Source organism: Gordionus sp. m RMFG-2023, chromosome 1 (genome assembly GCF_954871325.1).
Source record: "Gordionus sp. m RMFG-2023 chromosome 1, tfGorSpeb1-WG-v2, whole genome shotgun sequence".
NCBI classification, from domain to species: domain Eukaryota; kingdom Metazoa; phylum Nematomorpha; class Gordioida; order Chordodea; family Parachordodidae; genus Gordionus; species Gordionus sp. m RMFG-2023.
In genome coordinates this window covers 18,605,331-18,749,509 of record NC_088775.1, presented here as the reverse complement: position 1 = coordinate 18,749,509, position 144,179 = coordinate 18,605,331, and the positions used below count along the sequence as shown (strand labels likewise).

Below are 144,179 nucleotides of genomic sequence, written 5' to 3'. Positions count from 1 at the left end.
TAGTGACATTTGTCATAATCGTTAATTTTAAAGTTTTTTGATTTTTTTTGAAGAAAATATGTTAAAATAAGTATTAATAACATGTGTAAATATAAATTTAGTGAAGATGTACCAATGAAAAGTGACATTTGTCATAATTGTTATTTTTAAAGTTTTTTGAATTTTTTTGAAGAAAATATGTTAAAATAAATATTAAAAACATGTTTAAATAAAAATTTAGTGAAGATGTACTATAGAAAAGTGACAATTGTCATAATCGTTATCTTTAAAGTTTTTTGAATTTTTTTGACGAAAATATGTTAAAATAAGTATTAATAACATGTGTAAATATAAATTTAGTGAAGATGTACCAATGAAAAGTGACATTTGTCATAATTGTTATTTTTAAAGTTTTTTGAATTTTATTGACAAAGATATTTTAAAATAAGTATTGATAACATGTTTAAATAAAAATTTAGTGAAGATGTACTCTAGATAAGCGACAATTGTCATAATCGTTATTTTTAAAGTTTTTTGATTTTTTTTGACGAAAATAGTTAACTCGCATCGATATTGATTTTAAAATAGAAAAAAAAGTTTACCCAAATTTTAAACAAGATTGTCTGATGAAAATTGATAAAAAAAATAATAATTTCTAACTTAGGATTAGATATTATGATATAAATTTTGCATATTAATTTCTGACCCGATGAACAAATGTAATAAAATGCCAATTTGCTCCTGTTTTTGGGGAAGAATCTATTATTACCATATGTGTTTCTATGGCATATACTCAGGCAATTTTAATTTTACAATCTATATTTTTACCCATTTACATCAAAGAAATTTTAAAAATAACAATTATGACAATTGTCACTTTTCTATAGTACATCTTCACTAAATTTTTATTTAAACATGTTATTATTTCGTCAACAAAAATCAAAAAATTTAAAAAATAATGATTATGACAATTGTCGCTTATCTAGAGTACATCTTCACTAAATTTATATTTACACATGTTATTAATACTTATTTTAACATATTTTCGTCAAAAAAATTCAAAAATCTTTAAAAATAACGATTATGACAATTGTCACTTTTCATTGTCTTCACTAAATTTATATTTACACATGTTATTAATACTTATTTTAACATATTTTCGTCAAAAAAATTCAAAAATCTTTAAAAATAACGATTATGACAATTGTCACTTTTCATTGTCTTCACTAAATTTATATTTACACATGTTATTAATACTTATTTTAACATATTTTCGTCAAAAAATTCAAAAAACTTTAAAAATAACCATTATGACAATGTCAATTTTCTATGGTACATCTTCACTAAATTTTATTTAAACATGTTATCAATACTTATTTTAACATATTTTCTTCAAAAAAATTCAAAAAACTTATAAAATAACGATTATGACAATTGTCACTTTTCTATGGTACATCTTCACTAAATTTATATTTACACATGTTATTAATACTTATTTTAACAAATTTTCTTACAAAAAATTCCAAAAACTTATAAAATAACGATTATGATAATTGTCACTTTTCTATGGTACATCTTCACTAAATTTTTATTTAAACATGTTTTTACTACTTATTTTAACCTATTTTCTTCAAAAAAATTCAAAAAAACGTATAAAATAACGATTATGACAATTGTCACTTTTCTATGGTACATCTTCACTAAATTTTTATTTAAACATGTTTTTAATACTTATTTTAACATATTTTCTTCAAAAAAATTCAAAAAACGTATAAAATAACGATTATGACAATTGTCACTTTTCTATGGTACATCTTCACTAAATTTTTATTTAAACATGTTTTTAATACTTATTTTAACATATTTTCTTCAAAAAAATTCAAAAAACTTTAAAAATAACTATTATGACAATTGTCAATTTTCTATGGTACATCTTCACTAAATTTTTATTTAAACATGTTATTAATACTTATTTTAACATATTGTCGTCAAAAAAAATCAAAAAACTTTAAAAATAGCGATTATGACAATTGTCACTTTTCTTTGGTACATCTTCACTAAATTTATATTTACACATGTTATTAATACTTATTTTAACCTATTTTCTTCAAAAAAATTCAAAAAACTTATAAAATAACGATTATGACAATTGTCACATTAAAATATTATCCTTAAAAAGATCATATAAAATCATCAAAAAAGTTTCATAAAATCCACCTCATTTAATAAAAAAGATAATTTAAAAAAAATGATAAAAAAATTATAAAAGATTTCACCTAAAAGATTGTTTATTTATCTAATAAAATTTACAATATAATTCCTCAATAAAAGATGTATTTATAAAGAAGATTGTGAAAATCACTAATAAATTATATTAAAAAGAATATTACAATTTTACAATATAGCAGCATATTTTTTTTATTAAAATAACATCAAATAAATAAATTTATTTTCATTTCAAAATATAATAATATAAATAAAAAATATTAAATCATATCATGTTTATTTGTTGATAATATTAAAATATTTACATTAAATATAAATAAAATAAATTATTTTACTAAAATAAATAAATAATAATTAATACTAAGCATCGATGCAGAATTTTGACTAATTTAATTTTAGCAGATATATATAGGCTTAGCCGATTTTTAGGCTTAACCTAATTAGGCTTAGCCGATTTTTAGTTTTAGCCGATTTTTAGGCTTACCTAATTAGGCTTAGCCTTATTAGGCTTAGGCGTAGTTTTTAGCCGATTACGCAACACTAGTCGGGATCCTCATAATCATATTCTTGACTGGATGAAGCTTGATAATTATTAAATAGGTCTTTAAATCTTTCATAATATCCGGATGAATTCATAAAACTAGGGATAAAGATTTTCTTGATCCTTGGGTCAAGAAAACTACTTACGTAGTTTTCAAATTTTGTCAAGAGGGATGTATATATGGCGCATTTTTTTAACATTATCATGGAAGCCATTTTAATAGCCTCATTAGAGTGATAGGCAGCATGCCTTTCTAACTCCCTATAAATTTTGTCGATGTAGAAAATTGCCATCCCTATTGTAGGGGATTTTTTTAGATGATATTTCACATGTTATTTTATAAAATGGGTATAAAAATAATTCTAGTTGCCTTAAAAAATCGCATTCGTCACTATTTAAGCAAAAATTCTCTTCCCCAAAAATATTCTTTCCCAACTCTATCACAGCCTGGATATTCTATAAAAAATAAATAATTATTGAACATTAAATATTTTTATAATACTTTATTAATACTCGATAACATTATGTATTTACTATTCCATCGAGTTACCACATCCATCGGTATTCGCACACCACTAATCTTGATGAACTGTTGCATACATTTAGAACTTCTATGCAATTTTCCAACAAATTTTTCTACAGTAGATAACTCGTTAGAAAACGAATCGATGTCTTCCTTCACAATTATATTTATTATATGTGCCAGGCATCTCTGACTGTTAATGCCTTTTTTGCATTTAAATTGGAAATTTTGGTTAATTAAATCCAGTGCTGCTATAATATTCGACCCATTATCATGGGTGATGGTTAATATTTTCTTTTCTATTGTAAAGTTTTCTAAACACGATATAATTAATTCACATATGTCCTCCCTCCCCTTTGTGAGGGTATGGAAACTCTATAATGTCCAATAAAAAATTTTCAACACCCAGAATTCATCAATAAAATGTAGTGATAGCACAATATGATATAGAATTCTGGGTCCATAGATCTGTGGTTAAAGAAATAAGGCCTTTACATTTATTAAAATTTTTATAATGTTGTCTTTAGCGCTTTGGTATATAGTAGACAAATACTTTTTGCCAGTCTGTCGACAGACAATCTTTATATTTTTATTAACATATTTGAACATATCCTTGAAACTTTTACTTTCCAATACATTAAACGATAAATTATTTTTTATTAGGCATCTTATGACTAATTTATTCATATATAGATTTTCGGTATCAGATAATTTTCTGGCTCCGAACAATGAATCAGGGTGCATTTGGTGGATAATTCTCCCGGATGCATAGACTTCATATGCCTTCGTAAATTTGCTAAAAATATTTATAAAATGTGAATGGGGAGTAAAACTTATTGAAAGTTTCGAAATATTAAGGATATAGATGATATAAAAACCTATTCTGATTAATAAGCCATTAGATATTATTAGACCTGTGCCCCGCCGTGATAAACAATAAAGGAAGGAATAATTGATTTTCTAAAGTTTAATTTAAATAAAATGATTATTAAAAATAAAATGTCTAGGATATATAAGATAATTGATTACTCGCGGTGGCAAACATAAAATACCGCCGCCGTAAATTGAGACATCGGATCGGCGTACAGGTCTAGATTTTATATTATTAATAAATTCATCTAATGAAGGCTTACATAATGTCGAGAATCTAATTAAATTAAAATTATTTATTTTAATCAGAGTTGTTAAGTAGCTGGATCTTTTTTGTTATTGATTGATAGGTAATAGCGCGCTAGATAGCAGACAAAAAGGCCATAATTAGAACCATAAAAACTTCCCTTTTTATGTATTATATATTATGTTATGCATTTGCATTATAAACAAAAAATAAAACAAATTTATTTATAATTATTTTTTATAAAAATATTAATAGGTAACCAAAGTTATTTTAAAAAAAATACTAGCTAATAGCGTGCTACATTTTTTTTGATGGGCAGCGATAGCAGCGCGCTACTTATAAAAATATGGTTTAACAACTCTGATAATTGGTATTTTTATTGAATTAACACACATAAAATATTTGTAAAAATTAAGAAAGATTATTTAAAAAATATCGCCGTACTAACTCGATACATCTTCTGGCATAAAGAACATTTCCTATGTGTCTTTTTTGGAGTATGGTAGAAATAATTCTTAATATTAAAAATATCAGAACTATTCACGGAATCATCCCCATTCATTTCCAACATTGAACTACACCTAAATGGCTCAGTAGAAGTCTATATAAAATTAATAATTATTTTAAAAATAATTCGGGCCGGGTCTATCTTGAAAAATCTGGCTCGTCGAAGGGTATTCGGAAATAAAAAAAATAATTAGCGGGAAAAAATTACCATATGAAATTATTCCCCGGAAATAGTGTTGTTAAACGGCTCGTTTTGAGCCGATTTTTAAAAACGGCTAACTCAATATTTTAGCAAGAAAAATATTACCTAAGCCTTGAGATTTCGCTATTAGATGTTTAAACCTTCGGATCATCTATGGGAATAATCTTCAGTCTTGCGTAATGTTTACCTGGATAAAATACTGTGTTAGCCGTTTTTAAAAATCGGCTCAAATGGAGCCGTTTAACAACACTACCCGGAAATAAATGCCCCATTTTTTAGATTTTAAAATAACTATATCCCAGGAAAAATAAATTCTAGTAAATAATTAGCCGGAAAAAATTTTTCCCGGAAAAAAAATCCTATCAAAATAATTAGCAGGAAATTTTCTTTATAATTATTATAATTTTAAATATATATAATTCATTAAGAAAACACAACAGGAACTATAATCTTAAAATAGAAACTTATTTTATTTTAAAAATTTCTAACTCAGTAAATGTTATTACATTACATAATCGTAATTATTTCTTTTCTGTAAATTTTGAAAAAAAAAATCATAAGCAAAATAATTTAAAAAATAGAAACCTGGTTGAATTGCAAATTTCCTATTTTGCCACAGAATTTATATATATAATTATAACATTTAATATGCCCATCATTAGTTTAGGGTCGGGTCGTATTTTAATTTTTTTAAATATACCCGGACCGTGACGGTTCTGAAAAATTTTTATAAAAAAATCGGGCCGGGCCGTATATTTTAAAACCAAATATTTGAAATCGCCATTATTAGTTATAAAAATCAATAATATTTATTAAAAAAGTAGGGCCGCGAATATAATTTTAAAAAAAGATGCGGGCCGGGCCGTGCATATGATATCTCTGCAAGTCAGAGATTCTCTGATATTAGTATTTATAGTTTTGCTCAAATAAGAATAAGTTCATTTTCAAGCATACCAAAATAAAATTATATTTTATAATTAACAAAAAAATAAAATACATAATTATACCTCAATTTCCTGCTGCGACTGTGAGGTCGATTGGAAATCTTCATCTATAGAATTAGAAAGAGAAAAATCCATTTTTATATTTAAAAAAAATTATTTTTATTTAGTCTGTCGTTCCTCTCCTATTTTTTTTAATAATAATTATCTTATTTATTAACTTTCTCTCTTTATGTTTATTAATTATTTCCATTTATAATGGCATAAGCGAAGGCGAACATGATTTATATAAAAATAATAATTAAAAAAATAAATCAAGCGAAAAAAATAAATATATAATATAATATAAATAAATAAAAAAATCTAAAAAAAGAATTTTAATTTTTAAAAAGTAAAATCTTATTCAATTGATTTGAGTCTATAGACTATTAAATTCCGACTGTTTTCTAAGTTTCTTTATCATGAATTAGAAACTTATATTATACAGAAGAATATTAGCGTCTTGTTTTTTATAAGAATTAAAAATAGAAATTATTTGACAATATGTAAAGACATCTAAAATAAAAATTTTATGCCAAATTTTTTTTAAAATATAGGGCTAGGGTAGAGGGTATAGTAGAGTTTTTTAATATATTTACCTGTAAATATATAAACAAGTGAAAAAATACATGTAAAAAGCATAAGGTGATGATAATATGTAGGTACAATTATATTTTAAATTTATAACTTTTATCATTCACTATCTAATAAATTTTAACAATTTAAAAATCTAAATACCTATAAAAATAACAATTAAGATAATTGTCTTTTTTTTAGGGTTCATCTACAGTGAAGTTTTATTTAAACATGTTAGCAATACTTATTTTAGCCTATTTATGTCAAAAAAATTTAAAAAACTTTAAAATTAACTATTATGACAATTGTCATTTATCTAGGGTACATTTCATTAAATTTTTAATTTATCATCTTAGCAATCTATATTTATGCCCATTTGCGTCAAAAAAATTTTAAAAACTTTAAAAATAATGATTATGACAATTGTCACTTGGGTACATCTTCCCTGATGTTTTATATAAAACCATGTTGTTAGCAATACTTATTTTAGCCTATTTACGTCAAAAAACTTTAAAAATAACTATTATGTCAATTGTCATTTATCTAGGGTACATCTTCATTAAATTTTTAATTTAACATAATAGCAATTTATATTTATGCACATTTGCGTCAAAAAAATTTAAAAAACTTTAAAAATAACGATTATGACAATTGTCACTTTTTTAGAGTACATCTTCACTGAAGTTTTATTTAAATGTTTACAATATCTATTTTAGCCTATTTAGGCTAAAAAAATTAAAAATATTGAAATAAAAATAACGATTATGACAATTGTCATTAGAATTTATCTAGGGTACATCTTCATAATTTTTAATTTAACATGTTAGCAATTATATTTATGCCCATTTGCGTAAAAACTTTAAAAATAACGATTATGACAATTGTCACTTTTCAGGGAACATCTTCACTGAAGTTTTATTTAAATGTTTGCAATACTTACTTTAGCCTATTTAGCTAAAAGAAACATCTTTTTGCCCATTAAGGTCACAAAAAAATCTTATATGTTTAAAAATACCTACCTATTATGATAATTATCATTTTTCCAGGGAACATCTTCATTGAATTTATAATATAATATCTTTACAATATAAATTATATTATAACCCTTTTGTGTCCAAAAATTTCAAAAATCTTAAAAACATGACATAAATATTTATAAAAAAAATATTTAGAAAAATTTCCTCTTTTAATATACTTAAAATATAGATATATTTAGAAAAAAAATTATTTGGAAAAAGAAAAACCACCTCTTTTAATATTCTTAAAATATAGATATATTTATAAAAAAAATATTTAGAAAAAGCCACCTCTAATAATAAACTTAAAATATAGATATATTTATAAAAATAATATACAAAAAACTATAGAAGATTTGACCTAAAAGATTATTTATTTATGATATAATTAAGAAAAGAATAAAATTTTATGATAAAACAAAAGAATAAAATTTCATCAAAAAATCAGCAAAATATGTTTCAAAAATATTTTTGTACTTCAAAAAATATTTTTTGCTTAAAATTTTTAGCTCAAAAATATTAATAAATAAATAAATCCATTTTTATTATAATCAAAACATATTATTTGCATTAAATAAAATATAAATAAAATAAATTATTTCACTAAAAATAAATAAATAAAATTCTACATTATTATTTAAAATTTCTCAATAACATAAAAATAATTTTTGGCTCTAAATTTAAAATAAACTCAAGCTACCCTCTGAGCCGACTAAGTGAGCCGACTCATGCGGCTCCTTGATCGGCTTGAGTCGGAGCCGTTTTTTACGACTAAGACTCGAGTCGCAAGTCGTAAGAACTCAACTTTTTAACAACACTAGTAATAAGAATCAAATTCTTTTTTAATGGAAAATTTGAAAATTGATGTCCAGTTTTCCGGTGCAAATGTAATGTAATTTGTAGTGATGTTAAAGGTTACTTTTGAAACATAACTAGTTACAGTTACTAGTTACATTGGCAAAAACATAACTAGTTACAGTTACTAGTTACATTTTTACAAAAGTAACTAGTTATTAGTTACCGTTATTTTCAAAAGTAACTAGTTACTTACTTTATACATCATTCATATGCGCATTATTTATTTATTGAATGCATTTATTTAATATAAAAAAAATTAGGATAAACAAAGTATAATCAGTTATTTAAAATAATATATTTATTTTTATAAAAAAATATCGCAAAATTGAATATTTACATCGAATATAAAAATATATATTTGCATTGAAAAAAAAACATTTATTTTTCATAAAAATTAGAATCTAATAAATGTTTATTTGCTTTTAACAACAAATTAATTTCAAAGTTATTATCTAGGAGACGTGCTCGTTTATCTCCAAAAATGAGCTTACCTAGACTGAACAAGCGCTCTAAGGGAGCACTTGATGTTAGAACAACATTATATTTAATAAAGAGTAATTTTAACTTTGGAAAATCGTTATATAAAGAAAAAGTGTTGTTATTAGATTTGATAAAGTTTTCTATAAGTTCATTATCCAATTTTGGCGCTTTAGGTCAAAATATCCAACTACATCAAGTGATGTTGGTTTTGAGCATGATTCATTCGTCTGGGATTCACTTTGAGGTATTGGTATTTATTAAATTTAAAATTTCCTCCTTTTTTGCTTTATTCCTTTCTTGCCTAATCCAAGGTCAGTCAGTTTTAAAAAAAGGGTGAAGAATTGCAGCAATGATGTTGTCATTATCATAAAGATTATTAGACCTATAACATGATATTTTTGTTAGACTTGGTTCTTGTAAGTAATGATTAATAATTTAATATTAAATTCTAAAATAATCTGTCTTTGTTTTTCCTTATACTAAATTTAAAATTTTTTTTATTACGTATGATATGAAGTTCCAATGCTTGTTACTTGACGGAAAAAAATATATTATGCTACATTTGTAAATAAATATAATATTAAAATTTATTAAATTACTTGAATTTGGTTACAAAATTATGAAGCCCAGCAGCAATGTAACAATTTAAGAAAAGAAAATCAATTTGAACGGGAAATTATAACAATCAGACATTTTCACAAAATTTTAAATTAATAAATTTAATTTAAAATTAATTTATCACAACATATTAAAAATAAAATTAATTATTTAAATATATCTTTAAAAGTAAATAGTTACTTTTGGCAGTTACATTTCAAAAATTATAACTAGTTACAGTTACTAGTTACAATTTTAAAAATATAACTAGTTACAGTTATTTTTTAGCTAAACAGGTAACTAGTTACTTAACATCACTAGTAATTTGATCAAATGATAAGTGTAAATAATTTTGTTTGTATGACCTTATTGTGAAAGAATATTGAAACTAAATAATATATAATAAATTTTATTCATTTAAAAAATAAAAAATGTTTATTTATTTTCAAGAAATGTCAATCAGATTATGGGTATGACTAAATACTGCCTTGCTAAACTGACTTGCTAAACTGTCTTGCTAAAAAGCAATTAATAATAATCACTCATAATTTGATGATATAATATCTTTTAAAAAAAATTTTCAAAAACATTTTTTTTATTTTACATAAATCAATTTTTTATTTTTACTTAATATTATTGGAAAAAAAATATATTTACTAGCTTATTACAACTTAAATTTTATTTTTCAATTAAATTTAACAAATTTATATCCATAAGGGGGCGTTAAATACATAAATATGAAAATACATTCTTGGAAACCAGAATAAATATTGGATAGCGCTTTTTTTGTATTTGGGTGTAAAAACATGTGAAAAACCTAAAAAAAATTTAAAAAATAGAGGTTTCTTTGAGATTTAATTAAAGAGTAGGTTTAGAATCGAAAAATAGTAGAAAGTTTGTAAGGAACATATTGCTGGCGTTATTAATCAAAATCTCTTCATTTTTGGTATCCTAAAAAATATTTTGAAAATATTATGATTTGACCGAATGCCGAGCTTAAAACCGAAATTACTAAATATTCGATCGACCAAATTTGGTGTTAATATTATTTGGAAAATATTTGGTTTATTTATTTATATATATGTGTAAATCATTATCGCAAAAAATATTTTAAAAATATCGTGATTTGACAGATAACCGATTTGAAACCGGCCTAATGACTAAATACTGCCTTGCTGGCATTATACATGGAAAATTCTTCATTTTTGGTTTATACGTGAACAATAACGTGTTAAGCATTATCCTAATTAATTTTTTGAGAATATTATGATTTGACCGAATGGCGAGCTCAAAACTGACCACTTACTAAATATTCGATCTACCAAATTTAGTAATATTATTTGGAAAATGTTCATTTTTGGTTAATTTATCTATAAATACGTGCAAATCATTATCCCAAAAAATATTTTAAAAATATAGTGATTTGACAGAAAACCGATTTGAAACCGGCCCAATGACTAAATACTGTCTTGCTGGCGTTATACATGGAAAATTCTTTATTTTTGGTTTATATGTGAACAATAACTAGTTAAGCATTATCCTAATTAATTTTTTGAAAATATTAAGATTTGACCGAATGGCGAGCTCAAAACCGAGCACTTACTAAATATTCGATCTATCAAATTTGGTAGTATTATTATTTAGAAAATGTTCATTTTTGGTTAATTTATCTATAAATACGTGCGAATCATTATCCCAAAAAATATTTTAAAAATATCGTGATTTGACAGAAAACCGTTTTGAAACCGGCCCAATGACTAAATACTGTCTTGCTAGCGTTATACATGGAAAATTCTTTATTTTTGGTTTATATGTGAACAATAACGTGTTAAGCATTATCCTAATTAATTTTTTGAAAATATTAAGATTTGACCGAATGGCGAGCTCAAAACCGACCACTTACTAAATATTTGATCTACCAAATTTGGTAGTAATATTTTTTGGAAAATATTCATTTTTGGTTTATTTATCTATATATACGTGTAAATCATTATCCCAAAAAATATTTAGAAAATATCGTGATTTGACAGATAACCGATTTGAAACCGGCCTAATGACTAAATACTGCCTTGCTGGCATTATACATGGAAAATTCTTCATTTTTGGTTTATACGTGAACAATAACGTGTTAAGCATTATCCTAATTAATTTTTTGAGAATATTATGATTTTACCGAATGGCGAGCTCAAAACCGATCACTTACTAAATATTCGATCTATCAAATTTGGTAGTATTATTATTTAGAAAATGTTAATTTTTGGTTAATTTATCTATAAATACGTGCAAATCATTATCCCAAAAAATATTTTAAAAATATTGTGATTTGACCGATAACCGATTTGAAACCGAAATACTGCCTTGCTGGCGTTATACATGGAAAATTCTTCATTTTTGGTTTATACGTGAACAATAACGTGTTGAGCATTATCCTAATTAATTTTTTGAAAATAAAATTATAAGTGATTTATGGACTAACAACAATTGTGAGTCCATGAATTATGTATTTAAAAGTTATACAAATTGGCAATCAAGTAATTTAATTAATTTAATTCATATAATATATAATAAAGTACAAATACAAGAAAAAGATCTCAAAAGAGCTTTGATAGGAAAGGGAGAATATTATTTGCCTGAGGGGTATAAGTCATTTCAGATAGATTTATCAATTTGGTAGAAATTTAGTGAGGAAGATAAAAAAAAAGAGGTAGAAAATTTAATAAAAGGAAGTAAAAAACGGGAAAGAGAAAATGTCATGTAATCATGCAGGGAATTAATACTTTTAAAGCCTAAAAATTCTAAAAAACCATGTCAAAAAATTAGAATAAAAAAAAATAGAACAGTATCAATAAAAAAAATTAAAATTGAAAAATAATAAGGCCCTAAACGTCGTACTCTTTTTCATATATATCAAATCAATTTTTTAATTTTACAATAGATTTTTGTATCGGAACAACATCCTAATCATAATTTTTAAAAAAAATTTATTCACATCGCATGCAAATATTTTTTTTTTTTAATTTTTATTCATATCGTCACAAATACCAAATTTTTTAAATATTAATTTTTTGTAACTTTTATTCATTCATATCGTCACAAATACCAAATTTTTTTTAAATTTTTTTATTGACATCGCATACAAATAGTTTTTATTTTTATTTTTAATTTTTATTCATATCAACACAAATACCAAATTTTTTAAATATTAATTTTTGTAACTTTTATTCATTCATATCGTCACAAATACCAAATTTTTTTTAAATTTTTTTATTGACATCGCATACAAATATTAATTTTTTTTAATTTTTATTCATATCATCACAAATACCAAATTTTTTTTAAATATTTTTTTTTACATCGCATATAAATATAATTTAATTGATTCATAATTTCTATTTTGTTAAATATTTTTTTAAATATATGAGGAAATGATGATATATAGATGAAAATACTAGGGATATCTGCCTCGTTTAATTATATTTATTTTTCGCTTTTATTTTTGGTATAATTATTGTATCAAATGTCTTTTATTGACATTAATTTAATAAAATTATATTTTATTTTTTGGATTATATGATATTATATAATAGATAAAAAATAAAATATTTATTAAGATAAAGAATTTTCTATGGATAACGCCAGCAAAGCATTATTTCGGTTTCAAATCGGTTATCGGTCAAATCACGATATTTTTCTAATATTTTTTCAGGATAATGATTTGCACGTATTTATAGATAAATTAACCAAAAATGAACATTTTCTAAATAATAATACTAGCAAATTTGATAGATCGAATATTTAGTAAGTGGTCGGTTTTGAGCTCGCCATTCGGTAAAATCATAATAATTTCAAAAAATTAATTAGGATAATGATTAACACGTTATTGTTCACGTATAAACCAAAAATGAAGAATTTTCCATGTATAACGCCAGCAAGGCAGTATTTCGGTTTCAAATCGGTTTTCGGTTAAATCACGATATTTTCTAAATATTTTTTGGGATAATGATTTACACGTATATATAGATAAATAAACCAAAAATGAACATTTTCCAAAAAATATTACTACCAAATTTGGTAGATCAAATATTTAGTAAGTGATCGGTTTTGAGCTCGCCATTCGGTCAAATCTTAATATTTTCAAAAAATTAATTAGGATAATGCTTAACACGTTATTGTTCACATATAAACCAAAAATAAAGAATTTTCCATGTATAACGCCAGCAAGACAGTATTTAGTCATTGGGCCGGTTTCAAATCGGTTATCTGTCAAATCACGATATTTTTAAAATATTTTTTGGGATAATGATTTGCACGAATTTATAGATAAATTAAACAAAAATGAACATTTTCCAAATAATATTACTACCAAATTTGGTAGATCGAATATTTAGTAAGTGGTCGGTTTTGAGCTCGCCATTCGGTCAAATCATAATTGTCCTATCGGGGAATGTTGACGCGAGGCATATATTGTTTATTTATAAGTAGTATAGTTATCTCTGTTAGTATCTTAGTGTCTCGCCGTCGTTTATTTATATAGGAATAGTTATTATTTTTTTTTATAATATTATTTTGCAATGTTATTTTTTTTTAGAAAAAATAATGTTTATTTTTTTTTAAATATAATATAAATAGTGTAGAAAAAAATAATAGATATTATCTTTGATTCATTTTTTTTGAAAAAGAAAAATAAATATTATTGATTATTATTGAGGTTTATATTTTTTTTGTTTAGTTGATTTTTCTTTAAAAAAAAAGAAAGAAAATTTGTTTAAAAAAAAAATTAATTAATTACTTAATAAAGTTTGTTTTTCTCCTTGTGAGAAAAGTATATTTAAAAGAGAAAAAAATTCGATTAATCTTGTGAGGTACAAAAGAAAAAGAAATTAAAAATTTAAATTGATAAGATAAAGCTTATCGGTTTCGTTCCGAACCCCTTTCCCCTATAAATTGTCCGTTTGTCAGTCTTTTTGATAAATTGGTGGCCAAGACGAGCATATCGTAAAAAAACTTTTAATTTAAGAATATAAAATCCTTTGGTGAGAATTTAGGTTACCCGTGCGGCGGAAGTTTAAGAATATAAAATCCTTTGGTGAGAATTTAGGTTACCCGTGCGGCGAAAGTTTAAGAATATAAAATCCTTTGGTGAGAATTTAGGTTACCCGTGCGGCGGAAGTTTAAGAATATAAAATCCTTTGGTGAGAATTTAGGTTACCCGTGCGGCGGAAGTTTAAGAATATAAAATCCTTTGGTGAGAATTTAGGTTACCCGTGCGGCGGAAGTTTAAGAATATAAAATCCTTTGGTGAGAATTTAGGTTACCCGTGCGGCGGAAGTTTAAGAATAGAAAATCACAAATTATTCGCGAAGTTTAAATACACCGAAGTGCTGCCCAAATTATTCGCGAAGCTTAAACACAGGGAAGTGCTGCCCAAATTATTCGCGAAGTTTAAATACACGGAAGTGCTGCCCAAATTATTCGTGAGGCTTAAATACACGGAAGTTCTGCCCAAATTATTCGTGAGGCTTAAATACACGGAAGTTCTGCCCAAATTTTTCGCAAATCATAATTGTACGGAAGTGCTGTCCAAATTTTTTGAAGAAATAAATTACACAAAAGTGCTATCAGTTTGGGTTAAAGAAATCAAAATACAGGATAAATTCGCGGAGAGCAATTTAGACAACATCCTATCAATAATAGGTATATTGATTATTTTGTTTGAGATTGTTGCATGTATATGTGCATTATTGGATTATTTACGTTAGTAATAATATCTTATCTATTAACTTTACAAATAACCAAGATTTTCATTTTAAAATTAATAATAAATTTTTTATAACGTTCGGATGAAAAGCTTAAAATTTGTTAAGTATTGGGAGGTTCAGTATAATATTTTTGGGGCGTTGGTGATATTAATTATATGGATTTGTAGTTTAATTTGGGGCAGGAGAATGAAGAGAAGTCGCAGTGTAAAAATCAAAGGACAAACTTTAACCATTGAGGGGCATAATGGAGAGGAAGATATGATGGGCAGAGTAACATGGTTGCCGGTTCAGGAGTTAATTAGGGGGTGGACGGATAGCGATATAAGCAGAAGTTTATATATAACTGACAAGCAGGATTGTAATGATAATCAGGCATTGAGACCTTATAGAGAACCAAAAGAGTACTCTAGGGGAAGGAGAATGGAAATAAGACAGAGTTTTGAGCCGCAAAGGAAAGGGGGAATGAATTGTTATAATTGTGGTAAACTAGGTCATATGCTTAGAGATTGTCGTGATACAAAGTGTTTTGGTTGTGGGAAATTTGGTCATATAGCCCCTTACTGTCCTGGCAAACAGGAAAGGTTGAGATGTGCGGGTTGTGGACGCTTTGGACATAATAAAATGGATTGTAATGTAAGCAGTACAGTAATAAGAATGGTTTTCCGGAGAGGGGGATGGGTCCAAATGCTTCAAATGTAAGGACTATTAAGCGAGAAAAAGTGGAAGGGGTTCGTGCGATCAATGTCAAGGAAACGGGGGAGATGGATATGGAGTGTTTTAGGTGTCGAGGGGCGGGACATGTGGCGAGGGACTGTGAGAATGTGTGACTATATGATGGCGAAAAATCGACATTAAGGATCGGGGCGTGGCGGTTAGGAAGAACAGAGGAGGGATTTTTTCGGAAGATAACTAATAGGGAGGGGGTTTTAAATATGTTACAAGATGGGATAATTAATGATCCTTGCCCGAGAGTAATGATTAATTTAGGGGGGAAAATTATTCCCATGTTATTTGATACGGGGGCAGCTATTTCAGTAATTGGATATAATAGATATCAAAGTATTTGGCCAGGGGAAATGATAGAGAATGAGGGGTTAAGGATAAGACAGTTTGATGGGACACTGATGGCGGCAATGGGTAGGGTGGAGATAACAGCAAAATTGGGGGAAAGAGTTGAAGTATTAGATTTATGGATTATCAATCATAATATAGAAGCTGTGTTGGGGTGGGACTGGATCACTAGGATTGGTCCCTGGTATGGTTTTTGGGGGGTATTTTCATGGTGGGGTGTATTTGTACCAAATACTAGTGAGGAGTATGCAGTTATGACATTTGAGGGTGAAAATGGAAGGTCGGGAGTTGAGACTGTATTGAAGCCTGACACCAGGGGAGACCGTTCAAGGTGCGAAACAAAGGGTAACAACCCAAGAAGCGTAACAAGAGAGGATCCAAGGAGCGAAACAAATGGGAACAACCCAAGAAGCGTAACAAGAGAGGATCCAAGGAGCGAAACAAAGAGGAACAACCCAAGAAGCGTAACAAGAGAGGATCCAAGGAGCGAAACAAAGGGGAACAACCCAAGAAGCGTAACAAGAGAGGATCCAAGGAGCGGAACAAAGGGGAACAACCCAAGGAGCGCAACAAGAGAGGATCCAAGGAGCGAAACAAAGGGGAACAACCCAAGAAGCGTAACAAGAGAGGATCCAAGGAGCGAAACAAAGGGGAACAACCCAAGAAGCGTAACAAGAGAGGATCCAAGGAGCGAAACAAAGGGGAACAACCCAAGAAGCGTAACAAGAGAGGATCCAAGGAGCGAAACAAAGGGGAACAACCCAAGAAGCGTAACAAGAGAGGATCCAAGGAGCGAAGCAAAGGGGAACAACCCAAGAAGCGTAACAAGAGATGATCCAAGGAGCGAAACAAAGGGGAACAACCCAATGAGCGTAACAAGAGATGATCCAAGGAGCGAAACAAAGGGGAACAACCCAATGAGCGTAACAAGAGAGGATCCAAGGAGCGGAACAAAGGGGAACAACCCAAGGAGCGCAACAAGAGAGGATCCAAGGAGCGAAACAAAGGGGAACAACCCAAGGAGCGTAGCAAGAGAAGCCAATCTAAGGAGAGAAACCAGGGGAAGTAATTCAAGGGGCGCAACAAAGGGAAGTGATGTTAGGGGCAGAGTAGGAGAGTTGAATTATAAGAGAGAAATAAGGGGGAATACTTCTAGGGAAGAAACAAGAGACAACAATTATATAGATAAATCTAGGAAAATTTACTCGGGGCACGTTGGAGCTGTTAAGGAAGATGGTGATATTAAGGAAATGGAGGAGGAAGGAGATACGGGAAAAAGGAACGTAGGGATGCCTAAAGAAAATGGAGATGTGAATAATGCGCAGACCCAAGAAAATCGAGATGTGAATAATGCTCAACCCCAAGGAAGCCGGGAAGTGATTAATGCTAGGACACAAGAAAATCGGGCTAAGACTCAAGGAAATCGGGAAGTGAGGAATACTCAAACTCAAGGAAATCGGGAAGTTATGAAGGCTAGGACGTTGCACGATGATGAAGCGTTGCTAAATGATGAGGATGGAAAGGCATTGGGAATGGCCAAAGTGCAAGAAGGAGCCCGAAGATTAGTACAAAATTATCGAGTGATTTTTAATGAGGATTTAGGTTGTCTCAAAGATTATGAAGTAGATATTAAGTTAAAGGATGGTTACGTTCCAAAGTATTGTGCGTTGCGAAGGATACCTTTTGAGTGGCGGAGAGAAGTAGAAAGGGAGTTGGAGCAATGGGTAAAGAAGGATATTGTATGTCCCATAGAGTACAGTGAATGGGCGACCCCGTTGGTACCAGTGAAGAAAGCTAATGGAAAACTCCGTCTATGTGCAGATTTCCGGGTCACGCTAAATCCATGGGTCGTGGAGGTCAAATATCCATTGCCGCGTATTGAAGAAATATTGGCCAGTTTAAAGGGAAGTGTATATTTTTCAAAGATTGATTTCTCTAATGCGTACCTACAGTTGCGGGTGAAACCGGAGGTGAGAAGGTTATTAACGATTACGACCCCAAAAGGGTTATTTGCGTTTTGTAGATTGCCCTTTGGACTTAGTGTATCAGCTCCTATTTTTCAGCGGACTATGGCAGCGGTTTTTCAAGGATTGGAAGGAGTTTACTACTATATGGATGATGTGCTAGTGACAGGAAGAACTCCCGAACAACATGAACAGAGATTGGAAGAGGTATTTCGGAGAATAAAAGAAAAAGGATTGCGGGCCAGTGCGGAGAAAAGCGTTTTGGGGGTCATGGAAGTGACGTATCTAGGACACAAAATTACAGGAAAGGAGGTGAGACCTTTGGATAAGAACATGACGGGAATTAGCAATATGAAGAGACCAAATAATAAAGCAGAAGTGCAGGCCTTTTTGGGAATGGTCAATTATTACCATCGTTTTGTGGAAGGATTTGCTCAGGTAGCCGCGCCGTTGTATCAATTGCTAAGGAAAGGAGAAAAGTTTGAATGGACAGAAGAACAAGAGGTGGCCTTTAAAGAGCTGAAATGCAGAATTGGAAAGGAACCTATATTAGTGTGCTTCAACAGCGAATTGGACGTATTTGTGGCGGTAGACGCGTCGAATAAAGGGGTAGGAGGGGCTTTATTACATTGTATTGATGGGTTGGAAAGACCGGTGTTATTTTTCTCAAGGATATTTAGAGAGGCAGAGACTAGGTATTCCGTGATTGAGCAAGAAGCACTCGCCGTTATTTTTGGATTGACGAAATGCCGGGAATATTTAATTGGGCGCAGGTTTGTTATTTACACCGATCATAAGCCGCTTGTGCATCTATTCAAGAAAGATAACAAGGAGCTGATGCTGTCACCCAGGTTGCAGAGGTGGCTATTGCTCGTGGGTAGCTTTGACGTACAAGTGAGGTATCGCAGAGGGAAAGAGAACTACCTACCGGACATTTTATCTCGATGTGGAGCTGGAGAGGATTGTGAGGGGAAGGAACAGGAGGGACAAGATGAGAAGGAGGAACGAATACTAATCAGAACGATGGCTGGGATATCCAGGGGTGGGCCAGTGACATGGGAGGCAATTAAAAGGGAAACATTAAAGGATCGGGAATTGAGACGAGTCAAAGCGTGTCTCAAGGGACGGAAAACGTGGCAAGATGGGGACAAAACGTTCAAATATATAGAGAAGGAATTAGCAATTATAGATGAATGTCTAGTGCGAGGGAGTCGGAGTGTTATACCGTTCAAATTAAGGGAGGCCGTGATGGCAATGATTCATGCGGGACATCAAGGTATGGAGAGAATGAAACAGTGGGGACGGGAGTATGTATGGTGGCCGGGAATGAACAAAGACATTGAAAATATCAGTCGAGCCTGTGTCAGATGTAATTCTTGGGCTCCGATGCCTCGAAAAGATAGGGAAAGTGTATGGCCAAAAGCTACTCAGCCATGGGAGCGTATTCACTTGGACTTTTTCGACTTTGATAACAAGATGTATATGTTGGTAGTGGATGCATTTTCCAAGTGGGTTGAATATGAGGAGGTCAAAGGATTAACGACTCAAGTGGTTATAAGGATATTGAAGAATCTATGGGCTAAGTTTGGAGTGGCCACTATAATAGTATCGGATGGGGAGCCGGCTTTTATCAGTAAGCAGTTCAAAATCTTTTGTGGGGAAACGGGAGCCAAACACATTTTAGCACCGCCGTACCATCCGAGTTCGAATGGACAGGCGGAGAGGATGGTGGCGATAGTCAAGAATTGGTTGAAAAAATCAAAGGATGGCGAAGGGGAAATGTGGGTAGCTGTGGCGTATTATAATAATAGCAGAAAAGGGGAGGAGCCGTCGCCGGCGGAGAAATTTTTAGGGAGGAGGACCAGGATTTGGTTGGATTCGCTAAGACCGACAGAGCAGAGGCAGGAGCCAACCGAAACTGGGAAGGCCTCGGAGTTCATAGTTGGACAGGCAGTATGGGCCAGAATATTCAACAGTAATAGAAAATGGGAGGCGGGAGTAATTTTGGAGAACATGGGAAACAAAGTGACTAGAGTGAGGTTCGCGGATGGGAGAGAGGGGGTGCGGCATCGGGATCAGTTGCGTAAAAGAATAGAACCGGAGAGGTTGAGAGGGGCGCTGCGGGTGGTGAGAAGTAAATGAGGGTATTAATTGGACTAGGCTTAAACAGAATCCAGGGTACGGGAATATATGTAAAAAAAAAAAGAAAAAAAAATATATATAATTAGTGGGGTAGGTATTGTTTTTCCGAATGTCAGCGATTGTCCCAACGTACGAAAAAGAGAAAAATAATATAGATAATTAGTGGGGTAGGTATTGTCCTTCCGGATCGTACGAAAAAGAGAAAAATAATATAGATAATTAGTGGGGTAGGTATTGTCCTTCCGGATGTCAGCCATTACCCCTAAATAAATATAAAAAAATTGTACCGTCCGAATGTGGAGATTATTCTGAAATGTGTGCAGGTAGGGAAAAATGGGACCGAATATCTGGAATGAACCATTCGATGTGTGGGATCTTAACCATGTATGCAAAATGCAATAATTAAATTAATGGGGCCCGGAGTTTATATTATATCGGGGCGTTTTGGGCACCTTTTTGACCCAAATACCTCGGGTATATTCTTAATAAGAAGCAATTATTGTAATTGATGCCGAGGTGATTTCGTAAAGGTTTAGCTTAATAGGAACCCAAATGAGTGTTTAATAAAGTTAATATTTATTGGTAATAATTGCCTCTCTCTTTGTTAAAAGGTTTTTACGAAATTAGGTTTAGTAAATAAGTTGGATATGTGCGCGACAGGTTTAGGGATAGTTAAGTAAAACAAGAATGTTTGAAAAATAAAAATGTTGACAAGCTAACTTCTCGATTTAAAAAAGAATGTCAAAATAAAAAGTTAAAAAAAAGAGAAAAAATAAGAAAGGCAATAAATCATCCTAAATTTTTGAGGAAAGAAAGGGAGAATTAAAGTTAGGGTAACACATAAAATGAGATAAAATTAAATTTAAAAAAAAAATATATATTTAATGATTTGGCAGAAGTTTGAGGTTTGGAAAAGGGAAATAGTTTAGAAGATAATAAATCAAAATTAGGAATTGGGAGAATATTATGTCAAGATTTAGTTGGTGAGGAAAATCCTTTTAAAAAAAGGGGAATCATAAATCTGAAAATAAAAAGTTAACAAGTTAAATTTAGATCGTGAGTATAAAAGGGGGAAGAAAAACTAATTTATTTCACACTTCTTAATTGATAGAAATTCTGTTTAAAATTCTTGTGGTTATATTCGTCATTCATTGTGAAGGTAAATAGAAAATTTTGTTATTAAGTTTAAATTAAAAGAGAAAAGAGAAAGAAAAGGTAAAGTTTTTTTTTTGGGTTGGGAGTTTTCGTGGATTCGTAAAGGAAATGGAGGTTTACATTTTTTTCATTAAAAGAAAAATTAATTAGATGAGGGAAGAAGGGAATTATTAATTAAAGAAAAGAAAAATGTATATGTGTTAGTTAAGAAATAAACAGTAGAATAAATTATTTCTGTGAATTAGTAAGTGAAAGAAATTTTGTTTTAATCGTTTGATTTATTAGGAAGGAAAAGGAGAAGTTTTTTTTTTTTTTGAAATTGTTTCCACTTGTGTCTGTAAATTAATTTGTAAGAAAAATTTTGGGGGTAGAATCGTTGGTTTAATTGTTTTGGTGAATTATTACGTTGGTAATTGTTTTGATGAATTGTTAAGTAAAAGGGAATTTTTTTTAAAAAATTTGTTTTCATAGTGCCGTGGGGATCGTATGATTTATTAAAAGGAAAAAGGGTTTTTTTTTAGCATTTGTTTCTGCAAATTGTTTCGTTCAAAATTTGTTTCTATAGCGCCTGGGAATCAAATTATTCTTGTTGATTTATAAAATAAAGGGAATAAAAATTGGGAAAGGTGGATAGGTGTATAAGTTTTAAATGTATACATATATATTGAGTATATAGATTGTGAGTACCTGTAGATCGCCAGTCCAGGATGAATGTTAGCAGAAGTTGGATTTTTGAAGACGTCGAATTGTATTGGATAATGAGACAGCGACAGGTCCCGGGTTGGTGGGGACAGATGAGATGTTCCGAATTTCACGATGAGGCCAGTTGTGGGAGAGCAAAGACGCTGTTTTAGATGTCACCAGATTGGGCATCTGCGCAGTCGATGTCCACAGAGGGGGCTGCGGAGGGAGAGCCGGAGGGTGAGAAGTCAACAGCAAGAGAACGAGGTGGCCCAGTGGCCAGTGGAGGAACCAGGGGACGCAGGAAGCCGTTGGAGGAACAGCGCGGAGGAGGAAGTGGTGCCTAGGGAAATTGAATTGGCGGAGAACGAGGTGGCCCCGTGGCCAGTGGAGGAACCAGGGGACGCAGGAAGCCGTTGGAGGAACAGCGCGGAGGAGGAAGTGGTGTCTAGGGAAATTGAATTGGCGGAGAACGAGGTGGCCCCGTGGCCAGTGGAGGAACCGGGGGACGCAGGAAGCCGTTGGAGGAACAGCGCGGAGGAGGGAGTGCAGGCGCCTGAGTCGGAATATACCATGGAAGAGCTTGAGGCAACTTACCTGACTCCGGAATTTATGGACTGGTTGGAGTATTCAATATCAGACGCCGACCGCGACTGGATTCTGGAGGGTGGGTAAGGTTTTTGAAGGGGATAGCTGTCCTATCGGGGAATGTTGACGCGAGGCATATATTGTTTATTTATAAGTAGTATAGTTATCTCTATAGTATCTTAGTGTCTCGCCGTCGTTTATTTATATAGGAATAGTTATTATTTTTTTTTATAATATTATTTTGCAATGTTATTTTTTTTTAGAAAAAATAATGTTTATTTTTTTTTAGAAAAAATAATGTTTATTTTTTTTAAATATAATATAAATAGTGTAGAAAAAAATAATAGATATTATCTTTGATTCATTTTTTTTGAAAAAGAAAAATAAATATTATTGATTATTATTGAGGTTTATATTTTTTTTGTTTAGTTGATTTTTCTTTAAAAAAAAAAAAGAAAATTTGTTTAAAAAAAAAATTAATTAATTACTTAATAAAGTTTGTTTTTCTCCTTGTGAGAAAAGTATATTTAAAAGAGAAAAAAATTCGATTAATCTTGTGAGGTACAAAAGAAAAAGAAATTGAAAATTTAAATTGATAAGATAAAGCTTATCGGTTTCGTTCCGAACCCCTGTCCCCTATAAATTGTCCGTTTGTCAGTCTTTTTGATAATAATATTCTTAATTAGGATAATGCTTAACACGTTATTGTTCACGTATAAACCAAAAATGAAGAATTCTCCATGTATAATGCCAGCAAGGCAGTGTTTAGTATTAGGCCGGTTTCAAATCGGTTATCTGTCAAATCACGATATTTTTAAAATATTTTTTGCGATAATGATTTACACATATATATAGATAAATAAACCAAAAATGATTATTTTCCAAATAATATTAACACCAAATTTGGTCGTTCGAATATTTAGTAAGTGGTCGGTTTTGAGCTCGGCATTCGGTCAAATCATAATATTTTCAAAATATTTTTTATGATAATGTTTAACACCTAAATATACACGTATAAACCAAAAATGAGATTTTGATCAATAACGCCAGCAATATGTTCCTTACAAACTTTCTACTATTTTTCGATTCTAAACCTACTCATTAATTAAATCTCAAAGAAACCTCTATTTTTTAAAAAAAATTTAGGTTTTTCACATGTATTTACACCCAAATACAAAAAAAGCGCTATCCAATATTTATTCTGGTTTCCTAAGAATATATAACGCCTTCTTATGGACATAAATTGTTAAAATTTGTAATTGAAAAATAAAATTTAAGTTGTAATAAGCTAGTAAATATATTTTTTTTCCAATAATATTAAGTAAAAATAGAATTTTAAATTATTTGATATTTAATATCAATTTTTTAATTAATTAAAAATTGATTTATGTAAAATAAAAAAAATATTTTTGAAAAATTATTTTTAAAAGGTATTATATCATCAAATTATAATTGACTATGATTAATTACTTTTTAACAAAACAGTTTAGCAAGGCAGTTTAATAAGACAATATTTAGTCATACCGATCATATTATTATTCTTTTGATAATATGTTTTTATTGGAAAAATAATATTTTATTCAGTGTGTGATTTTTTATGAAATGAGTCGGAGATTTCATTAAATGAGTTTATTATGAATAGGAATTTGAATTATTTGATATTGATTATTATGATTTATACTATTGGATTTTGATAAATAAAGTGTGATTCTTGTAGTTTAAAATTTATCGTATCAGAGGTAAAAAAGCATATATATCATAATATATATATAAATATATAACAAAACTACAACACAGAATTTAGATATGATACATTAATTCTCTCAATATTGATAGTAATCATTTAAGACTCACACAAAGGTTTAAACTTAAAATCTGCCACCTTTCAAGTAATAAATTTTACTGAAGTCCTCGGATATAAGATTTTTTTTAGTCCAACTCTCTTTTTCTTAGCCTATACACGTTTAAACAAAAGTTTCGGGTGCCTAAGAGTACGTGCGACTTGCCCACAAAAGGGTCTAATTTAAGTAGGGAGGTGTTGTAAATGTTAGATTTAATTTGCATAAAGATTTCTTTTGGATTTTGTTGTACTTTATCTGTAATTTGCATAGAGAATTCTTGTGGATTTATTGTAATAACGCGTGATAAAAAGATTATATTTGAATAGTTATGATTAGTTATAAGAAGATTGAAAAGAGTATAAAAAGGCCACATCTGTTTTTTATTTTATTAACTTTTTTTTATTTTATTAACTTTTTTTTATTTAATTTTATTTTTATTTTATTTTTCTTTTTTATGATTTTTACTATTATAATTTTGTTAATTTGATAATGTTATAAATTTGAATAAAGACTTAAAGTTGATTTTATGATTTCGTGATTCCTAATTATTATTAATTTCCTTTTTACATATATATTTGTTTTCTATTTTATATTTAGGTTTTGATTCACAATGACAAAACGCCTCATTGTGACAATGGTGTTAGAGAGAGGAGGCGACAGAACCTTTACAACCTTCAGTCTAATGCCAACCAAACTCCATACAAAGAAAAAAAGGAATGAATTAAATATAGAAGACAATTGTTTATTGAGAGGATATCGATTAGTGATACCAATTAAGTTAAGAAAAGATACATTAGCCGTATTACATTCAGGACATCAAGGCATAGAAAGAATGAAGAATAAAGCAAGAGAATATATTTGGTGGCCCAAGATGAATAGTGAAATTGAAGAATTAACTAGAAGCTGCGAGACATGTAACATGTGGGCTAATGTACCACCAAAGAATAAAGCAGATAAATGGCCAGAAACAGACATTCCATGTAAAAGAATACATGTAGATTTTCTAGAATATGAAAAAAGAAGATATTTTATTATGGTAGATGCTGGATCGAAATGGATAGATTGTCAACAGGTTTCGGGTTTAACGACGAAGATAGCGTTGACTAAAATAAAAGATTTTGCAGGTAAATATGGATTAATGGAAACTTTAGTTTCAGATGGAGGCCCAGCATTTAAAGGTAGAGTTTTTAATCAATTTTGTGATAGGTGGAATATTAAACATTTAGTATCGCCACCACATTACCCGAGAAGTAATGGGCAAGCCGAGAGAATGGTAGCTATTGTTAAAAGCTGGCTAAAAAAAGAAAAATATGGAGAGGGAAAATGGTGGTTGTTATTATTAGCATATAACAATACTAAAACAAGCAAAGGAAATTCACCATCAGAAATGTTTTTAGGTAGAAAGACAAGAACGGAATTAGATTTTTTGAAAGAAAGAATAAAGCAAAAGGAGGATACATATGATGATAAATTTAAAGTTGGAAGTCTAGTATGGATTCTACTGTTTGAGGGTCCAGTTAAATGGGGGGAGGGTATAATAAGTAAGAATATAGGAAAAAAGAAAGTAGAAGTAGAGATTGAAGGGCAAGAAGGCACTTTTACTAGACACGTAAAACAAGTCAGACTGAGAAGCTTAGGGCAAGTAAAAGATATGGGAGATAATTAGAAGAAATAAATTGATGATAGACATTATTATGAGAATCATATTGATGATATACTTAATTATGAGAATCAATTGTTAAAGAGATGAATTGAGGATAGACATAATTATGAGAATCATAGTGATGATAGACAAAATGATGAGAATCATAATTTATCAGGGGATACAATTAAAAGAAATAAATTGATAATAGACATTATTATGAGAATCATATTGATGATATACTTAATTATGAAAATCAATTGTTAAAGAGATGAATTGAGGATAGACATAATTATGAGAATCATATTGATGATAGACATAACGATGAGAATCATAAATTATCAGGGAATAGTAGATTATTAGAAGATTATGAAAGATATATATATGCTCATAGTAATTTTATAGATGGCATCATATGTCAGAGTAGGAAACAAGATTATCAAAATGGAAATCAGGGAAGCTGATGGATCGGCTGAGTCAAACAGATGGATCGAAGCAGCAAGGGCCGAAGCACAACGAAGATACGGAGAGTTACTGCAGGAAAGACCCAGAAATCAAAGGATAGAACGAAGAATGGAGCCATATTGCGGAAGAATCGATTAGAATGTTGGGCGTGCGGCGGAATGCATAAATTAAGATTTTGTCCTACGACAGCAGCGTCCTCAATAAACGGATCTGAGTTGGAAGTGCGGGAAGGCGGGGTACTAACGAAGGGGGCCTTGGAGAGCTAATCTTAAAGGGTGGAGGTGTTATAGTTTGTACTTAATCTTTTAGGTTTTGAATATTAAAAGTTTAGTTAACATCATTATTATTATTAATTTGGTTCTCTATTCAAATTTATATTTCAAATATTAGATTATAATTTTAATTATTATTATTACGATTAATTTTGTTCGCCATGCAAATTTATATTTCGTATATTAAATTATAATTTTAGTTAGCATTATTATTATTAAATTTTATTCGCCATGCAAATTTATAATTTTGAATTTTTATGAAAAAGGATTTTTAATGGTTAGCAAAAAATATATAAATAGCCAAGAAAAATAATTATAATACACCGGAACATATTTTAAAAAACAAAAAAATCAGAGTAGACGATATTTTGATTATTATTTTGGATTTGATAGAAGTTGAATAAAGAGTAAAAGTAGTGAATTAGTATTAGAAATTATTAATAATTATATATTTATTTATTATTAGTTCCATAGATATTCAGTCTCTCCCACTAGCCTCAGCAATATAAATATCAATCCCATTGGTACATGTTGTAATTGTGGTAACATGCAAATTTACTAGATTAAGAAAAACGCCAGACAGGCAAATTACTTTTAAATAAAATTACGAAGCCGAAAGATATTCAAATCTACTCAAGAAAAAAGAATTAAATCTCGGTTCAAATTGAGACTATGCAAATGTTGATTAAAGAAAAAGGATATATAAGGAGAAATTATGATGCGAAAAATAATGATTAAATTATGATTTTACGAACATAATTTTTTTTAATCTTTAATTTTTATTTATTTATTTTGATTATGTTTTTATCTTATTATTTAATAAAGATTTAGTATCATTTTAGTTCTAACCTTTCTTTATTTGACGAATATTATAGAAAAGTATATATAATCGAGGATATTAGTCTGATTTAGTATCATTTTAGTTCTAACCTTTCTTTATTTGACAAAGGTTCTAATCACCCAATCCTTAGAAAAACTCAAAATTTTACATTGGTGTTGGAGAGCGGAGGAGACCGGGCCATTACAATAATTCAGTCTAATTAACTCTGAAAAGAGATTCTAAATAAAGGGGGAAGGGGATGTATGCAAAGAATGAGGTCAATGAAACATGGTGTCAATATCAATAGTAATTCGAAAAAGAATAGAATTAGTCGTTTAATTAAAAGGAATTCGTCACAAGAGATCGTTATACGTACAAGTGATCGATGTAGCTAAAAGAAATTCGTTATAAATTTTTATTAAAGATATACGGTTAACTGTTATTTAAGTTGATAATATTTAGCAAAATATCAGGTTGTTGATTAACCAAAATCTTCATAAAGAGAAACGGCTTTTCGTCATTAGAAAATTTATGCCGCAATCGAGCTCAATTAGAGATCGGATTTTTTATTTTGGATCAAAAGATACAAGAAATCATTATCGTATAAGAGATCTTAAGACAACGTGGATATCTTGACAAGCGACTAGGTAGAACAAGTGGTCAATACCAGGATGCTATCGTTAATCGTTGACAAATTATCGCCAATTGCTTATCAAAACTTTAGTATAGGATAAAAAATCGATGATCTCAGAAACAAGAAGGTGGAAACAATCGTTACTCGCAGACAAATTAAAGTCAGTCGTTTATCGTTAGTTACTAGAAACCGTTAGAAACAAGCAAAGACTAGGATAATTTGGCATTAAAACGAAATATAATTAAAAGAGCTAGAAGAATGTGTCGGGAATCATGATAGTTCGCCAATGGCCTATAGAGATCAAGAGATAATCGTTTATAAGGGGTTGACAAGAAACAGAAGGAATCAAGAATTTCAGAGTGTAATCGGATACAAACAGTCCTTAGAAGTGAAGAATATTAGACAATAGACCGCCGTCGTTAGAAACTAGAAGACATTAAAGATTAAGACGAATATATTTGGTGGAGAAACAAGATCAGTAAAGTCAAAATCGGAAGAAAGGAGATCACTCGCAGAATGGTGGGACTAATCTAAGTGGAAAGGTGTTGTAATTGTGGTAACATGCAAATTTACTAGATTAAGAAAAACGCCAGGCAAATTACTTTTAAATAAAATTACGAAGCCGAAAGATATTCAAATCTACTCAAGAAAAAAGAATTAAATCTCGGTTCAAATTGAGACTATGCAAATGTTGATTAAAGAAAAAGGATATATAAGGAGAAATTATGATGCGAAAAATAATGATTAAATTATGATTTTACGAACTTAATTTTTTTTAATCTTTAATTTTTATTTATTTATTTTGATTATTTTTTTATCTTATTATTTAATAAAGATTTAGTATCATTTTAGTTCTAACCTTTCTTTATTTGACGAATATTATAGAAAAGTATATATAATCGAGGATATTAGTCTGATTTAGTATCATTTTAGTTCTAACCTTTCTTTATTTGACAAAGGTTCTAATCACCCAATCCTTCTAAATTCTCAAAATTTTACAGATATGATACATTAATTCTCTCAATATTGATAGTAATCATTTAAGACTCACACAAAGGTTTAAACTTAAAATCTGCCACCTTTCAAGTAATAAATTTTACTGAAGTCCTCGGATATAAGATTTTTTTTAGTCCAACTCTCTTTTTCTTAGCCTATACACGTTTAAACAACAGTTTCGGGTGCCTAAGAGTACGTGTGACTTGCCCACAAAAGTGTGAAGGGCTTCTCATTTTTTCTTTCCACCTAAATTAAATATCCAGTTTGATGGATTATGAGAAAAATCTAGCGTCTCTGTTTCATATCAACACTAGAGGGCTTATCGCCGTAATAACTTATTTTAGCGAAGGTAGAACCACTATTTACATTTATTTATTTCTATAATTCATTCACAATGTGTATCAGTTTTCATTGACATTTTATTCAGTATAATTTACCATAAGGTGCAACTTAATTACAAATGGTGATATATAATTACACGTTAATGGATGGGTGTATACATAATACATTAGGAAGTTAAACAACACCTATTATATTAATCGTAAATATATATATAATCATATCTAACTGGCAAATATAATATATAATATGATAAAATATTACAATAGATTACTTCTTTACTACATTTCCCCCTACGTTAATTGAGAGATGTCTATATCTCTTCAATCATTCGTTTCGGGGGCTTATGTGTCCGCCCTCGCCTTGGGGTCTCCCACTCTCTCTGATCGCTGTCAGCGATCACGCGCTCCGTCGTATCTGATATAAAACGGTCCCTTAGCTGGTCAGCATGTTTTCGATTACACAATCTGGGGTCTTGACTACATAGGAATATAATCCCTTTCTATCCTGAATCACCACTTCTCTCCAACCCTTAGTGGTTTCATTCCTTACTCATACATGCTGACCAACGTCAAATTCCCTAAAATTGGAATGTGTATCACGTTCTTGATTTTGTTTATCATTGGCTTTATCAATCTCCTTTCTCACCTCTGGTCTAGCCCAGTCTAGATTAGTTATTATTTGACGACCGTACATAATCTTCGCTGGTGACCTACCCGTCGAACTATATTCTCCCAGCCTATACGCTGCTACCGTTTGAGTCATCGCCTCTTGCGGGTCATTAATTGATTCTCGACTGGCATAATACCTCCCTTTTAAGGTTCGAATGGTTTGTTCCGCCTGCCCATTTGTCTTCGGGTGCGGCGTTGAGCGAATGTGGCAAATGTTGCTTTCTTCACAAAATCGCTTAAATTCTATTGAAATAAATTGAGGTCCATTATCCATTACAATGCTTTTAGGTACCCCAAAAGTAGCAAACCACTTCTTTAATCTCGTTATCATCTCCTTCGCCGATGTGTTTCTCATCAGGTCTACCTCAGCCCATTTTGAGTATGAATCTACTCCCACAAGATAATATAATAAGTCAACCGGTCCCGCAAAATCTAGATGTATACGCTCCCATGGCTCTTTGGACAATTCCATGAGTATAGTGGTAACTCCATTACTTTTGGTCGATTTTTCTGACATCCAACACACAGCTTTATATACCGTTCTATGTCCTCTTCGCACTTCGGCCACCAACAATACAACCGAAAAATAGATTTCATATCGTTCATTCCCGGATGTCCCCGATGTAGTGTTTCCAACACTGAATTCCTAAGTTTCGTAAAGATTATCAATCTACCATTTCGTTCAACTATTCCCCTGTCTGCTGTTAATTCCTCTCGTTGGGTGTGAAAGATTACTAGCTCTGGTTCTTCTTTCCGATTAAAGCCTCTCCACCCTTGTTCAATATGTTGTGTCACTTGCTTTAGTATTAGATCTTTAATTGAATTCTTGCGCAGGTTTCCCTCTGAGACTTGCATATCCTCTAAGTTTACGTTCCGAATCGCTAATGCATGCTTGGTATCCCGATTAGGTATGATATCGTGGAACGGTAGCCTAAATAAGGCGTCTGCTATAACATTCTCACGACCAGATCTATATTCCACGCTAAAGTCGTAAGCGGCCATCTTCCAGGCCCAACGTGTCAGACGATTGTTCGATATCTTTGGCAGATCCCTCTTTTCCCCGAACAACCGTTCCAAGGGTTTATGGTCTGTCCGAAATGTAAATTTTCGACCGTATAATTTTTCTATTCCAAATAACAATGCCCTCGCTTCTTTATCGATAGGCGCAAAATGTTTCTCCGACTGTAACAACGTCTGAGACGCGAATGCTATGGGTTTTTTCCCGTTTTGTGAAACCTTATGAAACAGCCCCCAGTCCTGTATCTGTCACGTCACACTCCATAATCAACGGTAATTTAGCATTATACGGCGTTAAGGTTTCTTCTGTTGATAACAATGTCTTAACTTTATCGAAAGCCTCCTGCTCTACATTAGTCCAACACCACGGTACTTTTACACTAGTCAATCGATGTAACACAGCTGCTTCACTATGAAGATTGGGAATGAACCGTTGATGATACGTGACAAGCCCAAGAAATGAACGTAACTGATGAACATTCTTGGGGTTAGGTGCGGCCTGGATTGCTTTAACTTTCTCTTCGCTTGGATGTACCCCATTTTGGTCGATAACGATACCTAAAAACGAAACAGATTTCCGTAGAAATTGGACTTTTTCAAATTGAGGCCTGCTTCCTGCAGCCTATCGAGTACTATTTTTAAATTAGCCAGATGTTCGGCGTCATTTTTGCCGGAGATAATTACATCGTCCAAATACACTCCACAATCTTTCAAAACATTGTCCATGTAACGCTGGAAAATAGTTGGTGCGCACGAAAGTCCAAACGGCATCCTTTGGTATCGAAAATATCCTTTATGTGTTGAGATGACGAAATATTCTTGGGACTCTGGCTCAACGGCCATTTGTAGATACGCGTCCTTTAAATCTATCATCATAAAACGCTCCCCCCCCCTGAATATTAACCAATAAGTCATCCAGCTTAGGAATAACGTGATGATCATATAATAGATGGGGATTTAAACTCACCTTGAAATCTGCGCAAATACAAATCTCGCTATTGTTTTTCCTGACATTTACTGTTGGGGTTGCCCATGGCACCCTAGTTATAGAGGAATCGATGGGCTCCAAAATCTCCGCAGCCACAAGGCGATCCAGTTCTAGTTCAACCTCTCTGCCTAACGGAAATGGCACTCGACGAGCTGGAAACGATTTTGGTGCAACCGTATCTTTTAATTAGAGTCGCACCGCGAAATTACGTATCAACCCCGGTTTGCCGTCAAAAACAGCTTTAAACTGTTTAGCTAACAAATGCCTCATTGAGTCTTCCGTTAGTGACATCCTCGATCCGTGTGAGCATCGATTGTATTCGAACTGCCCATCGGGGCTTCGGCCCGCGGGGCACCGATTGTATTCTAGCGGCTCATCAGGGCATCGTTGGTTTGGTGGCAACTTGATGTTATTGTTTTTCTATTCGTTTTGAGAACCTGTTGTATGCTTACCTGTCTCGGTAACTCAAACCCAAATGCTAAAATCCATGGCAACCCAAACAGAGGTAGGTCATTTGACTTTATTATAATAACTGATAAATTGCGAATTTCCTTCCCCACTTGCACACGAACTATGGCTTCACCCATAAGATCCAAAGGCTTATCTCCATAGGCTGCTAATAGGTTTGTGGAAGATGTTAGTGGTTTGCCAATTTTCTCCCAAATATTCAATCCTATAATAGAGGCTTGTGCTCCTGTATCATAATCAAAAGTGACACTAAGTCCATTTATTTTGGCTGTGATCTTTGCCCTTTTATTTAATCCTCTTGTCCAGAGATTATTAATTGAATCCGCAACTATTGATCTCTTAACTGGCCGTCAACTTCTGACGGCGTAAAACAACACGCTTTCACAGTTATTTTGATTCTATTAGCAAACTCTCCAATTGGTTCATTCTCATTCCTAATTAACCTTATGAAGTCTAATCTACTACCGAAAATGGTTTTATTCTTCTCAAAAATATGTAGCGAGACACTCCTTATCTTATCAAATTTAGTCGTTAGAATGGTTTCAGGAAATAAATATTGTTCGAGAATGTCAATGCCCTCAGCGCCAAAACTCACCATGAACAGGTCCTTATTTTCTTGATCGGTCGGTGCCCAGTTCTTTAGTCTTAACGTTGCGTCCCAAAATTGGAACCAACGTTGTATAGACCCATTAATTTGATATTTTTCTAACTTATCAATTATACTAGTATTTTTGGACTGAGGCGTAATTTATAAAATTAATAACTATTTTCTTACTTGTTTTAATTAGAATATTAGAATCCTCGTCGCCACTTTAGCGAAGGTAGAACCAATATTTACATTTATTTATTTCTATAATTCATTCACAATATGTATCAGTTTTTATTGATTTATTCAGTATAATTTAACCATAAGGTGCAACTTAATTACAAATGGCGATATATAATTACACGTTAATGGATGGGTGTGTACATAATACATTAGGAAGTTACACCTATTATATTAATCGTAAATATATATATATAATCATATCTAACTGGCAAATATAATATATAATATGATAAAATATTACAATACATTACATCTTTACTACACTTATCACGTAATTCTTTTAATGAAAGAGGTTTAATGATATTAAATAATTTTGAATTCTAAAGAGACCATCATTGTGTCATCTTGAAAACACTAAAATGAAATTTGTTCATTGATACAAAAAATAGTAATTAAAAAATGTAATCGCATTTAAATAATTAGTTGGGACTTGGAAGGAACACATTTTATTTACGAGTCATTTATTTTTTATAAAAAGAAAATTAATTTTTAAATTGAAGGAATATATAAATCCTTGCTTACCCATAAAGCAACAATAAAGAAAAAATTTATGTATTAAATATTTAATTATTTAACTATAAATTAAATTTTTTTAAAGATTATTTTGATTTTTTTTTATGCAAATACCATGCACAAAATTATTTAAAGCAAATAAATTTATATAGAAATTTAAAAACAATTTTATAGATATTCAGTTGATTTTAATGAATAAATTATAAATTTAGTGCAAAAAATAATCTTTTTTTTAATAAATGCTAGTTTAAATAGGAATTTTTTTTTAAATGGAAAATATATGGGTAATGACATTAAAAAAAATTTAGATTTTCGAATTGAATTAGAGACCTTCATAGGCCGGCTCGAGGCCCATAGGCCCAATTATATTTTTTAGTGCCTTGGTTTTTGAAATCTTTGGACTTAAAATTTTTTCATTTAAATTTAGCTTATTTAAACAAGTTGATAACTTTAAAAAATATTGCATTATTTTTCATATAATAATAATAGTTCAGCATTTTAAACAAAATCATTGCCTAAATGCATTGAAGTATTCTTTATTTTTATTAGATACATAAAATAAATTTCTGAATATGGGCCTGGGCAATATTTTTGAAGCTTTTTATGGACTTGTGACGGGCCTGCGATTTCTTTTAAAAACAATCCAAGCCCATGAAAGTCTTTGAATTGAGTGAGAACAAAATATAAAAATTGTTCATTCGATATTTTGTGCTTTTATAATAAAAGTTTATATTCTAGAACAACGGCAAACTCTGTAATTTTTTTAATAACTGATCCTTATAATTTTGTTAAATGTAATCTGCTAATTACAACATAAAAAAAATGCAGCTAAATTTTGCAATGGAAAAATAATCTGTATTTTTGTGTCAACTATTTATGATATCTATCATAGGTGTATCTAAGATTTTCCTGTAAGGGGGAAAACATTATTAGTGTTATATTTGAATATCTTATATATTTTAAAGGTTACGTTATATATTTTAAAGGTTATGTTATTTGTATATTATATTATTATAACTTTCCTACATTTAATATTATATTATGGAGGTCAATATAATTGCATAATATTAGAAGTCAAATTACATAATTATAAAATACTATATATATATAGGAAACAATTTAAAATAAAGTTACCGATTGTTTTGACTATAAAAAATGGCGACGTGTTTAAAAAAAAAGTCACCCGGTTTTCGGTCTTCGGTCAAGTTTAATAATATATAGAATTATAAAAAAAAAATCCTGTTTATAAAAAAAATTCTATATTTTAGAAATTATGGATAAAAATAGTTTCACAGGATTATAAAAAAGAAGATTGTTTCATCGAAGACTACATTAATTATACAAATACATACTGAATGTGAAAAATATTCCTCAAACTGACGCCACTTTAAAAAAAATTATTTATTATGGAGGAATAAATATTATAACTGATATCAAAAAATTACTTTATCCAAGGAAAATGGAGGATGTAGGATGGACAGACATATAAAAAATTGCAAAACAACTTTATAAAGATGAAAGAACTATTTTGGCATCTAGAATTGATTTCATTAGAATAAGTCGTGGGCATACCAAATCCGTAATGAGCTATTTAAAAAATATAGAGGAGCTAGCCCGAAGATGCAAATTTGTAGATAATGTAGAAATAAGAATTCGCGACCAATTAATCGCCGGACTAAAGATAGCACAACTAGATAAAGAACTACGTTTAAGATACCCAGATACTAAAGACGAAGACCAACCGTTAAGCTTAAACAAGGTTGTAGAAATGTCTTAAGCGATTAAAAGGGCTGACTTAGAAATAAATAATACTACTAAAATGGTTTATAAAATCAAAGAGGCGAATAAACATAATGATAATAATAAACGATTAAATCAAAATGATAAAAATAATCGGCAGTATAATAATAATGATAATGATAATCGACACTATCAAAATGATAATAAAACATACGTAAAAAGAGAACCAGTGCAAGGTCATAATAACCACCATACAAATAATAATAATAATACAAGAAAACCGTGTTATTTTTGTAATTGTTTTCATACTTATAGAAATTGTCCAGCATACGGAAAAACTTGTAACAAATGTAAGAAATCAAACCACTTTGCCGTGTGTTGTAAAACTAAAGAAAAAATTTACGGTACAAATTACAATAATAATGACGAAGATTCAGATTTCTCAATAAGAAAAATCTACAAAGACAGCACCCAACAATTACGGTATTAATAAAAACCCACGAAATTAAAATGGAATATGATACAGGTTCAGCAATAATCATCATTAATGCAACAATATGGAATAAAATTGGGAGGCCAAAACTTAGAATGGTTAGAGCTCCAACTACATATGGAAACAATACAATAATAATTATGGGCGAAGCTTATGTAAAAGTGCAATTAGATGATAAAATAAAATGGCTTCCGTTATTAGTTACAAAAACAAATGTTGCAGAACTATTTGGATTTCCATGGACTATAGAATTTGATTTATTGTTACCAACAAATGTAAAAATCAATATGATCAACAATAGATATAAATATAATGATAATGGTAACGTGAATATTGACAAACTATATAAAGATTTCGCTACGGTGTTTGACAATAAATTAGAATTACTAAAAAATGTCGAACCAGTAAAACTATAATTGGGAAAAAATACAAAACCAATTGCACTGCCAGCTAGAAGAGTACCGTTGCCTTTAAATGTAGAAATTGAAAATGAACTGAAACGTTTGGAAGAAAATAATATAATAAAGAAAATAGATCCATCAACAATAAGAGTAACCTGGAGTACTCCAATGGTAGTGGTACGTAAAACTTCAGGTGAACTACGATTATGTGGAGATTTCAAAGTAAAATTAAATAAATTTATACTAAAAGGCTATCACATTCTTCCAACGTTTGAAGAATTAATCGCAAAAATTGCTAATGGAAATAAATATACAACATTAAATCTCAAAGATGCATATCTACAAATGAGCATTGACGATGAATCGCAAGAATTATTAACAATGGTAACACCAAATGGATACTACCGCTATTTACGATTACCTTTTGGTATAGCTACAGCACCAATAATATATAAATTTAGCTTTAACAGTTGAAGTTTAATTGACTTTTATTATTTAAATTATTATTTAACCCTAATTAAATATATATAATCATATATTCTTTGCAAATTAACAAATTTAATATTGTAATTAGCCGAGTTCAAAATGCCTAATCAGTATATTTATTAAATTTTATTATCATACCTTAAAAATATTTTCAAGGTCGTAGATATATAGTTTATAATCCTCTACTATATACAGTTGTTTATAAAATATTAGATATAATGCCACTTTTATAGACGTATTTGACAGTTATATAATATATTATAGTTAATATTATAATAAATTTTACTAATAAATGGTTTTGATAATAAATATAATAACAAATTGCATTCAAGTATTTAGCGCCATCTATTTATTTATAAATAATTTTAATAATTAAACATTTTATTATTCATCCTGCAATAGATGTAATAAATTTGATATCTTTTCTTCTCTTTTTTTTTTTAGGAAAGCTATAATTTTTTTCGAAAAAAAGTCTTGAGTTAAATTTTTAATACAAGTATATTTTTGATATTATTACAAATTACTATTATTTTAAGATATAATATATCAAGGTGGTGCGACAATATGTAAAATCGTAATTGTTTCATCGAATCATTCTGGTCATTATTTTATAGTTAGAAAACGTTTCATTTCTAATATGGCATTGCCGTATAAATAACTCCAGGCTTCAATATATTTGCATAAGTATTTCTTCCAAAGATTTTTAGTGTTTTTATTTTATCAATTTATCCAACATAATAAATTCTGATATTAGTTTACATCGTAAGTGTCATGGCTATTACTACAAATTAACCAGCATCTATTATTTGTGTTGCTATGTAATTTAAGATTATTACTATGCGGCTGAGAGCATATAATGCATATTTTAGATAAACAATAATGGTCAACTTATATATCATTTAAAATGGAAGATAATCTTTTAGAAATTTAATATCTCACAATAATTTTCTCGATTGCTTATCTAGCTTCCATCATGTCATCTAAGAGGAAGCTCTAACAACCATATAGTTTTATGATTTGAATTGGTCGTTACTCTCTCCTTCAAAAATTGTTGATTGGGTTTAGGCCAATAAATTTTTCCTTATTAGTCCATTCTATAAAACATTGTCTAAAATGGTAACAGAGAGCTATACTAGTTTGATAACCTTTTGTCAATGTAAGTTGCTAAGAATTATATTATTGCATTATGTCGTTTTTTATATGTCAGTTTATTTTGTATGCATAATATAATAAATGATAAAATATGACAATCAGAATAATTGTTCAAAGTTAGCAAATTTTAAAAAAGTATAATATATTAATATAAAACCCGGTTGAAGGCCGTGCAAAATCGGGCCAAAGGCCCGCAAATTGGGAGTATGGGGGGCGAAGTCCCCTTAAAAATTTTTTTAGTTGAGCCCCCTGAGATTGTGAAGGCTAGCGACGCCCCTGTGTAAAGATACAGCAGTTTATTTAGATGATGTTATAATCACAGGCAAAAATGATACTGAACATATAAAACAAGCCCTCAAAAAAATTACAAAAAGCGGGATTAAAGCAAAAAATATTTTATGAAAGAAAAAGTATCATATTTAGGATACATAATAGATCAAAATGGAATACACCCAGATAAAAATAAAATAATAGCAATACAAAAATATCCAACTCCAAAAGATAGACATGACATAAAATCATTTTTAGGTATATTAAACGATTATACACGGTTCATATTAAACTTACAGGGAATCATAGCCGAATTACATAATAAAACTAGTAAAAATGTTAAATGAAATTGGACTAAAAAAGATGATGCATTATTTGAAAAAGCAAAAGGAATAGTAACAGAACAAAATACTATACAGTTTTATAAACCAGATCTTGAGTTAATACTAGATACTGATGCATCTACCAAGGATTTTAAGCTGTACTCATGTAAAAATATGATAATGGTAACGAATACCCAATAGCTTACACCTCGAGAACTTTCAAAATGCTGAAAAGAATTATTCGACAATCCACAAAGAAGCCAAAGCCATAGTAAACGGCGTAGAAAAATTTCATAACTATTTGTATGAACGAAAATTTAAAATACGAACGGACCACAAACCTTTAATAAAAATATATGGTGATAACAGAGATTTAAGCTCCTTAACAAACCAAAGATTATTACTTTGGGCTTATAAATTATCGGCATATGATTATGATATAATGTACAAGAATGGCGCTAATAATATAATTGCAGATGCTTTATCGCGAAACCCAATAGATATAAATGATGATAAAATAACAATAAGAAATCTTACTTATGACACATCAACTCTATCAAGAAAAGAACTTAGAGATGAAACCGCGAAAGATCCAATTTTAAGAGTAAAAATATTAATAAATGGTACAAATATAAAAAATCAAGCCCAGATTTACAAGCTTTTAGAACAAGAATAGATGAAATAGGAAATGATGACTGTATTTTATTTTGGAATGGTCACTCACTACAAAAAAAGTTTTACACATATTACATACGGGACATTCAGGTATTACAGCAATGAAATTGATTACGAGACATTATATCTGGTGAGAACGATGTCGAAAAATAAGTCAACCACTGAATTGGGTGTCAAAAACATCGCAGAGATATACCAGGAGTTGCCGTATACCAAGGAAATCTGCCATCTCACCCCTGAAAAAGGGAAGAAGAAAAAAAAATGTACTAAAAAACAAATGACATTATAAAGTTAGGAGATGATAAAACAGTAGAAATTAATATTGAACTTGGTAAATAAAAAGATTGGTAGACAATCTAAACTTGGTGGGAAAGAAGATATGTTATATTTGAATATCTTATATATTTTAAAGGTTACGTTATTTGTATATTATATTATTATAACTTTCCTACATTTAATATTATATTATGGAGGTCAGGAGCGTCGCTAGCCTTTACAATCTCAGGGGGCTCAACTAAAAAAAAATTTAAGGGGACTTCGCTCCCCATACCCTCAATTTGCCGGCCTTTGGCCCGATTTTGCACGGCCTTCGGCCGGGTTTTATATAAATATATTATACACTTTTAAAATATGCTAACTCTAGACAATTATTCTGAATTTCATATTTTGTCATTTATAATATTTTGCATACAAAATAAACTAGCATATAAATAATTAAAACATTATAAGATTTTCTAAAAATAATATTTTTAATATAAAATCTATTTATTTATAAAATATTTTCGATTGCTGATATTGCGTAAAAAATTGTAAGTGATAAAAAAGGTTAATTAATTCATACATATGCCTCAATTGATAATGGTTTTTAAAAACCCCCTAAGGCTATATAATTCTAGAATACATTGACAATAGGTCATGAAACTAATATAACTCTCTGTTACCATTTTAGACAATGTTTTATAGAATGGACTAATAATGAAAAATTTATAGGCCTAACCAAATCAACAATTCTTGAAGAAGAAAATATAAACGTCCAATCCAAACATGAAACTATATGGTAGTTAGAGCTTCCTCTTAGATGACATGATGGAAGCTAGATAATTAATCGAAAAAATTCTTGTGAGATATCAAATTTCTAAAAGATTATCTTCCATTTTTAATGATATACTAGCAGATAGCCCGTCAAAAATGACGGAGAATGATAATTTTATTCGTTTTTTTTTAAGAATGATGTTACCTTTTATTTAAAAATCATATCCAATTTATATTATTTTTAAACCTCCCCTCTCCCCATTTAGGTCAAGTCCAACCAATGTCATTGAGTCGAACCCATTAGGAGAGTGGAAACTATTTTTTGAGTCAAAATATATTTAAATGAGCTTTTACCCAATATCAAAATTCTTTGTAAATATATTACTGATTACATAAGACATTTAAAAATTTCAAGCCAGGTCTAAGCTCATAATATTTGGAAAAAAATTTTAAGCATCCAAGACCTTATAATTTAAAAAAAATTTCTCAAGCCTAGCTCAACCCATAATAATTTTGAAAATTTTTTTCTAGCCCGGCCTATAATAATTTGTAAAAGATATTCCCAAGTCAGGTGCAAGCTAATATTAATCTTGAGGAATATTTTCCAAGTCCAGTCCAACCCATATTAATTTTTAAAACTTTTTTCCAAACCCGGATAAGTTATATTTCTAAATAATTTATCATCACATGAAGGGGAAATCTCGGATTTACCAATTAGTGGGTTAACTCCTTTTATCAAAAAATTTGATAAGGGCTATCTATATCTTTATGTTAAGTACAAAAAAATGCTATCTATATAAATTACAAAAATTCCATTCAATATTAATGAAACTTATATGCAATTTATTTATATATTTTTTAAGAAATCTGTTTTTATTGCCATATAAATTTAGGTAATTTTTTAAAAAAATGATGAGGATTAATTATTATTTTGTGTGTCTGATAAAATAAAGAGCAAATCCTTTATGACATTTTAGTTTTTGATGGAAAAAGCGACAAAATAAATCTGAGCAGTCGTCTGCAGAGAAAATAATTAATGTATAATATCATCTCATTTAGGATTGTAGGTGAAAGTAATGAATAATGACTGATTACCAAAGCAGTGTACAACACCCATTGCGTCCTGATAAAGCTGAGGCCTTGGGCTACTGGTAAAAGAAGAACGCAAAATGATATTTCTGACAAAGTGTCAGTTTTGATATCCCCCTCTAAAATAGAATCATCAACGACATTGTCAACTCAACCATAAACGGTCGTAAGTATTGTTATAAAGGCCATGACAAAACTACCGCATATTTTCCCATTAATAATGTTAATGAAATTGGCCGCACTACACATTCACGTTTGAACATCCCTCTTAATATTCATGAAAGTTCCTCAGGGAATCGGATATTATTTATATTAACTCCTAGTGAGGTGAATGATAGTGAAATTAAATGCTTATATTTGTTAAAAATTAGGCAGAGGTGGCATAGGGATTGTGGTAGTGGTGATAGAAATATCATTTGGAGGCAACTGGGTGAATATAAAATAAACATATAGATATAAAACATTAGATATAAAACATTAGATAAAAAACAAAATAAACCTCCAGAGGAGTTCACAGTTCCTTATTATCTTGGCCACCAGTAACTCTAGAACGGGTAAGGCGTTTGTTGAATCGTCATTTTTTTCTTTGCTAATCTTTAATAATAGATTCATCATGTTTTCTAACAATGTGAGGGATTAAGATTAGGTTAGCTTAGACAAATAAAGAAATCAGCCACAAATAAATAAACTATTGTTGAAATTAAACAAACATTAATGTACTGTAAACCTGTAGAGGAGTCAATATTAGAAGTATATTTCTAGTAGTTGGGGGGCTATAATCAAAAAAAAATTTTGGGGACTTATCAAGCCTATCATATTTTGCATTTGTTCATTATTAATGACTGATATATCAATATTTGAACAATTATAAAGAAGAAATAAGATGGGGATAGTTAACTAAAGTAAAAACAAAACAATTCTCAAGTTAATTTTATAAGGTAGGATTAAAATAAAATACCATTCGGAAAGTCCAATTGGCAAATTAAAAATAAATAGGAACCTTGTGAATAGATATAGAATAATTTAAATAATATAAATACCATAGTATGTATTTTGTTTTGGAATAAAAGTAAAATCCTAAAGATAGAAACCTCGTTTTGTCTTTTTTATTGAGTTATACAAGAGAATTAGTAAGAATAAAAAGGAGTATTGTTAAAAAGGTAGGATCCTTAAGAATAAATATATAATTTTAATTGAATAAAAAAAATATTGTAATATATATATCGATTTTTTGGATAGATATAAAATCCTATATAAAATTATTTATAATAAAAATAATGTACTTATTTTTTGGTGAGTTATACAAAATTATCAGCATGGAGAATAGAGCAATTGTGGATCTGACAAAAGGCAAGCTTTTAAAAAAGTAGGATCCTTAAAAATTGATATATTAATTTAGTTAAATATTAAAAATAATGTACTTTGGATATTTTTCTGTTTAGACAAATTATTCATCAGAGATAAAAGGATATATTGTGCGGCCCGGCAAAATGGATAGCTTTAAAAATACGTAGGATGCTTGAAATAGATATATAAATTTATTTAAATTATAAAAAATATCATACTAAGTATTGTAAATGGAAAGAAAATAGGGAAATTAAAAGGGAAAGGAAGCTAAAGATAAAGAAACAGGAAATTAAAAAGTTTGAGAAAGGTGAAGGTAATAAAAGAAATTAAAAGGGAAGGAAAGGAAAATATAATATTTTTTTTAATTTTTTATCAGGCTGATTTTTCATATATTATTAAAGACTATTGTTAAAATAATTAATATTAGTGACATCTTCAAGTCGGCTTAGCATAGCCAGTCTACATTTTGTACTGGTATTTGTGATGTCACTAATTAGTAGATTGAAAATGGGGGGGGGGGGGCACATTCTTGTTTTATACCACATTTTTGTTTTAAAAAAGGTATGGTTAATCTTTTGTGTTTTGAAACTATTTTTATAAATATTTATAATAATTTTGAATGTGTGTAGCTGGAATGGGAAAGCTTAAATTATTGATGTTATACTTTTTGTAAACTAAGGGTATGATGATTGTTTGATTTGTAAAAACTCATTTTATAAATTAAAAATATACTTTGCTTTTCTTCTCAAAATTAATATGAGCTGAATTAATAATTGAATGATATTTATTTTTTGATATCAACCCTTGTAAAAACTCATTTTAATAAATAAAAAATAATAATTTACCAGGATAATAGTTGCTTAATCAGCCTCTGTACAATCATTAAGAGAGGTTAAGACAGGGCTTGTTATCTAAAATAAAAACATAAGAATAATTATAAAAATATTAATGTATTAAACCTGAAGAGGAATCAATATTAGGTTCAACTCTCTAGAAAGAGTCGAAATATCATCAGAAGCTAAAATTGATGTATTCTAAATGTAAAAAAAATATAAGCATTGAAAATTTAATTTACTTGAAAGAATTGAATGATATTTATTTTTTGATAATAGCCCTTGTAAAAACTCATTTTTTGGAAAATAAGAGTGTATGATTGTTTGATTTGTAAAAACTCATTTTTTAAATAAAAAATATTATTTACCCTTTCTTCTCAAAATGAATATGAGTTGAATTAATAATTGAATGATATTTAATTTTTGATATCATAAATTAAAAATATTATTTACCATTTCTTGGATTTTCTTCTCAAAATATTTCACCTATAAAAAAAGTAAATAAATAAAATTTTTTATAAATTATAAATATTATTTACCAGGATATAATAGTTGCTTTTTATTTGAGTCTTGCTTTTATAAAAAATAAATAAATTAATAAAAATAAATAAATACGTAGTGATGACATGACGTCACAATGACGTAGTTAGGACATTGGAAAATTATAATATAGATAAACGACTACACAGTTGACCATTATTGATTATCTACAATATATATGTTCTCAGCAGCTGTAGTAATAATCTTAAATTACATAGCCACACAAATAATAGATGCTGGTTAATTTACAGTCATAGCCATGACACTCACGATGGTAACCCCATATCAGAATTTATTATGTTAGAGAAATTGATGAAACAAAAACACTAAAAATCTTTAGAAGAAATTATTAAAATATATTGATGCCTTGAGTTATTTACACGGCAAGGATGATATATTAGAGATGAAACATTTTGTAACTATAAAATAAGAAGAGTGATATCATGAAAGCTATTAAAATTTTATATATTATTGTCACACTGTTGGTATATTATATCTTAAAATAATAGTAGTCTGTAATAATATCTAAAATATATTAGTATTAAAAATTTAACTCAAAACTGTTTTTAAAGAAAAAAATAGCTTTTCTTGAATTTCATATTTTGTCATTTATTATATTTTGCATACAAAATAAACTAACAAATTAACAACATATTTAAAAATAATATTTTTTAATACAAAATATATTTATTACAGTATTAAATATTTTCGATGGTTGATATAAAAAAATTGCGTCTAAAGAATTACAAGTGATAAAAAAGGTTAATTAATTCATACATATGCCTCAATTGATAATGATTTTTAAAACCACATAATGCTATATAATTCTAGGCAACTTACATTGACAAAAGGTCATGAAACTAATATAACTCTCTGTTACCATTTTAGACAATGTTTTATAGAATGGACTAATAAGAAAAAATTTATAAGCCTTACCGAATTAACAGTTCTTGAAGAGAATATTAACGACCAATATTAATCATAAAACTATATGGTAGTTAGAGATTCATCTTAGATGACATGATGGAACCTTGATAAGTAATCGAGAAAATTATTGTGAGATATTAAATTTCTAAAAAATTATTTTCATTTTTAATGATATATAAATGAATAAACAGTTGACCATTATTGCATATCTAAAATATGCAATCACATGCTCTCAGCAGCTGTAGTAATAAACTCAAATTACATAGGCACACAAATAATAGATGCTGGTTAATTTACAGTCATAGCCATGACACTCATGATGGTAACCCATATCAGAATTTATTATGTTAGAATTGATGAAACAAAAACACTAAAAATCTTAAGAAGAAATTATGCAAATATATTGAAGCCTTGAGTTATTTACATAGCTAGGATGACATATTAGAAATGATTTTGTAACTATAAAATAAGAACCAGAGTGATATCATGAAAGCAATTAAAATTTTATATATTATTGTCGTACTATCTCTAGTTGATATATTATATCTTAAAATAATAGTAGTTTGTAATAATATCTAAAATATATTCGTATTAAAAATTTAACTCAAAACTGTTTTTCAAAGAAGAAGAAAAATAGCTTTCCTAAAAACACATAAAGAAAGAGAGGAAAAGATATCTAATTTATTAGGATATTGTTACTTGCAACTATTGTTGCATTTAAAAATTTATAAAAAAAGTAAAATTTTCATTTTTTAAAGAACGCATGTTGTTTTTTTTTACCATTAACAATATTTATTTATTTCAAAATAATTTTTTTTTTATTTATAAATAAATATATTTTTTTTCATAAATAAAAATTATTTTATTAAAAATGGAAATTGTGAAATAGATACTATTGCAGGTAAAAAATATATTTTTTTATGCCAAATATTTATTTATGGTATTAAATTATATAAAAGTAAAATTTTCATTTTTTAAAATAATTTTTTTTTTATTTTGAATAATAGATAACAGCAGAAGAATTCCATGAAAATGACCAAAAAAACAACTCAAAACTTATCTTAATTCTTTTTATACTATAGGCATTACAATAAACTGGATAAATTAAGACTCTTCATAAGCAAATATTTTTATTAAGCTATAAATTATAAATATGTTTTTTTCCTAATTAATTAAATTTTTCATGTTTAATCTAATTTTCACAATATATATATTTAGTCTACACTAAAAATAGATAACTGCAGAATAATTCCATGAAAATGACCAAAAAAACAAAATAGATTATATCTTAATTCTTTTTATACTATAGGCATTACAATAATCTGGATAAATTGAGACTCTTCATAAGCAAATATTTTTATTAAACTATGAATTATAAATATGTTTTTTTCCTAATTAATTAAATTTTTCATGTTTAATCTAATTTTCACAATATATATTTAGTCTACACTAAAAATAGATAATAGCAGAAGAATTCCATGATGACCAAAAAAACAACTCAAAACTTAGATAAATAGATTATATCTTAATTCTTTTTACAATAAACTGAATATTTATTTCTTTTTCATAACATTTGTATTTTAAATATGATTACACTATTTAAATATATTATAATAAAAATAGATACAATTATAATAATTTTGAATGCAATTTGTGAAATGACAAGGTTTTAGGTAATTGTAATTGATCCTGTATGGGTAGTTCTATATTCTTTTTGGATAATTGTAGATTTTCTTTGGGTAGTTCTAGATTCTCTTTGGATAATTGTAGATTTTCTTGATTCGTGATATCCTGCATTATAGAAAGATCGATTTCATTATCTATTTCTTTATTTAAAACTTTTTTTTTGTTAAAAATAGTGTACTGCATTTTTTTCTTTTTTCTATTTATTTTTTCAGGCATTTTTAAATTTTTAACTAATTCTAAGGAATTCGAAGATGATGGTAAACTATTAATATTCTCTTTGTTTTCCAATGTATTTATTCTTTTTTTGCTTTTAAGATATTCTAGGTTACATACCTTTTCACATGTTTCTTTTAATTCCTGAAAGCATATAATCATCAGGTCATTTGGTAGCTCCTTAATAAAGTTGCCAATATTATTTTGAAAATATTCTTGTGTCATTTTATATATTTCTATATCTGTTGATTCACATTTATTTTTAGTATTTTTTGAAATAATTTCTATATCAATATTATCATCCCTTTCTTCATAATTTATACTATTTTCACTTAAATATGGGTATAAATTGTATTCCTTCCACCACCTTAAAGCACATAAGGAATCATCATAGAGGGAGATATTGTTATCTTCCCTGTATCTGAAAATATGTTTACAAGGTAAAAGATACCTTTGCTGGAAACCACAATTACATAAATTTTCACTAACATTGAAATCTTCATAAGTTATATTAAAAGAATATTTTATTTCAAGGTTGACTCTTTTATAAGCTTTTAGAGTCAATAATTTGGAGAATAAAAATTGTGGGGAAGATGGTGGCAGACTTGTATAATTAAGTCTACTATTTGTAAGGATTATATCTTTATTCTTGTCCTCCAAACAATTTAAATATTCATTTAAATTTTTATAAAAAATATGTAAGGAAGAATTCCTTTTAATAATTCGTTTTAGGGCACGATTTGTCCCTTCAATTCTATTATTTGTAAAATTCCCAAAATTTACTGATTTATTTCTCCATGCCAAGCAGAATTCCTCACGAATTCCATGCCAATTTGTATCAAAGTATAAAAATACCTTTTGATATTTTGAATTTTTTAAATAATAATAATATTTCCAATATATGCCAGGGGTTTCTGCATAAATTAAACGTCTAAATAGGACATGCATTTTTTTGACTTCAATTATTGTTAAATTATATTTTATTGTTGTTAACTGTCTTTTGAATATTTGTAGAACATGAAAAATACAAATTTCCAATTTAGCATTGGGAAATTCATCTTGATAGATTGCTCTTTCTGTAAAATTTTTATCAGATATAATTGTAAGAGTTTTTAGGAAAACATTATTATAATTTTTAAAAATCTGGCACATATTTTTAACTGTGGTGGAGCTCTCTGATAAAACTAACCAGATTGCAACTATTCTGGTATTCTCTTCACCATCTATTACACCCAAAGTGAAAACTGGCAAGTGGTAGGAATTTAAATTATATGTTGCATCAATTAACACCACCTCTGGATATCGCAAATAATGATCTTGCATTTTTTTAGTTTGATAATATAAGGCTTTAAATATGCCATTTTCTTCAAATAATTCCACAATATTGGTTATGTCTAATTTTATAGTTTTAATCAGATCTTCCAGATCATTAACACTACATGGATTTTTCATATATTGATGTTTTAGATTATATAAATCCCTTTTGGTTATATTTAAATTCTTTCTTTTCATTTCTTGATGTATCAATGTAAGATTTCCATCATATTTAAGAGCTTGGTGAATTATTGACTTTTGATCACCATCCAATTGTCTTTGCCGGCAAGATGCCATGAACAAAGATAGATCTATAAATAAATTATGTTATATACATTTAAAAATAATAAAACCTCTATCATGATTATGTATATCATGTATACTGATACATTTTAGATATGGTCCATCTTTGGCAAAAGAAATTCTGGATAAACAATTTTTCTTGACAGACAATCTTTGTCTTTTTCCTTTAAAAAATTTTAATATATACTTTAACCCTTTTATACTCCGTTAAGTATTATTTAGGCAAATTAAAATTAGCTAAAATGCATTTCAGGAAAACATAACATTATTATCATGTTCCAAAAAAAAGAAAAAATGTCATAATGCTATCAACATTCCATCATAATAAAAATATTGATAATAATAACCAACAAAAACCTGAAATCATAACAAGTTTAAGGTTAGTTCTATCTTATATTCAAATATTAAATCAAAATAATGAATATAACTGGAGATATATACATTTGAAATTGGGGTCTATTAAACCCCACCGGAGTACTAATAACGTCATTTTTTTCACTGGTGTATGTATTGAAGGGTTAATAAAAATTAAAACCTTTTGATTTGGATGGTCTGATCTTGCCCTCATAACATTGGTAATAAAGTCGTTCGTACATTATTGTAGACTTAAGTATTGGGTCCTTCGATTTTTTAGAATGGTGTATTGAATAATTTGTCGCATTAGAAATTTCGTATTTATTTAGCCATTCTTTTAAAGTGAAGAATGACGAATATCTAACATTTACTTCAAAAGGTATGTAATAATAATAAATAATATTTTTTACCTGCAAGAGTTGTATCTATCTCATAATTTCCAGTAGGGCTTGATTCGATCATAGGAGGGACTAATACCATAAATAAATATTTGGCTTAAAAAAATATATTTTTTACCTGCAATAGTATCTATTTCACAATTTCCAGTAGGGTTTAATTCGATCATATTTGACTTTAATTAATTATAAAAAAAAATGGAGAGCTAATTTTTAATAAAATAATTTTTATTTATGAAAAAAAAAATATTTATTTATAAATAAAAAAAAAATTATTTTGAAATAAATAAATATTGTTAATGGTAAAAAAAACAACATGCGTTCTTTAAAAAATGAAAATTTAATTAATTAGGAAAAAAAACATATTTATAATTTATAGTTTAATAAAAATATTTGCTTATGAAGAGTCTCAATTTATCCAGAATTGTAATGCCTATAGTATAAAAAGAATTAAGATATAATCTATTTTGTTTTTTTGGTCATTTTCATGGAATTATTCTGCTGTTATCTATTTTTAGTGTAGACTAAATATATATATTGTGAAAATTAGATTAAACATGAAAATTTTAATTAATTAGGAAAAAAAGATATTTCTAATTTATAGCTTAATAAAAATATTTGCTTATGAAGAGTCTCAATTTATCCAGTTTATTGTAATGCCTATAGTATAAAAAGAATTAAGATAAGTTTTGAGTTGTTTTTTTGGTCATTTTCATGTAATTCTTCTGCTATTATCTATGTAGACATATATATTGTGAAAATTAGATTAAACATGAAAATTTTAATTAATTAGGAAAAAAACATATTTATAATTTATAGCTTAATAAAAATATTTGCTTATGAAGAGTCTCAATTTATCCAGTTTATTGTAATGCCTATAGTATAAAAAGAATTAAGATAAGTTTTGAGTTGTTTATTTGGTCATTTTCATGGAATTCTTCTGCTATTATCTATGTAGACATATATATTGTGAAAATTAGATTAAACATGAAAAATTTAATTAATTAGGAAAAAAACATATTTATAATTTATAGCTTAATAAAAATATTTGCTTATGAAGAGTCTTAATTTATCCAGTTTATTGTAATGCCTATAGTATAAAAAGAATTAAGATATAATCTATTTATCTAAGTTTTGAGTTGTTTATTTGGTCATTTTCATGGAATTCTTCTGCTATTATCTATGTAGACATATATATTGTGAAAATTAGATTAAACATGAAAATTTTAATTAATTAGGAAAAAAACATATTTATAATTTATAATAAAAATATTTGCTTATGAAGAGTCTCAATTTATCCAGTTTATTGTAATGCCTATAGTATAAAAAGAATTAAGATATAATCTATTTATCTAAGTTTTGAGTTGTTTATTTGGTCATTTTCATGGAATTCTTCTGCTATTATCTATGTAGACATATATATTGTGAAAATTAGATTAAACATGAAAATTTTAATTAATTAGGAAAAAAACATATTTATAATTTATAATAAAAATATTTGCTTATGAAGAGTCTCAATTTATCCAGTTTATTGTAATGCCTATAGTATAAAAAGAATTAAGATATAATCTATTTATCTAAGTTTTGAGTTGTTTATTTGGTCATTTTCATGGAATTCTTCTGCTATTATCTATTTTTAGTGTAGACATATATATTGTGAAAATTAGATTAAACATGAAAATTTTAATTAATTAGGAAAAAAAGATATTTATAATTTATAGCTTAATAAAAATATTTGCTTATGAAGAGTCTCAATTTATCCAGTTTATTGTAATGCCTATAGTATAAAAAGAATTAAGATAAGTTTTGAGTTGTTTTTTTGGTCATTTTCATGGAATTCTTCTGCTATTATCTATTTTTAGTGTAGACATATATATTGTGAAAATTAGATTAAACATGAAAATTTTAATTAATTAGGAAAAAAAGATATTTATAATTTATAGCTTAATAAAAATATTTGCTTATGAAGAGTCTCAATTTATCCAGTTTATTGTAATGCCTATAGTATAAAAAGAATTAAGATAAGTTTTGAGTTGTTTTTTTGGTCATTTTCATGGAATTCTTCTGCTGTTATCTATTATTCAAAATAAAAAAAAAATTATTTTAAAAAATGAAAATTTTACTTTTTTTATAATTTAATACCATAAATAAATATTTGGCATAAAAAAATATATTTTTTACCTGCAATAGTATCTATTTCACAATTTCCATTTTTAATAAAATAATTTTTATTTATGAAAAAATATATATTTATTTATAAATAAAAAAAAAATTATTTTGAAATAAATAAATATTGTTAATGGTAAAAAAAAAACAACATGCGTTCTTTAAAAAATGAAAGTTTTACTTTTTTTATAAATTTTTAAATGCAACAATAGTTGCAAGTAACAATAGCCAATTTATTACATCCATTGTGGGATGAATAATAAGATGTTTAATTACAATAACTTTAAATAAATAGATGGAGTTAAATAGTTGAATGCAAATTGTTACTTATATTTATTATCAAAAGCATTGATTAGTAAAATTTTAAAAATATTAACTGTAATATATTATATAACTGTCAAATACGTCTGCAAAAGTGGCATTTTACCTAATATTTTATAAATAATTATATATAATAGAGGATTATAAACTATATGTCTACTTACTTTTTATAAAGAAATCTCTTATACTTATTTGGATTTGGACCTTGAAAATAATTTTAGAGAGAGAGACATGATAATTAAATATAAAAATCAATAATATAGTTGATTAGTGATGTTAAACTCGGCTAATTACAATTAAATTTGTTAATATTCAATTAATAAATGATTATATTAATTTAATTAGGGTTATATAATAATTTAAATTATAAAAGTCAATTAAGATTCAATAGTTAATGCTAAATTAATATTTAGTGAGTGATATTTATATATTTTTAACACAGAATTTGATCGCAAGCCGACATAGTGAAAATATAATTTATATGTATTAATCTAATCTAATAAAAAATTAGTATGCATTTAATAAAAATTTAGATAGTCTTATTAATTTTTAAATAATAAAATTAAATCTATATATTAATCAATAGAATTATAAAAGTAATTGTTCAGGGAGCAATTAAAAAAATTTATTTTTAGTTCAAGGGTATATTAAGGAGTCATTAAAAAAGAATTTGCTTCAGGGGGCTATTCAAATTTTTCAGGGGGCTCGAGCCCCTGCGCGCCGCTCCCCTTAGCGATGCCACTGCTCCTTTTTCATAAGTATGTTTATGATTGGAGGGAGTCAATTGATCTTCAAGAGTAATCCCAGATCAGGAATTGACCTGTCTTTCAAATAATTTAAGAAACCTCATCCGAGCGATTCCCCAAGATCTGAAGGTTCTAGATTAGATTGAATAGCTGATCTCGTAGCCCTTAGGACGATTTATTACCTACATTATGTCTAACAATACAATCTCTACAAGAATGACAATGAAGCTACTTCCATTTACTTCACAGTTAAGCTGCATATGGAGCTTGTGTGGGATTGGGTTGCTAAACAGTTTAAAAATGAACATCAATGGCATAGGTGAGTTTATTTTGATTTAGTTGTAAATTTAAATTGAAACTGATGACTAGAGGCATTTAGCAGATAAAAAGGTAATAAATGGGCAGATAATTGCATTTTAGGAATGATTTAACGTAGCTTGTAATTATAGACCACGACTGATCCTAACCCTTCTGACCATTTGTTTCAGGGGGAGTGTGATCAGCCATAATTTGTGACTTTCAAAAAATAATAACAGCATCAAATGAAGTGTAAGGTGGGAAAGACCTTTATACATCATTCTTGATATTTAAAGAAACTAGTGACCTCCAAAAAATAATAGAACCTTCAAAGGAAGGATCAGGTGGAAAGGATCTTATCCACCCTTCTTGGTAGTTATAGCTAGAGGCCAAGATATTTCACTAAATCTATAGTTTACAATTTTCATTTTGCAGATTTACCAATGATATCGTAATGGGTGTAATATATTTAAACCTCGTTGATACTCAAACAGAAGAATAAAGATCCAGGAGGATCACTCTGTTGAATGTTCTCAATAGGTGGAATTATATAAATATTTAATTAAGGCAAATGAATGGTGGCAAGAATAAAAAAAATTGTATAACCAGGAAAAAGTTATATAAAAAATTCAGGAGTGAACATTGGAGAAGGTTTGTTAAAAAGCTCGATTCGGGTCGATTTTTAAAATAATTTTATATAAGCCTTGAGATTTGGAAGCAAAATCTCCTGGCTTGCATAATGTTTTTTTTAGACAAAATTGTAATCGGGTCATTTTAGAAATCTACTCGAATCGGGCTTTTAACAATTCTACACTGGAGAAGTTAATTTTGATTAAAGATTCGTTAGTAGGTTGATTCTTTAAGTGAGTTCCAGAAGATGTACAACGGTTTCACAGCTATCAGAGATCCTAGATAATGTTATATGGTCCGATTATAATTTTAGTCCAATTAATATGATGTAGGCCCTTTTTAAAAATCGACGCAAATAGATCCGTTTAACAATACTAACCCCAACACCCAGTTGGAAAGGGCTGAAAATACATGATGCCTCATGTTTTATCCTTGTAGATATGATATTAGCAACCAAGAATTGAAGAATATCATAATTAGCTTCTGCAGTGCAATTATCTAGCACCAAAAAGAATTGGAGAAACAAAGCTGGGTATATCACATTTCTAAATTTTATTGCTAAGGTTAGTTATTTTACTAAGGATGGGAATTTATGAGAATATTGAAGGAGATGTAATGACAGGAAGGAATTTATAATAGATATGATCTAGACTTTGTAGCAGAATTTTGATGAAAGGAAATTATATCCTTCCTCATTTCTTCAGAAATGAATTGAGAGGCACATATGGAGGTTGAAAGGATATTAGGGTTATAGTTGGGGTAGGGTATTTTTGGTAGCGCTTATAAGTATGACGATAAGACTCGGCTAGGGAGTCATGAATGAACAGACTGATAGTACCTTTTTTGTTTAGATTATCTATTTTTATGGAAATCAAATTTGCTTCAGCTCAATTGGTAAGTGTTTTGTTTTTTTATTTTTAAATGGAGCTCTTGTTATCTTGATGATAAAGGGCATTATTAAATGTAGCATCCTTAATTTGTTGAGTTAGGGGTTTATGTGAATTCGGGTACCCTGAATGTTCCAAAAAATTATAGTCATTCGGAGATTCTTGATATAATACGTGGCTTGGAAAAGTGATGGAAAATGTCTGAGAAGCAGGAATTTAAATGTGGAGAGGGGATACAAAGATTTTCGGAGGAATACATCTGACTGAAGGTGGTCCATGAACTTTAAAACAAAGATCACATCTAATAGTAATATGTACTAATTTTAAACATGAAGTACAGATTTGTGAAGAAGAAATAAAGATAAAAACTTAAAAATTTTGGACAAAAATGACGCGATATAATTGGGGAATAACATCAAGTTATAGAAAAGCGAATATAAATCGAAAACTGTGATTAACCACGCAAAAGTGCTCAAGTAAGCATAATAGATTTGTGGAGCGAATGAATTAAGATAATAAAATGACGTGTATTTAATAAGGAGCGGAAGAGTAAAAGTTAGTGTTAGTGCGCGATAATTAAAGCTGAATGATAAGCAAATGCTAAATGTAAATATCACAATAATTAAAGCAGGCTGAGAAAGCGGAATATTTTCAATAATAATAATTGTATGAATTTAAATGAGAAAATAGCCCATTAATTAATATAAATGAAATCTCCAACAGTGCATGAATGAATAAAGCCAAATTTAACCAATGCTTACAAATTTTTATACATATAATAGGATGCGAATAGATAAAAAATAATATAATAGTGCGATAATTAAAGCTAAATAAAAAGTGTATGTGAAATATAAAAGAACATAATTGTACTGAGAGAAAAACGATAAATTAAGATGTGAAAATAGCTATGGAATCATTCATATATATATATATCAATAAAATATAAATATCCAACAAGACACAAAAAAGACAGTTAATATCAGAGGTTTGATTTTTCAAAAAAATTTGAACTTTGAAATATTTTAACGACTAAGTTTTTTAAATACAAAAACTTGAAATCGTTCATTCATATTTCGCAAGAAGAACTTATTTAGGTCTGGGCACGATATAGCGAAGACCGAAACAACGAAAATCAGGGAAAATTTCCCAAAAAATGTTCCCAGTTTGGCGAACATTTTTGATATGAGAAAAGTATATAATTAGTTTTACAATGGAAACCAACAATCTTTGAAAATTTGAAAACAATTATTAGAGATGACTACCTATTATGACTACCTTATCTATTGTGACTACCTAATCTACTGAGATGACTATCTAACCTATGGAGACTGCTTAACCTATGGAGATGACTACCTATTATGACTACCTTATCTATTGTGACTACCTAATCTACTGAGATGACCAAGAATCAAACCTTAGTACGTTCTTTCATGCAAAAAGCTTCTTTCTTTATGGTGTCCCGGCTCTGGATGTTGGACTGGAATATGATAGCCAGCACCTAACCTAAGGTGGCAACCTAGAAAGAACCAATATGAAAGTTGGACGTTAGGTTATGAATTCTATTTTGTGAGACCAATGATGATTACTTATTATTCTAATCCACGTAAGAAGAAAAGTTATTAAAAATTAAAATTTTATGCCAGGATAAAGGCATGTTATAAATTTTTAAAATTACTAAAATGTAAAATCATAATGGATAATATTGATATTTTTTGATTTCTTGAATGATGACGAATTGTTTAACAAAACCTAAAGATGAATTCTTAGATATAATTAAAAATAAACCATTAAAAATCCTAAATAAGAAGATAAAACTTAATTTTAAATATGTTAAAATGTAATTAAAACATATGAATTAAAAGGGATTGATTTAAATAACCCTTATAAGTAATACTTAATATGATAAAAATGTTTTTGAAATAAAGCTTTTGAAGACAAAAGGTTATGTAAAAATTAAACATCATTATTTTAGAAAAATATTGTGTGAAATTTAAATTTTTTTTAAGAGAGGGAAAGGTGCATAATATTTGCATATTTTAACCTCGGAGATTGAAAATAAATAAAAATAAATTAAATATTAAAACGCTACTAATTAAATATTGAAACGCTAAAAAATGTAAAACGCAAAAAATGTAAAACGCTAAAAGTATAAAACGCTATGATTAACTTAACACCTAAAAAATAATATAATAATATTTTATTGTTCCGAAATTCAAAATTTTATTCGTGCATATTATTCATACATTTGATTTGATCAACTATTCCAAATTATATATTCCGATTTATTCCAAATTCCAATATTCAACTGGATTAATTATGAAAAATGATAATAACAATTTTGAGAAATGTGAACAACATACGATAAGGATATCAAACCAACGATAACGTTCAACGATTTTATCAAACCTACGCAATTGATTCAAGCCTACAATAAACGTACAAACTCACGCAACTCTAATAAACGATTTTATCAAACCTACGTGATAGAATCAAGCCTACGAAAACATCTGAGACTTATGCGTTAACCAATATGAAACCGAGTACAATCGAAACAGGAAAAACTTCTAGGACAACAAGCTCTCGATGACTGCTGAGAAGAAGCTTCGTTATTTGTAGAAGAGGGGGAATGTTGATTGATTTAAATTTGAATATTATTTATTTTATATGTTGATTGATTTAAATTTGAATATTATTTATTTTATATTTAAGTTGTTCAATTAACTTTTAAAATATATATATATATAATATTTGTGGATGAAAATAGATAGTAATAAAAATAGTTAAAATAAGTCATTACATTTATTATTTATAAAAACATGTGATAATATACATGAAAAAGTAGGCAAGGCTATAGGCATAAGATGATGATAATAGAAAGGTACAATTTTATTTTAAATATATAACTTTTATCATTCACTATATAATAAATTTTAACAATTTATATACATTCTTAAATTAATTGTTTAATAGGTTAATATAAAATAAATTGATTTAAACAAACGAATATATAAAATATAAGTTTTATTTATATGAATAAAATTATAATTCATGCTAAATATTTACTTTTTAATTAATTAAACAATTTGATATATAAATGCCATAATAACAACACGCGAGCTTTTAAATTAACATGATTAAAATCTATATTTTTATCGATTTGCATCAATAAAATTATAAAATAACGATTATGACAATTGTCACTTATCTAGGGTACATCTTCACTGAAGGTTTATTTAGATATGTTAGCAATACTTATTTTAGCCTATTTAAGTCAAAAAATTTAAAAAACTTTACTTTTCTAGGGTACATCTTCACTGAAGTTTTATTTAGACATGTTAGCAGTACTTATTTTAGCCTATTTACGTCAAAAAACTTTAAAAATAACTATTATGACAATTGTCATTTATCTAGGGTACATCTACATTAAATTTTACCTGTTAAAGAAACATATTTTTGCCCATTAGCGTCACAAAAAAATCTTATATGTTCAAAAATATCTACCTATTATGATAATTATCATTTTTTCCAGGGAACATCTTCATTGAATTTATAATATAATATCTTTACAATATAAATTATATTATAACCCTTTTGTGTCCAGAAATTTCAAAAATCTTAAAAAATAACGCATATGACAATTGTCGCATTAAAAAAAAGTTTGACATAAATATTAATAAAAAAATAATTTAGAAAAACCACCTCTTTTAATATACTTAAAATATAGATATATTTATAAAAAAAATTGTTTAGAAAAAGAAAAACCAGCTCTTTATATATTCTTAAAATATAGATATATTTAGAAAAAAATTATTTAGAAAAACCATCTCTTATAATAAAATAAACTTAAAATATAGATATATTTATAAAAATAATATAAAAAAACTATAGAAGATTTGACCTAAAAGATTATTTATTTATGATAAAATTAATAAAAGTATTTCAAAAAAGATTTAAAAATTTATAAAAAATCAACAAAATATAAAATATTTTTGTATTTCAAAAATTATTTTTTGCTTAAAATTTTTAGCTCGAAAATATGAATTTTTTTTTTATTTAAAAAAAATCAAATAAATCCATTTTTATTATAAGATCAAAACATATTTGAAATAAAATTAAAAAAAATTTTTTGTTTGATAATAATAAAATATTAACATTAAATATAAATAAAATAAATTATTTCACTAAAAATAAATAAATAAAATTCTACATTATTATTTAAAATATCTCAATAACATAAAAATAAATTTTGGCTCTAAATTTAAATTAAACTCAAGCTAACCTCTGAGTCGACTAAGTGAGCCAACTAAGTGAGCCGACTAAGCGAGCCGACTAAGTGAGCCGATTAAGCAAGCCGACTAAGCGAGCCGACTAAGTGAGCCGACTAAGCAAGCCGACTAAGCTAGCCGACTAAATGAGCCGCTTTATCGACTAGAAACTAGGCTCGAGTCGTAGCTAAGTCGACTCGGCTTAACCGTTTAACAACACTACTTATTACACTGATTCTTATATGGGAAAATTATTCTAGTTAAAAATAAGGATATCTGTCTTTTCAATAATAAATCGAAAATTTTTATTTATTCAAAAATAAGTTTATAGATATCTCTTTTATAATAAATATAGCTTATTTCAAATTTTTTGTATATTTTTATGCAATGCTATTGATGTTCCAAAATATTTAACAAATAATTTTATTTAGAAATTTTTTGAATAATTTTATAAATTTAATTGATTTTTAAAATTATGAGTTTAGTGTAAAAAATTTTACTTTTTAATAAATGTTAGTTTTAAATGGGAATTCGTTCGAAAGAATTAAAAATAGGTGTAATGACATTTTAAATATTTTTTTCTATGATATTAAAATTGAATATGAGAACATAAAAATGTTGTTTACTTATTTTGCGCACTTATTAAGTTTCTGCTCAAAAACAACATCAAATCCTTTCTTTTCTTTATAAATATAGAAGGCATGTCCTAAATATATTAAAATAAACTTAATTTATAAATTTTTGCACATGCCCATTCAACCAAAAAAAATAAGAACGAAAAATAATATTACTTGCTACTTGTTTCATAAAAAATTATACAAATTTATAAATTTAAGAAAAATTGTTTTTTAATTCATTTATTTCTCTTAATAAAAATACAAAATTTTTGTAAATGGCAAAAAAGTATTTAGAACACTCGCCAAGAGCTTGGAGGAGGCCCACAATGTAGTCTTGATACTTAATTCTTTCAGCTTAAAGGTTGGATTGAATATAAACTTCGATAAGACGGTGATTATGCCCTCATCTCATGCGCCCCCTTTGGTTGATTGGATGGTTGGGGGAAAGTTGGTCAAGGTGGTGTCCTCCTATAAATATCTTGGGGTAAACATGGATAATAGGGGTATTCACGATTAACTAAAAATTAGAATTCATAACTCAAGGGTTGCTTTTTACAAATATTTCAAACTGTGGAAATCCAGGGAGATATCGGTTCACACTAGGCTACGTATTTTCAATTCCACCATCATCCCAATTCTCCTTTACGGCGGTGATATATGGGAGATTACGAAAACAGAGATCAGGAGGTTACAGGTGTTGGTCAACAAATGTCTTAGGATAATAAACGGCATTTTTTACCCTAACATTATCTCTAATGTTAACCTTTGGCGGTGGTCACGTCACACTCTAGTGCATGTGGCTTTGAAAAAGAAACGTCTGACCTTTTTTGCTCACATTCTGCGGAATCACACAAATAGTAGCCTGGTCCTGGAGGCGATCAATTGGTTATACTCATTCAACGGTATAGTCTATGGGAATTATAAAACTTTATGGTTTTATAGGGCAGTGAAGTATATCTTGGATTTAAACCTCAACACGAATCAGTTTTTAAGGTTGAATAAGGATAAGAAATCAATAAATAAACTGTTGAAGATCAAATCAAATTATTTGAACCTCTCATAAACTGCTCCCTGACACAGGTTATTTTTTATTTTTGTTTTATCTTCTTTATTTTACTTTTGCTCCCTTTTCTCTCTCCTTATTCTGTATTAAACTTTTCCTTTCATCTATTATTTGCTATCATTTTTCTCATCTTAAAGTTAGGTCCCCCTTTGCCTTTAAAATCTATTATGTATATAAGCATCTTATGGGTGTGGGCTGTGCTTATTTTGTCCTTTCCACATCAGCCCATAGACGTTTAAGTAATAGTCCTTGGACTATTACGCGTACAAGTACGTGCGGCTTGCCCACAAACGCGTGAAGGGCTCCTTATTTTTATCCCCTTTTAATTTGTTCAGTCAGATGGATTTTGAGGAAAACCTAACGTAGCTCTGTTGTATCCACAACTAGAGGGCGTAAACGTTCTATATCACGTATCACGTATTTTATTCTTTCATTAAAAATATTTTTTTATTAAATAATAAATTTATTTATTTATATTTTTGATATTTAGGATACATGGATACACCAAAAAAAAAGATTTAAAAAAAATCTAATATTATTGTCATTCATGCATTAATTCATATGGAATTTTCATGAATAATTTCTAATCTCAATGGATATGAACATATTCTCAATTAGTTCTAAGTAACTATCAAGGCTTACATTAGATGTTAAACTTAAAATTAGCCACCACCCACCCTTAAAGTAATTAAATTATTTTGGCAGTTCATGGGTATAGGCTTTTGTTTTGCCCATTTCTTTTGTTGATTAGCCTATAGACGTTTAAGCGACAGTTCTCGGACTGTTGCGCATACAAGTACGTGCGGTTTGCCCACAAACGTGTGAAGGGCTCCTCATTTTTTTTTCTCCCCTAAATTAACTATCCAGTTTGATGGATTTTGAGGAAAACCTAGCGTAGCTCTGTTGTATCCACAACCAGAGGGCGAAAACGCTTTTATCACGTATCACGTAATTTATAGCTATAACTCTTTTTACCCTCCATTTATGGAACAGTATCTATCACGTAGTATTTTGAATCTTTTATGCTTTTATAGAGTTTTCTTTTCAATAAATTATTATCCTAAGTTTATGCTCTTTAGATCAAAATAACCTAATTTTAAATATACAGGACAAATATTTATGGCCAATGTTACATTCAGGTAATTACATTGCAAAATTTATCTCTCTTTTAAATTCTTCCCTCTTTTTAATTCTATTATTTTGAGTTATACCATTATATATATATGAATTAACTATGTAACATTTGTTTTTATTACTTCATAAATTTTCCAAATGTTTATTAAATTGACTATTATATTACTATTGGTTAGTAAAATATCAATAGACTATGAATAGAATACAAACCCATGAATTTCTTTAAACTAAAAATTTGAAATATCAATAATGACATTTCACCCTTTTTTAAAATATTAAGCCTTAAAATTGATTAAAATTTGACCTCTTTAAAGAAGTATTTTGTTTCAAATATGGGAAAAAGAAATGTTGGGTGCATCATTTTCCCTTTCCCAATTTTTCTAAAATATAACATTTTCTAATTAATCATAATGAGAATCTTTCTACCCAATATTTATCTGCAATTTTTATTTTATTACAATTTATTTAAGAAGAAATTAGTTTCTTTAGCCATAAAATCTCTTTCTCCAGATAATGGTAATTTAAGCAACTATATATTTTTTCTTAAATTGCCATAATTGCAACTATTAATTTTTTAAGTAATGTGCCTAACTCACAATATAACAATAAATTATGAGAAAGATATAGAAAAAAATAAATAAGTATCATCAAATCAATTTTATTACTTTTGAATTCATACAATAGTTAATACCACAGATACAAAAAAATTATCATTTATGACTAATTTAAAATAAAATAAATTTATACTAAAAACAAATGGAAAAACCTTTTTTTCTTATCTGTTTAGAAATATGGTATATAATATTTTTAAATCAATCTGACTGGCTAAAAAAATTCAAATTTATGTGGTTTTTAATCATGAACCTCTTGATTTTTACTTATGTTTCCACAAAAATAGGTTTTCTATTAATTTACACTTTCTCCCTATATTTTATAAAATAGATTAAGGCTTTCTCTAGATTTTTTTATAAAATGCTTAATTTGTTTAACCAGAAATTTACATTGCCATTTATTTTAATACAATCAGACATTTAAAAAGACATCTTGTTTATGGTTATTTAATTCTCCCTTTCATTTTTCGAAATATTATGATAAATTACTTCTTCTAATTCTTAAAAGGAAAATTATTCTTAAGTTAATATGAAATAAGTAATTTTATATAATTTTTAAATTCCATTCTATATAAAGTAATTTTAGAAGTTTAAAACCATTCTGAATTTTTTTAATATTATGCAAAAACCTCCCATTTAATATTTCCCTTCTCTTATTTAATTATATATAAATTACAGATATTAAAAAAATATAACATTAAACATAAGACCTAAATACATAGAATTTTACTATTCTTTGATAAGAGAAGATAAAAAAATGTTTCAAATACAGTTTATATAATATTCAAGTATCACCAAAATAGGCCAACATCTAGTCTTGTTAAAAAATCCAATTTGGGTCGATTTAAAAAAAATAATTCTATCAAATAATAACCAAAATAATATTATATAATTCTGGAGATATTTCTCATAGCTAACAGAAAGGTTTGGACATATATTTGCCAAATGACGAGACTGGAGATATTTACCATAGCTAGCAGAAAGGTGACATATATTTGCCAAATGACGAGACTTACATAATATTATTTTGGCTAAAATTGGAATTGGACTGTTTTTAAAAATTGACCCAAATCGGGCTTTTTAACAATACTAACGTCACTCAAAAAGTCTGTTACTAATAATCGAAAATTTTCTTTAAAGTTTTATAAATATGAATATGTTGAATAATTAATGAAGCTGATGCAGTTTTTTGCCTTCCTTGTAAAATCTATAACATGAATCAATTATATCAAAATGGGTTTTACTAATGAGAAAATTCTTGAATAAAGGGGCCTTGAGAAACATTATAATTGCAAAATACATAGAGGTAGAGAATCCTAAGATTAAAAGTTTTTCCAATTTTTTAGTATAAACTAATTAACAAATTTTAAATAAAATTTAGATCAAGATATCCATTTTAATTTTCTAGACATAAAAAAAATTAATTGAAATTGAGAGTGTTAAAAATATTTATTAAAAGTTTAGAAAATTATAAGGAAAAGGATTATGTTACATCATTTTGACAAATTTCTAATTTTCAAATGTTTTTTAAATAGAGTTTAGATCATCCACATCGAGTTATGAGTCAACCTTTTCACCATTAAAAGAATTATTAAATCAGATAAACGTTTGAGTAGTGATATAAGAATGGGTCACTTGGTTTTATTAGGATATAGAAAAAACATAACCGAAACTATTAATTTTGGAAATGTTTTCAAGATATCTAAAAATACATCTCAACCAAAATTATATTGTTAATACTTTATTTTTGTTATTTTTACACTGCTCAATCATTGTTCATCATATCTATTGTAATATAGTTATAAATATTTTCAAATTACATATATTTTATGATTAAATCCCTAACAAGTATTATACAAACACAATTAAACTATATCAAAGTTATATAATATTTGTTTTTTGGTGTTGAAAAAAAGTTTCTTAACTGCCCCTTCAAAATTTTTGTCTGCCTCCCTCCCCAAATAGGTATAGCTAGAATCAGGCCTATAGGTAGAATCAGGCCTTGTAATAAGACAAGAATATATATCCAATTTAAAATATAGGGAATCAAAAAATATCAAACCATACTTTAATAACAATAATTTATGTAATAATAATTAGTATGAAGTGTGCATTGCAAACTTATTGTCTATATTTCAATTTTTATCACATTTCTAAATGTCTAATTGACATATAAAATATATTTTATATGAAATGCTTCAATATAAACTATTTAAAAAATTAATAAAAATTTTCAAAAAGATTTGCCTCAAATTTTTGGAAAAACGAAAATTTATATATAGTTTATTTTAGTGTGCCTTAATTCTCAAAAATAGTTTTGAATATCATAGGTCTGCAACTAAAAAGCACATTTTAGAGAATTTGATTCTTTATGGACCTTAAATAATGGAAATACCTTAATAATACTGAGCTATTTTAATAAAGAAATAGGAGTTTCAATAGACTTCTAAAAAATTATTTCATCAGAATTGGAGATATTGAAGGATAATGAATCTATGATTGTGCAGAATTTTGATTTTAAAACATAAATTGACATATTTAATTAATAGTATATAATCTTCTAAAAAAATTTGAATGAGATTTATTTTAGATATTGATTTTTATTTTATGTGCATATTTGTGTAAAAATTTAAAAAATAATTTTTTAAATTAACATTAAAACTTTTTGAACAGTGACAACTAACACCAGTTATAATGAAAAGTATTTGCTAATACTGAAATTTTAATCATTAAGGTAATTTATTTCTTGCTTTTAGTGAAACATATATTTAAATTTACATATATATATCTCTAATATTTGAATTAGGCCCATTATCCCAATCCATAAATAATGAAAAAGTATTCAAGCAAAAAAAGATTTTCCATTTTTCATATATCCACACCTACCTATACCAAAGAAGAAAGTGAGTCACAGATGATAGCACAAAATGGAGATCAGGCGATTGATTTGAATATAGACATTAAGGACTATTTCAAAGTTGACGAAAAACAAAAATTAGCCTTAAATCATCTTCAAAAACTTTTTAATGATTATATTAAGCAGGACAATACAACTGTGCAGAGTATTTGTGAGCACGAATCCAAACTTTATGATATGTTACCACTGTTTTGCAAAGTAAAAATTAATAAATAACTTGCATTTAATATCCTTTTCACCATAATATATAGTTTTTAACATACATGATATTTTAATGTGTTTCAAGCACAAAACTCTTTTTTGTTTGCTTTTAAATAATTAGTTTTTTTTTGTTTTCAAATGAAAACATTTTATTACCTCATTTTGCATATATGTTTTAATTAATAACTAAATTTTATTATAAATGATATTATATATTGCGTTAATCCAAAAATTATTAATTTATATAATAAACATCTATGGAAATCATTCTAATATTGTTAAAATTTAAGGAGATATCAAAAAATCTTGATAATTGTTATCCCATTTAATTTATACTACATTTTGTTGATAATAATAATTCGGTTCGGATGTATAAATATTAATTCTAGTATAGTTTGTGTAAAAATATTGATTAAATTGAAATAAACTAATAAAACATTAATTAAATTTTAATTTTTTTAAAATTATTAATTATATTAACAAAAAGTATTATAAATGGGAAAATACTAAATAAAAATGTTTTTATTGTTAAAAAATTTCATTGGGAAATATATATTATGTGATAAAATGAATGAATTTTTCATCAATAACCTATTTTTATAAGTTAGTTTCATCCAGGGCCAGGGTTGCCAGGTCAAAATTTTCAAATTGCGGGAGAAATTTGATATTTGGCTGGAAAAATATTAAATTGTGGTAGAAATATAAAAATTGCTAAAAAAAATTTTTTTGCAGGCGGCCGGGATTTTGAATTGACTTAGTTATCCGCCTATTATTTTTATAATAATTAGTTTATTATACAAAGTCATTAACTATTTTTCAAAATAAAATAGTTGATTATAGTACGAGACAAAATTATTTAAATACTATCTTCATTATTAAAATAACATCTTTATTTATTAAAATATATTAATTTTATAAAAAAAACTATTTTAATACAATGTAAAAAATATATTTTATGCGAAAGTCCCGCAAAACTACCACAATTGGAAATCTACCGACTGTTTGTGTATGACATTATAGGGATAGGCGCTTAATTATCACGTATCACTTTTAAATACATAATAAGGTAATATTGTACAGTTGCGGCAATGGTATACACTTATCATTTAGTACAACATTCACAGAGCTACTTATCATCACAATATGAGTAGAATCTTTTCCCCATAATATTTAACGCCTCCGTGATAAATAAAAACTTTACTTGTAGAACAAAAATGAACAAAGCTATCATCAATGTTTTAGAATCTGAATCCAGGAGGTCAATTCTTGACGATTTGAAAGATCGGCATACATATGCAATTCTAAAAGATGCATCTGATCCTCCGCTATTTCAACAAAATTAAAGTCGTTTCAATAAAACTATTTATTTATTTTTCCCTTATAAGGTGAATAATTCAAAGAAATAACTAACCATATAATGGTAAATACAGCAGATTCTGGATTATCAATGAATTGCATGTCAGCTTTCTGATATGATAATGCCTAAGTCAGTGGCGTAGCCAGGATTGATCCATGGGGGGGGGGGTTTAAAATTTTTTTGGGAGCTTCACCCCCAAACCATATTTTAAAAATTTGCCAATATTTTGTGTTTATTAGTGTCTAACCACTATAGTAGCCAGCATAAATGGGAAAAAATATTAGTAACAAATTTTGACCAATTTATGATTATTACGCGACTGAAAGCCTTATTCTGAAAATTTTATCAATGTTTAGTCAATTGTAAATTAATTCAATCCATTCGGTGTAGAAAGAAGAATAAAATCGCCCCCCCCCCCCCACCTCCCATTTTTAATGACACTCAATATATCTTATTCTATGTTAAAAATAATTATTTTAATTAAATTTTTGCATATAACAAAATTTTGCAGAGAATTTCATTATAGATTTTATTTATTATTAAAATACTTTAGTATAAATAACACCCCTTTATTTAACTATGTATTATTTTAATGATAACAAATGAGTATATTAATAAAACATTAATGATTCTTATTAGAGATCTGCAAAAGTAAGAAAATCGGGTTCGGGCCTAATATTTTTAAAAAAAACTCGGGTTGGGTTGGATCGGGTTTTGGAATTTCTTTAAAAATATATCTAAATATAGTTAAATTTTTTCTGTAAAATAAAAATATTTGATTTTATTTAAAAAAACTAGACGCCATGTAACATATATCTTTTATTTTGAGTAATTATAAAAATGAATTTCTATATTTAAATAAATTCAGGCCAGGCCGACAAAACTTTTTAAAAAAAATTTCAGGTTCGGGCTGGCAAAACATTTTTAAAATAATTTTGGGCCGGGCCGGGCTTGAAAAATTAGACCCGATACAGATCACTAATTCTTATTGCAAATACAATATTTTTATTTAAAAATAGTATAATATATAAATATTATGACTAAGAATTCATTATAATTACTTATTGAATATAAAAATTTTATGTTATAATAATATAGCAATTTTATGATTTGAATTTATAAAGAGAGGTGTATTTTTCTCTGAGATTTGACTAATTTATCTGGAATCAAATTTTTATCTAGAATAATCTCCTTATGAATATTTAATATTACGAATTATTTAAACGGCTTTCACCGGTGCTATTTCTTAAATAGGTTTTTATTTTCAAAGTTGAAAAAGACCTTTCTGCTAATCGGTAAGGTAGCTAAAATAAAAAGCAATGTTTTGATATTAGGCAGGGAACATAAAGTGCTATTACAATAGAAAGTGCATGCAAAGCATTTTTTAGTCTCAAAGAGTACTCTATTCTGTCAAAATTTTTATACCAAAATTCGACATCACAAAGTAACTTATCATACGATCCTAATAATTCATCAGAATAAAACTTTGAGACTTAATATCCTCTCGCGTTTCAAGTGTATTCAGACTCAACCGGCAAAAGAAAATGAAAGCTGTTTAGAATTAAATTGTGACTAATAAATCTTTCCTTTAATTGAAATAAAAATGTATCAATAAGGGGAGTAAAAATATTTATTTTATAAAAATCCTCAATCGTAGATGCATCAATATTTAAGCGATTGGACTATCTAGAAACTACTCTAGGTTTAAAATTTTTAATCCCAAACATATTATTATCACCTTTACTTTCTCATTATATTTACCAAATTAAATGATTTTTCTTTTATTTAAAAATTATAAAAAATTAATTAAAATTTTTAAAATCTAATTAGTTTAACAATATAAATTTTATTATTAAATTTATAAATATCTAATTTAACTATGCTAGAAAAAATTTACAATATTTTTATTTTTATTGTTATTTAATATTTTACTATATATTTTTATTGTTATTTAATATTTTACTATATATTTTTATTGTTATTTAATATTTTACATATAATTTTTAATATATATTTTTAAACCATGTTATCATTTAAAATTGAAAATTCTTATTTGTTTTTTTAAATATATTTCATTTTCATATCTTATATAATTTTATTTATAAATTGAAACCGTTTTTAAATAAAATTATTCGCAAAAGAAAAATATTAAAAAAAAAAAAAATTTTCTATCTAAAAAATATTTTTTAAATTAAAAATTTTTTTTCTTCGGAGGTTATGGGGGTGGTTTCAACCCCAACCCCCCTTGTCTACGCCACTGGCCTAAGTGAATTTGGCAAAAAACAGTGTATTTACAGAATTTTAGCCCAAAGTTTGTTGCGACATGTTCCTAATACCCGCCATCGATAGAATTTTAAAATTTTACAACCTTTAAAAAAACATTTCTTAAATAAATTATAAAAGTTGTCCTAACATTTTGAAAATTTTTTTCAAGAATGAATGGTAGAGGTTTATTTAGGAATGATTTCACATGTAGGATATCTACTACATGCTGTTAATATGAAGTTGAAATCAGAAGAATCTTTTTAAATATAGATTCACAAAATTATGCTTTACAAATTGACAATAAATTTTATAGCGCCATTACTAAAAATTTATTTAAATGTTCAAATATTTTAAAAATAACGATAGACATTGATGTCTTGCTTGAGGAGATTGTAATTGATTTGCCAGAATATTCAAAATATTAATTTTACAATGTAAAAAATATATTTATTTTATGCGAATGTATAAATAAGATTATAAAAAATATATAAAAAATATGGAAAATTAAATAGTTATAATTTATTTGAGATTTAAATAATGGAACTAAACGTTTACCTTCGTTTCGAGATATTTATAAAATTCCTGGCATGACATTATAATTTTGTTTAACAATTAGCTCGGCCTCTAATGTTGTTAAAGCAATCCGATTTCTCTCCTTTCTCCAGGCAGTCCTCATCAGGTTAAAAATAAGCTCCGATGAGGCATTAGAATGAGGTAAAGATAAAACACACTCGCATATTTTTTCCAAGCATGGGGATTTATCGTTATTACGAAAAAATTCCACCCATTTCTCCTTTGCTTTTAGACCATCTAACTTTAAGTATTCTGGAGAATCATAAAAAATAGAGAGAATAATTATCTCCTCAAACAAGACATCAATGTCTATCGATATTTTTAATTTATTTATTAAATTACAAAAACCATCAATTGATGTTTTCTATTTCAAGGTCATATTATTAGATTTGGAGTCACTTTATCACGCGACACTTTATCACGCGACACTTTATCATGCGACAATTTATCACGACGACACTTTATCACGACGACACTTTATCATGACAACACTTTATCACGACGACACTTTATCACGACGACACTTTATCACTCAGTCATTTGATAACGCGACACTTTATCACTCGACATTTTATCATGATATACTTAAAACTTAATTTTATATATTTGAAAAAATTAAATTTTGATAATATCTCATTTTTTGACTTTTCCGTCTAAATTCCAATATTTAAAAAATTTAAATTAATTTTTTATGTTAACGCGACACTTTATCATGATATACTTAAAACTTAATTTAATATATTTGAAAAAATAATTAAATTTTGATAATATCTCATTTTTTGACTTTTCCGTCTAAATTCCAATATTTAAAAAATTTAAATTAATTTTTTTTATTGAGAAAAAACTCATATTTTAATTTACATAAATATAATTTTTTTTAACTTAATTATCATCTTATATAGGGAAACAGGAGACAAGCAATAATTTTCTATTTATACTTTTTATTAATAAGTAACTATAAATCAATATATCACGAGTAAAAATATAAATTATTTATAATATATTTAATTTTTTTTTTTTTTTTTTACAGGTAAATTCTCTCTTTATTTCAATAGTTGCTGATATAATATGTTATCAAAAGTTTATAGTCACGAAATATGGGCAATAGCTTTTAAAAATATTAAAGAATCCGACAATCCGTAATTTGAAACACAAATCTGAATTAGTCTTTTTATATCTTCATATTTCTTTGATAAGTACGGTGTTGTTCCCATCACGACTTGAAGATATAGAGCTTTATGTTTCTGCATATCTTTTTGTATCCCATCTAAAAATTTCCATAGTGTTGGATGAGAACATTGGTATAGGGATTGAATTCCATGGTGCCACCCTTCAACACAATTTGTTGTTCAGGCGACACCTTCTAACGTGGAATTGTGTTTATTTCATAGTCTTAGGCGCTGCAAAGTTATTTCGTTGCCCTATAAATATATAAATTTATAATAAAAAGAATATTTTTTTACTGGGATTTCTACGTCCTCGGATATAGGTCTTCTCAAAGTAGGAAATTAGCTCAGATGAGCCATTCAATTCACCAAATATTTCTGCCAAAGTATCAAATGAGTTTCCAACATCATCCTCTGGGACCAGAGTTGTTAAAGTATCTAGATATAAAAATGTAGTATCTGTATCTAGATAGATTTTTTAGAAAGGTATCTGTATCTGTATCTAGATATTTTTTTAGAGGTATCTGTATCTGTTTTAGATACTTTTTAAGATACATTTTATATACCCCTTTTTTTATTATAAATAAAAATATTTGACTGTAAAATTTATTTTATTTCATCTGTTTACCACTCTTAGATGCCTTACTTAAAGGGATTGAGGATAGGTAAATTAATATTATTTAATAATTCTAGGTTTATTGTAAACTTATTTGAAGATGATAATATTATAGCAACCATGCTCCACCCTTTTTTTAAACTTGATTGGACATGGTTGCAAATGGAAGAAAATCTTAATAAAAAAAACAATTGATACAAAGATAAGCTGGTGAATTATCAAAGTCATCAACTGACTGCAAGCAAATAACCTGCCAAAAAAAACAAATAATTTAATTTCAGATTTTTTTCAGTACCCTACAGCAGATATAATTTCTAATTGATTTAAATTTTGATAATCAACAAATTTTAAATAATTTTTTCAAAAATGAATATAGAGATTTTAGCATTTTTAAAGAATACCCTGATATAAAATTGTTATTTATTAAATATAACACTACAATTCCTTCAAGCGCCCCTGTGGAAAGACTATTTAGTGTTGCTAAAAATGTCTTTACAGATAAACGAGGATGCCTAAATGATCAAAATTTTGAAAATATTTTATTACTGAAATCCAGAGTTGTTAAAAGATACTTTTTAAATGGATCTAGATACAGACACATCGTCTAAAAAATATCTAGATACCGATATTTTAATCAAAAATCTATCTAGATACATATGCAGATACCACATTTTTATATCTAGATACAAGATCTAGATACTTGTATCTAGATATTTTAACAACTCTGCTGAAATCTAATAATTATTTATAATTATTTAATCATATATTTTCATATATTATATTAAAATCATTATTTTAGTTATATTCTGATAAATGTTATATCGCGTCAATAAATTTTTTAGCTCATTTCATGAATTTTCACAATATAATATTAATTTAGCTTTATGCAAACCTATAAGAGCATAATAAAAAATGTATCTGTATACAGATACATTTAAAAATTGTATCTGTATCTTGATAACTTTTTAGACGCTGTATCTGTATCTAGATAACTTTTGAGACTATGTATCTGTATCTGTATCTAGATCCATTTAAAAAGTATCTTTTAACAACTCTGTCTGGGACATATGCAAGAGCCGATAAACACCTACTATACGATAGAAAGTCGTCATTCGACTCACAAATCGTTTATTTTTCTATTAACGCTCTGTTTTAGATGAAAATAACATCCAAGGATATCTGCGAGTGGATACCCAGCTCTAAACGCATTTATCGGTGCCTGTTCGAAATCCACCAATATTTTCCTCGGATGCGCCCCTGGTAGTAATTGTTTCAGCTCCTATAATAAAATTTAAATTACATCTCTTAAAATATATAATATTATTACTTTTATCATCCTTGCATATGTATGCGCCGTTTTATTTGGTAATAAGCAATATATACCAACAGGAGTATATCATGATGAAAGTCAAAAATGAGATATTATCAAAATTTAACTTTTCAAATATATAAAATTAAGTTTTAAGTATATCATGATGAAAGTCAAAAAATGAGATATTATCAAAATTTAACTTTTCAATTATAATAAATTAAGTTTTAAGTATATCATGATAAAATGTCGCGTTATCAAATGACTGAGTGATAAAGTGTCGCATGATAAAGTGTCGCTAGGCGATATTATTAATACTTTTGTAAATAGAGTTATTAAAATCAAATTTTGATTGTAAATATTCTAAAATTGTCCTAATAAAAATATTTGCTTCATTTAAAAATGTATTAATTAGAGTATTATTTGAACATTTTAATATAATAATTTTGACAATAGCGCCATTTTTAACTGTAGAGATGAACAGAGCTGTAGCATGATTTTGTGAATCTTTATTAATAAAGAATCTTCTGATTGCAACTGAATATTAACTGCATAAAATAGATTTCCTGCATGTGAAACTATTACCAAATATGCTTCTGCCATTTCAACCTAGGAAAAATTTTTCAAAATTTTAGGACAGCTTTTAAAACTTTATTTAAGAAGTATTTTTTAAGTTTTCGTAAAATTTTAAAATTCTATCTATGGCAGGTATTAATGATAACCACCTGATAGGTACATATCGCAACAACTCACACCATTCCAAGTCAGACCATTCCACCAACTCTTTTAATTCATTAACTCTTTTAGTTGATGCTAAATCGTTAAAACATTTCATCGCAATTATTTCGACATCTACAATTAATACATTCATTGCCTTCTTGCATGAATTATGTAATATATTTATCATATACAGCCAATTGGTATTAATTCATTATTGTGCTGCCTCAATGGGTATTTATACCCTTTGGTTTTTGTCAAGATCCACAGAGGCATTATCAGCGCATAAAGCTGACATTCAACTCATTGATAACCCTGAATCAGCTATATTTACCATTATGTGGTTGGCTATAACGTTGAATTTTTCACTATCCGAGGAAATTTTTTTAAACAGTTTTATTGAAATGCTCTTATTCTCGTTGAAATGGCGAAGGATCAAGGGAAATGTTTTAATATTTCCCTTATTAGATGCATCTGTTAGAATTGCACATGGATGCCCATATTTCAAATCGTCTAGAATTGCCTCTTGGACTCAGGTCCTAAAACATTTATGATAGCATTGCTCATTTTTGTTCTACCACAAGTAAAGTTTGCACTTATATTGGAGTCGTTAAATATTATGGGGAAAAGATTAGACCCACATTGTGATTATAGATAGCTTGTAATTGTTGATCTACATGATAGCTATATACGATTTCCGCAACTGTAGTTGCATCTGTATTATTTATTAATTTTGGAGAATATGTTTGTATTGCAATCGACGTACCTGTACTGCTACATGAATGAAATGATGTTGATTTATTATTGGATAAAAATAAAACAGGATAGAAAGAAATTTACAAACTAGACATGTTTTTCGAATAAATATTTAAAATTTATTTTAAAATTACTGTCTCTTAAAACAAAATTATTATTTATATATTAAAAACGTTTAAATGCTAAAAATAAATTGCTGGAGAAATTAAAAAATTGCGGTAGATTTTTGCGGGAGATTTCCATTTGCAGTAATTTTGCGGGAGTGAGATGTCTGCGTGTAAACTAAAAAATTACGGAAGTCTCCCGCTGATGGGGCATGGCAACCCTGTCCAGAGCACATATTTTATAATTATTTATATTTTATTATGAAATTTCAAATTAACCGAATCCTTCTAAGATATCGCATTTATAATTCGTACAGTAAACATTCCAAATCTGTAAAAGTCATTTAAAACCTGTAAAATATCATTTAGGGCCTAATTTATACATTAGATCTGCACGGCCTAAATTGATCACAGCCCATAATTTTTTTATCCTATCCAGCCCATAAAATTATTATGCATAAGTTGTTTTTCCCGGTCTTAATTTTTTTTTACGCTGACCTTTAATTTTCATATTTTACATGATGCTCGTTAAGTCTAAATAGTACATTACAGGTTTAAAACTGCATTTAACCCGGTAATATGCGATTTATTAACCGAGCAGCTATCTGCAAGGTGTAGCCGACTCCTTTCAGCTCGTTAAGATTTTTTGCCGGAGTTTCCCTGTCCGTTTAAACCTTTTATGCATTAGTACGTAGAGAATAGTTATTTCATTCTTTTAAAAATTTTATAAAAACAATTTTAAGGTATTTCAAACTTTACCGCCTCATTCGATGCTCGAAAAAATGGATGGTATATTACAATTTGCCGGAAATGTTTCCAAACTTTTTGTCAAGGAAATTAAAAGAAGAGCAGCCGTATATCCAGCTGGTATTTTTTTTATAAAATATTCAAATATTTATAATTAAATTAAAGCAATCATTTTTTTTCGGTAAGTGGGTATCTACTGCTGAGCCGTCATTTTAAATATATTCAAACCCTAACCCAGATCCCCGAAAAGGTTTGTTTCAGTCCAACATTGAGAAAAAATAATGATGGTTCAATAACTTGTTGCCAAAAAATTTACAGTAAATAGTTTTTTCGGATGTCAAAATTTCTTTATGTGAATTTTCTATATAATAAATTTTATCTTACCAATCATTCCGATAGTCAGGCGCTCGATTTAAATCGAACGTGAATTGGATTATAAAAAAATATCTTACCTGGGCGTTATTTTTAAAAATTACCTATCATAACTGGTGAGGCATAAAAATATGAAAGAAAAAAAGGTTCGGGTCCGCTTTATATACTCTTAAAAATAACAAAAAGACAAATAAGCTAAAATGGCTGTCAAAATGGCCCCTATAAGTTTGAAGCGAGAGATTAAAAAAAATATCAAAAATTTGACTTTTACAGATTAGATAGTTTTTTCTATTTATGTATTTAATATTAAATTAATATCATTATAAATTTTAGTAAATACCTTAATCAAATATTTAATATAATTATATAATTAATATTAAAATCATTTAATATAAATTTTAATAAATATATAATTGTAATATTTAACATAATATATTATTAATATAATATTTAAAGTAAATAAATTAATTTAATGTATAAATAAAAATATATAATTGTAATATTTAACAAAATATATTATTAATATAATATTTAAAGTAATTAAATTAATTTAATATAAATAAAAATATATAAATTGTATTAATATAAATTTTAGTAATATATAATTATATAATATGATTTAATTATAATGTAATAATTAATATTATTAACATAAATATTTTATATATTTATAATATTATTTATCTATTTAATATAATTTATTTATAATTCAATATTATATATAATACAATATGGTTAATATTACTAGGAACTCCATTATTAAAATTTTTATAGTAGAGATTTTTACTCATTATTCCTATAAATATCAGATTTACTCATATTTCAGTTTTATTTTAGATTTTTAATGATTAATGATTAATGGGAATATGTTGATCTCTTTTCCTACTAAGAACTCCATTAATAAAATTTTTATCGTAGAGATTTATACTTATTATTCCTATAAATATCAGATTTGCTCATATTTTAATTTTATTTTAAGATTTCTAATGATTAATGGGAATATGTTAATCTCTTTTCCTACTAGGAACTCCATTAAAAAATTTTTTATCGTTGAGATTTATACTTATTATTTCTATAAATATCAGATTTACTCATATTTTAATTTTTTTTTAGATTTCTAATGATTAATGGGAATATGTTGATCTCTTTTCCTACTAGGAACTCCATTAATAAAATTTTTATCGTAGAGATTTATACTTATTATTCCTATAAATATCAGATTTACTCATATTTTAATTTTTTTTTAGATTTCTAATGATTAATGGGAATATGTTGATCTCTTTTCCTACTAGGAACTCCATTAATAAAATTTTTATCGTAGAGATTTATACTTATTATTCCTATAAATATCAGATTTACTCATATTTTAATTTTTTTTTAGATTTCTAATGATTAATGGGAATATGTTGATCTCTTTTCCTACTAGGAACTCCATTAATAAAATTTTTATCGTTGAGATAAATACTTATTATTCCTATAAATATCAGATTTACTCATATTTTTTTTTTTTTAGATTTCTAATGATTAATGGGAATATGTTAATCTCTTTTCCTACTAGGAACTCTATTAATAAAATTTTTATCGTAGAGATTTATACTTATTATTCCTATAAATATCAGATTTGCTCATATTTTAATTTTATTTTAAGATTTCTAATGATTAATGGGAATATGTTAATCTCTTTTCCTACTAGGAACTCCATTAATAAAATTTTTATCGTTAAGATAAATACTTATTATTCCTATAAATATCAGATTTACTCATATTTAATTTTTTTTTTAGATTTCTAATGATTAATGGGAATATGTTAATCTCTTTTCCTACTAGGAACTCCATTAATAAAATTTTTATCGTAGAGATTTATACTTATTATTCCTATAAATTTCAGATTTACTCATATTTTAATTTTTTTTTTAGATTTCTAATGATTAATGGGAATATGTTGATCTCTTTTCCTACTAGGAACTCCATTAATAAAATTTTTATCGTAGAGATTTATACTTATTATTCCTATAAATATCAGATTTACTCATATTTTAATTTTTTTTCTAGATTTCTAATGATTAATGGGAATATGTTGATCTCTTTTCCTACTAGGAACTCCATTAATAAAATTTTAATCGTAGATTTATACTTATTATTCATATAAATATCAGATTTACTCATATTTTAATTTTTTTTAGATTTCTAATGATTAATGGGAATATGTTAATATCTTTTCCTACTAGGAACTCCATTAATAAAATTTTTATCAGTAGAGATTTATACTTATTATTTCTATAAATATCAGATTTACTCATATTTTAATTTTTTTTTAGATTTCTAATGATTAATGGGAATATGTTGATCTCTTTTCCTACTAGGAACTCCATTAATAAAATTTTTATTATCGAGATTTATACTTATTATTCCTATAAATATCAGATTTACTCATATTTTAATTTTTTTTTAGATTTCTAATGATTAATGGGAATATGTTAATCTCTTTTCCTACTAGGAACTCCATTAATAAAATTTTTATCGTTGAGATAAATACTTATTATTCCTATAAATATCAGATTTACTCATATTTAATTTTTTTTTAGATTTCTAATGATTAATGGGAATATGTTAATCTCTTTTCCTACTAGGAACTCCATTAATAAAATTTTTATCATAGGGATTTATACTTGTTATCCCTATAAATATGAGATTTATTTTGTTAGAGGTTTCTAGTTACTTATATTACTAGGAAATCTATTTATCATACATATTCTGATTACAAATATTGTTAAAAGGCTCGATTTGAGTCAAGTTTTTAAAAACGGCTAACTCAAATTTTCGCTAGCAAAATATTGATTAAGCCTCGAGATTTAGCTAATAGATGCCAAACCTTTATGCTACCTCTGAGCAAGGTCTGCTGGCTTGCCTAATATTTTTTCGAATAAAATATTGAGTTAGCCACTTATAAAAATCGGCTCAAATCGAGCCGTTTAACAACATTACTTATAAATAATATGATATAATGAATAAGCATGCATGTTGTAAGAATAATGAAATAAAAGCGTAACAATTTTATTATTACTTTTGCAATTATATCAATAGTATATATAAATATTATTATTGTGATTGATAAATATAAAATAATGATTGCAATTGTATAATAATGCTATATAAAATAATGATTGCAATTTATATATCAATAGTATATAAATTTATATTTATTGAGACTATATATTGATGAAGGTATATAAAATAAAGATTGCAATTTGCATATCAATTATAAAATTATATTTATTAAGACTGTATATTGATAGTGGTGTATAAAAATTTGTATATATTGCAATTGAATATTAATTGTATATAAAATGATGATTACAATTTGTATATCAATAGGTGGTATATAAAATAATGATTGCAATTTGTATTTCAATAGTAATATATAAAATTAGGGTAATTACCTTTTGCATATCAATATTATATAAAATGGTGTAAATTTGGCATAAAAAGCATTAAAAAATGAAAATTTTGACAGCATGATCATAATATTGATAAAGAGTGATGTGAATTTTTAGGTAAAAACCTAATAATTAATAAATATCTATGTATGCATATAATAGTTTTCTCTATTTTGAGAATATATATAATTATTAGAAAATAGTAGATTTTTATTAAATTTAGATTTTATAAATTTATATTGGGCATTTTGCTTTAAAAAAATTAATTGTTCCTGAATGGATTATAAATGATGCTAAGATTAAAATTTCCAGGTTAACAAGATAGCATATTTTAAATTTTCTTTGGTTGGTTGGAGTTCCTGAATGGATTATATCAAGTAATGCTAAGATTAAAATTTCCAGGTTAACAAGATAGCATATTTTAAATTTACTTTGGTTGGTTGGAGTTTCTGAATGGATTATATCAAGTGATGCTAAGATTAAAATTTCCAGGTTAACAAGATAGCATATTTTAAATTTACCTTGATTAGTTGGAGTTCCTGAATGGATTATATCAATTGATGCTAAGAAGAAAATTTCCAGGTTAACAAGATAGCATATTAGCAATATATTCTAAGAAGAAAATTTCCAGGTTAACAAGATAGCATATTAGCAATATATTCTAAGAAGAAAATTTCCAGGTTAACAAGATAGCATAATAGTAATATATTCTATAATTTACCTGGGTTGGTTATGGTCTCAAATGATGCTGGAGAAAATATTTTAGATAAACTTTCTAAGCAGGCAAGAGCTATAATATGATTATTTCATATAAGATTAATAAAAAATATACCAGTGCATTGTTTGGATACATTAAAGATATTGTTTTTAAATATCCCTTTACCCGCACATGATGGCTTGGTGCATTTGTAATACATAGTAGTATATAACTATCATATTTTCTAAAATGTGAAGGAATCATAAGGTAATATTTATATATAAAGTATATATTGATCAATCAGCTTGTTAAATTGAGCATACAAATTTTAAGCTTAAGCAAAATTTAGCAAAAAGTCACGCGACAAAACATCAAAACACAAAAAAAAAGTATATCATGCACCACGATACGAGAAAAAAATATATAAATAAAACTTTAAATAAATGATAATTTATTCATAATTTTTATAAAAAATTTACAAGTAGATCGATTTATTTAGGATTTACTTCCTTTTTTTTTAAACTGGGTATATCACCTATTATTCCGACGAACCTTTCTGCAACTTACTCAAACTCATCCAAATAATCTATATATATTTTTTAACAATCTCGAAAGAAAGAACGGAAATCATTTAGGTTTAAGTCCCCTTTTCACATGCTAGTTCCAGTAACTATATTTCGAAAAATAATTTTTACTGAATAATGAATGAATATTGCGAATAATGTTCATTTATATTTATAGTTTTATGAATATTATTTGTTGTTATTCATAAAATAAAAATATAAAATGAATATTTTTCAAACACTACTTGTAACATAAACAGATAGAACCTTTAGTCCAAAACACAAATTTACATTTTGATTTTCTAAACCACCATCTGATCAAAATGTAATTCTTAAGTAATTTTAAATCATCTAGTAGACCTTTCAAATCCTCAATATACACTCTTTATTACTATAATCTACATTTTAATTTCATCCATTATTTCAACCAACCAATAACTTATCCACTCTTTAATATGCATGCATACGTAATATTTGATCTAGGTGCATATTTTTCGCCCAAAATGAATCATTCCTTAATTACCTCGTTATATTTATCCTTTAAACTACGTCGAACACACCTTTATCGGAAAATTGGGCTTGAAGTTTCACTTGAGACTATCATACTTATTGAGATGATGAGTTGCTTCAGACATGTTGTTATTCTCGAAACTCCACTAAATTAATTTACAGGAACTATGTAAGACTTTTCCCCAAGTTGATTTTTATCTAAGTTTTTTCCATGAATTTTCTTCTTCTCCGTTATGTCCTACCTATGACCTTAATTTTCGATCATATCTTATAATAATTTTTACTTCAAGATGCACCTCAGCAATTTAATGCCCCTTGCCCGCTATATCATAATACTGCTTCTTTTATAGATATTACCTGATAACTTGTATAAGCCATGATAGTCTATTTGCTTATTATATTCGCTTAATTGATCATCTCCTCTACCATCTTTAGCTCCCAATGAAAAACTGCTCTCTTAATTTTAAACTTTCTAATAAATCTACCTTCAATCTTGTCTTCATATCCCATCTCTATATTCCTGTTAATTCTCTACCTTTAATATAATTTCTCTTGTTTCTCTTTCACGTTATTATGGGAATTTTTAAATTACTACCCGATTTCCCCCTCCTATGGTGGGTAATATTTTTATTTTTAGTCGTTTTAGTCGATATTCCAAAAACGGCGAAACTAAGTTTTTAGCCAAAAACTATCACATCAGCTTCTGAACTAGCTCTTTTTTATAAGCACCTTTCTCTTTTATAATTAATCTTAAATTTAGATGTCAAACTTAACGCCGTAATGTCTGCATATAAATTTTGAATTAATCACCACAAAAATGCCATTAGCCGCTATCACTCTTTATCTCTTATTATTTTACTTAACTACTAACTATTACCTTTTCAAATTTATTTCCTAGATGTATTGCCACTTTTATATGAGATGATGGGTGTTCTTTGCTTCTATCAATCCTGGCCATATAACCTTAATTTTATTCTGTTTCTTGTAATATATAAGGCGATATTTATAATTTTTTCGATAGATTAGAGAGTAGTGTTGATCGATTTAGCTGATAAAACTGTTAAATAATGATTTTAGCTAAAATTCTATTCCCTAAGCCTCAAAATGTTGGAAATAGATATCCAAACCTCTGCCATAGGTGGGCATAATTTCCAAGCTTGGGAAAATTACTTTTGGCTATCGAACAATCTTTTTATTTATGAAAAATTAGGATTTTACTGGAATTTATCTAATTGACACGCCAGCGAGACCATAGTTGAACCAAGATGACTAACAAATTTTGTTAATTTATTTTAATTTTAAAGAAATGGTAACAACAAAAAATCGATTATTTTATCATTTCAATCGATTTCAAGCTATTTTGCTAAAAAAAAATAATCATTACGTTACTTTATTTGGCATAATCTTTTGATATTTCATGTGATAATTATTTGATAGTATAAAAATACTAGGTCTTCATTTAATATATTATTTTTTCTATATTTTCTTATACCTAATAGTCAGCTCAGGGACTTATTTATTCTAATTTAATTAAAAGCCCTACGTTTATTGATTGATTTTGTCGTTATTTATAAAATATTTTTTAATGATTATGTTTTAATGGATGAAAGAAAAAAAAATAGGAAATAAGTACCAATTTTATTTTTGATAATTAACAATGTATTAAGATATAATTGGCCAAACTTAGAACAGTTCTTTTGAATAGATCGCTTTTGGAGGTAAATTAATATTTAAAAAGTAAAAATAGATTAATAAAATATTTTTACAGAAAATGCCAGCATGACTATCTTCAAATTTTTGATGAACGCATATTCCAACTCCACAATTGCCCCTCTTCAATTATGCAATGATGACGTCACGAATGAGACTCGCGAATCAAAGGATGCCAACTTCAGGAATGGCTGGAATTTATTATGCACTCTAGCCATTTTGGCTGACTGTTCAAATGATTCCCCCTTAAGTTCTAGTCGTTTCGCGATGGGGGTTAGAAGCAAAAAGGATGCGAAGGATCAATTTATTCGAAATGATAGCACCAATCTTTCACCATACGATTCAAATGATGGTAGCAATTGCCACGGTATTAACGGCAAACCTATATTAGATATTTTGTCTTCCACTGGCTTGCCCTCTACACTCGTGATGTGCGTTTCGCTTTTCGCCAATCTTCCTTTCTTAAGATCGGATTTTTCTGACCATATCAACAACATTCCAAAAGATCGTGATAGGGAAATGGTTATTACTAGTAATGACAGTTATGACGTGAGACAAGATGACATATTATTAGTCGATAATCTTCGTAGTGAAGGCCTAGATTTAAATTTAGATAATTCTAATAATAGCAATAATGTAAAGAACTTTTACCAACTGTTTCTGGAGAAATTCTCTAGTTTAACACTAATTTTATGTGGACACAGTTTGGGACTTGCGGAACTGATTGAGAAGTTTGTTTTATAAAAACAATTTTATTATAGCATTTAAAAATTATATTATATTTTACAACACATAGAGAAGATTGAGAAATCTAAATATACTTTTTTATAAATAGAGTACAATATTTAACTTATATAATTGTATAACGGATCATTCAATTCCATTCTGGTTTTTGCTTTAAAATTTTATAACGGTTTTGTTCTGATCCCGCGGTTTAAAGATTCATATTCAGGTCGAGTTTCTTCGTTTCGTTCCTGTTCCTTGTTTTTATAATTTTTGAATTTTTTTAATAAAAATTAATTAATAAAACATTGAATAAAAAAATAATAGAAGATTAATAATGTATAAATTTGTAATCTTAGAATTAATAAATAAAATATATTCCAATATTTGGCGGTTAAATTTTGTCCTCTGATCAGTTAGGATTAGTGTTGTTAAACGACTAGTTTTGAGTCGATTTTAAAAAACGGCTAACTCAATATTTTACCTAGAAAAATATTGTTTAAGCTTTGAGTTTTCGCTAATAAATGTCTAAACCTTTGTTCCTTCTACAAACAAAATCTTCAGCCTAATAGTATTTTGGATGAAATAATGAGTTAGCCATTTTTAAAATTCGGCTCAAAACGAAAATTGAAACTTAAAAATGCCCTCTATTCACAGGCATTTGCGTTTGTTAGCATAGTTACAGCAAATTTATAATATTTTGGCCTATATCTTTACACCTTCCTTATAATTTAAAATATTGACATATTATTTAAATTTATTTATATTAAAAGACTGAATTATGACTAAATGTGTCTAATAATTTAATATTAATTATTAAATTTAAAGGGTGAAACTATTTTTTTTTAAAATTTATATTTAGCGGGAAATTTAAATAAATAAATGGCATGCTTAATATTCCACAAGGAAAAAAAGTAAAATTTAAATTATATAAAATAAATATTTAAATTTTGCGAGTAAAAATTAATAAAATTTTAAAAACCGTTACGAGTCTTAAAACTCGAAAGTATTTATAACGGTTTATTCAGATTTCGCGGTTCAGTTTTACACTCTGATTGAGACCTTAAAAAAATTGATTCACAAAATTTTAAATAAATCAAAATAATTAAATTTAGAGACGACCTGAAGATACTATTTCAAGCTTTTACGTCCAACTTTTGGCCTAACCACTTAATCGCCTCAGACTGGCGGAATTTGGCAAACGAGGCCATTGGCTCAGCTTTGCGTCTTTATTCACCCCCAGACGCCCTTCTAAGATACTTACGCGCCACACGTTGCATAACAATTTGCCTCAACAATGTGGATCGTGATTTGGCTACTTACTGTTCTCGGCTCGCCCTTTCTAAATGTGATAGCGGTCATCTCATTTCTGACCCAGGTGCTATGGTTGACGCCTTAGCAAGCCTGGTATCGTACGTTGAACGCTTGGCCGAGTTTGAAGAGATTGCCAAATTTACCAACGCTAATGACGGCTTCCTGCAAGAGTTTCGGGCCGAGCGTGGCTATGCCCTACTCACTGATTTAGCCCTTGTCTATGAACTCGACACCTCATACCACGACGCTGCCGTTAATGCGACACTCCTCTTAACACGACTTTGCTCTCTCGCTCCCGATTACCGATCTGAACCGCCCCGTTTGCGTAATACGGCGGCATTCCAGGCCCTGTTCTCTATTTATTTGGAGGGGCATACAGACTTTTCTGCCTTACAAGCTTTAACTAGGATACGCGCCATCTTTGCTGCGGACATGAGGAACTATAGCTTTGTTCGCGAGAGCGTCAACCCCATGGCACGCGCTTGTGAACGCCTGCCGCTGTTTGGGGTTGCCGTCTGGGATGCCTACTTTGACGCGTTTGATACAATTATGACTACCACTACAACGGAATCTCCCACACTTTTCAAGGAGCTTGTTGCACTCGGTGTCACGCTCAAACAACTCTGCCTGGATCCTTCGGTGATAAAGATCAATGCAGACAATGACTACCGATTTGTTCGGCGTGTTTTCGAGTTCTTAGCTCGTGTGATCCGATACGATCCAAATATTTTTAAAGACGCCGTACGGGAAGCGGGGTTGCTTGACATTGCGGGCTCTCTCCTAAGACCACTGGCTTGTTCTAAAATTTCAACTCGTCACGACACCTTCATATCTGCTACAGATTTGCTTAGCCTGCTTATCGCTGGTAATAATACCCGAAACGCTGACCTGTTTCGTGAGTGCTCGGGCTATGTGACCTTTTTCAGCTCTGATGACGGTCCTCTCAATGATCCTGCATTAGCACCCCATTTTCTTTCTGTGATGCAACAATTGCTTCTGCATCCTGGAAGCGATGAGGACATGAAGAGGCTCACCCGACTTCTTCTAGCCTCTTCCTCTGACACTCAGTTAAAAATTCAAGTGCTCAAGACGTTGACCTTCGTGATGAAAGAAAGCCACCGATGTCGCTCCACCTTTCGGAAGGTCGGAGGTTTTGTTTCTCTGTTCTCGGCCCTCGTGTCTCTAGAAAACTGTTTTGCCCCTACTTTATCAATGCCCTGCCAAGAGCAATATCAAATGGTAAAGTTTACCACTGATAAAGATAAATATCGGATGCTCAAAGGTCTTCTTAGCCTTCTCACCGTTTCAATGCGTTACGAATTTGCGAATTCAAAGTTTTTCATTGCTGAAATTAAATACGAAAATTTTGTAGAAACTATTAAGGCTTTAGGCCCATTCACGCCTGGTCGCATTAGCCACCTCGGTGAAATTACAGAAATTTCTCAATCTGTCGACTTAGATGAGATAACTCAGAAGGATGTGCTAATGTTTTACGATACGTTCGATAAAATATTTTCTAGAACCGTAAATATTATTTCCAATGAGACCTCGATGATAGATTCGTCGAATAAAGAGTTTCAAGGTGTTCCACTAAATTTAATTCACGCCTGCTATATTTTACGTCACGTATACGATATAGGACTGGATTTGTACGAACGAAGCAATAATTGCTATCAGACATTTGCTTATGCTAGTCTGCAATCGACGTTATCCGTGACCTCGTTCGAAAATGCAATTATTGTACATCCTTTTGCGATCGCAATGCTGATGGAATTGATTTATTTTATTGATAGCGAGGTAGAACCGGCAAAGCTGGGGCTACAACAATATTTAATGGATATAATAAAATCGGTCATCAGAAGCGAACGAAATCAACAAATTATGTGCCAACAATCAGGTATGATGCGTTTGATAATGACCAAATTCGCCAGGCCGCTCAAGGACATTTACCAACCCTTGCACTCTCAGACTCAATTTATTTTTGAAAGATTAGCCACTCACGCTATCGTTCCTGAAGATTTAAAACAATTTCTCACGATACCCATGAACGTAACAGACGATGTCCATAAAGACTGCGAAGCGCTTAACACATCATTGCTAAACACGGTTAAGTGCTTAGTAACCATGACTACTCAATCTTCTCAAAACGGTTTCAATCATCATGACAATATGAACATAATATATGACTTCGATGCGTCTTTTATTGAGTTTAATATGAGCACGGAGGGTTTCGCTTGCGTTTATATACCGAGTTTAGCCCCTCAGACCAGCAATATCAATATTGCAATGACCGGAGTAACGATAGCCTCTGGAAATCCTCTGATTGGCGGAATAGGAATGGGAGAAAGAATTTTTCCTTCTCAGTCCGGGATCTCCTTCTCATCCTGGTTTAAGATTAAAGAATTTGGAGACATCTCATCTAATCACCCCATCAGACTTTTGACCCTTGTTAGAGATTTTTCTGACGAGCCCAAAAAATCGCAATCTAAAACAAATTTTTGCAATTATCATCAGCGAGTTTGCTTGTCCATGGGAATTCGCACTCACGATAAAGCTTTTTGGATTTCGACCAGAGACATACCGCTAGGTGTCACCGATCTCAATACCAATGTTACCGGTTCTCATACCCCTACGACTTTAACATTGGATTATATTCGTTTGGAACAAGCCGAGAATATTTCCGGAGTCACCAATACGCACTTAGATTCCTCATATAATTTTGCCCTTTTTACGGAGACATCAACTTGGTTCTCTGAAAATAACTGGAACCATATAGGAATATCCATAAATCGCTCCGTATTGAAAAATAATTCAGTGACCCTTTATTTAAATGGTATCTTAATTGGTACAAAAAAAATGAATTACATTATACAGTATCCTATGGGGTCCTCAAGCTCTAATTCATCCTCTCGATTTTTAAATTTATACGCCTTCATAGGAAGCCCCCCGATATTAAGAAAATTTTCGAAATTAACATGGCAGCAAGGGCCGGTTCACTTGTTCGAAGAATCAATGAGCCACGCACAAATATTTGCGATCTTCGTTAAAGGGCCCTCCTACATTGGAAATTATCTTGAAAGCGATGGGGTCAATTCTGTACAGTTAACGAAGATTTTATCAGCTAATAAAGATATAAAAATGGAAGATCTTAATTACCCCATCATACCCGAAGAAAAAATAATGCTAAGCTTGCATCCTGCCTCCTTTTCAACCATGACACTCTCAAATATCAAGAAGATTTTTAATAGAATTGACGCGAAATACATCGCGAAACAAATGAACATGTCGACTCATGATAATAACACACCTATAAAACTTTTAAATAATACAAGCGGCCATTTGTTTGGCTCGGCTCGTTCCATGGGTGGAATTATAATAGGTTACTTGGGTATTCGTACGTTTATCCCTAAACCAATGGCGTACACGCTTTTCTCCATTGGCGGGATCCCGCTCATACTAGGATTATTGGCCCTATCCAATTCTTCAGAAAGTTTTTACGCCTCGCTCAAGTCGCTGGTGGGTGTATTTCATAGCAATCCTCACGCAATGAGCCAAATGTCGACTATACGGGGCTACCAAATGATTGCTCTGTTTTTGAAACTTAAAAAAAACATATTAAATAATCATATCCTATATTTGATTTTTGGTTTAGTTGGCACAATAGACTCTCAACGGTTGACAGTTAAGATTACCAACGTCGAAGCATTCGAGGATATATTGTACGACTTTGAAGTGTGGCTTAATTTAAACGAGGAAGCTATACGTTTCTTATTTCAACACCACTTTGAATTAACCATGGATTCGACCGAGTCCTCTAGTAATATAGGTATCATGCAGAAAATGGATGGTATTTCTAAATATCTTTACTTTCTACATCGTCATTTAATCGATTCGCGAGATCGAATTGTAACCTTTAAATCATTTGACAGCTCATGTATCGAGTTAATTTTTAAAATATTGGCCCTAATGCTAAAGGAAGGAAATTTCTCGAAGAATTTGCTGAATTTTGGACAATTTATGACTACCTTAGTACCACATAAAGCAGCTGATGAGCATCTATTCTGTTATGATCACGAATCTGACTTGCCCACTTTGGATCACGTCAATGTCAAAAAAATAGGATTAAGAAATCTTTGTTTTGACATTCTGACCTCTCTTTGCTTTGATAATTTTGGAGCCAAGGACGAGGAAGTTTGTTCGAAAATCGAAAGCTCTCTAGGTTTAGATTGGTTTTTTAATTTTATGTTACCATATATCCACGAATCGACATTCATAAAATCGCTGAGACTTTTAGGAATAGTGATAGGTGCCAATTCATCCACCATTGACAATTTTGTAGATCAGGATCCCTCGAGTTTCGGCCATTGGTTGAATAACGCGCTATCCGTGCTTCAAAAAAGTCAGGCAATGTTATTAGGATACAATTTAACCTCCAAAAATCACGAAATTCCATCAGATGATCACCGTACGGTTAAAATGAATATTTTGGCAGGTCATAAATACTCATCCTTTTCATTTCTAATGACATTAATTCTCTCTCAAACTGATCGTGTTTCGTCCCCCATTTTCCTTATTCTTTTCGCGTGGATGCTCGGTCAGCCTATCCGACAAATTCCGACCTGCGAAAATAGATTAAATCTAGATATTATATGTAGGTACGTGTTTGGAGTGTCCCCCAACACCGCGACTTCATTAAACGAATCCGCCGAATCGAATCATGTTTCAGTAAACGAATACGTCGTATATCTTATTTTGAACCTCGTATCTCAAATGAACGCCGATTCTAGAATCCTGACGGTGCCAAACAAACGAGAGAGTTCGCCGCCATGCAATGTTGATGCTCAAACTACTCTTCAGCCCAATATTTCGTGTTTAATCCTTCAATTTTTTGTTTTTCTTTATCACAACTTTATCGAGTTTCAGAGTGTGTGTTTCCAAGAACCATTTTTATTGCATTTGAAAACCATACTGTTGGGCATATCGCCCGATTCATATCAAAATTTTGAGCGCGATTACGATGTCACGATTTCGCTTTTGGACCAAAATTCACAATCTAATAATTCGCGAAACGAAATAGTTATGATTAATAAACGCTCGAACGATGAATTGCCGGCACGCAAAGAATCTCATTTGAAACGGCTCGTTAAAGATTTTTTGAAATGCATCGTAGTTGACAGTTTTGACGAGTACCAATCTCCTAAAAACTACATATTAGATATGATACTCGAAAATCACCCATCCATTAATCGGGCATTATTTTGTAGGTTTCAAACTGATATTTTAACGACCACCATGGAGCATTTGGTAGCTGTCGATGCCGTTTTATCTTTCTCTGATAATTTGCCCAAATCCGAGGTTAGATCCTCTTCCCGCGTTTCGAATATCAACAAACAAATCAATATCACCTATTTTTCCTTGAAACTGGTGGACAAAATATGGCAGGGAATATATTTGGATTCTTCTGGCCCCGTATTTGATTTTATCATCAACCTGATTATCGAAGCCAAATGTAACAATTGGATCATAAATTACGAATGTTTATACGCTGCGATCAATAGATTAATTTTGTACCAATTGTCGCAGGATATTATAACGGATAAAGAACTAATAATGAATTGTTTGAGGAAAATTATTAACTATAAGTATTACATTTTCGCTAAAAACAGCAGTGTCACGATATCCGAATTCATAGCCGCGATGTGTTATTGTTTGTTTCGTATACACGAGGCATCCAATTTGCCCCCAAAATATTATGCCGATCCAGACTGGCACGTTTTGAATACCACCGCCAACACGACGGAAAACAATGTTAATACTATTAAAAATAACCCTCAATCGAGCGCGTTGGAACAGATTCGCGAAACGTCCCAAAAAGCCTGGGAAGAATTGTATTTACATAATAAATCAACCATTGAAAGCGTCTTCAGATTTAACGCCAGTACGAATCCATTTCTGTATCCGTCACTTTCCAATTTTAGGCCATTGCTTTACGAATCCTCTAAACGTTTTTGGGTGACGTACATCGAGAATGAGCAAAAAATGTCCTTGACTAGTTTAAGCGGGACGAATTCTCCTTTTTATTCAGCTTCTTTGATACCTTCCAATCTTCAACAAAAACTGGAAATCGGATTACAGAAAATAGGGAGTGGGTTCGGAAAGTCCACGAAATCCAAACCCAAGAAAGAAATCAATTTCAAAGTTGATAATTCATCCCTCGATCGAATAATCGATCATATAGGCGTTAACATATCTATAATATCGGATCTGGTAGATATGCAATATGATCATTTCTACCAAACTCAAGTTGTGCTCAGGAGGCAATACGCCATAGAGCAATGGAAGAAAATAGAGAAGGAGCTGATCAGAGAAAGAAGTTTATGGGGCTCGCAACAACCAGATCCTTTGGAAAAATGGATACTGGATTCTACCGAGGGTCCATGTAGAATGCGTAAAAAAATGACACAAAATCCAGATTTCTATGTTCATTATCCCTACATCGTATCACGTGATGCAGTAAATCATACTAACACTAAAAACAAGAAATTTAAAAGTTTGAAGCCCCCACTGAGTTTGGACAGCGAACTCTATTACAAGAGAAATAAGGTTAAACCAAAATTTGTTTTTCTGCGTGAACTTCTAGCAGAACATGTGAACGATATTTGCGAAAAAAATCGCAAGGGGAGGCAGCTAAATTCGTTAGATATATTTTGCTCAAAAAATCGCGTCGATAATGATTCGAATATTTCCACTATCAAGACGAATGCTGATAATGATCTCGATGCGAAAATAACCGAGAATTTGATGATCAGTGATGGAAATCTTTTGGATCCTGCCGATCAGTTCGAACGAGATATCCGGCGATTATCCATGAAATTTAGAAGATTATCTTCCGGGGCGGCTAATCGAAAAAAAAGAGAGGGAACTGATAAAATAATTAACGAACCCTTTTCTTTGCTTCTGGATTCGGATATCAAGGAAAATGTAGAGGATACGGATGACGTAGCCCGGAAAGCCGAAACTTTTTCGGAGCAGCTCATGAAAGATAAAATAGTTGATGATTATCAGTCAAATGTTAATATTGGATCCTTGGAGATCCTGAGCGAAGGATCGTCATCCATAGATAATGCAAAATTTACTCAAGGCACTGAAGTAATCGATTCCTCCGGAACATTAGCTCAAGCTTCATCCCCCTTGGTTTCGTCAATCATTCCCGATAATCAAGCTATTCTTAGATTAATAGAAGAAAAGGAAACGGTATATTTATGTATTAATAATTATTTTTGGTTCAAATATAAATGCCGTGTGTTTCATATAACCAGTCTCTCTTAACTTTTAAAGCAGCCATTATTAATTTTGGAAACCCTATTTACAATGAATGACACATTCTATTCGCTTCTACAGTGCATAATATAAAATTATTTGAATCTCTCTCCCTTCCTCATTATCTTTTCTCCAATTTATTATCCTTCATTAAGCTACGTAAAAATTGCATATCTGTAAAATTTATTATCTCCTAATATTATGATTCACCCATAATTTTCTTGCCGCTCATTATTGCCAGAACCTTTTTGTTTGTTAGCTGCAATATGCATCTCCACGATGTTAATATCTCACTGTTTAGATATAATAATTTGGGTCGGAATAGATTATTCAAGGACTAAAGTCTTGCGAAATGATTGGTTATTTATTCTTTTATAACTTGACTTATGATTACATTTTTCTCACGGGTAGAACGTTAAGGTTGGATGGACTAACTAATGCTGAGGTGTTGTTGTTTGAAGCTTTTGCCATTTCCTTTACCGTATAATAGGCCTATTCAAAAATAATTCGAAATAATTACGAATAATAAATTATTTATTTTATCTGAATACGAATAATCATTTATTCTTCGAATAAAACGAATTATTCGTAATGTTTAATAAATCTAACAGTTGTCATTTCTGTTGACCTGCCAATCTGACAGGTGATGTGTTTGTGTTTATAAAAATTCTAGCACAAATTTAAAAATTTCTGAAGTGAAAATTTATTATTTGTCACATTTTTTGATTCTCACAAAAAGTTTATTTTTTGAATCTCATAATAAATTATATTAAAAATTACACAAACCAGAGGTATATAAAAATATATTACATCTCTACAATAATTATTGTTAGCTAGCCTAATTATGTTAGAGGAGAATGCTTCTGATGAAATTATGCTTGATGTTGAAGATGAGAAAATTTCCTCACAAAAGAGAGTAATCATATGGGATCAATATCAAATCCTTAAAGACGGTGAAAAGGCGGTTTGCAATCATTGCAAGAGTATTATAAAATGTAAAGGCAAAACAACATCTCCTCTTATTAATCATTATAATAGGTTTCATTCACACTTTAGTAAAAAAAATAATAAAATTGACATTTTTTTAAAGTCTACACCAAATTCTTCAAAAAAAATTAATTTTAAGGATAATTTATTTAAATTATTTATAAATAATAATATACCTTTTAAAATTATTAATTAAAATGATTTTAAAAATTTTATAAGTGATTTTGATTGTTTTATAAAATCAATATGCTCCAATACTCTTAAATTGCACATGTATAATACATTTGCAGAAAAAGAACAGTTGGTAAAGGAAATAATATCTAAAAATAAAAGTCAGATTAATTTTTCATCTGACATTTGGACTAGCCCAACACTGGTTCCTTTTTTAGGGCTAACAGCCCATTTTATTGATGAAAATTTTAAAATAAATAACATAATTGATGTCAGTTCAATAAATGAAACACATTTAAGGCCTTATGCAACTAATAATATAACATTTATTGATACATTTTCTTTAAAATATCCATTAATAAAAATAGGGAACATCCGATGCTTTGCCCATGTAAGTAATTTAATATCCAAAGAAATTTTAAAAATTTTAGATCCTTTAATTCTAAAACTAAAAAACATTATTAGAATGATTCGTAATTCCCCTAAAAAATTAAATTTATTAAAAAATATATGTAGTTCCCTACACTCTCCCCTAAATTTTTTAAAACCAAAATTGGATTGTGAAATAAGGTGGAATAGCACCTACCAAATGATTGAAAGGGGCTTATTGTTAAAGCCTGCTATAACAAAATTAGTTAATGAAGTAATAACTAATATTAAAATTCTTCAAGAAAAACAAATATCAGAGGTGAACTAAAATTTATAATTAGGTAATAATATAATACTTTGATAACATATAGGAAGAATGGGAGGATCTTATAAAAATTAAAGCTATCCTATTGCCTTTATATGAAACTACAAATATGGTATTTGGGGAGAATTATTCTACTTATAATTTGGTTATACCTTGTTATATTTTAATTCTTGAACATCTAAAAAAATGAAAAACCTGGTTTCCATAAATCCTTTAACAATAGTTTCAAAGTAGCATGTGATAAATTGTTGGGCTATTATAATTTAACTGCCGATGATGTAATGATAACCACAATATTAGATCCCAGGCTTAAAGTAGAATATTTTAAATCAATATCTGTTAGTGCTGTAAACATTTTTAAAAAAATCGAACGCGTTCAACGTTCAGTGACAAAAATCGAACGCGTTCACGTTCAAATTCAAAAAAAGGAACGCGTTCAATTATGATAAATTTTATTTAAATTTTAATTTAATATAAATAAATGCCTTATATTTTTCAACACAATATATTAGCCATGATAAAAAATAATAGTAGTTTTATTTTGATAATATAATTATAAATACAATATAATAGAGCGATAAGAAAATTAATTTATAAAAAATTTTTCTTATTAATTTTTAATAATAATTGCTTTTCAAAATTTTCATCTGATAGGCATGAACGCTTGTCAGTTAATACAGCGTTAGCTATACTAAAAACTCTCTCAACAGGGGCAGATGAAGGGATTGCGGTGTTATACTTGATAAACAATTCTTTTAAAAGGGGGAATTTATTAAAAACATTTAATGTTTTATCCATTGTTTTAAAAAATTGAGCTATGTTATCATCCTATAATCTGCCCTCTTCTTCCTCGTCAAAAAAAAGGATATCTCGGAATTGATTTTAAAACAGTGAAATATTTTTGATATTTGGGCCATGGTAATTCTAATTCATCTAATATTGAATTTTAATTTTCAGAATCTGATGATGAAATATTTATATCCATGCAAATGCTAATCTATTAAATTAAAATATAAAATTTTCAAATTAATAAACTTTAATCTTATCTTCTCTAGCAGTAGCACTATGGTACGTTAATTGCAATATGAAAAAGGAAAAAGTAAAAACAGCTGATTAAAAAATATAAGACTTTTTTGTTAAAAAATTGGATTAAATATTAATTTTTCAAATAAATAAAAATATAAGACTTTTTTGTTAAAAAATGCGGATTAATATTAATTTTTCAAATAAATAAAAATAAAAAGTGTTATTAAAATTGAACGAACGTAAAATTGAACGCGTTCATCAAAGAAAAGGAACGCGTCACGTTCAAAGTTCGTCAAAAAAAAAGGAACGCCGTTCATCACCTTTTTTCAAAAAAACGAACGCCGTTCATCACCTTTTTTCAAAAAAACGAACGCCGTTCATCACCTTTTTTCAAAAAAACGAACTTCATTCACGAACGCGTTCATTTTGAACGCGTTCGTTTACAACACTAATATCTGTTGATTATGATATTGTTATATCCAAGTTAATGGACAAATTTAAAGAGATTTACAATAGATATACATTTAATTTACCCCCATTTAAATATGATTTTATTTTATAAGCTCATAATTATAACTGTCAAACAAATAAGGATAAAATTCAACAAAACAGGCTAGAAATTGTTTTTAAACAAAGTAATATTCAACTGTGTGAAATAGATTTTTATCTGAGTGAACCAAGAGCAAAGAGTGATACTGACCCGTTAATGTGGTGGAAGACAAATGCATATCGGATCCCCATACTCTCGAAAATGGCAAGGGATTATCTATCTATACAAGGATCATCAACTGCTTGTGAAAGGCTTTTCTCAGTTGGAACTAATTTATTGTCAAAAAACCGCATGTCATATAAGGAAGAAAATATAAGAAAAACTCTTTGCCTTAAAAATTGACTTAAATTATAAATTAAATTAATAATATACATTTTAATTTTGTTTATAACTTGATAATATATTATTTATTATCAGATTATTGATTACATATTATTATAATTTTTTCAAAATCAAATTTGTAATAATGCACTATTCGATTCGAATTCGTTTTTGAATAGGCCTACCGTATAATATCTTAATCTTTTAATAAGTATCAAAAGAAATCCATTTAGTCAGGATCAGTCTTCGGATACAGATTAGTAGGTTTATTTATATTATTAAAACTTTGCAAGTAATTGGATCCCCATCCAATATTTTTGTTTTTTGGAATATTCATTTAGTGGCATTCAAGTTTAATTATATCCAGTGAGAGTGGTTAGTTAGAAGCTGGATTTCGTGAATAACCTAGAATTGCCATATCATATAACAGTTTAATCAAAGCTTTTAATATTGTGTATATATAGCTGGATCTTTCAATATTCTTAAGGCATTTACTGAAATCGTTAAAACTAAGTGTTCGTGCATATCAATTTACTCACTAAAGCTTGATTTTCTCCTAAGTTCATCTTCATATATTATGAAAAAAAAGAAGAAAAAAATATATGCCTACCTCTATTGAATAGATTTATCATTTTAAAAGATCAAATCGATGTTCAGATGTGCGCGCGTGGATGGTTTAGATACATACGAAGGGCTTTTGCTCTTTGGTAATCATCATTACTATATTGTCGACGGATTTACCTTATTAAAAACACGAGAAATTAGAGACATTCATACGTTACCGTCTAACTATCATGACCCTATCATACCATTCAGTCCAATGCAAAAGGATATCAAGAAGAAGTTTGACAAATTATATCATTATATATTTTTGAAAATTTATATTTATCCAATATTAATTTACGTAATATAGTAAAGTGTGTTTATATTTACTAACCTAACCTAATAAAGAGGATAGAAAACTTATTCTATTATAGAGCTAAACGAACCTTTTTAAAGTTAGAAATCAGTAATTGAAAGAAGTACATTTATAGTTTAAATTCTGTATTTAGAAAAAAAAATCATAATTTTTAAACTTTAGTTTTATTAGGGGAAAGGGAGTTGACATAGTAGGGGTTTGCAGTACTAATAACCTGTTTCGAATAAAAAAATAAATGTCCTATCAGATGTTGGATATTTTTAAAAATTAAATTAATTTTTCGGGACGGTTTCATAAGCTACCCGATAATTTACAATTTCCCACTTTTAATCGCCTAGACTAGATTATTTGGCCAAAGATAAAATACAAAAAACTTATTATTTTCAACTTGTCTTATTTTATTATTATTTAAAAGGTGCCATAAGTTTTCTTATTGCGATATAAAGGAAGTCTTAAAGAGGCGTTACTTATTGTTGCCGATCGGTTTAGAAATATTTTCCGCCGACGGACGAAATTATTTGTTGGTGTTTCCTAAAACAACGCGCGACAAAGTTTACAATAGGTTAACAAAGAAATAAAATAAAGATGACGTAGTTAGAACAAATAATACTATAGGCATCCGTTACCTGAGGTAAAGTAGAACCCTTAAATTAAATTTTTTGGCCCGAGCCCAACCCGATTCAAAATTTTTGGGATCCGAGTTGTAACGAATATTGGCTCCGGTTTAGATAAAAAAACGTTTATTCGGTTTGTAAAAAAAGGATAACATCGGTTGGTTTGAACTTTTTGCTTATATACTCTATTAGAATTATGTATAAAAATTCCCCCTCCCCCTACACGCCCCCCCCCATGTATACAATATATCACTATAAACAATAATTTGAAAGAAAAATAAGTGATTTTTTAAAATAACGATTATAATTCAAAATTTTTGGGAAAAGACATTTTTATATTAAAAAAAGTAAAAACTCAAAATTATTATTATATAATGTAAATATTCAGCGACCTGCAGGCCTGACCCTAAGCCCGGCCAGGGTACACGGGCCGGGCCATATAAACACGAATATTTTAAGGTCATTATTAGCTATAAAAATTAAAAATAAATGTAATATATTTTAATAAAATCTGTAAATATAAAACCCATGTCGGGCCGAAAAATTTTTTTAAAAGAAAATCCGGGCCAGGCCATGCAAATACCTCTGCATGTCTCTGATAAATATATAACAAAACAAAAGGTAAACAATAAGTGGGCCTATATATTGGAAAATTGCGGATACGCCTATGATGTAAAGAAAAGCGCATATTATTAAAAAATTTTATCACTATTCTCAATTGAAATATTTTCAAAATTATATTCTGTCTAATTATATCTATAAGGAAAAAAAGAAGTATTTATGATTGAGAACACATCTTTATGTTAAAGTGGGTAGCTGGCACCGTCAAGTGGCAATATACAAAAATATCTAAAAATAGGGTTTTAGTATATTAAAGGTTCAACCCAGTTCACAGACCTTTTAAAGGTTTTCGGTTCAGGTTTGAACGATAAAATTTTTAACGGTTCGCTTTAGATTCTGTAAGTCAAATTACCAACTACAAGTTTAATGGTTCTGTTTGGGCCCCTGAAAAATATAAATTTAAAAACAATTATGAAATTTTTAAATTATTTAATAATGAGACTGACCAAAAAGAAAATTAAATATTAACATTCCCAATTTATTTTTAAAAGATAGATAGATAGGTAGATAGATAGATAGATAGATAGATAGATAGATAGATAGATAGATAGATAGATAGATAGATAGATTAGATATAGATAGATTAGATATAAATAGATTAGATATAGATAGATAGATAGATAGATAGATATATAGATAGATAGATAGATAGATAGATTAGATATAGATAGATTAGATATAAATAGATTAGATATAGATAGATTAGATAGAAAGAAATAAGCTAGCCAGATTTTTATAGGCTCGATACCGGGTTTAGACTGACTTGCAAGGCTCTAGGTTAACCACATAAATATTTTAAACTTCTTGGACTCCATTTTCTCATTTTAAATTATGTTGGAGTTAAATCATACTAACGACCCAGTTGACGGATAGTATGTAATCTTCGATTTGACTTCTACTTAATAAATGTGTGAATTTTTGTATTTTTTTTGTACTCCCAAGTAAATTCCACCAAAAAGATTTGAATAAACACTATTGATATATAAAAAAATAAGGAATATTTTTGGACCGAATATTTTAGTTATAATTTTTTTAATCTTTCTATAACTATGTACATTATGCTATAAGATTTTTACTGCTAGCTAAAAGACTGATAGACGATGCCAAAAGTTCGATCGCGGGTCAAAGAAGTAACGTAAATGTAGAATTCAGCCCTTCTTCCTCGACGACTGCCGGATTTTTGAATACCTTTATAATCGGTGAAAAATCGGTCACTAAACGATGGGTGGTAATGAATTGTTTATATATGATATATTACAATGATGCACCGATAACACTTTTTTAACCGATCCCAACACTGTTTTGGTCCATATAAGGTATCAGTATCAGATAATTTAACATGATCTCAGCTGATCTAACATAGTATCAGTTAATCTATGGTATCAGCTGATATCAACAAGACTGCATTATCGTAAGATGGTATGGAATATTTTTTTAAAATAATTGTTCTGTAAAATAGATAGTAATCATAAGATGATGTCTTTATATTTAAAATGTAATATCGCTAAAACGCACAAAATGAACCTGTGATAAATTTTTTTAAAAAATCTGTTATATTATAGAAAGGAGAAATCAACAATTTTCAATATTTAATGTATTTGAATACCTTGGCCGGTCGATCATATAACGATCTCATGCAATACCCAGTATTTCCTTGGATTTTATCCGATTACACATCCCAAGTAACGAGAATTTTTTATATAAGTTGCCTAAAAAATTATGGAAAGATTGATTAAATGACAGAAAAATGTAAAGGTTAAGGGAGAAAGAAATTAAATCATATTTTAGCACGATATTGAGGAAAGGAATATGTCAGTTATGATCAGAATTTGAGACCGGAGCTACAAATTTTAAAACCGGAAGTAGAACACATCTTAAAATTTTAGGCCGAACTAATACTTTTCTTCTTTTGAACCAGAATCCTTTTTTCGTATATTCAAAACTTGTTTATTATATATCTTTGTTTTTAAAAAAAGGATATAGATCTTCAGCGGTGTGAATCCTTTAGAGATCTTGGTAAACCTATGGGTGCCCAAACTCCTCAAAGATTGGCTCAATTTCGTAAAAGGTTTGATGAATGGGATCGTGAGTTGCTTCTCGATAGCACTTCTAAAATTAACAGTAATATGAGCGGAGGCGGGTTAGTTGGCGGAGCAGGCACAGAAAGCACACCCCCATATCACTACGGGACTTGTTATTCTTCGGCCATGATAGTGGCTTCCTACCTTTTCAGGATGGAACCATTTACCCAGCACTTTCTCAAGCTTCAAGTAATATTTAAAAATAAATATACGATAAATTCGAATATGTTTGGCTTCTAATGTAATAACTAGATAAAAATTAAAACTTTTGTTTTCTGAATATTCTAATAATTTAAGTTTTATATTTTAAGAAACTTTTGTTTCAGCGCTGCTTATTATGAATCTTAATTTTTCAAATGATATTCAATAAAATGAAAGGGTGGCCATTTTGATTTGCCAGACCGCATGTTTCACAGCGTTGGCGAAGCCTGGCTATCGGCCTCACTTCATAACATGGCGGACGTTAAGGAAAGCTTACCCGAGTTTTATTATTCCCCTCCAGCCCAAAATTTCCTCGTCAACGCAAATCATTTCTCTCTCGGCCGCAAACAAAGTGGACCCATTTTAAACGATGTTGTCTTACCACCCTGGGCTAAGTCGGACCCAACCCTCTTCATAACGATCAATAGGGCCGCGCTCGAGAGTCCATTCGTATCAGCCCGACTCAACCAATGGATCGATCTTATTTTTGGGTAATAAAATTAGGTTGCGTCCTACCTCGTGTTTTTTTCTTTTAAGAATTTTAATAATTGTATGAAAATAAAATGTAATTTTTTAGACTAACAATAATAAGAATGAGTACACCCTGCTAAAATTTGGCGGGAGGGGGGCTACAATTTTTAAAAAATATATTATCAAAAAATATGATATATATATATAATTAATTTTTTTATTACAAATATGAATAAATTCTTTATTTATAATATATTTAAAAATAATGTCACAAATTTGATACTACCATATCTAAATATTAAAATATTTTCCATAAATCTTTCATTTCTTTGTTCTCTTTAAGCTGTATTTTTTTGTGAAAGGATTTCATTCGCCTCACGGATTCCTTTTCCATATTTTGATATATGAATCTGGAATCTACTCCAATATCCGTTTCATATTTATTTAATCTGAATCTTTGGTAGATTCTTTGTATTTGCTTCTCTCCAAATCGCGCATCTAGGTTCCTTGGGCCAAAAAGAATATATCGGAAAGAATTTTCTAAAATAAAAAATAATTTTATTAAAATTTATTCAAGTCATTTTACTTTTCAAAATTATTCATTAGGCTGTCTTTTCGCTAGCAATAAAAATTCGCATATTCGCGCATTTTATTTTCGCAAATGTTTGTAAACAATATAAACAGATGTGAGCGTCTTAACAAATATTCACGCTTTTTATTATGCATATCAATAAAAAAGAATTATATGCGCATTTTGTAAATTGCCTGTGAAGACGTAGCCTCAGACGGGACTTTGACGCTTTCTAGCGAAATAATAAATACGTCTATTTTTAATCTTGCTAGCTTTGGATTTTTTTAGATTGTATATTTGTTTAATTTCAAGATCGAGCTATATCTGTAAATATTCACCTACATAGTATTTAAATTATTGTTAATATGTTCCTAATGATTTAATTTAATTTTTTCAATATCAGTCAATTAATAAAATAAAATGGTTCAATTGGCAAAAGGACACCGAAGAATTTGATACTAAAAAATATCTAAATATTTTTTGTTAAATAGACACAGTGGGATGAGAACACAAAAATTTATTTATAAAAAATTAATTTAACATTGTTGAACATGTCTAAATTTTAAAGTTTATATAGTTTTATAAAATAATATGAATTTGAATATAAAATAAATAAAATAAAACAAGTTTGTAAAAATCGCGATATATTTTATAAAAGGTCATAAGCGATATATTTTATAAAAGGTCGTAGGCGATATATTTATAAAAGGTTATAAGCGATATATTTATAAAAGGTCATCAGTAGAAATCGCGATGTATTCATATATTATAATTATTTTAATTAATATAATTTATTTATTTTAATTTTATTTTAAATAATTATCTCTAACATTTCCTTCTTTGAGAAGTCCAGTTACCGCGGTCGTCGGTTCAATTGGTTGTTGATCTGTCTTGTTTGTATGTCAATTTGTGGCATCAATAACTTTTAGTGGTATAATCATCATCATCTTGGTTATCTGTACCACGTGTTAATTTGAGACAAAATAGCATCATCGTGGTGTTTATTAAGTTGTCACAATTTGAGAATAGTTACATCAAGTTTATAATCTTTAATTTCAATTATGGATATTCCAATATATTTTTCACAAATTTTATCAAGTTTATATTCTTTAATTTCAATTATAGATATTCCAATATATTTTTCACAAATTTTAATTTTCATTTTAAACATTAATTTACGAATATATTTTAAATCTTTATTTTAAATATCATTAATTTAAGAATATCAACTTAAATTTTCAATTTACTTTAAATGCTTTATTTTTTAAAAAAAATTAATTACTTTAAATTATTTATTTTAAATTTTTCCTTAACTTTTCCCTCTTTGAAAATCTTGAAAGTAAGGTAGGATAGTTTGGTTTTATCGAAATTTATAAACTACATATCTTGTCATAAATAATATCACATCAGTACTATATTATTATATCAAATTGGAATGTTAAATTCATCATTAATCGGAGTTTATAGAATCGTTTTTATCCAGGGGGTTGGTTTGAATTTTCGTCATCATAGTTAGCTTTCGCGCCAAGGGTTGGTTTAAATTTTCTTCATCATAGTTAGCTTTGGAGTCGTATAAGAATCATTTTTCGCCAGGGGTTGGTTTAAATTTTCGTCATCATAGTTAGCTTTTGCAAAATGTCATCCAATAATAATTTTATCTTTAACGTTCTCATCTATAGCTTGCCAAGTGGCCATACGTCTTAAAGTTTATATTTAATTTTAATTTAAGAATTTTTGGTAAAAAAAATATCAGAAAATTTTTTTTTTTAAATTTATTAATACCTTTACCGCTGCCTCCATGTTAAATAGACACGGTGGCAGGCAAAGATGAGAACACAAAAATTAATTTTTTTAACATTGTTGAACATGTCTAAATTTTAAAGTTTATATAGTTTTATAAAATAATATGAATTTGAATATATGATAAATAAAATAAAATTAGTTTGTAAAAGTCGCGATATATTTTATAAAAGGTCATTTTTTATAAATAAATTCTTGTGTTCTCATCTTTGCCTGCCACCTTGTCTATTTGGCCGCGGTAAAGGTTCATTAATAAATTTTAAAAAAAATAATTTTTCTGATATTTTTTTTACCAAAAAATTCTTAAATTAAAATTAAATATAAACTTTAAGACGTATGGGCACTTGGCAAGCTATAGATGAGAACGTTAAAAATAAAATTATTATTGGATGTCATTTTTCAAAGCTAACTATGATGACGAAAATTTAAACCAACCTGGCGAAAAATGATTTTTATACGACTCCAAAGCTAACTATGATGACGAAAATTTAAACCAACCCCTGGCGAAAAATGATTCTTATACGACTCTAAAGCTAACTAAAACCAACCCCTGGCGAAAAATGATTCTTATACGACTCTAAAGCTAACTATGATGAAGAAAATCTAAACCAACCCCTGGCGAAAAATGATTCTTATACCACTCTAAAGCTAGCTAACTATGATAACGAAAATTCAAACCAACCCCCCTATCAAAAAACGATTATATAAACTCCGATTAATGATGAATTTAACATTCCAATTTGATATAATAATATAGTACTGATGTGATATTATTTATGACAAGATATGATATAGTTTATAAATTTCAATAAAGCCAAACTATCCTACCTTACTTTCAAGATTTTTAGGGAGGAGAAATTTAAGGAAAAATTTAAAGTAAAAAAATTTAAAATAAATAATTTAAAGTATTTAATTTAAAAAAAAAATAAAACATTTAAAGTAAATTGAAAATTTAAGTTGATATTCTTAAATTAATGATATTTAAAATAAAGATTTAAAATATATTCGTAAATTAATGTTTAAAATGAAAATTAAAATTTGTGAAAAATATATTGGAATATCCATAACTGAAATTAAAGAATATAAACTTGACAAAATTTGTGAAAAATATATTGGGATATCCATAATTGAAATTAAAGAATATAAACTTGATAAAATTTGTTAAAAAATAAATTGGAATATCCATCATTGAAATTAAAGGATATAAACTTGATGTAACTATTTTAAAATTGTGACAACTTAATAAACACCACGATGATGATTATACCACTAAAAGTTATTGATGCCACAAGACATACAAAAAAGACAGATCAACAACCATGAACCGACGACTGCGGTAACTGGACTTCTCAGAGAGGGAAATGTTAGAGATAATTATTTAAAATAAAATTAAATAAATTATATTAATTAAAATAAGATTAAAATAATTGTAATATATGAATACATCGCGATTTCTACTGATGGCCTTTTATAATTATATCGCTTATAACCTTTTATAAATATATCGCTTACGACCTTTTATAAAATATATCGCTTACGACCTTTTATAAAATATATCCCTTATGTATCGCGACTTTAACAAACTTATTTTATTTATTTTATATTCAAATTCATATTTTATAAAACTATATAAACTTTAAAATTTAGACATGTTCAACAATGTTAAATTAATTTTTTATAAATAAATTTTTGTTTTCTCATCTTTGCCTGCCACTGTGTCTATTTAACATTATTTATTTTAATTTTATTTAAAATAATTATCTCTAACATTTTTCAAAGAATAATGATTAATCAAACACCCAACAACCTACTTATTCAAATTTTTTAAAATTCTTCTGTTGATTATTATTGCATTTTATTCTCCAACCAGTGTTTATATTAGCCTATATTTTCATTTTTAATTTGAGTAAAATTTAAAAGCCTATCGTCACTGTCGATTGTTATTACATTCTATTCTCCAACCAGTACCTTTTATATTAGCCTAGGTTCTCATATTTAATTTAGGAAAAAATTTTTAAAAAAGTATTTTATGCCTTTTATTATCCTAATATTTTTTTATAATATCTAAAAAAATGTTAAATAAGAGAAATCAAAAATTTTATTTTATTGATGATAAAATGAAAATAAAAATATTGAAAAAATAAAACTTCATGCTTCTCTATCTTCTATGTGTTATAAAAAAAGTATAAAACAAAAAAAAGGTAATATACTAGGCTAATAAAGTAAAGTAAGTAAAAAAATATGTATAAATTTAAATTTTTATAACAATAATAAAGAATAAAGGAATTCGAATTTAACAATTATAAAATTCGTCAAAATTTGGAAAGGAGGAAGTTAAAAAAAAATAGGGTGGTTTAACCCTGCATAGCCCCGCTTGCAGTACACCTATGATTTTAATGATATTCACTTAATATTAGTTATTTATTTTAAAAAACCCCAAAAGGTTTATAAAATCATAACCAAATATTAATTTAATTAAAAAATATTGATTTAAAAATTAATATAATAAAATTAATTTTTAAAAACCGCAAATTATTTCAAAGAATTAATAAAAAAATTGAAAAGATTTTAAAATTTCCCTATTTTTAATATATTATAATGTAATAAATATTTAAAACATAATTGTTTAATTATAACGAAAAATATTTTTTTGTGGTTAAATTCTAAATATAGTTGCGATGCAAAATATAAATGATATTAACAAACCAGTTTTTAATATATAATAGATAACTATATTTGATATACTAGGATGGAAATGGGAGTGTTTCGAAGAAACATTTGTAGTTCCCCTTTAGGATTTCAAATTGGACTTTTTGTTTAAGAGATAGGGACTCGTTTTTGACCCCTGTCCTTAACGAAATTCTTCTACCCAATTGATTTAAGAACTTTAGAGATTGGGGACCGGGGTTTCCAAGGACGCTAAAAATTAGTGGAATAAATATAAAAGAATTAGGGAGGAATCTATATTTATTAAACTTATTGGTTTCTTGTAGTTCCAAGGGGTCGGTATTTCCATTAGCCGGAAAGGAGGTAACACAAGAGACGTCCCAGACAAGTCTTTTGCCGCCGTGCCAAGACGTTAAAGACATGCCGTCGGGGCGCTTACCGTCCGCATTTAGGAGACCTAATGGCTCCAAACTATTGGGGAAACCGGCCGAAATCAAGGCTTTGCCGATTAACCTATTAAGGTTGTCGTGCCTCAGGAAACGGCCACTGAATTCGAGGCACTAGAAACAATGTCTAGAGAAAGGATCAACCTGTTTGTGACAGGCAGCACAGGTGTCCACAGAAGGGATAAGGCAACCAAGCCTATGGCCAATGGCAGTTTAAAACTCATCGTCTGTGAGTAACGTTTCCTTTTTACCAGTCGGAATCGCGTCTAGCCATTCATGGCCGTTAGAGTTTTTTTTGCGTTTCTGAGCAGTTGAAGGTTAGTTAGATCGGGATACATACAAAGTTTTTCAAACGAGCATTGAAGCATAGGGACCAGGAAGCTCTTTAGATGACAGGAAACTGGCTGCTCGGAGCCTTGGGTGATTAGAATAAGCCACTCTTGTTTAGCTGAAGATAGAAGGGGATCGTCCAACTCGATAAGCGAGGAAATAGAATCGGCGAAGGATATTCGAGATGAAAGAAAGCACGCAATTGCCATAAGGAAGGGGGGTGAAAATCCCAGTCCACCCCGGTAAGCGGGCATAGAGGCGAGGGACCAATTGAAATGGGAAAAATTTAAGCCTAAAAGGGATTCGATAAAATGTTTAAATTTTAATTCGAAGACCTTAAGGAGAGTATTGTACTGGAAAACGGGGGAAGATTTAAATAAATGTAAGAATTTCGGTAGAAAAAGACATTTTTTGGCGAGAAAGAAAAACTGATGATTGGGGAGATGAGGAAGATTCTTGAGTGAATTGGAAAGGGACTGGATCAAATCGTCAAAAGTTTTTTGACAAAAGGAAGTTGAAAAACTGATGGGGGAACCTAAAAGACAGAGATCCTCGTGCGGAATGATTGTAAAATCTAAGGGAGGAATAAAATCCTTATTGTTGAGGGAGGAAATTTCACACTTTTTCCTATTTAGGGAAAGACCAATTTTCGAAGCTTCCATTTCAACGTACTCTATGGCCGACATAACATTGGATAAAGAACCGCCAAAAGAGCCATCGTCGAGATACCATAAATTAAGGTCTAATTTGAAATTAGACTTTAAATTTTTGATCAAATCATGAATCCCTATAGTAAAGAGCAGGGGACCTAGTGGATCACCTTGCTGAATCCCCTCTGTGGAGGATATGGAAAATTCCCCGAATTTGAGTAACGAAGGGAATCCATAACAGGAATTAAGGAAATTCCAGTATTTTGGGAAATGGTGTAAAAAAGATGGTAAGAATGCTCTCCTATAGATGGTGTTGAAGGCTGTTCTGAAGTCTAACTTGCAGAAAACCTTATCAGCCTCAGTATTTATAAAAATACGCGCAACATGTGAGGCCACTTCACACCCACCTCTCACTCCAAATCCTAACTGTGAAGGAAATAAGAAGAAACTGGCCTTAGGCCGAATCTTATTTACAATAGCCTTGGCGACTAAACGACGAAAGAATGACCCTATGGCAATGGGTCTAATGCCACCATCCGGTTTGGTTAAAGAAACAAGACGTGCGCCAAAAATAATAGGACGAATACAAAGAGGAACTTCGCATACGAGGATATTATTGCAAAGTTCAGTTAATGCTTTCAGCAAAGGGTCAATAAAACCACTATCAGAGCATTTAATTAAATCCACAAAAAAACCAGGTCTGAAGCCGTCCAACCCACTTGTCGTCCTTTTTTTAAAGGACTTTAAGCACTTAAGTACTTCATCACAGGTAAAAGGAATAGGAAGAGGCATGCGGGTGAATGTTAAAAGGGGACGCTAGTGGATGTTTTTCAAGAAGTTGTTTAAATATAGTAACGTTGATAGGTCAAATAGAATCATCGGAAGACAATATTCGGGCAGCACAGCTAATATCTCCAAGATCTAATTTTTCAGAGATCAATTTGCAACGGAAGGAGTTGGGATTTAAAGAGTTAGATGGAGAAAATTCATCGATAATCGTATTTCCAAAATTGGACACTTTTTCCTTAATTGAGGCAGATAAGTTATTTATTTTATTTTTGGGTTTAACTAGGACTCGAAGACAAAAACTAACCAGGTCTAACCATAAGGGTAGTGAGGAAAAATCTGAATTCAAATTATTTATAAGTGACGTGAGGAACCTTGAGATAGACTCTCGAGCGACTATAGGGATCCTAAAAAGAACTGGGGCTTATGCGAATTAAGGAATAAATCAACAGAGCTTGAGGAACAAGCCGGACTGGGGTCATACGAGTGAGGAGCGTTAATAAAAGGATCTGGGCCGTAAGAGAGGGGAAATTTTCCAGAATTGTGGCAAGCGGGTGAACCATGTTTCCTAAACACGCCATTTAAATTAAGCGAAACTATTTTTAAGCATACTTGACAACAAGAGTTTACCATGGGATGGCTTTGAAAGGGAGTAAATAAAAAAATATATATTAGCGGATATAATTTTGAATGGAAGAAAAAAAAATAAGATATTAACTAGGGAAATGGGGAAAAAAAATCCAAATTGGAAAAAGAGGAAGATACATGAGCTATCCTATCAGAAGTATTATCGAGATTAAAGGGGTTGGTAAATTTAAAAAAATAAATAAATAATAATAATTATAAAATAAGACTAGATACACAAAGTATAAAAAGTTTATTAAGAACAAAAAAAAGGGGGGGGGGGGGTATAAACAAGAAAAAAGGGGGAAAGAAAAAATCAAAAATTGAAAGAAAAAAGAAAGATTATGAACAATCGAAATTAGGAGGGTTGGTAAATTTAAAATAATAAAAATTAGATGCATAAAGTATAAGGGGTATTATCAGATACCTGCAGGCCCTAAGCCCGGCCCGGGCTGTATTTTAAAATTTTTAAATATACCCGGGCCGGGCTAAAAAAAAATTTTTTAAACATTTCCGGGCCGGGCCTAAAAAATTTTTTTAAAATATATCCGGGCCGGGCCTAAGATTGTTAAACCCGGGCCGGGCCTTAATATTTTTTATAAAAATTTTTACATTATGAGTTAATGGTTATAAGATTATATTTTATTATAGTTATGATTAATATAATATTGGGTGATGGTTAACACTACCTAACACCCACAGATCGATCTAATTATTAATTTCCTGCAAATTTATTCAAAGTATTAATATATTTTTTTATAATTCATATCTAATTTTTTACAACATATTTTACCAAAACAATCAAATAAAGGAATATCTTAAATAAGCCCCAATATTCAAGTATTAATAATATATTTTTTTATAATTCATATCTAAATTTTTAGAATATTTACCATAACAATCAAATAAAGGAATATCTTAAATAAGCCCCAATATTCAAGTATTAATAATATATTTTTTTATAATTCATATCTAAATTTTTAGAATATTTACCATAACAATCAAATAAAGGAATATCATGGCACAAAATACTAATGATATAATTAATAAAATTATAAATAATATTTATTCTTTTAGAAATACAAATAATAATTTAAAATCTGAAATATGGGCTAAATTTAACATCATCATAGATGAAAATAAAAAAAACATTGGCTACGTACAATGTAAGAATTGTTCAAGTATATTATCTTATAATTATAAACATGGTACATCACATTTAAAAAGACAAATGTGATGGTAAATCCATGAAAATTAATAAAAAAAATTTACACCTGAAAAACCAACCTATAAATGTAATATAAAATATTTAAAAGAAAAATTTATAGATCATTCTTTAACACTTTGCGCAAAAGATATTAGACCTTTCGAAATGATAGCTGGGAATGGGTTTCTTGAATTCAGCCTAGCTCTAGTCGATGTTGGGGCAAAGTATGGTAAAATAGATATCAACTCATTGATTTCACATCCCACCACTCTATCACGCCACCTTAAAGAAAAATGTAATAAAATAAGAAACATTTTGGTTGATACTATTGCCCCAGTAATCAAGAATCGATTTATGGCTGCTTCCACTGATATATGGTGCGATGACCATAAAAAGAACTCGTTTATAACAGTTAACATGCACTATATATCAGATGACTGGAAGTTAGTGAAGAGAAACCTACTTACCGCTAAATTTAAAGAAGTGTCAAAGACAAGTAAAGTAGTTAAGGATGAACTATTAAAAAATTTACATAATTTTAATTTTAACACTAACGATTTTATTAATATAATATTTGTTACAGACCAAGGTAAAAATATTATAAAAGCATTGGAGTTAAATGAACGATTAAATTGTTCTTGTCATATATTAAATACAATTTTAAGAAATTCATTTAACTTCAAATATTTGGAAAGTAATGCCCCATTAATAAAATCAACAATAGATAATGTTAAAATATTAGTGGGGCATTTAAAACAAAGTAATAATGCCAGCATTTGAAAGCCCTTTATCAAGATATAGAAGTCCGCTGGAACTCTAAATACAATATGCTCAATTCTGTTTATTCTCAAAATGAAGAAATTATAAAAGTTCTTCAAGAACATGCGGGATCGGAAAAGTATTATATTATAGACTTTCCGATCCTTCAGGATCTAGTCAAAATTCTTGAGAATTTTAACAGAGCTATTGTTGAGTTACAGTCGGACTCTTGTACTCTTTTTAAAGTGGTAATTTGGTATTATGAACTTCTTGAAGTTAGCGAAAAAGGAGAAATAAAATTGATTTTACTTAATATAAAACATTTTTTAATTGAAAAATTTGTTTTACACAAGTATCATTTTATTTCTCTTTTTCTCTGTCCCAAATTCAAGCAATTACGTATGTTGTCAGGGACAGATCGCAAGATGACGGAAAACTATATAAAAGATTATATTAAATTACAAGAGGCTCAGGAAGTAAATGAAATACCATCGACCAGTCAAATTACGACTGTTGTTAAACAAACTGAATCGTTTTATGACAAATGGGGCGATGGTAATTCTGGTAATATGTCAATACCCGATGATGAATATTATAATTACATAAATAAAAAAATAGATGAAACATTTAAGGTGGATATTTGTTAGAGTTGTGGGCGGCTCATCAAAGCGAATTTCCAATTTTAGCAAAATTGGCAAAAAGGGTATTGGCAATTCCTGCTTCAAGTGCAAGCTGTGAATTTTTCAACTACTGGGAGAATTCTTGAAGAAAGAAGATTCAACCTGAAAAGGTAGATATGCTTCTCTATCTTCATGATAATTTGTGAATTTTTAATATCTTTCTTGAGTATAGGGTTTCGTCAATCATGCTGGTTTTTTACTTTGCAAACTGTCAAATATTTATTGCATTTATTATATTTTACCTTGAGTCATGAAAGTTTTTAATCCAACATTTTTCATTATTTTTTTTTACAATATTATATAATACAATTATCTTCTTTTGTTAAAAATTTATATTATAAAATAAATTACATTAATATTGTGCAATAAGATTATATTTTTAAAATACTATTTATTATACATGCATTTTTTTAAATAGCGATTTATTTTTATTTTATAAATTAAATAGTAAATTAAATACAATATATTATATTCTCAAAATATTTTCCATTTTTATAAATTAAATATTAGTTTTATTTTTTTTAAATGCAATATAAAATATATTATATGCTCAAAATATTATTACCATTTTTATGAATATTAGTTTTATTTTTATAAATGCAATATAAAATATAGTATATGCTCAAAATATCCATTTTTGTAAATAACAATTTTATAATTTTTATAAATTCAATATAATAATCTCAAAACCATGTATTTTTTAAATAATAAGCGATAATACTCGCTGAAAAATATGGTAAAATACCTTATAGGTGAATTTTTGTATATACCAGGTCGAATATAATTTTAAAAAATTCCGACGGGCCTGAAATTTTTAAATCCGGGCCGGGCCGTAAAAAATTTTTTTAAAAAATATCCGGGCCGGGCCGAAAAAATTTAAAACCGGGCTGGGCCGTGCAAATGGTGCCTCTGCAGGTCTCTGGGTATTATTAAGAAAAAGAAAACAAGATTAAGGGGGGGGGATTAAAAAATTTAAGAAAAATAATAATAAAAAAAAAGATTTAGTTGATTGAGTATAACTTTAAATTATGATATTGCATAACAAAGAAAAATAATAATAAAAATAAGATTTAGTTTAAAATGATATTATTGCATAACATGAGAACAAATGAATTAAGTGGACGGGTAGGACATAAAATAAATATTAAGTGTATAACTATAAATGATATTATTGCATAACATGGGAACAAAAGAATTAAGTGGACGGGTAGGACGAAGGAATGCAACAATAAAAAATGGAAGTTAGCAAAGAATGGGAAATATTAGGGTGTAGTGGGAAGATTTGCCAAATAAAATGGGACAATTATAAATGACCGTAATAAAAAATAAGAGGTTTAACGTTTAACTTCATAGGGGAATTTTTCGGGGTGTGATGTTATAGGGGGGAGGGGGAGTTAGGAATAAAAGGAATAATCGCTAAGGAAAAATTAACTTCGCCCGGAGAATTTTTAGTGTGGAGTGAGAAGGTTTGGTAAAATGGATCATATCATTAGGATTTAACTTCGTCGGGATTTTCAGGGTGTGGCTATAAGAAGAGGTTTGGCAAATAAAATGGAGATTTAAGTAATAATCGGATCGAACTTTGTCGGGAAAATTATTAGAGTGCGGAGACGTGGGAAGGTTTGGCAAATAAAAAAATAATCGAAAATAAAGGTAAACCAAGAAATACAAAAAAAAAAAAGAAAAAAATTAAACTTTGTTGGGAAAATCTTTAGGGTGTGGTGATGTAAAAAGAATTCAAACTTAAGGAAATTTTTCTACGGCCGCTAAATAGGGAAATCTTAAGGTTGTCTTAGCACTATTCGTTACACAAATGAAGTTAAGCGCTTCTTCTATTTAAAGAAAGTTTTGATAGGACAAGCCTCCCTCGATGGTGCTTTTCGCGAATGTTGATATGTAGTTGGAAGGGCGATAAATGATTATTTCGAATATGTTGGTATAATATTATATCATATTTGAAACATAATTTTATATTTAATTAATTTTCCAATTTTTATTTTATATAAAAGTCAAAGTTTCACACAAACAAGACAACCACGTTTTTCTTAAAAAAATATATATACAAAAAATTTTGAATTATAGTCGTTATTTTAAAAAGTTGTAATTTATCTCAAATTCCTTTTTACAAAAACTTGTAGCATTTTGTAAAAGCCTAAATATAACGATCCCTAATGATCAAAGAAATCTATCATCTATTCACATTATTATATTCTTAATGTATCTGAACCTCGTATATTATATTATTATTCAATATCAATTATCTCTCTTCCAACTACATATCAACATTCGCGGAAAGCACCATCGAGGGAGGCTCGTCCTATCAAAACTTTCATTATCAAATAGAAGAAGCGCTTAACTTCATTTGTGTAACGAATAGTGCTAGGACAACCTTAAGATTTCCCTATTTGGCAGCCGTAGAAAAATTTCCTTAAGTTTGAATTCTTTTTACATCACCACACCAAGATTTTCCCGACAAAGTTTAATTTTTTCTTTTGGATTTCTTGTTTCTCCTTTATTTTCGATTATTTTTTTTTATTTGCCAAACCTTCCCACGTCTCCACACTCTAATAATTTTCCCGACAAAGTTCAATCCGAGTATTACTTAAATCTCCATTTTATTTGCCAAATCTCTTCTTATCCCCACACCCTGAAAATCCCGACGAAGTTAAATTCTAATGATATGATCCTTTTTTTTATTTGCCAAACCTTCCCACGTCCCCACACTCTAATAATTTACCCGACAAAGTTCAATCCGATTATTACTTAAATCTCCATTTTATTTGCCAAACCTCTTCATATCCCCACACCCTGAAAATCCCGACGAAATTAAATTCTAATAATATGATCCATTTTATTAACCAAACCTTCTCACTCCACACTAAAAATTCTCCCAGCGAAGTTAATTTTTCCTTAGCGAGTATTCCTTTTTTCCTAACTCCCCCTCCCCCCTATAACATCACACCCCGAAAAATTCCCCTATGAAGTTAAACGTTAAACCTCTTATTTTTTATTACGGTCATTTATAAATGTCCCATTTTATTTGCCAAATCTTCCCACTATACCCTAATATTTCCCAAAAATTTTCTTTGCTAACTTCCATTTTTTATTGCTGCATTCCTTCGCCCTACCCGTCCACTTAATTCTTTTGTTCCCATGTTATGCAATCATATCATTTATAGTTATACTCCATTAACTTAATCTTTATTTTATGTCCTACCCGTCCACTTAATTGTTTTTTCTTTTGTTCTCATGTTATGCAATAATATCATTTAAAGTTATACTCCATCAACTAAATCTTTTTTTTTATTATTATTTTTCTTAAATTTTTAATCCCTTCACCCCCCCCCCCCCTTAATCTTGTTCTTAATAATGCTATACTCTATACATCTAATTTTTATTATTTTAAATACCAACCCTCCTAATTTCGATTGTTCATAATCTTTCTTTTTTCTTTCAATTTTTGATTTTTTCTTTCCCCCTTTTTTCTTGTTTATACCCCCCCCCCCTTTTTTTTGTTCTTAATAAACTTTTTATACTTTGTGTATCTAGTCTTATTTTATAATTATTATTATTTATTTATTTTTTTAAATTTACCAACCCCTTTAATCTCGATAATACTTCTGATAGGATAGCTCATGTATTTTCCTCTTTTTCCAATTTGGATTTTTTTTCCCCATTTCCCTAGTTAATATCTTATTTTTTTTTCTTCCATTCAAAATTATATCCGCTAATATATATTTTTTTATTTACTCCCTTTCAAAGCCATCCCATGGTAAACTCTTGTTGTCAAGTATGCTTAAAAATAGTTTCGCTTAATTTAAATGGCGTGTTTAGGAAACATGGTTCACCCGCTTGCCACAATTCTGGAAAATTTCCCCTCTCTTACGGCCCAGATCCTTTTATTAACGCTCCTCACTCGTATGACCCCAGTCCGGCTTGTTCCTCAAGCTCTGTTGATTTATTCCTTAATTCGCATAAGCCCCCAGTTCTTTTTAGGATCCCTATAGTCGCTCGAGAGTCTATCTCAAGGTTCCTCACGTCACTTATAAATAATTTGAATTCAGATTTTCCTCACTACCCTTATGGTTAGACCTGGTTAGTTTTTGTCTTCGAGTCCTAGTTAAACCCAAAAATAAAATAAATAACTTATCTGCCTCAATTAAGGAAAAAGTGTCCAATTTTGGAAATACGATTATCGATGAATTTTCTCCATCTAACTCTTTAAATCCCAACTCCTTCCGTTGCAAATTGATCTCTGAAAAATTAGATCTTGGAGATATTAGCTGTGCTGCCCGAATATTGTCTTCCGATGATTCTATTTGACCTATCAACGTTACTATATTTAAACAACTTCTTGAAAAACATCCACTAGCGTCCCCTTTTAACATTCACCCGCATGCCTCTTCCCCTATTCCTTTTACCTGTGATGAAGTACTTAAGTGCTTAAAGTCCTTTAAAAAAAGGACGACAAGTGGGTTGGACGGCTTCAGACCTGGTTTTTTTGTGGATTTAATTAAATGCTCTGATAGTGGTTTTATTGACCCTTTGCTGAAAGCATTAACTGAACTTTGCAATAATATCCTCGTATGCGAAGTTCCTCTTTGTATTCGTCCTATTATTTTTGGCGCACGTCTTGTTTCTTTAACCAAACCGGATGGTGGCATTAGACCCATTGCCATAGGGTCATTCTTTCGTCGTTTAGTCGCCAAGGCTATTGTAAATAGGATTCGGCCTAAGGCCAGTTTCTTCTTATTTCCTTCACAGTTAGGATTTGGAGTGAGAAGTGGGTGTGAAGTGGCCTCACATGTTGCGCGTATTTTTATAAATACTGAGGCTGATAAGGTTTTCTGCAAGTTAGACTTCAGAACAGCCTTCAACACCATCCATAGGAGAGCATTCTTACCATCTTTTTTACACCATTTCCCAAAATACTGGAATTTACTTAATTCCTGTTATGGATTCCCTTCGTTACTCAAATTCGGGGAATTTTCCATATCCTCCACAGAGGAGATTCAGCAAGGTGATCCACTAGGTCCCCTGCTCTTTACTATAGGGATTCATGATTTGATCAAAAATTTAAAGTCTAATATCCAATTAGACCTTCAATTATGGTATCTCGACGATGGCTCTTTTGGCGGTTCTTTATCCAATGTTATGTCGGCCATAGAGTACGTTGAAATGGAAGCTTCGAAAATTGGTCTTTCCCTAAATAGGAAAAAGTGTGAAATTTCCTCTCTCAACAATAAGGATTTTATTCCTCCCTTAGATTTTACAATCATTCCGCACGAGGATCTCTGTCTTTTAGGTTCCCCCATCAGTTTTTCAACTTCCTTTTGTCAAAAAACTTTTGACGATTTGATCCAGTCCCTTTCCAATTCACTCAAGAATCTTCCTCATCTCCCCAATCATCAGTTCTTCTTTCTCGCCAAAAAATGTCTTTTTCTACCGAAATTCTTACATTTATTTAAATCTTCCCCCGTTTTCCAGTACAATACTCTCCTTAAGGTCTTCGAATTAAAATTTAAACATTTTATCGAATCCCTTTTAGGCTTAAATTTTTCCCATTTCAATTGGTCCCTCGCCTCTATGCCCGCTTACCGGGGTGGACTGGGATTTTCACCCCCCTTCCTTATGGCAATTGCGTGCTTTCTTTCATCTCGAATATCCTTCGCCGATTCTATTTCCTCGCTTATCGAGTTGGACGATCCCCTTCTATCTTCAGCTAAACAAGAGTGGCTTATTCTAATCACCCAAGGCTCCGAGCAGCCAGTTTCCTGTCATCTAAAGAGCTTCCTGGTCCCTATGCTTCAATGCTCGTTTGAAAAACTTTGTATGTATCCCGATCTAACTAACCTTCAACTGCTCAGAAACGCAAAAAAAACTCTAACGGCCATGAATGGCTAGACGCGATTCCGAGTGGTAAAAAGGAAACGTTACTCACAGACGATGAGTTTCAAACTGCCATTGGCCATAGGCTTGGTTGCCTTATCCCTTCTGTGGACACCTGTGCTGCCTGTCACAAACAGGTTGATCCTTTCTCTAGACATTGTTTCTCGTGCCTCGAATTCAGTGGCCGTTTCCTGAGGCACGACAACCTTAATAGGTTAATCGGCAAAGCCTTGATTTCGGCCGGTTTCCCCAATAGTTTGGAGCCATTAGGTCTCCTAAATGCGGACGGTAAGCGCCCCGACGGCATGTCTTTAACGTCTTGGCACGGTGGCAAAAGACTTGTCTGGGACGTCTCTTGTGTTACCTCCTTTCCGGCTAACGGAAATACCGACCCCTTGGAACTACAAGAAACCAATAAGTTTAATAAATATAGATTCCTCCCTAATTCTTTTATATTTATTCCCCTAATTTTTAGCGTCCTTGGAAACCCCGGTCCCCAATCTCTAAAGTTCTTAAATCAATTGGGTAGAAGAATTTCGTTAAGGACAGGGGTCAAAAACGAGTCCCTATCTCTTAAACAAAAAGTCCAATTTGGAATCCTAAAGGGGAACTACAAATGTTTCTTCGAAACACTCCCATTTCCCTTCTAGTTTATCAAATATAGTTATTTATTATATATTAAAAACTGTTTTGTTAATTTTATTTATATTTTGCATCGCAACTATATTGAGATTTTAACCACAAAAAAAATATTTTTCGTTATAATTAAACAATTATGTTTTAAATATCTAATGTATATATATATATATATTTTTTTTTCCGTTTATGTATATCATATTATGTTTGATATTCATTATAATTTGTAATGTTATAATATTTTTTCTCTAAAAAAAGCAATAAATCAATCAAATATCTCATATTTTCTTTGTTATTTTTATTTACAATATTATTTTTTAGCCTTTCGTATTACCAAGCCTTTTGACTTATAGACCTACCCATTATTATACTTTCATTTTTATGATTATTAGTTTTATGCAATATAAAATATTGTATATGCTCAAAATATCCATTTTTTTTAAATATCAGTTTTATAATTTTTTATAAATTCAATACAATATTTTCAAAATATTAGCTTTTTACCATGTATTTTTTAAATACAAATTAAAATTAACACAAATACAATCTTTTATATTCAAAAATGTTATATGCACAAATTTTTTATAGTATCAATTTGTAATTAAATATCTGAATAAAATATGTAATATACTTATTAAATGATAATACTCGCTGAAAAATATGGTAAAATACCTCATAGGTGAATTTTTGTATATACCATGTCGAATATAATTTTAAAAAATTCCGAGCCGGGCCTGAAAAATTTTTTTAAAAAAAATCCGAGCCGGGCCTAATATTTTTTAAATCGGGCCGGGCCGTGCAAATGATGCCTCTGCAGGTCTCTGATTAATATTACAAAGATTTCATAACCAAATAAACTATAATTTTTATAAAACTATCTAAATGGTACCTTTTTGATTTTAAGCAGCGAGCCGTAACCGAACCTCGAATCTTTATAGAGAATGGTTCGAGTTCTATATATTAATAAGACCTTGCCTCAATAGATTAAATAGCACTTAATCGGTATATTTTGAGAGAAAATCATTCAAGAGTTTTAGATTAAAATTTTACTATAATAAGAATGACTTTTACATGTGATGTGTCAGTTTAATTTATTGCTAATTAATTATACTTTTTTTTTAATATAAAAAATTGAAGTTATAAACAAAGGGATTCTGCGGCCATAGAAGCTGTCAATGTATTCCACTATTTGTTTTATGAAGGTAATTTTTTATAATTAAGTATCACGTGATATGTTAGATACCACCTATTTTTTTTGAACAACTCCCTTATGGCATAAATTTAAAAAAATTTAATTTTCTTTAAAAATTACATATTATATACATAAAAATTGAAATAATCGAAGGTAAAATGAAGAGGTCGTGATTATCATGATTAATCCTTTTTAGAACAGATGATAAATTAATACGTAGGTCTAGGTAGGGTTCCTCGAACTCCGATTTAGATACGCTATATCTTATAATTAAATTTATTTATAGCTTTCATTTTTAAAATATATATTAAATAAACGATAAAAATGATGTCAAAAAAAGGTGTATGCATAATATATCAATAAAATAAGAAAAGTTACACTGATGACGAGGTGAGATCTATGCGGACCCATTCAACCATTATAACTCATGAACTACCGATCAAAATTAATTTTGCATATACTTTAAAAATATTAAACTACTAAAAAAATCCAAAAATTTTAAACTATTAAAAAAATCCAGACAAAATTTTAAAAGAATTTAGAGTAATAACTTTTTTAAATGACTGGGTTCTGCATAGTTTTAAGTATGCTATGAAGGATTATAATAGTTGCGCATGCGCAATATCTTTAAATATGAAATAAAATATTTTGCAATTATATTTATATTGTGCAAACTTATTTCCAAATTCTTTCTTTCCAAAATAAAAAATTTCCTTCATTTTACCTAGTTACCAAATACGAAACTCAGATATTAGCACCACTTATATGAACGTAATATAATTTTTTTTAAAAATTAAGTTATAATGAAGGGACTTTAATGAGTAGCTGATCATATTCTGCTCGCGTAAAATTCCTGGCTAACCCTGCATTCACACCTAGCGCGAATTCGCGGTGAAGTATATAAAAAAATATATTTTGTATACTTCGCCGCGAATTCGCGCCAACTATGAATGCGGGATATTTCCTAATTTTATTTACGTTTAATAAAATAAAAATATATTTTGCAGGAAGTTCCGATATATTCATGATAGATGATCCTATGGAAAAAAATGCAATAGTAGGATTTATCAATAATTTTGGACAGATACCAAGTCAACTGTTCAAAAAGCCCCACCCTACCAAAAGATTAAACATATACAGTTTTCATTATCCCTTCAATCTTCCATTGGAAGATGGTATGGAATCCTTAAATGTCCACACGGCATCATCTGCTAGCGATTTATTGGGTTCTCGATCTTTCACTATATTACACTATTTGGACTTGTTAAAACTCGCCTCCATCAATCCGATCAAACGTATAATGACGATTTTATCTTTTTAATTATTTTGAATCACATGTGCTAGACTTCAATTTTTCTTTTTAGAACTCGGGCCGGGCTAAAGCTTTTAAAAATAAATTTAAATAATACAAATTAACTAGATGGAAACTCACTTAATTGAATTTAAATTATTCACTTACTGCTCATATTTTCAAACTCCTTTTGAAACCATTTTTACAAAATACAAAATATAGTGGAGATTTAAAAAATCCATGCCTAATTAAAAAATAAAAATGGCTTGGCCTAAAAATGGGGGGGGGGGTATTTAGAGCATGCCTAAATATTGTACCTCTGTAACAAATATTTAATATTTAGGGGTTAAAATTTGAGCACTGGGAACTATTATAAAATAAGAATATTACTATCTGGAAATCGCTCAAACCAAGCCGAATGTTCATATTCCATTCCTCTCTTCTTCATTTTTATAATAGACCCCCACAATGCTAATTAGACCTTTTCAAATATAAATCGTATAATAATTTACTAATTCTATAAGATTCTTGTTATTTGAATGATTTGTTTTTCTTAAATATAAAATAATTGGTACGAAAATATATTGACGGATTTTTTTATTGCACTTCTAATTTAAAACAGAATTATTATTATAAAAACGTGCGATCAAGTTATTAACAAAATTAAAATGCATAATAATTTGATTTATAATGCCACTTTGAGGCAAGGAGTGTTTTTATTGTTTCTTCTTTATTAGATATGCCTTTTTTTGACAGCTAGTTTCGACTGAAAAAAGCCTTACATTTGACGTTTTTTTATAAAAAATATTCATTCATATTCACTAAAAATATAAAAAATTTATTTTATAATTATATAGATTTTAAGTAACCTATGATATAATCTGGCATCAAATGCATGTATAAAAAAATATTTTATTATTTATTAAGAACTGTTTAAGACATTTTATCTCCTTGTTAAAATATAAATAAGTTTCTTATTTTTTACACTTGTTCCTTGAATATGCGTCAATACATAGCTTACACCGTTTCTGAGTGTTAAAAGCTTCTTGACAATGGACATGTTATCCTATCTTACATCTGATATTATCGGAGTTAACACCTATATTTTTTTGTTTTATACTAGTTTCATTCGATAGTCTCCTTACTTTTCATTTATAAGCTTTACTGCCAATAATGATGTTGACATTATTTACAATTTAAATATTAAGTTTTATAAAACATTTTATTTGAAGTATTTTTATATTTTTTTTTCCATTTAAGAATGATTTATTTTAATATTATATAAAGTACGTAAAAAGAGCTTGCAAGCTATATATTAAAAAACATATAAGTAATTTTATTCAAAATTTTTTTTAAAATAAACATTAAAAAAGAGGTTAAAAAGAGTTATCTACGTCTGGCGTAGGCTAGAAATCTTTAAATAATTTAAAATTATAGCGTAAAATTTCAAATTTCCTCATTTTATTAATAAGTTTTTTTAAATTAATAAAAAAGGTTAATCACTCATTAAAATTATGATTAATATCCTAACATGAGATTTGTTTCATTTCTTAATTAGATGTGTAATATGGTAAATAATTTTTTTTAACACCAACTCAGTCCCTGTTTGGATTATGGCTAAATTTTAATTCTAGATGGTTAATAATAATATAATAACTAATTCAAACAAAGACACTTTATAATTTTTTAAAAGAAGGGAAGAAACAAAATAAAGTAAAATATTTAAAATCAAATAAAATATTAGCAAAATTTTTCAGTTGTCTCCACTCCAGTTCACATGCTATATTCTAGAACAAAAATATAATTTGAAACATAAAACTACGACATAGATTTTTTTAAAAATATTACCTTATATTTTTTTAATTTATGGAATTATAATAATTCCATCTTCATATCGGAAATCTAATTATTGCAAAAATAAGATTTATTATATTGGTACATTTCCAATTCCAATGTGCCTCGAATAGGCTGCACAATAAATACCCTGCACTGAGACACTATAATGGTAAAATATTTATTTGCACCATGTGATTTCTAGATAATTGCAGATTCTGAATGTATTTGTCAACAAGAATAAGAAGCGTTTTGCAATATAATATGCAATATTATCCTAACTTTTTTAAAGAAAAAATAGTCAATCCTTTAGTATCATTGGCAAAAGATCAGGAGACCTGTGTACCTGTGTTTCTCCAATGATCAATTTGCAGCGGAAGAAATCGGGAAAGCCTTTGGAGCTTATTGTAGTCTCGTTGGAAGGGGATCAAGAGACCTTTATGCCTCCAATGATAACGTTATAGCCATAAGTTCAAAAAACTTTGCTGAGCTGCCCCTATCATTTGCGTGTAGATATCTTCAGTGTAGCTGATAGTTCTGAAACTTTGCCAATCATATGGGTTTAACATTCCCCGAAGAGGACATAAATTTGTATTTTTATATAATGTAAGCTAAGGTATCCGCAATGAGTATATTATTAAATATGAAGTTTGCAGTGATTCACACAACTATCCTGACGATTCTAAAGAAGAGTAATATAAAATTTTAGTAAGAATAAACTTGAGCATATCCCTATCAAACCAAACTTAAGACATATAATCAAGTTTTACATATTTGATAAATGAATCCCCTCGTTCAGCTCTATCCTAGGCTCTACCAAATTTATATCCATGAAAACTATTAGGAATTGTGTTATTAAATTAATGATATCCTTCTCTTATAAATTCTGATTACGGCAATTATAAGTTAACACTAGATATTAAAGATTTACTTGATTGCCTTTGTAGTTGCGAACAAATTTTAATGGACGATATATTATTTTTCTCGTGTTCTTTTTTATTTAAGCAATTATACACTATTCATATAATGATTATTCATACTATAATTCCTTGTACTTATATTATTGCCAAATAAAAACAAAGAAACACATCTAAATTTGTTTAATTTTTTGATAGGTTTTTCTCTCTTCTCCCTCGCAAACAAATGCAAAAATTCTTGTCTATTACACAATATTTTTTCTTTCAGTCGCTTTTTTTATTATGTGAATGAATTTGGTATCCATATCTTGTTGCATTTGTATCAATGATAAAAGGATATAAATTAGGATGGGAATACATGATATACTTTTTAAAGAACGGCGAAACCCTTCAACATGGTTATTTTTTCTTACTCCTTTAACACATACATATTTCACATCTTGTATTTAAAGTGCATTTAAGTTAGTCCAAATTCCTTTAAGATATAGATGTGATATGCTCGAATTTGTTCTTTAAGTCTATTCATCGTTACTAAAGTTGCTTATTACTCTAACTAAGATTCGCCAGGATAGTTGTGACACTGTAAATGTGCCTCTTGCAGTACAATACCTTAGACTACATTTATATAAAAATCCATTATGGTGTATATAAAGATACTTATCTGAATAAAATAATTACGCTTCTTTGGGGAAAGTATAAACTCATAATGTTGTTAAACATTTAAATATAAGGATTGATTGATGTTGATGAAGTTTCAAAGCTATCAGCTGCCTATTACATCGTTTATACCTATAAAATTCTCGTCTAAAAATGGCAAATCTTAGGGCAGCCCAACTAAAGTTTCACGAACTTCTTTCTGTTATAACATAGTCATTTGAGCAGTGATCGCTTCCCCCTTCCCACAAGACTTCACCAAGCTTCACAACACTTTTCCTAATTTCTTCTTGCAACGCGATCATTTGGAGGGGCAAAGGTCTCTATCCCTTGCCACCAATACTAAATTTTTGATCAACTGATTTACCATTGCCTGCTGCTATCTCAGTGATAATTATTTATTATGTAACCTTTCCCGGGGCACATTGTCATGTATAAATATAATGTAATATTTTGATTTCCTATATACCCATGGAATTTTTATATCCGCGTAAGGCTGCATTCAAAGTGGAGACGGATCCGTTTTTTACATCCGTTCCGTCAAAGGTCAATCTCATTAAAAATGATATATATGTTCAAAGTGCGTCCGTTCCGATACCTTCCGTCTTAAAAACGGATCCGGCAAATTTCGAAGTCAAAACATTTTGACTTTTTGATCCGGCTAATTTTATAGAGAGTTATAACGTTACTTATAATTTTTTAAAAATGAAAATCAATATATATATATATATATATATATCATTTTTAATGAGATTGACTTTTGACGGAACGGTTGTAAAAAACGGAACCGTCTCCACTTTGAATGCAGCCTAAAATATAAAATATTACTATTATTAAGGTAATACATAGAATTTTTAAAATAAATATGTTACAAATTTATGAAGATTATCTTAATCCCTGTTTGGAGTAAATGACTATAGTTTGGTTTCAAGTAGTTAATAATAATATATAAAATAACTAATTCAAAGGTACTGCAGAATTTTATAAAGAGGGAAACAAAAAAAGTTACATAATATAAAAAAAAATTTGTCGCATCACCACAACGAATTTGGAGATGAAATGATTCTACGATATTAATAATTTTAACAAGTGGTTAAACTTTTTTTATTTAATTAAACAAGGTTATAAAAAATGATAGAAGTGTAGAATAGAGATCTGCTATCGGGCCGGGTCTATTTTTTTAAAATGATCGGTTCAGGCTGGGTCGGACCTAATATTTTTTTATAAATTTCAGGCCGGGTCGGGCTTAAATTTTTAAATCTGATATCAGATATATTTTAAAATTCTTGCAGATTATATTTTTATTTGTAGAATATTTTTTTTACAATCAAAAAAATTAAATTTTTCTATATTTAAATTAATTCGGGCCAAACTGGGGCGACAAAAAATTTTTTTTGGGTCGAGCTTTGGGACAAATAAAGATTTTGTTCGGGATCGGGATGGACATGACAAATTTTTATGAACAAATTTAGGGCCGGGTGAAAAATTAGGCCCGATGCAGATCACTAGTGTAGAACATTGTTATATAAGATGCCAACTGTATTAATCACTACTAAATATAATTATTAATCAAAGCCAAAAATTATTAACTCCACTACTTTTTAAAATTCGCTTTAAATGAATATAATAGCTTTCTAAAATATACTAATATTTTAATCAAAATTATAATTATTAACCTATGCTTCTAAGGAAGGGGTAATTAATATGATTAATACGTTTATTTCAAATTTATTAATTATTATGAATCCAATTTTAAAATGATGATCCCAAATTAACTCATCTTTACTCCCCCCCCCCTCATATCAAGTATGGTTGACTATTTTCTTTCTTCGAAATTTATTTACCGAAATATTTTCACACTTACATATGGCTCGTTTTATTATTATTAGAGAGCCTTATAGTTATAAATAGGGAGCTTTAAATTTGTTTGATTCAACTAAAATTTATTTTATGAATGATTGAAAATGAAATGGATATGCATAGCATGTTAGTCATCTCAATTAAATTCATATTTATTTTTTTCAATTTTAATATTCAAATGTGAAAAATAATAATTTAATATAATAATAAATGATGCATATGCTATTAAATTAAAATAGCATTATAAAAATTTTCCACGTCGCATCGTTACCACATTAAAAATCGACGGTGGCCTGGTGTGGCAATAATTATCGGCCACACTCCGGTTTATTAGATTTTAATAAAATAATTTTATTTAATATTATATTGTGATTAATATAATATACAAATTTTAATTTCATTAAATCAATTTAAATTTAAAAAAAAATGTATATGCGTTTAGAATTAAGGGAAGGATCTGTTGGCCAAATTTTATCTATAGATGATATTAAGAACACCATATCCAATCTAAACTCAATGTTTTTAGCTGTCGAGCAAAATAAAACTCTGTGTTTCGATGCCAACTCGAAAGGTTTTAAATAATTAGATTAGTGATATATTAATATGTATAAGTATCTTTATTTTTACCAAATAAGTTATAATCTTGTTCAAGATATAAAATACCCTTTCTTTGCCTGATAAAAAAAACTATAGTAGTGGTTTTATCTTGGGGCCACCCGGACAAATCCATCCTTTATCATTATCTTTCCGATAGCATACAAACTAACTCCTACGCCGGGACATATTCCACCTACGCCGCTTCCATGTCGATCTCCAATTACCGAACCAATATGGTTCATCCTAATCTTTCCCATCACCATCTCGATCCTTACATGGTTCAGGCTCAATACAATGACGTCAATATTATCCCCTTTGATTGTCATTGTTCTCCCGGAATCACTTTAGGGGTATTTATGGAGATAACTTGTTGCGTTGCTCTTTATCACCAGGAAACAGCCGCAATTTCCAATTCGAAATCGGATCCATATCAAGGCCATAATAATAATAATCTTCTACTTATAACTGGAGGCTCCGATGGCGTTATCAGGTAATAATAAAACCTCCATAAAGTATGACAGTGACCACTAAGAATGAAAGAACCCATCCTTGAGAATAAATATATTTTATTTCTACTACTATCCTTATACAAAATATTAGCTACCAATTTTATTAAAAATTTTCATTATCAAAATCATTTTATAACCTACCCATATTGTTAAATTGAGATTATTAAAAAATTCGTGTTTTTATAAGATAATTAATTTTATTTTTGAGTTTTTGGAAATTTTGATAAAATTTTTTTACCATAATATAAAACTCAAAATTTCAATTATTTCCTAGAAGTTATAAGGAAATATATCAATATTATAAAAAGGCCAAAAGATTTTAACTAAAAGATGGTTATCATTTACGAAATATATGGAAAGCTCTAATTACCTATATTTAAATTCTTAATTCGTTTATTATGTATAAAAAAAATTCGGATTTTTTTTACAAATTGATTGAAGTTAAGTAACAATTTTAAGTACCCGAAATATGTTACTTTATTTTATTGCAGGCGTTTAACCAATGGGGGGAGGATTTCACCCCCCATCGCAAATTTGACTGTTTTCATAAATGTCATTTTAAGCTAATAAAAATTTTACCCCCACCCCACTCCTCTCCCTTCAAAATTTTGCAATATCAATCAGAGTTTATCTTTGCTGCTAGTTGCATTAATAAATTATCTTCCTACAGCTCACTACTTTGTAGAAATTTACAAAAACCAAATTTAGATTTGGTTCAGGGATTTGGTGGAAAATGTATATGAACAGGTAAATAAGAATGAATGTAGATGAATATTTTCATAATATTTATAGACGTTGAATCGAAAGCTAAATCATATGATATAATACTAATTAACCTCGTCTAGCACTTAGACAATTGATGTACTATGAATGTTGACTCAACTGAAGTATATGATAAATTTCATCCCATTCTTAGATACTTTTTTATCGCAAATTAAAGTACGGTTTTAGATAAAAAAACAAGTCTTAGCAATCTTCAAATTTTATTACCTAAAGACCCTTCTTCATTTTCTGATGCCACTATTGGTAAAATTAAATATTTAGCAAAATTTTATTCCAATGATATAGATACTGAAATCAATTTAATCAGTGAATTTGAATTGTGGTATAAATATTTACTACGTTTGGCTATTTTACCTAAGCATATCGGTGTAAGGAAACCTTGGCTCAATTTCCAAATATTTTGAAGTTGTTTTATATTCTCGAATATTTGCCTATTACAACATGTACGAATGAAAGGACCTTTCCAACTTGAGAAGGTTGAAAACTTATTTACGAAATACTACTTCCGAATCTCGGCTAAATGGGTTAGCTCTGTTAAATATCCACAGAGATTTGGTTCCAACGACAAACGAAATTCTTGATGAATTGGCAAATTTCCCATGAAAATTAAAAATCATATTATAATTATAGTATTTAATAAATTTTTTATATAAAATTTTATTAGGAAGTTATAAAAACTTGTTTTTAAGAAAATTTTCTAGTCAATATTTTATACCCACTACCATTAGTATTTTTAACAAAAGAATTTATTTTATTTATGTTGTATGAGAATTTAAGCTGAGGCTAGTTTTTAAAGCCATTTTATAAAAAAATATGACACTAAACTTTATTTTAATTTTATATTTAAAAAAAAATATATTATTTAATATAATATACCTAACTTAAAAAAATTAGGTTATAACCTTTATTTCTTCTTTAAATATTCATAAGCGCAAATTAGTAAATAAAGGCTAAAAAGATTAATATAATTATTATTGAATAATTTAAAAGAATATCTCAGATATGACCCGGCCGAAGGCCGGGAAATAGCTGGCCGAAGGCTGACCTAGGGAGGATTTGGGGGGCGAAGGCCCCCATAAAAATTTCTCCCCTATAGGAAAATCCTGGATACACCACTGTTTTATTGATTTACTTAATGAATTAATTTAATTTTACAATAAAATTCCCTAATTATGAGTGTTTTTTAAATCCCTAGTGGCACTTATATAAAATTATTTTTTATTTTGGGTCAATTATGGTATAAATATCAAATGTATTATACCTACTAACACTTATTATTTTGGGATAATAATTATTCTAATATAAAAAGAGTTATTACTAGGAACGAAACTGGTACCGCTTCTGAAAGAAACAATGTTAAGTGTCTGTACGGTCACGATGAGGCTGTAACCTGTCTGGCAGCTAGTAAAACATTCAAAGTTATGGTCAGCGGTTCTAGGGATCGAACAATTTTGCTTTGGGATCTCAATAGACTCTCTTTTGTTAAACAACTTATACCTCCTCTTATACATCAAAATAAGGGCCTCCTAAAGAATAATTCCTTTAACGATTCTGGCGACAATGACGCCAAGAATATCATGGAAGAGGGCGAGATGTTTCAATACACTTCCCCAATTTCGGCTCTCCATATAAACGACTTAACAGGTTATATATTTTTTTAAAAAAATATTCATTAAAAGAAAAAAAGAAAGAAAAATTAATGCTGTAGTGACTACAAAAAAAGTAGATAGATAGATAAATAATTTTTAAAAAGATGTTTTAATATTAGATAGCCAATCTCATATGATTTAACCTGTATTAATTCGATCCTATTATTAAAAATAACATTATAGGGAAAATGTCTAATGCGGAATGAATAAACCCAAAATATATCTATAAATATAATATTAAGTAATGGGCTATGTCAATTTTTTAAAAGAAATTAGCTGATATAACAAATTTTTATTTATCGCATGGCCAATTTAAAAAAATATAGATTGAGACCCTATATTCTTTATAAAGCTTATGATAGGACCGATCCGATATTAAAAAATGGATGCATCACTACTCTTTTTTAAAAAAAATATTTGCGTTCAGGTGACATCATTTCATGCGCAGGATCTGATGTGTATCTATGGAACGTCAATGGTCAATTTATATCACATTCCGATATGAACGGCATTCCCTTACCAAACGAGCAATATATAATAGGATACACCCAACTGAAAAGGGATAACTCAATAAAAATCAAAGAGGTCTATTTATAAATGGATACCTACTATAAATAACTTTGGTTTTGATTATTAATTATATTATTTGTATCTTACGTACACTAAAGATTGTAAGAAAAATGGAGTAGGTCAAACGTCACGTAGAATGGGACGCGTTTCAAAACGTTATACTACGTGGGACAGGATGCACATTTTTATCCTAATTAATTTATCTGTCCGTCCTGAGGACGCCTAAAATTAAAGCCCTGCAAGTCCGTCTGGGCTCGGGCTTATAAATTAACAATTTGGCCACCAAAAAATACTTAGATTACGCACCTAAAAGACGCTAATCTTGGATAGGTTCAAAGATTTGTTATACTTCTAGGACGGACGTTTGACCTTCTCTATAGAATTGAAACGTGGTTCATACCATTTTATTGTATTATGATTATAATGAATGGTTTTCTTTTTATCCAATCAAACGCACCATATAGAAATTCGATAAAATAAAGCAAGGTTTTAAAAATTGTCAAATTTTGTGCACAACTATGACTCATTACACGGAATGGGATCCCATTAATCTTATCTTTGTGGGTTCAAATGACGGCTTGGTCCGAGTAAAATATTACATGCATTTTTTAAAAAAATTAACGCTATTGAGAATTTAGATAAATCTATCGTTGGTGAATTTTTTATTGATTCTACTTTCTTCATTTCTCAAATATTTTTAAAATAAATGTAGAGATAAGTTAAATTTTTATAAATGGTGGTTCATTTTAGATTATTTATTTTACACTATATAAGAATTTTAATTTGAAAAAATATATATTTAAAGATTTTAGCGCTCGAATATATTATATCCCAACAAACTGAGGATTCGCATGATACGACGTTATTGCAACTCAAAGCTACCCAGTCCAATAATTATATCCTCAAGTCAAATATCCTAACTACTAATCCCGATGAAGAAAACTCTGTAGTGAGCAATACCCAGCAAACCGAGGTTCTAGATAAAACGGATGATTTAGTACCCTGTATCGAAGAACAAAAAACAATCGACTCCTATGTGGCACCAACCAGTCATTATGATTATAAGGATCCCATCATCAAAATAATTAATGAAAACACCACTCCCGATGATAAAGATGACTTCGAATCCTTTACCGTCGAAGATATTGAATCCGCTAAAAAATACCATGAACAAATTCTTTCATCTTCCGTTCCTATAGCATATTATTATCGATACTACTGCTCCCCATCAAATAAGCCACCCAGTTCTCACATTCCCTTTTTGGGTGATGATAAGTATTCAAATGTGGCTCTCAAAAATCATCAGTGGGTTCCCACCTTGGTCCTGAAATACATTATGATATCCCCGGCAAACGATATTTGTCCGGTGACCGCTTTGGCAATATCCAAGTAGTTTATTACATATTATATATCCGATTCCTCTATTCATTTCTATTTTGTTTCAATCTGGTCAACTGAATAATGGGGTAATTCACTATTAAATAATTTGAATGTAAAATTGTAAAAAGAGATAAAGTATTTGATCGAATTTGGTGTCCAGTGAAAAATAGTTATCTTTATTGGTCATAGTCTTATAGGCTTCCTGTCTGTGGGTTTATATAACCTTTCGTTTGATACTTTATCAATCTTTTTGATGTTTATAATAATTTGTAGGCAACTACTTGGAATATGTTCAAAATCTGAATATTTTTTGGTGAATCCAGAATTTATAATCTTATACATGAATACCTAAAATGTAATATTCGTTATTCAATTCGTATTTTAAGAGTATTAATAACACAATTATTCTATTTAAATACGAATAATGGAAAAAATTATTCATCGAATACTTTTATTATCGAGTGAATACTTTTAATTAATCGATCGAATACTTTTAAATATTCGAAATTATTTGTGTTCCTTGCGGAACTTTTTTATCTTTATTTTCACATATGTTAATCGCTTTTTAAAATTTTAATAATCCATAATTTTTGGAAATATTTAGTATTTAATTATCAAATCGGGTAATGTTTTTATATTCGTACGAATGCGAATAATATTATTAAAAAAATACGAATTGAATATGATTAGTGCAAATATTCTATTCGTATTTTTTTTTCACAAATGTGTATTTTAAATTTGAAGCGTAACATTTTTGATTTTATTGAATAAAGAGACGATATCAATTTCTGAGTAGTTGTCATCGTTTATCTTTTTTTAAAGTTTTAATAAATCTTTTAAGAGGGTCAATTTTTTTTCGTTAATCGATGTTAATAACATATAAAACGTGGTACTTTTAAAATAGAGATCATAAGCACGTATTTTGTGGAGATGGCAAAGGTCGCATATACGCTTGGAACCTTCCCACTAATTTGTCTCACATTGCTAATCAACAGTGGCTCAAAAATGGTCCCGAAAACCCTAACGGTAAATCCAACATTAATGACAGCGATTCCAATACACTATCTTCAGAAATAGTCAACAAAATGACAGTGGTCTGTCAAGATTGCAATGCCATATTTAATTTTTCCGAACGTAAACAATTCCGGTGTAAAAATTGCAACCTGATATTTTGTTCCAAGTAAAATAGTTTCGTGTTTCGTTGTTAAATGATACAAACCCTATTATATAAATAAGAGTAGGCTAAATATTTCTTATTACATTGAAAATTTTGGTAAATTATAATTCATTTTAACTTTTTATTACATATTCTCTACAGGTGTTTGAAATACGAATCTAAAATAGATAGGCTCAAAATTTTAAAGCCAGTCAAAATTTGTAAAAGTTGCCATAAAATTTTGAAGATCATTTAAATTTATTATCATGACCATAAGATTGTATTTTGTATTAATATTTTTTAAAAGAAAAATAACTATTATTATATATTAGAATTATTTATTACATTTTATTTATTTTACTGTATTATGCTATTTAAATTTAGCTTAAGTAATAATGTGTTAAAATGTCAATATAGAGAAATTGAATATTTGAAGTTTTAAAAATATGCTTACCCTGACAACCTTAACACTATGCGTTGATACTGACAAATTAGATTAAAAAGATCGGAATTTTTGTGGTTTTATCCTCTGATTTTTATAAAATAAAATGGGTTATAAATTAAATATAAAAAATATTAGGGATGGGTCAGACAGGCTCTAGAACATATTGCATGATTTCCCCTTTATATTAACAAAAAAATTCTAGATTGTCTATACTTATTCTAGATTAGATAAATCATTTTCAATAGAAAGTAATAATAAATTATTTCGCTTAACGATGGAGCAAAGACATTGTTTATTTTGATGGAAAAAATTACATTCAACCCTCGCTATTATAGGGGGGGGGGGTGTTAATTAATATTCTTGATATATAAAAAATTTTAAAAATAGATGATAATTTATGTGAACGAATTAAAATATCAATTGATCTATCGTTTAATTTGATTGTTGAACTTAAGAATTAAAGGTCCACATAAAAATTATTATCAATGTTCTTAAGTATCGCCTGTAAGAATTCTCTCCAAAATTTGGCAATTATGTTAAATTATCACTGGGCGTGTTTTTTAATAAATTATTTTGTAAAGAAATACAAAATATTAGATATTTGTCCTAATCTCCGAAATAGACTGAATAACAATGTCATATAAATTGTTTCTATGTTTATTCGGAAATTTGTATAATCATTTTTTATAAGATTCTGTTCATCTTGAAATTCGTAATCTATTTATTTTTATACTCTTCGTTTTCTTGGTTAATTTTAAAAGATTCTATTACTAATTTTAGTCTATTAAAAATAGTCGCAAATTAGATTTAGTTTCAGATAAGGATAATTATATATATATTCATACTTTTTAATAGATTTATTTTTTATATATTATATTAGTGATTTAATATGGATATAGTATATTTCTCTAGAGATAAACTGAAACTAATTTTTTCATTGTAGCGGATCTTAAATTTTTTAATTACCAGGCCAATAAAAAAACATCTTATTAACTCTTAATATTTCTAAAATGAATATATTCAAAATCGACAATATTTTATACATCATTTGTTTTTTAATTTTACATTACATTTTAAGAGAAAAGAAAAACATTTTTCAGAACCGACGGGATCCTGGATCCAGTTGTAATGTTGCAAGTATTTCAGAGTTTGAAAAAAATTTTTAATGTGCTTTCACTTAAAGATTTTTTATGCATAAAAATTACAAAATTTACTTGTGAAAAATTTTGATATTTGTAGATAGAATGGATCAAAAAAATCTTCATTGTTTAAACAAGTAATCCTATTTGACTTTCTAAACCAACTTCTTAGATCAATTTCTAATACAGGGCTATATGCTAACCGGTTCCATGTCAATTCAGCGAAACTTTTATCGCGAAACACTTTTTCGCGAAACTTTTATCGCGAATCCATAATAGCGAATACTATTCCGCGAATGCAATATCGCGAATTTTTTACAGCGAAACCTTTATAGCGAATACATTACCGCGAATACAATATAGCGAAACAAATATTGCGAATTTTTTATAGCGAAACCTTTATCGCGAAACATTTGAAGCGAATATATTACCGCGAAACTTTTATCGCGAAAATTTTATAGCAAAACCTTTATCGCGAAACCTTTAAATACATTACCACGAAACTTTAATCGCGAATCAATAATCGCGAAAATTTTATAGCGAAGTTATTATCGCGAAACCCAAATCGCGAAGACAATGTAGCGACAATTATTTCGCGAAACATATATCGCGAAGATATTATAGAGAATTTAATATCGCGATAATTGCTAATAATCACTAATTTTTTTTGAATCATTTTTTTTATAATTATATTATTTGAATAATATTTTTTTAATTCACATAGTTTATAATTATATTATTTGAATAATATTTTTTTAATTCACATAGTTTATAATTTTCTTTTAACCTTAAAAAATTTTTACAATGATTAATTAACTTACTGGTTTATGAAATTTGTTATTGAAATACACTTTTTTCGCTATCCTATCCTTTCCTTCGAAGTTCTTATTTTATAATAATCGCGCACAAGGAACTCAGCTTTATCAATATATTAATCATTGAGTTTATTAGTTAAATCTTGATATTTACTGGCGAAATTGATATCTGGGTAGCATTCCTATTTATTGTCTGATGACTTAATAATTATAAATTTATCAATCAATTTTGGCCAGGGTTAGCAAGTCAGTCAAATGACTAGATTTTGACGGGTCAATTGAACGGGAGAATATTTGACCTGGTCAAGTGGTCCTATATTCTATAAGATCTGAATATAAAAATATGTTTGAAAAAGAAAAAACGATATAAATACATGTGAAATGTGATCACAATGCTTATTGAGTTCCTAATATTAAGGAGAGCATTTTAATCATAGTGAATTTAATGAAGTATGTAATATAATAAAAGAATTAGGCATACAAGGTGGTGATCAAAATATTACAAGTTATATCAGAAATAAAAGCGACTTGTTTAATAGAAAATCATGGGGATAGCAGTAACTTCCATAAGAAACAATCAGATTTCAAACTCAAGCAGTGGAATTAGCTTTGACCACCATGGTCATTAAGAGAAGTGACATTACTAACAATTTCTAGATCTATCTTCTTCAGAAAGAAATTGGTCGATTTGTGTCAATAATCTTACTAAAACAGAAATCGATTGAAGATTTAGACAAAAAGAAAATTAATTAAAAAATATTAAAGAAAATGATGATATTCAATATAAAATAATATTTATTTGATTTTAACTATATTTGACCGGTCAAATGCACAACCGTGGTTTTGGCAGTCACTATTCTTAAACAGTGTAGATGAATAAAGTCTACAACATTACTGTTTAGAACATCAATTTTGAATGGCAATTCAAAAATAAATTACATCTAAGTGAAATAAGGGATTTCCCCAATTTAAAATATTTATTAATCTTATTATTTTACGATCTTTATAGATATCTTTTTATCTTTTCTGTTTATTTGAAGGGGGGGGGGGGGAGGGGGCGTGATAAAATTTTTAGTATAATAACTCGGCATTAATTTCAATTAATTTAAATATAATATTTTGATATGGGTTCTTATTGAATCTTAAATAATTTTAAAATATAATAAAAAAAATAGCTACACAAAATTAACAAATAATTAATGACATATTTGATAAATTATAACTATTTTTAAAAAAAAGTATTGCCGAAATTCAAAAAAAAAATTTTCTCGTCTGGCTGGTGCCATTCCTTTGGTTATAAATTATAAATATTTTCGCCATTCTTTCCTCTTTATTTCGGAGTCTTATAAAATATGTTATCAAGCAAAAATAAGGAGATCTTAACCTTTAAAAATTATTTGTTCCGCCTGGATAAAGTAGTCTCAGATACTAATTATTATAGATGCATCAATCAGGATATTTTTAAATGTCCCGTACGACTTACAAAAAAAATGGTAAGATAAAAGATAATAAAGAAATACACAATCATCCAGAAAATCCAATCGAAATGGAAACCAAGAAAATAATCAATTCAATTAAGAATAAAGCTTTGAATAATACTATGGAAACTCCAAACTTTATTGTGGCGAAACACGTATCTCAATTAAGTGATTCCATATCAATGGCACTACCATCACCAAATCTTATGAAGTATAATTCACCGAACGCGGAGTTCAAACAGTTTTGAACCTCCGAATCCTAGCAGCCTTATTGAGCTGGTAATTCCGCATGTATATTCAATTACAGATAAATATGAGAATTTCATACTTCATGATGATGGTCCGGTAAGATTTTCTATAAATTTTTTGAACAAATATAACTAAATCGTTCATTTTTATTGCGATAAGCTGCCCGATAAGAAACACTTTATTATAATTGCTTATTTATTTATCATGTGTGTCAGGTTCCCGACCGTGTTATATTTGGAACAAGAAAAAAAATTGGACTTCTTAGCTTCATGCAAACATTGGTTTTCTGATGGTACATTTAAATCGTCGCCTCCTTTATTTATGCAAATTTATACAATTCATGGGATTAGAAATAATAATGTTTTACCTCTCATATATATATATATTGACCAATAGAAAGGATTATGAAACTTATAAAAGAATATTTACTATTATAGCTGACAACTTAATATCAACTCTAAAAAAAATTATGACGGATTTTGAAATGGCCAGTGTAAAAGTTTTCAATGAAGTGTTTCCCAATTCGCAACACAAATGTTGTTATTTCCATTTTGGCCAATCCTTTTGGCGAAACATTCAAAAATATCCAGAAATATCGCATAAATATAAAACAGATGTAGAATTTAATATACAACTTAGAATGATGGTTTGTTTGGCGTTTGTGCCACCCTTAAATGTAGTTGAAACATTTGAATTACTAATAAACTCCGAATTTTATTCTAATAATCAATTTTTACTTAGCCTCTAATTGAAACTTTTGAAAAAGCTTATATTGGTAAAACGTTTGGAAGAGGCAGACTACCTGCTTTGTTTAATATTGAACTCTGGAATTGTTACCAATCAACACTGAACAGGGAAGCGAAAACCAACAACGTGGTTGAAGGGTGGCATATATGCTTCAGTTCCCTCCTAACAAGTTACCATCCAAACATGTGGAAATTTATATCAAGTTATCTATATATCTATTATTTTAAAATGATTTAAAAAGTATAAAGATTTACTAATAAACTATATAATTTTATCTAGGCTTAAAAAAACAACAAGGGTTGACAGAGTTAAAAATTGCTCAATATAATTCTGGTGAAACACCCTCTACCCCGAGAAAAAAATATCGAAATCTACATGCGAGAATAGTAACAATTGTTTCTGACTTCGAAAATCGATCAAGATTAGATTATCTTAAAGGAATCGCTATTAATATAACATTGAATGTTTAATTTTTTAAATTCTTATCTACAATAATAAAAATTTTGTTTGTTTTTATATAATAGTCTCAAAATTTTTATATTTTCATTATTTTTTTGTGACAAAAATATAGGAAGGTCTACTTTGGTATAAAATTTAGCTGGTTACATAAGACTCATTCATTAAGATACAGATTTTATGAGGGTATTTACAAATTCCTTTATATGTGACACAGTCTTTCTCTACCACATCAATCCCACGATTAATATTTCAAAAATAACTACCTTTTGCCATGCATTATAAAATTATTTTAAAATTCATATTCCTAGCCCTTGAGTCATATAGTTGTTTCCCCTTACAAATATGATCATTTTTGATGAGCAACATTATTAGAAAAGTACTATTATAAAATAATACTCAAGTATTACACTAAAGGGCAAAGTTTAAAACGAGGATTACATTTTCCTTTTATTTATTAAAGCATATAATTATATATCGGGGTGTTTTTGTCAGATTTTTTTCCCATGGTTATTTTTAACCAGTCTTTGTTCAAATCAGTGATTCTTTTAAAATTTTACACTTCAGTTATATATTTAACAAACAAACCTATTGGTTTAGATGATATGTTATGGCAATGCTCTACTTTTTCCTTCACATATTCAATAAAAAAAAATCATTTTTTAAAAAACTTTTTATAATGAAATTTATTTTTTAAGGATATTTATTCTATATGTAAATTAGATATAAAAAAATATGACCTAAAGGGATCTATTAAAATAAGATAATACTTGCTATACCATTTCCTATTTTAACTTAAGAAAAGGACTGCGGAGAATATAATCAGGGCAACCCTCTCAAAACTTTTAACCTCCTGCCAAATATAAATAATTTTAAAAAAAAATACCTTTCATCCCTTTCCAATTTTTCAAATAATCATAATTATTTCATAACTAACTATCCCCCCTCTAATCTCAATGATGCTCCTCTAATGAGTTCGCAGTTCAAGTTACGATATTGACCTTGCTATAAAAATTTGGAAAAAAATTGGTTGTATTAATTTTGTTATATAGCTTTAAAATTCCTTAAGGTTATTAATTATTTAAATATTGGAATTTGGTTAACTTTTTTTAATATACTATATTCTCATTTAATTTGTTAACAATGCAAATGAGCTTGGGTGGCATCATGTCATGCCATGAATAATAAAATTAAAATACATCATTTTTTTTGGTAATATTTTTTTAAAAATTATTTTTAATTTTTTTACGGCATTAAAATAATCCAAATTTTTTTTTTATTAAACAATAGCTCAACCTATTCGCGGCTTGATGAAAATAATTAGCTATCCTAATTGTTTTAAATTTTACCATAACCAATCCATCTCATTTTGATATCATTTTCCAAAGTTGCCGCACTGTCGGAAAAGTTTCCAAGCTTAATTTTCTTTTGTATAAAATATCGAGTTAGCCTTTTATCTTTATCCTCATATTTTGAAATAAGGAAAAAACATGATTTTATAAATAATGATAATTTTATTTAATTTTTGAAATTCTAATAACTTTTGGTTCATACTCAGGGTTGCCAGGTCAAAATTTTCAAATTGAGGGAGATGTGGGAGAAACATGAAAATTGCGGTAGAAATATAAAAATTGTTAAAAAAAAATTTTTGCGGGCGGCGTTCGGCCGGGATTTTGAATTGATAATTATCCGCCTATTATTTTTTATAATTAGTTATATAAATACAAAGTCGGTAACTATTTTTCAAAATACAATAAAATCTGGATTTATTAAATTATATTAATTTATAAAAAAAACCAACGATCTTTTTTAAATATAAAAAACGATTTTAATTTTACAATTAAAAATATATTTTAAGCGAATGCCCCTCAAAACGACCCCAATTGGAAATCTACCGTGTGTGTGTATAACATTATAGGGATAGGCGCTTAATTATCAAGTATCACGTTTAAATACATAATAAGGTACTCCAAAATAAGATATAATACTGCAACTACAGTTGCGGCAATTGTACTTATCTTGTAGTACAAAATTCACAGAGATACTTATCATCACAATGTTGGTAGAATCTTTTTTTCATAATATTTAACGACTCTAATATAAATGAAAATTATACTTGTAGAACAAATGAGCAAGGCTATCATTAATGTTTTAAGACCTAAATCCAGGAGGTCAATTTTTGACGATTTGAAAGATGGGCATATATATGCAATTCTAACAGATGCATCTAATAAGGGATTTCCCTTGTTCTTCCGCTATTTCAACAAAATTAAGGTCATTTCAATAAAACTATTAAATTTTTTCCCCTCTAACAGTAAAAAATCCAAAGACATAGCTAACCATATAATATCAGATTCGAGATGATCAATAAATTGCATGTCAGCTTTCTGATCTGATAATGCCTCAGTGAATTTGGAAAAAACAGAGTGTATTTACAGAAATGAGTTAGCACAATGTTGGTTGCGATATGTTCCTAATACCGGCCATCGATAGAATTTTAAAATTTTATAAACCTTTAAAAAATATTTCTTATAATGAATGGCAGAGGTATATTTAGGAATGATTTCACATGTAGAATGTGCAGTTGCAATCAGAAGAATCTTAACAAAGATTCACAAAATTATGCTGCAGATGTGTCCATCTTTACAGTTAAAAATTGACAATAAATTTTATGGCGCCCTTGCTAAAACATAATTATATTTTATTTGAGATTTAAATAATAGAATAAATGTTTACCGTCGTTATTGAGATTATAAAATTCCTGGCATGACATATTATACATTATTATTTAACCATTAGCTCGTTCTCTAATGTTGTTAAATCCGATTTCTCTCCTTTTTTCCAGGCAGTCCTCTTCAGGCTAAAAATGCGCTCGGATGAGGCATTAGAATGAGGTAAGGAGAAGTTTTGGCAAATCTAAAAAAATAGAGATAATTAAAATCTATTCAAACAAGACATCAATGTATTTCTGTATTTTTAATATATTTATTAAATTACAAAAACCTTAATTGATGGTTTCTGTTCCAAGGTCATAATATTTATACAATTGTAAATAGAGTTATTAAAATCAAATTTTGATCGTAAATATTCTAAAATTGTCTTAATAAAAATATCTGCTTCATTTAAATATGTATTAATTAGAGTATTATTTGAAAATTTTAATATAATATTCTTAGCAATAGCGCCATAAAATTTATTATCAATTTTTAACTATAGAGATGAACAGAGCTGTAGCATGATTTTGTGAATCATTTTTAATAAAGAATATTCTAATTGCAACTGATTATTAACTGCATGCAGTAGATTTCCTACATGTGAAAAGAATCCCAAATATACTTCTGCCATTTCATACAAATTTTAGGACAGCCTTTAAAATCTTTATTTAAGTAGTATTTTTTTAAGGGTTTGTAAAATTTTAAAATTCTATCGATGGCAGGTATTAATGACAACCACCTGATTAGTATATATCGTAACAACTCACACCATTCCAAGTCAGACCACTTCACCAACTCTTTTATTCGTTAACTCTTAGTTGAACTAAATTCGTTAAAATATTTCATAACAATTATTTCGACATCCACAGACAGTACATTCATTGCCTTCTTGCAAGAACTATGTAGTATATATGGCATATACAGCCAATTGGTAATAATTCATTTGTGCTGCCTCAATTCGGTAACTTTAGTTTTTGCCAAAATTTACAGAGGCATTATCAGGGCAGAAAGCTGGCATGCAAATCATTGATAACCTTGAATCAGCTATATTTACCCTTATGCTAGCTACATTGTTGGATTTTTCACTATTTGAGGAATTTTTTTTAACAGTTTTATTGAAATGTTCTTATTCTTGTTGAAATTGCAAAGGATCGAGGGAAATGTTTTAATATTTCCCTTATTAGATACATTTGTTAGAATTGCATATGGATGCCCATCTTTCAAATCGTCTAGAATTGACCTCTAGAATTCAGGTACCAAAACATTGTGATAGCCTTGCTCATTTTTATTGCCACAAGTAAGGTTTGCACTTATATTGGAGTCGTTAAATATCATGAGAAAAAGATTCTACCCACATTGTAATGATATATAGAGCTCTGTGAATGTTGAACTACATAATAGATGTATACGATTTCCGCAAATATAGTTTCATTTTGAGAATATTTTTGTATTGCAATCGATGTTGATATACTCCCCTGTACTGACTAATATTAATGAAATAATGTTGATTTATTATTGGATAAAAATAAAACAGGATAGAAAGAAATTTACAAACTAGACATGTTTTTCGAATAAATATTTAAAATTTAATTTAAAAATATATAAATAATCAATTAATGTCTCAAAATTATTATTTACATATTAAAAACGTTTAAAATACTTTTTTTTAAAAATTGCGGGAGAAATTAAATTGAGGTAGATTTTTGCGGGAGATTTCCAATTGCGGGAGAGAGATATCTGCGTAAACTAAAAAATTGCTGGAGTCCCTCTGATGGGGAGAGACATGGCAACCCTGTTCATACTTAAAGGTTGCTATTGTCTATTTCTCTTATTAAAACTAGTTTTTGTTTATTGACTAGAAAAACTGATTGATGGAATAGTAAGTACTAATCTGGCATTTCTATGGTATGAGCTCACCCAAAAATATTTGTTTTTTTCGCATGTTGCTAATCGTGGCAATTTTATCTTATTTTGTCGAAAAACTATCTACCAAATGAATTGAAGAATCAATGTAATAAATTTCAATTATTGATTTAAGTTCCAGATTAAATGCTTCCAGAAATTTGGTTGGTTTTACGCTTTAATGGGAGATATAGATTTTATTTCTCTTATAGTACGATTACCTTTTTGTATGTGAAAAAAATGACTGAAGAATTAATAAATATTAGCGCAAACCAGCTATTTTCCATTCTATCAATAATGCCAAATTAGGCAATTTATCTTATTTTGCTAATAAACTTTTTCTTTATACTATCTATTAAACGAATTAAATTATAATTAATACGGAACATCGATAAAATTTTCTGAATAAATTATTTCCGTCGCTTAAATCATAGATTTGCCAAAATTTTGTTACTAATAGTTTTTTCCTTTTACGAGCTACTATACTCGTTTAAATACTCAATTGGTACAAATAAAGCAAGAAATAATGATATAATTTACAATTAGTTCGTAGAACTATTCAGCCACCAAATTTAACGGCGCTGATATTAAAATATATAAATCTTGTCTATTCCACTGTGAGCATATAAAGAAGTTACTCAGAATTATCAAACTATTATGGTAATTATAGATATAAATAGCTTAAACCTTTGATTTTGAATGATACGATCAAGTTAGAATATTTAGAAAGAATTAAATAAAAATGTAAATATAAGCCTAAAAAATTTCTAAAAATTTATTTTTAATTCTACATTCAAATGCTGGCTCAGAAATGAGTTTAATGAATATGATTAGGCAAAAAAATTTTTCTTCGGTCTCATTTGATTTATTAGAGGCCGAATTAATGGTAAAGCAGAATTTTGACATGAATTGCGAAGAGTTAAAATTTATTTCATATATAATAAACTTTTAAATAAAATAAATTCCTTCTGATAAATATGTAGATTTGGATCTAATTTTTATATATTTTGACTCTATATTCAAATTCAAATTTTTATTAATTGCACATTATAATATAATATTTAAATATATGTAAAAAAATTCTATAAATTTAGAAAAAAAATATGATAATACATTATAATAAATTATTCATTACGCGATTAAAATTATATAAAATATATTCTAATCATCATGTGAGATGAGGCTGCCAATGAAGCTGATGTAATTGGCCCTGTGAATTGCTATGGCGAGTCTTTGTCTTAAGAAGAAGCCTTCACGAGGTTCATCTGTTAGTGAGACCAGGAAGACTAATATATTTTCTATCACATCAGAGGTTACATTCTTATTAAATAAACATTACGTAATAAAATATTCTTAAAACATTCGCGTTTATGATTTAAGAAACTTCGGTTGGTAAATTGATATTGAATATATCAATTTCACTTAAAATGAATTCACAATTTTCGCGGTCATGCGCTCGCTTTAATAATTTCGCGCAAATACATTCGCGGTAGAAAATTCGCGATTAAAGTTTCGCTATAACGAGTTCGCGATCAAAGTTTCCCTAAAATGTATTCGCAGTTTAGGTTTCGCGGAAATAAATTCGCGATCAAAGTTTCGCCAAATAGTATTCGCTATAAAGTATTCGCGGTTAAAGTTTCGCGAAAATAAATTCCCTATAAAGAGTTTGCGATAAAAGTTTTGCTAAAATGTATTCGCTATAAAGTATTCGCGGTTAAGGTTTTGCGGAAATAAATTCGCTATAACGAGTTAGCGATCAAAGTTTCGCTAGAATGTATTCGCTATAAAGTATTCGCGGAAATAAATTCGCGATATTGTCTTCGCTATAAATGTTTCGCGGAATTGGTTTCGCTATATTACCTTCGCTATAAAATTCCTTCGCGATAAAAGTTTCGCGAAAAAGTGTTTCGCGATAAAAGTTACGCCGAATTGACCTGATACGATACTAACCAATGATGTATTTATATGATCAGTTATATTCTTCTGTATTAATACAATTCC

The 144,179-nt window shown here is 28.7% G+C and overlaps 3 protein-coding genes and 1 long non-coding RNA gene across 9 annotated transcripts; 2 read left to right on the top strand and 2 right to left on the bottom strand.

The window, feature by feature from the left end:
• The first annotated feature begins 15,547 nt into the window (after positions 1 to 15,547).
• Positions 15,548 to 17,267, top strand: LOC135922424 (ABC transporter F family member 4-like). Its single transcript, XM_065456802.1, has 2 exons — positions 15,548 to 16,006; positions 16,803 to 17,267. Exons 1-2 carry the CDS (start codon positions 15,548 to 15,550, stop codon positions 17,265 to 17,267), a joined length of 924 nt encoding a protein of 307 aa, XP_065312874.1.
• A 30,127-nt stretch (positions 17,268 to 47,394) lies between these two features.
• On the bottom strand, positions 47,395 to 50,180 carry LOC135922387 (uncharacterized). The gene is made up of 4 exons (XM_065456777.1): positions 49,817 to 50,180; positions 49,332 to 49,445; positions 48,693 to 49,289; positions 47,395 to 47,603 (listed from the first exon to the last, which is right to left on the bottom strand). The coding sequence occupies exons 1-4, from the start codon at positions 49,875 to 49,877 to the stop codon at positions 47,395 to 47,397; spliced, it is 981 nt and encodes a 326-aa protein (XP_065312849.1). The 5' UTR covers positions 49,878 to 50,180.
• An 11,393-nt stretch (positions 50,181 to 61,573) lies between these two features.
• On the top strand, positions 61,574 to 137,528 carry LOC135931244 (WD repeat and FYVE domain-containing protein 3-like). 5 transcript variants are annotated; one of them, XR_010572982.1, is made up of 22 exons: positions 61,574 to 61,706; positions 65,574 to 65,882; positions 75,492 to 75,615; positions 82,843 to 83,515; positions 84,623 to 92,075; positions 96,531 to 96,733; positions 97,225 to 97,371; positions 99,113 to 99,272; positions 99,607 to 99,726; positions 100,021 to 100,314; positions 100,504 to 100,817; positions 118,980 to 119,044; positions 120,042 to 120,329; positions 126,032 to 126,160; positions 126,283 to 126,676; positions 128,788 to 129,122; positions 129,555 to 129,712; positions 130,162 to 130,284; positions 130,503 to 131,086; positions 131,982 to 132,257; positions 137,126 to 137,308; positions 137,386 to 137,528. XR_010572982.1 is itself a non-coding variant. In XM_065468220.1 (21 exons), exons 2-21 carry the CDS (start codon positions 65,598 to 65,600, stop codon positions 132,487 to 132,489), a joined length of 12,219 nt encoding a protein of 4,072 aa, XP_065324292.1. In that variant the 5' UTR covers positions 61,574 to 61,706; positions 65,574 to 65,597; the 3' UTR covers positions 132,490 to 132,523. The 5 variants fall into 5 exon arrangements, 4 of the variants coding, with proteins under 4 accessions (XP_065324292.1, XP_065324293.1, XP_065324295.1 ...); XM_065468220.1 differs by lacking the exons at positions 137,126 to 137,308; positions 137,386 to 137,528 and adding an exon at positions 132,396 to 132,523; XM_065468221.1 differs by lacking the exons at positions 128,788 to 129,122; positions 129,555 to 129,712; positions 130,162 to 130,284; ... (2 more) ...; positions 137,126 to 137,308; positions 137,386 to 137,528 and adding an exon at positions 127,320 to 127,431.
• Positions 79,006 to 80,339, bottom strand: LOC135931247 (uncharacterized). Of its 2 annotated transcripts, none has more exons than XR_010572983.1 (5): positions 80,137 to 80,339; positions 80,026 to 80,094; positions 79,826 to 79,965; positions 79,736 to 79,777; positions 79,006 to 79,687 (listed from the first exon to the last, which is right to left on the bottom strand). It is a non-coding gene; the product is annotated as an uncharacterized LOC135931247 (long non-coding RNA). The 2 variants fall into 2 exon arrangements; XR_010572984.1 differs by having other exon boundaries at positions 79,826 to 79,916.
• Positions 137,529 to 144,179: the final 6,651 nt, after the last annotated feature.

Coding starts and splice junctions, on each gene's coding strand:
- LOC135922424 (XM_065456802.1), top strand. CDS start 15,548: ATGAAGAGAAGTCGCAGTGTAAAAATCAAAGGACAAACTTTAACCATT. Junction 16,007..16,802: donor ATTGTAATGTAAGCAGTACA/GTAATAAGAATG, acceptor AAGCGTAACAAG/AGAGGATCCAAGGAGCGAAA.
- LOC135922387 (XM_065456777.1), bottom strand. CDS start 49,877: ATGTACGAACGACTTTATTACCAATGTTATGAGGGCAAGATCAGACCA. Junction 49,290..49,331: donor TATACATAATCATGATAGAG/GTTTTATTATTT, acceptor ATTTATTTATAG/ATCTATCTTTGTTCATGGCA. Junction 47,604..48,692: donor CAATGCTAAATTGGAAATTT/GTATTTTTCATG, acceptor ACAAAAAAAAAG/TTTTAAATAAAGAAATAGAT.
- LOC135931244 (XM_065468220.1), top strand. CDS start 65,598: ATGAAAAAGTATTCAAGCAAAAAAAGATTTTCCATTTTTCATATATCC. Junction 100,315..100,503: donor AGCACTTTCTCAAGCTTCAA/GTAATATTTAAA, acceptor ATAAAATGAAAG/GGTGGCCATTTTGATTTGCC. Junction 126,161..126,282: donor TTTCGATGCCAACTCGAAAG/GTTTTAAATAAT, acceptor AAAAAACTATAG/TAGTGGTTTTATCTTGGGGC.